The 121,896-nt window shown below is 37.9% G+C and overlaps 6 protein-coding genes across 8 annotated transcripts; all 6 read left to right on the forward strand.

Annotated features, from left to right (window-relative positions):
* Nucleotides 1–48,626: 48,626 nt before the first annotated feature.
* LOC106918289 (uncharacterized) lies at nt 48,627–51,015 on the forward strand. Its single transcript, XM_014987910.2, has 3 exons — nt 48,627–48,763; nt 48,861–48,919; nt 50,024–51,015. The coding sequence occupies exons 1-3, from the start codon at nt 48,711–48,713 to the stop codon at nt 50,737–50,739; spliced, it is 828 nt and encodes a 275-aa protein (XP_014843396.2). The 5' UTR covers nt 48,627–48,710; the 3' UTR covers nt 50,740–51,015.
* A 7,918-nt stretch (nt 51,016–58,933) lies between these two features.
* On the forward strand, nt 58,934–74,310 carry csf3r (colony stimulating factor 3 receptor). 2 transcript variants are annotated; one of them, XM_088014295.1, is made up of 17 exons: nt 58,934–59,358; nt 62,921–63,013; nt 64,346–64,420; nt 64,616–64,909; nt 67,431–67,563; nt 67,724–67,890; nt 68,369–68,538; nt 68,674–68,830; nt 69,128–69,210; nt 69,305–69,512; nt 69,999–70,187; nt 70,381–70,482; nt 70,723–70,869; nt 70,940–71,080; nt 71,181–71,277; nt 72,311–72,389; nt 72,730–74,310. In XM_088014295.1, exons 3-17 carry the CDS (start codon nt 64,354–64,356, stop codon nt 73,207–73,209), a joined length of 2,514 nt encoding a protein of 837 aa, XP_087870421.1. In that variant the 5' UTR covers nt 58,934–59,358; nt 62,921–63,013; nt 64,346–64,353; the 3' UTR covers nt 73,210–74,310. The 2 variants fall into 2 exon arrangements, with proteins under 2 accessions (XP_087870421.1, XP_087870420.1); XM_088014294.1 differs by lacking the exon at nt 58,934–59,358 and having other exon boundaries at nt 62,230–63,013.
* A 2,861-nt stretch (nt 74,311–77,171) lies between these two features.
* mrps15 (mitochondrial ribosomal protein S15) lies at nt 77,172–83,013 on the forward strand. Its single transcript, XM_014996288.2, has 8 exons — nt 77,172–77,439; nt 79,626–79,688; nt 79,765–79,840; nt 80,843–80,891; nt 81,713–81,797; nt 81,910–81,968; nt 82,382–82,573; nt 82,752–83,013. The coding sequence occupies exons 1-8, from the start codon at nt 77,295–77,297 to the stop codon at nt 82,854–82,856; spliced, it is 774 nt and encodes a 257-aa protein (XP_014851774.2). The 5' UTR covers nt 77,172–77,294; the 3' UTR covers nt 82,857–83,013.
* A 2,209-nt stretch (nt 83,014–85,222) lies between these two features.
* On the forward strand, nt 85,223–87,153 carry ponzr11 (plac8 onzin related protein 11). The gene is made up of 4 exons (XM_014996290.2): nt 85,223–85,518; nt 86,243–86,387; nt 86,490–86,626; nt 86,816–87,153. The coding sequence occupies exons 2-4, from the start codon at nt 86,276–86,278 to the stop codon at nt 86,918–86,920; spliced, it is 354 nt and encodes a 117-aa protein (XP_014851776.1). The 5' UTR covers nt 85,223–85,518; nt 86,243–86,275; the 3' UTR covers nt 86,921–87,153.
* A 139-nt stretch (nt 87,154–87,292) lies between these two features.
* oscp1b (organic solute carrier partner 1b) lies at nt 87,293–100,167 on the forward strand. Of its 2 annotated transcripts, XM_088014297.1 has the most exons (11): nt 87,293–89,521; nt 89,919–89,960; nt 92,088–92,242; nt 93,792–93,959; nt 95,073–95,153; nt 95,252–95,355; nt 95,672–95,800; nt 96,221–96,290; nt 96,460–96,599; nt 96,717–96,780; nt 97,998–100,167. In XM_088014297.1, the coding sequence occupies exons 1-11, from the start codon at nt 89,410–89,412 to the stop codon at nt 98,115–98,117; spliced, it is 1,185 nt and encodes a 394-aa protein (XP_087870423.1). In that variant the 5' UTR covers nt 87,293–89,409; the 3' UTR covers nt 98,118–100,167. The 2 variants fall into 2 exon arrangements, with proteins under 2 accessions (XP_087870423.1, XP_087870422.1); XM_088014296.1 differs by lacking the exon at nt 89,919–89,960.
* Nucleotides 100,168–103,071: 2,904 nt separating this feature from the next.
* stk40 (serine/threonine kinase 40) lies at nt 103,072–121,693 on the forward strand. Its single transcript, XM_014996285.2, has 11 exons — nt 103,072–103,306; nt 106,983–107,109; nt 107,571–107,656; nt 107,991–108,134; nt 109,461–109,685; nt 109,924–109,976; nt 114,484–114,599; nt 116,004–116,148; nt 116,443–116,562; nt 116,717–116,801; nt 117,190–121,693. The coding sequence occupies exons 2-11, from the start codon at nt 106,992–106,994 to the stop codon at nt 117,406–117,408; spliced, it is 1,311 nt and encodes a 436-aa protein (XP_014851771.1). The 5' UTR covers nt 103,072–103,306; nt 106,983–106,991; the 3' UTR covers nt 117,409–121,693.
* Nucleotides 121,694–121,896: the final 203 nt, after the last annotated feature.

Here is a 121,896-nt window from a genome sequence, read left to right on the forward strand (position 1 = left end):
TGCCCCTGGTGTCCTGTACTATGCCAACTTCATCAAAGACACCTGGATAGTAGGAGCTGCCTGCCGGACATTCAGCCTCTGAGAAACGACCCCATGTGGGCTTCACACTGAAACTACTCCTGAGATCACCTCTAGAGAAACCACTCTGAGGCAAGCTAAAAAACTCCCACAATATACTCACCTGGATTACTCACCCGTCTCTCCTGCAGCTCCTCTGACCAGGTCAGCTTCACACCTCCTGCCTGTCTGCCCTCCAATGCTCTGCTCCAAAACGGCCTGTATCTCACCTTGCCACAACAATGCCCACTTTTGTAGAAAATCAAACCTAATGGTGCCTTACTCTGAAACTAAGCTAACCTGCAAACTAGTAATGTTATTTTCTGATTATAATTTATACTCGTATCAGTCTACATCCCAGTCCATATTCAAACCAGCTTCAAACTAGCTGTGAGGTAATGGTGCTAATCATTCTTTCCCTGTACAGCATGTCAAGTATAAGACAAGATGAAATGTTTCCTTACTGTTAAGTAATTCCACAGTATTACAACTCAGCTTCTTTCTTCACTATGAAAAAAGGTGAACATTTTGTCATGAACAGGAAAACAAGCACGTCTAGTTAATTAGCTATATTCAATCAAGAGATATTTGTAGACCAACCCACACAGAAACCATATGTCCTGCAAGTCACCGAAACATAAACAGTAATCTTTGAGGCTCATAATTATAATGAAATGCCTGATTTTACTTTTTACAGCCATTTCAAGAATAAGTGTGCCGTACACTGATGTGCTTGTTCTATCTTGGGTTAGACAATCACACATATGAGTGTAATTCATGACATAAAATGAATTACTCTTATACTTTTATTATACTTTTATGTTCCATGATCTCCAGTTAAACAGCTCAAACCATATTTGTGTATGTGCAACTCACTCGCTGTTAACCTCCTCATTGTATTACCCAAGTGAAAAATGTTAATTCGTGAGAGTTGTTTGATTAGACATGATTTATTATATATTTTATTTCTAATATAAAAAATTAAAAAAGGAATTACCCGAGAGAAAAAATAGCAACGGTGAGATGTTTTGCCCCCTATAAGGTAATTACGAGGTACAAGTCGGAATCCACAGCGACTCAGAATGATAACCTGTTTGCTACATTCAGTGCCGTATCTCTTCAGCTGTCCAGTCTGTGAGAATTTGTGCTGATTGACAGGTTATGTTTGTGCACAATTCTATAACTTCCTATGCTGCAGTCTCTGGGCTACTACAGGAAGGCAGCTGTAGACGAGGAGCTAAGACGGCTTCAAGGGCACCTTGGCGTGGTGCAGCTCTTCCTAACTTGTAGCAAATCTTGACGTCTGTATACAAAAACGGTTGCAGCTGGAGGCAACACACATATTTAAGTAGAGAAAATCTGCTTTTTTTTTTTTTACCCAAGGAAAAATGGAGAATACAGATCTGTCATATAATATCTTTTCAACTGCGGTACTTTTTTTTTTTACTATAAATACAACATATAAAGCAAACACCTTGCATTATTTACTGCAAAAGGAAAGTTTACTCTGTTCCTCTAAAAAGTATGGATGTAAAATGTAAGAAGTATACATTTTAACATCAATCCACTTACACTCTATTGAGAGAAACACAGCTTTTTCCAAAGTCAGTCAATTGTTACTTCCTAGGTTTATCCAAAGCTAGGCAGTATAGGATTTGGTTCAGTTGTGAATATCTCAAGTCCAGCAGACAGAATTCCCTTAGATACAAATCATGTGTTCCCATGATTGCTTTCGACAGCCTCGATTTCCAAATTATGTTTTTCCCTGTAATTGTATTTCACAGTGTAACATATGACTACTAAATACTGTGCATTTAGTATGACAGCATTAGTCCCACACCCCACACAAGAGCAGACAATACCTGCCTTCATTTCACCAGAAGATCCTCTAATGTAGGTTCTGGTGCAGAAGACAATGAGTAACTCCAGGATACTAGAGCCTAAGAAAAGATAAAACTGCAGAGGCCTCTTACTTCACATCAATGGAGAAAATCCTATTTCATATAGAAAGCGTGTGTTTTTTTTTTTCCTTTTGCAAAGGTGCCATATTGAAATCCTTCCTGTTTTACATGCAAATCTGACAGGCGGATCTCACTGGAAGTTAGAAAAATAATTATGGAATTGACATCCGGTCCTGAATGACAAAGAGATGGATTAGAACAAATGAAGGCTCCCTGTCGATAATCCCCTGAGAAAATGGGAGTCACTGGACCGTGAACAGGTTTCCAAATCAAATGTAATGGAACAAGTGGCATGGGTTCAGCAGGGAGGCGACAAAGGCTTCAGCGAGATGGGATTTTCTCCTCATCCTGCATCACATATCAAAGACGGTGAGGTCAAGACCCTAATTAGATGTAACACAAGACTATACAATGTTTAGAGCTCAGTGTCTTAGAGCTTTATCAACATGGATTTTACCAAGAATGTAGTGACATGGAGAAATGACACAGTCTGGATTTCTTTGAAGTGATTTTATTCATCTTCAGGCATTAGAAGAATACCATTACCTATTTCTTAACATCTAGTTTTCAACACAAGTCCGCCTGCATTTAAGGTGCACTTGCACCTTAGAAGTGGATGTTTCTAGATTTACATCTTGAGGAAGTGGATCTAGAAACATTTTTGTGTACTTAAATTGATTGACCTCACTTTGGCATTAAATGGAGCATCAAATTAATAAACACAGCGAAGTGACTTAGATGCCATTGAACAAAGAAAGGCTTTTGATTAGCTGTGAACTTCAGTGACCGCGTTATATTATAAGATGAAATAAGCTTCACATTTTTGATATTAACCACCAGAAATGTTTAAACTGACTTATAATTTGCAATTGATAAGGCTTTGTGTTTCTTTTGATGACCTCTATTGCTTTGATCTCATTAGAGCCGGTGTAATTGACTACTTGCTTTAAACAATGACCCTGACCTCTCATTCTGTCTCCAGTCTCACAAATTAGCCTAAATTAACTGCATTTCCAGGCACAGAAATCAGACCTTTAATGAGACAGACTGAGATAATCAACTAGAGGATAAAACCCCCCCGAATAATCACCACTTTTACATGGGTAACGGTAAGTGAGAAATTGACCATTCATAGGGGGGAAACATTGCGTGAGATTGGATGTCAATGAATATCTCGGATGCCACCAGAAAGCACATGAGCCACATGAAATATTCACCAGCATACAGCTGGCTGGTAAAATAAAACCATCATGTCTTTCCCCATCTGTGGAAGACCAAATTTCTTTGCTTTTAGCCTCAAGGCACAGGAAAAAGAAAATGTACTCGGGAACATTAAACTCAAATGTGCAAATTCCCTCAACATCAGGCTTCTATACAAACTTTCATTCCTTTTTCTACAAGTCAACCTTTTATTTTAGTTAGGAAAATAAGTTCTCAGAGTGACAGTGGTGTTCAGTGCTTCCGCACATAGCAATAATCTTATCAAGAATTCACTTACAGGGCTGAATAAAGAGTCCTAAAAAGTGCTGCTCTGATGAGGGTGGGAGCATAAAATTTGTCTCCGCAACAATTTTACATCATTTGACATTTCATATCATTTGGTTTGATATTAAGAAGCCTGTGGCATTATCCTCAGTTCAATGCCTTTTCCAATTTAAGACCCACTGCCTTCTTGATTTTACCCTCATTTGTAAATGTCACTTAAGTGGAAGTGATGGAAATAATATGCAAATGGTGTAAAAAAAAAAAAAAAAGATCAAAAAAATACAGCATGGTTAGAAGAGATAGAGTGACAAAAAATGTCAGGTAAAATTATTATTTAGAGTTCTTACAAATTATAGCTGCATTTGTTTGAAAAACAATATTTAATGAGAATGACAAATTGTTTTTGTTTGCTTTATATGGAAAATCCCTAGTCACATATTTGAGGATTATATGTTATTAACTTTTTCTTTGATGCAGATCTCTTCTAAGAGATCAGTCGTATCAGCGCCCCACTTTAAGTAACTGGAATCAGTAGCAGCACTGCCCAGTAATTCCCGGCGCGTCTCTTCATGAACAGAAACTTCTCAGTGACAAGTCGCCTCTGCTTGGTGATGTCAGACCAAGGCATGACCTTCCATTATTAGGCTATTGTTGCCAGGTTTTTCAGTCAGTGTGTCATGCGTATTCTCCTTCCCAATTCTCCACAGTCACAGTATGTCCCACAGGGTTTCGGTTTGCCCTTCGCGTCTTAAACAGGGTTGGGGTTAGAACTGGCTATTATGCGGCACATAATTGTACTTCGTCATGGTGCAGATTGTCCCAGTGGGGAGAGCCGCAGCGAGGGACATTTTTATTTGAAGGGGATATACTAACAGAATAGTGCCTAGTCATAGCAAATCCATCTTGCTGTCCCCAGAGCAATGTCTTGCATTCAAGCAGGAATGTTCTCTGCAGATATTTATTGTGTGAGCATAGTAGCAGATGCAAATAAGAGGATTGGGAGTCTCCACGGGTTCATAATTGGTTGGAGAGCTCATTAGGCTGCACATCAGAATGCCTGAAGGTGATCATGGAGGTATGTTTCACTCCAGGTAAAATGAAGTGATGAAGAGATGTGACCTCACTCTATAACCAGGAGGGACCTCTCGGCAGCAAATGTAGTTCACAGCAGCTGCCAGGCTTCACAGATAATAGAAGGTTTCTGACAGTCTGGGAGTGGTGACTCCTAATACAATTAATTTTACTTATGTTCAATGACTTTAATAATAGACTACAGATATAGCAGAATATTTTATCATGCACATTGTTCAGCCATATGCATGAACATCAGTCACAGAATGAAAATACATTGCAAGTACGATAGTAAATTGAAAAATATTTGTATCCATCCATATTTCGGTTAACTATTTAGGTTAGCAATTAATAAACAATTGGTATTTGCATACTTCAAGAATAGTACATAACATTAAATACGTGAAAATTGTTACATTAATAAATCTCGACAAACCTTCCTTCTCATTAAAACTGCAGTATGTAGCTTTTATTAAAAAAAACAAAACAGTTTTTACATATTTGTTGAAACTGTCACCATGTCATCACAGTATAGAAAATCTGGGAAACATTGAGCTCCTCAGAGCCAGGGGGAGGGTTTTAGAGCTCTCAATCATCCTCATGAATGCCTCGCTCATCTCCTGCTCCTCTTTTTTTTTTAAAGCTACATATTGCAGCTTTGAAGGGAATGAAAAAACTAAAGAAGCAAACATTGGTTAACAGCTTTAGCCCAAAAAAAATATAAAATTTTATTAATATCCTCCTAAATGTACACAGTTAGTGCATCTTTACTTTGTGGACCCCGGGTATTTGCAGGGGCTAGGGGGCACCACGGCTTAAAACTACCTATTTTAACAAATCACACACCAAAAATATACATTAATATGCATGAAAGTGTATAGTGAAGCAGTTTACTGGTTTCCTGACATTTTGCACCCATTAATGGTAAAAGTTAAATTAGTGATAAAGTTAGTAACCCGAGACATTCAGCAGTTAAAATCTTTAACCGATCATTTTTAATGTTGAAGTCAAATTTTTGTCTCTGCTTTGAGTATCCTGACTCACCAGTTGCAGGGCAAATGCCCAGCTTGGGTTCACACCCAATAGCCAACACTTTTTTTTTTTGTTGATGCCCATCCTTTTTGGCAGAGCATGATCAGAGTTAACTACAAGACAGAGCACTGACTGATGGATTGCTAATTGTCTCCTTGGTAAGCAGCAGATGCTCCGTCACAGATGCTATAAACAAATTAGATTTGCACATCAAGGAGAAGAACAATTTGTGACCTTTTTACTTTACAAACTGTGTGCAATATTATGCAGTTTGTATCAGTAGACAATGTAATTGCAAGAGCAAATTATAACCTTGACTCAGAAACCAAATATTACTTCTTCATATTTGTATGCAACACAAATCAAGCACAATGTAGTTTATATGTTTTCATACAAACCACATCTGGGCTAATTTTAAAGTCATTCATATGAAATATATGTGATGTCATTGTTATCATTCAATCCATTTTTACTTCAGCTTTGTATACCAGTGAATTATTAATGCACTAGAAAAAAAAAGAAAGTGATAATTTTTCCATCCACTCACTCTTATATCCACTCCAGCCTGGACAGCATACTGGCATGTCCAGACCTGTTTGAGCTTTGTTCAGGCATAAGAACAACACAAGACAGGTTGCACGTCTATTGTAGAGCTAATACAAACAGACATATAACCGCGTACATTTAGCTTCTGTCCTCATGTTTGTTTTTGTAAGTAGTAACTGTATATTTTCAGAAGAAAAAAGAAAAGATGTTTGCATTTTGCATTCTACTTGCACATATGTCAGCTCATTTTGTACTAAAGTAGTTAATTTTATCAATTCATGATATGTACAAGAAAAGAGTGATCTGAAGACCTATTGGTTGCAAAGCATGCTGAATTTGGACATGATTACAGAAGTATTTCTAAATGTCTGAATGTTTTTGTGAGCACAATTAGGGTAGTAATTCAAAAGTGAAAAGAATCTATCAGCCGCCAACCATACGTTAATGTTTTTGAAAAATCTGAACTAAATGGTGACGAGGGTGGTAATTACTTGACTTTTACTTGCTATATAAACACATCTTAACTGTAAACATAGCCAGGATTATCCCAGTAGTTGCAGAATTGAAAATCCTCCAACTTCATTTAATGCTATGACAAGTCACAAATAATTACAATACTAATATGAAAACTACTGCAGACCTGTGGCATGTCAGTCACAGGATTTAATCCTCTGTCTCCCCCACTCCCACCCAGTGACATAGATGAACACGTTTTGCATGAAAATGATATACAAATGTCCTTTTCTCCTCTTACTATCAAAATCTTGAAATTGTGTCTTATTGTAAGAAAGAAAGAGCAGGAAATGAGATGCAGTGAATGCATGCAATCAGTTTCCACCACTGCTGCCAGTTCTTAAAATGGCTCGGTGCGAGCTTTTATCACAGGCCATTCAGCTGTTGCCTTTATTCTGATGAAATGTGCTGATTTCCTCTGTACTGTGTTGGGCATTTGTGTCCTCGGCCTTTGGCTGATCTGAACTTCCCGGCAGCTGGAGTAGTCTGCAGCTGCTCAGCCCTTTGCCCTCAGACATCCTGAAAACTAAAGTCAAGTCACTCATGTCTTCTTCCCTCCATGACTTAAATGCATCTTGTGCTAAGACTAATGTCATATAACAGCCTCTTTACCATGAACAGGAGGGAACTGAGTCATGCAGGCCATTCTTGTGCTATTCTACTGAAAAAGATCCAGAACTTGCACAAGAGAAGGAGCTGCACAGGGTACATACCTTGCTTAATCGATGTGTAAATATTGTGTAATATCTAAATTGTCCACAATTCTATAACTGAGTTCCTAGTATGCAATGCTCTGGAGGGAAAGACGGGAATGCTTTTGTCTGAAGCAAGTGGCATTCAGTGCAAAGAAAAAATAGCCATTTTCATAACTGGTATTAACATGCATCATAACTGATCCAATTTTAGGTGGACCAGCTTTTAAATGATTATTACATTCATTAAATTTCTCCCTGAATGATTGGATCTGTTATCTGCTCTCAGTGCAAATAAACAAAAAGCCACATCAAAGGGGGGATTTTCAGCTGAGCTGATTTTTCTGCAACTTTGTAAATGCTTTAAGCACATTAATATTCAGACAAATGGCTAAGACGACCCTGATGCATATTTTTGAGGAATAATGTCAGCCACAGACTGTTTCTAAGCTCACCTGGGTAGCTTAACAGATCTAATATGTAATGATGTAATATTGCTTTTAATTATTTTCCTGAGAGCATTCCCTGTGACTTGCTGCTTGGGTGGTTCTTCAACGTGTCCGAGGAAGGACTATATTCACACTGGCAAACAAATGCAGGTCTGCATCTTGAATGCATTCAGGGCTGTATTTAGCTTTGGCGCCTAATGCTAGATCTTGTGTTGTCCTTGTGAGCTCAAAACCCTAAGGAGATTTTAATTAATCAGCACATTTAAGGTAAGGTCACATTGTGAATGAAGTCTGCACTAACCTGTTGTGGAAAATGGACGAAACGTTAATTACAAGTAAATTACAGGATGCAAACTTCGATCTCCTACATGGCATCCCAAAATACTCTATCGCTTTAAACTTCACTCCAGATTATCTTTGTAAGTTAAAACCAGCAAAAATGTTTACAAACAATGTTTTGGATTCTACTTTTAGCAGGGACGTATTTTCATAGTTTACTTGTTTGATTTACTCTGTAGATTGAGAACTACTCCAACTCCTGGACGTGTACACCACAATTGTTTCATTAATTAAATATCAAGTGTCCCATAAGGTTAAATAATAACAGGGAAAACTCAAGTTTCACCTTTTTGTGGGACAGCCAGTGAAAGAGTTCATACAACATACAGAGCAGGTAATGCAAACTTATTCAGTTTGCAGTCTACAATCCATTGATGTAATTTTGTGCTTGCATCCTTGGGCGACCAGTTTCTCCAAAATCTCTCAGTGTATTTGTTGTTGCGGGTTGATTCATCCATTTTTCACTGCATGTGCTCTTCGTCCACAAAGAACACATTCTCTTTGTGGCTCTTTTTGTATTATAGTTGATTTTGTTTTATTTACTAAAATGCATAAACCACATTCAGCTATTTTCAAACAGCTGAATGTGCGAGAGAGAGAAAGAGAGAGAGGTGGGGAATAATGTGCATGTGTTGCTTTGGCTTTTTCAATATACAGAATAACTGAAACTCTTCAAAGTACATAAAGCCAGCTTTTGGTTTTGGGCTCATGTTTTGCATTTTTCTAAAAAGAAAAAAAAAAAAGGCAGCATACCTTGAACGTTAATGGTGGGACATTTTAATTAACAATATCACAATGTCAGCTGGTGGGTTTAAACAGAGTTTAAAAGCATGAAACTGTGAACACAGTAAAGCTACAGGGATCCAAGGACATTCTGCCCAGGCGGACATTTTTTTAACCATGCTCTAAAGTCGTGACCTATAATGAGTCTTGATAGCATTAATATAGCAAACAGATTTTTACCCATGTTTGTTCTTTTATACTCAGGCTTTTCTCCTGTGAGGCAGTGCTGTATTTTCATATAATAATTATGTACCATTCTTGAAACCATTTGCATTATTCCCTGAAATGCATTATCAATGTTGTGAAAGTTAAATTATGCTTTCAAAAGCATGGAGAGTTAAAAAAAAAACACATTCTGCTTATAAACGACGTATTTCAAATGTACTTCTTGCTCTTCGTATCCTTATTCTGTTCAGCTCTGCCGTTTGAGAGACTAAAATGGTGCTCAGGTTTTCAATCTCATTTGTATTAGCTATCTGTTCTGATTAAGCCTAGCAGTACATGCATAGAAGCATGTGACCATTAGACCTTGTAGATTCTTCTTTTTTTTTATTCATCTGAGAGATTTCACCTCACTGCCTTTATTAGGTTTTCTAGTCATCCCTAAGCATTTGCTCTTTGAACCCAAAGTCCAAACAGATCTTACTCCCAAAGGAATAAAGATAGACTCCAGAGAAGCTGGAGGGCAAGCCACAAAAATCAAAAGCACTTTTAAATTCAGAACCTGAAAATAAGGCCTTAAAGGTCATTCTTTTAGACTTTGAGGAGGATGTGATGAATAGGATGCTCTGTAACACTATTAATAGGACTGCATATGACTCTGGAAAGCACAGACAAATGCAGGAGCCACTGAAGAGAAAAAAAATTGTGTTGAAAAGGGTTTTTTTTTTTTTTTTTTGGCTTTTGAATGTGCAGTGTCAGCTCAGTTCCCGTGTTTTTTTGCTTACAGAGCCAGAAAGACTCGGTCAACCTGGTGGGTCACAGCAAGGCATAGATTCCCTCGGTTGCATAGCGACCGCCCACCATGTCATTGTGATGCTTCTGTAAACCACCGCTTGAGTGTTTGGATGTCTGTAAACAAGACTCTCCAGTGATGACCTGGGGGATGCAAAAGTAAATCACTTCTAAATCCCAACAATTTCCAAGCCACAGCTCACGCCAGCTAAGCACAGTACCATGCAAAAGTGTTCAGACCTTTTAAACTGTTCACATGTTTCCGCTGCAAACTTCAATGTATTTTATGAAGATACACATTTTTGGTCATACTGCTAAAGATTGCTATATGCTACATTTATAGTCATTCACAGGATATAATAATGCATTTTGAAGCATGTATATCATTATCAGATCATTTGTAAAACAAGGTTTTGTTTTGAAATTTAAAATTTACTGCATACACGAATTGGGTAAAATATAAACTTGTCAGCACTGTTATTTATACACTCTGCAGCCATAAACTGATGGCTTTAAAAACATTAAAAAGGACTAATGCAACAACCAGACAAAGAAGTAAAATAGTTTTTAAGAGGACTGACTCTTATAAGCAGGATTGTTCAAATGACTTATTTGTGGATGCTCACCCACAGGCCAGCCTTTATAATTGAAACATTACCATCAAATCTCTTTGTTTTGGCCCGATACTCTTAACACTTGGCTTATACTGGCAGGTTTTGAGGAGGATGCTCTTCCACCAAGACATCTTCATTAAGTGATGGTTCTCTTGATGTAACTGGTACATTTAATCACCAGAAGCGAAGCCAACACTTTGTAAGTCACACAGACAAGAATGTATGGAGATGAATGGTGGCAGTGCCACCAATGATTGTTCTTTGTTTTGTAAATTATCTAATTTATTTCATGATTTATTTGTCACTGTTTCTCTGCTTCATAGCATCACTCAGCTGTCGTCGTGCACCATAAATTCTTAAGCTTATCACCTTTGCTTTGTGGCACGTGTAAGATTCATCTTCACAGCCTGCTCGGACGGAATAACAGCATTCACGGCTGACGTTAAGATGGACAATCGGTTAGAGTGTTTTTTGCCCCTGAGTTTTAACCTGCCAGACTGAATACGTCGAGACACTGTTTTGATTTCAACTTGAACCCCGCTACCTGCACAGGGCTGTCCATGAAAGGGAAAGAAAACTACTAAACCCTGCCCTGCAATCTTCACTGGGCTGAAGTAAATTGCTTTCTTTTTGACCAGGTCTCCTTTGTTATAATGTGACAAGGCTACTGATTAGACAAGAGGGAGATCAATAAACTGTCAAGCTTCTGGCTCAAAAGCAGTACAGAGAAATCCAGAGAGACTTTCTCCTCCCCAACATTGAGTGAAGTTTACATTGAGCCTCCAGTCTTCTGGGTTAACACCCTAATTTTATTTTACACGTAAAAGCGTAGACTGGCAGAGATTCAGACAGACCCTTCAGTTGTACAGAATGATTTTGCTACACTGTCTTCGAAATTGTGGTGTTTGATCATCATGAGTTCCTTGCATGTATGTTTGAATCACAGTTTGTAACATCGGTGGGCAGATGCTGTGCAAACTCAGCTGTGTGGACCAATCTGCTGGGAGTTTGCTCTCCGCATTCCTGTGTGGATTTTCTCTGACTGTTTCAACTTCAGGGCAAAAACACACCCTCTAGGTTACTTGGTGATTCAGAATCCACTCTCTCTGTTCTGTTTCTGAGAAGGCCCTGTGATAGACTGATTGCTTCCAGACTGTTCCTGTCGGTTTCTATAGTTCCCTGAGTCCCACATCTTCTTGACCTTTTTGTTGTTGGGTCAGTGAAGTCTGGCACTGGAAGTGGTTAAGGAAGGAACAACATCCACACAGGATGGAAAGGTGGCAACCCACATTTCTTGTTGTTCACTACTTTCCCATCACATGGAATTATTCCCAAATTTACACATGCTTTTATAGTGACCCCTGATTGGTTGTGTCAGATAAGAATTACAAGAAATTAAATCAAGGCGTGATACAAAATTTTCAGATGTACTACTGAATTACCAGAAATTGCTTCCGCTGTAACAATCGTCCCACACTGCAAAGAGAGAAGTGCAAAGTTGAACGAAATGGCTTTTCATGGTATTCGATATTTGGAAGCATGGCCAACATGGACTGAAGAGCTTGGTTCACTTCCTGTACTGCCACTGCCAATATGCAACCCTCTATACAAAGGTTGTACAGAAGCCTTTTCTTTGTCCATCATTAGACAGACATGGTCAAAAAAATCCCAACATAATCTATTTTTACTTTCATAAAATGATAATTGCATATTCAGTCGACTTTATTTTCATTTCTTTTAGTCAGTGTTCAACAAGCTGAACAGAGAATCGACACCGTGCCGTCTCACGTCAAACAGTGTACAAGCAGCTTTTTCCTTCACAATGACAAAACCCATTGACTGTGGCTCCCAGTAACTACATAAAAACAACAACATCAAATGATCACACTTGAATTATGAATATGGATGTAAACAGCACACCAGCCAGTCCGTAACCAAATTTCTCAGGGTTCTGATGTGGATCAGAGTTCTGCAATCCAAAGTTTTGAAATCTGTGAACTTTTCTCGAATTGAAGCAGTCAGCAAGATTTTCTGAACAAGTAGCAGCAGGAGGAAATCCCACAGAATGTGCTCCTTTCGCACCAGACGTGCTCCAAATCATGCACATCTCTTTGACATGCTGTCAGCAAGATATATTTAATTCAGGGTCCAGGACTGAGATGGCATGATGGGAATTTTTTAGTATTGATTTTGTTACCTCCGTGATGTGAAGAATGTTTTCGTTTTCGTACATGTCTTGTGAACTGCAATTTTTTTTATTTTCAGTAATAAGGTGAAGTAAGCATGTGGACAATATAGCTCATTAACTATTTTTTTTAACCTTAATTTTAAATTAAACTTATGCATTTAAATGACTAATTAACTAATGCGTTTTGCTGAAAAAAAAGTTGATTCTTTTAACGCATCACAAAAGTATTATCCACTTGTTTTCTAGTAATTATTTTCTACAAATCAACTGGAACAGAATGTGGCTACTCCCGTTGAATTGTACAGTGTGTAGAATGTTTAAATAGCTTTGACAAAGTCCATCCTTAGTCCAAAATTGGAGATCATTTATATATAAAATTGAGAATGTATCTTTACTCTTTAAGAGATGCAAGCTGAATGTGTTTTTCTCCAGTAATTTTGGATGGCATTTTGGCTGAGAAAAGGAGCTGCGACAAGTCAACTACCTGACATTTACTCTTATCACTAAAACGGCAGGAAATTATTCAGATACCCGTTATCTTCTGTTTTATGGCAAATCTTAAAATTTTAAATCTATTTTTTTTTGTTATGTCTGGTTATTACTTTTTACAGGTTTCAGAGGCAAATTGTTTATTTCAACCTACACACGTGATCTTGATATCATTTAAAAGTTTTCATTGCTCTTTTAGATGCTGTAGTTTGTTTTGGCATCCAAGCTTTGACATTTTAAAAATATACCTAGTAAAACTGTGGTTTAACACGTATTGTAATGAATAGTCATTGATTCCTCATGAATGGTGACATTATTCTGTGTGTGTACTTGGGAAACTGAGAGAAGTAATACTTAGCACATCAATAAAATGGGCTTTTCGTAATAAATCAGGGATATGTTTAAACTCAATTTAACTAGCAATTAGCACCGTTAGTACAGTTGTTATTGCTAAGTCTTTCTCTGTGTTTTGGAAATTGTGTGTATTCCTACTTTGTGTCGAAGTCTTTCAACAGACTGTGAGCTTTTGCACATTGATTCAGCTCTATGGCAGACAGAGGTTAAAAATCCATTAAATTAAAATAAGGACTCAAGGAATCAGATGTGTATAATCTAAGTAAATGTTTAATTGTACATTTAAACGTACAGACCAGCATTTGTAAAAATACGACTTCCATCAACACAGGACCACAGCTTTCTCAAGTGCTGGACCTCCGGCCTCAGTTTCAAATTATTAGGTCAGTAGTGGGTGTGTGGTGTGGGAACAAGCTAATCTGTACTTAATTGTAAACTGTAACCACAAAAGACTTGGCAGCTGCGGGATGTTTCTGTTTTGACTGTCACAGGTAGCATTTTCCGCTTTTTATTCTTTTATGTTTTCTGTTAACACAATTAAAATAATAGTAGTTCAACACTGCAAACCAGATGGATGTATTAGTTGTATTTGTACTGGTAGGTACAAATACAACCTACCAGGTTGTATTTGTTACAAGTAACAAATACGTGTAACGTAGGCGTTACGTGTAAAGTGTATACTTATGCATGTATGTGATAACTGGAAACATTCATGGTAAGAAACTGCAAATGACTTTTCCTTTTGCTTAGACTTTGTCATGCTCAGTTGTTCTATTAGTCAGTCATCCTTGAAACAAGTTGTGGGTTACCTCAAGCCACTTATGATGCAATAGAAAATGTTTTTTTTTTTCTATTTTTGTCTTTTTTTCTCTTGCTCTTCGGGCTGATTTTCATTGACAGTGACGCTGATGGGACGGGGCAGGTGTCCTTTTGATGTCCTCAGCACAGTTATTAACAAGTCATATTGTATGTGAAAACCAATCATAAAGGATAACAAGCAGTAATAGCTGTTGTCCCAGAATAATTGTTTAGAACACAGAGAGCGAGGAGTGGTGAATGACATGCATGGTAAAGACACATTTGTGCTTACTTTCTGTGTTTTTTTTTTCTTCTTTTCTTTTTTTAGAGACTGTCCTCTGTGAGAGGAGAAGGCGCAGCAGGTAGTTATTTGCCATCCAATTAAAATTACTTACAGAGTTCAACAAGCAGACACCTGAAAACCATTTTTCCTCCCATTTCCAGTTGCTTTCTTTAATGATAAAGATAGAGGGGCGGGGGTGCTAATGAATGCCGCAGTCTTAGACACATCCCTCCAGGAAGGAACAACCAATCACATTTCTGATCTGCTTATCAAATAATGACTAAATGAGAGTCTCAGCAGTGCCTGCAGTGTAAGCTGTATGTTTTTAAGTGATTTTCTCTAATCATCCTCTGTAGTTCATTAAGCCCGAAGCATCTTGATGCCCTTTCACGCAGTTTCTAAAACAGTGTAGTTAAATGTGCAACAGCTGTGGGATTCTAACTTTTGCTGTTTTTACTGCAAGACACCGGATAGGGTTGTAAATGAACACGAATCCTAGAAACCACATGTAGCGCTGCGTATGCTGTGAAAACACAACATAAGCCATGTTTACCTCCAGTGTCGATGCAGAGGGGAAATAATGGAAGCACTTCACGTCAGTACACCTGGTGATAAAATGGCTGCTCCCCCTGTGGCTACCTGCTGTTGTAGCTGAAGTACTCTGCTATATGGAGATCTTTGATTATGAGATTTGCATGTGGCTCCTTAGAGATCTTCAGGGAAAATTAGACAATTCACTGTGGAGCAAAATACAGAGCATTGAAACGAAAGACCAACGGAAATGGGCTTTAATTGCCACATTTGTTCACAAGGAATTTCCCTTCCTTTCCACTTTGCTGTCAATATACATACATTTCTAAGTATAAATATTTTAAAAATGCTTGGAGATATAAAGACTTTTTGGAAAATATCTGTATGCATAAAAATGTTTTTAAAAAAGAAGACAAGGTTGAATTAGTGGGAATGCAGTTATTGATCTGGTGAAGACACTTTTTCTGATTTTTTTTATTTGTTTTTCTAAATATTGCTCTGTAGAATCAATCTGAACAAACCAAACCAGGTTTGTCCAGGATGTCAAGAAAGAACCAGAAGTAGTATGGTGATATTGTATTGGATGTTCACGGTTATCTCCACAGTCTTAAATTGGTTAAGCCTAATTTTGACCGAACCAGTAGACAAAACAAAACTGTGCTGGTTGAACAACGATGAGGAAACTTGAGTCCTTTTTTCTCCACATTTGTTATAAGGTCAGAAAGCAGTTTTTCAGCTAAACATGAGCCTAAAACAATGGGGAAAACTCTCAGTGAATGGACAAATTTTCAGTTTATAGAAAAAGGATTCCAGGTAAGGGCTGGATAACTTCTGTGGCTCTGTGAGATCAGTCCACCAACATTCCTTTAAATAAAGCCAGATTCCTTCTTCTCTTCTTTTGCCCGAGAGTTCTGCACTGTTGTCTGGTCAGAGGAGCTGGAAGCTCACCATCTGTAGTGTGCAGCCTGGGGAATTCTCACTAAGTCAAGTTTTGGTAAAACAGAGGGCAGCAGATCTGCAAACGTCTCCGTTTTGTTTTTTGAGTTGAGAAGCAGCAGTTCATCTGTTTTATTAGCCTGGGAGCAGACATTAGTCAAGTGGATTGAGGGCAAGGGTGCACAGAGTCCATGTTGCCAAAGTTTTACAAGCCAGCCTGCCCTTTTACCTTGCCTGCTGATAAATCCAATTGATAGCCATTGCACCACCAACCAAGAACTCAGTGAAGTTGTCTGGGTTGATTTAAATTAGAGAAAACATGTAAACAGAGGGCTGCCTTATGTTTAGGAGATTTTCTCTAGTAAACGTGATTGGAGAATGTAGCAAGGAGCAGAATAAACATACAAAAATATGCAAAGCAGTGGAGAGAAATGCATCAAGACGTCTGTCTGCAGGTACAATATGGACTGAAAGTCCATATTTTCTCCACATGCGCCCTGCATTATATCTATTGCAAAATATTTTGCATTAGATTTTGTTTCCCACTCTGACAACATTTGAAAAATTGATACCCTGGATCCTTTGAACGTTCTTTGGAGACCACGGCTTTTGCTGCTAAAGCAACACCATAAAGGCCTGATTGAACAGCTGGATTTAATTTAGGATTTATTGTAGGCTATTTAAATAAGGACTGGTGTATTTGACTCCTTAACATGAGTTTGGATTTTTTTTTTTTTTGTCTTTTATTTTAGATTTGCATTTTTCCTTTTTTTTTTTTTTTTTTTACAATAATTCAGTAACCTCTAATTCATAGAGGTTACAAGTCATTTTGGAGTGGAAAAAGTCCTGAAATGATTAATCTTTCTCTTATTGTTTTACATTGCAAAACAAGTATTTAAGAGGGGTGTGTAAACTTTTTTGAACCCACTGCACCTTTTGGATGTACCATTTTTGAAACTTGAGGAGCCGTTGACAGAAAGCCTAGAGGGCAAAAAACAGCGGCACATCACTTTGATCTCGACAAAAACATGTAGGTTTCCCCCAAAACATCATCTTTTCCCAGCTTGACCCACTTGTTTGCTCTTATCTTTGGAATATTGAAGAGGAGTAAAAGGATATGTTGTTGCCAGCAGAAACTGATTCTTTTGATTTTTTTCTTTTTCTTACAGCAGAATGTTTAGCAGTGAAACATGATACACATTGTTTCGCATACTGCGTTACCCAAAATGACTTACTGCAAGTGCATGCATGTGTGCAAGCAGCCAAAGTATGAGCTATAATATACCCAATGAGCTATACCCAGTTTTGACAGACGAAGTCATTCACACTGAAGACTGCTAGTAGATAAGACTGTGCCTCCCTTTTTAAAGTGTCATTTTGGAGAGCTGCAGGATGTTCGGTATATGACTACAGGCTCAAGTGCAGCCGGATCAGTGAGCAGGACAAATTCAAGGCTCTAGCAAGGTGACTCTTTATATGTCAACAGCTCATGTCTAACACCCATAAAATCCTGTGTCTGAGATGTTGCATTCAGATCAGATTTTAGACAGAACCCCTTTACGTTTGTTAACAACCAGTAACTTTGTCACTGTCACACTCCCAGCTGTGCTGCTTGGCACTTTTTCTTATCCCAGTGGGGCTTAATGACCCACAGCACCAGCATGCACGATTCAAAAGGGCGCCATTATTAGTCTTCCTTAATAAAGTGAGATTGTTTTGGTGAAATGTTTCTAAATACAGAGTCCATTCTTCTATTTGTCGGCTTGATGCAGATGTTCTTATCATCAGCAGGAGCAGAGAAGCTTGGTTATGATCTCAGATAATTAATTTTGCAATTTAAAAAGACTCGTGGAGGAAAAAGTACAGAGAATTATCTTTAAAAAAAATTAAATGGAAATGAAAAAAACGTTATTACTCATTTTAGCAATTACCACTGTCAGTGTTCTTTTCTTTGGCATTAACGGTACGAACTAGATTCTTAAAAAACGGGAATTACATTAATTAAAGAAGAGAAAAAAACATGTTTTGTTTGGGTTTTTCATATACAGCAAGGGAGATTTCTTAGCGAACAAGGACTGTGCTAGAGAGATAAGGTGTAGAGTCTCTTTTGCTGTCTTATCAGAATCCTCTGCAGTCTTAACATTGCCACAGCTCCTGGGAATTGACAATAACAACCGAAATGTTTTTTTACCCTTGCTTTTCCTGGAAATGGATTTGTGGGATCTTAGCGTCTAAAAGCCGTCACCAAGCCCCAGCATTAAACGCTATCTTACCTTATTTAGTCAGACAGAACTTCAGAAAACTAAATGCATTCACTCAACTTTATGGGTTTTATTGACATGGACAAGCAAGGAGGGTATTTTACATTTGCATAATCCATGGTAATAATTTCTTTATGATTTTCAGCTATTCACATATAGATAAACATAACAAGTGAGAGTAATAAATTGTGTTAAAGTGAGGAGAGTGTGGTGTTTATTTGCATAAACACCACACAATATTACATATGTGATATCTGAGTAGCAGGTAAATGCTGCATCTGAGCACATGTGCTTTAAACATGACAAAATATCCTATGCCATTGCAATGAAAAGCAGATTTGTAAAACAGGTATTATTATAGCCAACATTAAGACACTGTTCCAGATAGGTGTAGCCAATGTTAGATGTGCAACAGTAGATGTTTTCATACCAAAAGATTTTTGTCTTTAGTTTGTCTCACACCAAACAGATGCAGGGTGGTTCTAAACCAGGACATATGCAAATCTCATATGGTCCTAATTAAGTGTGGGGATTAACGACACTGTCACTATGATTAAAATCACCCATTTGGGAGCCATATTGGGTTTTTTTTTTTCTTGTACATGTGTAACATGTGTCATGCAAGAGCCATAAGGGGCTTCATGTGATGTCAACCTGCTTTTTCTGCTATGATGTGACAAAGCAGTATGAATCTAACCTGAACAAACAGTGAACAGTAAACGTGTTCCTTCAGGGCATGCTGTGTTTTTAATTGTGTTTTAATTAGAAAAAAAAAATCTACAAGATTGGGTAAAGTTATTATTGTGTTGAGAATTTAAACAGTTTTTCAGGAAATAAACTTTAAAAAATATTACTAAAATATAATGTTTGGTTATTGCTCAAGCAGGCTGCTGTAAATATAGGGTGTACTGAAGGACATATCATTTTGCAAAGAATTTAAGTCTGATTGAGGCTCAGTAAAATAGAGTCTGAGAGCTGTGCTCAAAACACTAAAAAGGCTGAATAAATATAAAGTTGCATTCTCTCTCGGTTGGTCTTGAAACCCATTAGTAATTCTTATTGGAAGTGAGCTTTAATAACATCATCTGAATTATTTAAAAGATCCTCTCTTTGTTTCTGTTGTTTATGATTTTTTTCCCCCCCTTACAGATAAAAAAAAATGCCAAAGACATTTCTCTCATATGTGCTAAACTCTCAGCAAGTGCCAGAGATGATTAATTTCACTTGCAGAGACAATATGGTGGCTCAGGCTTCCTTCACTTTGCACGTAGTGCTCCTCTGTGTCCTTTGTGTGACATCCACAGCGGGACAAAGGGGCTGCAGAGGGGTGACTAATGTATCCAGGGGGGTCACATCTAGCAGGCTGTATAATAAGTAGAATGGGATCAAATTGTTAAAGTGGAAACAGATCAGGAACCGTATCCTGCTCCCTGTGATACTAAAGTAGTGACCTTGATGAGAGTTGAAGCTCAGCTTTGGGTGTATAGCCAGAGGTTAGATCAAGGTTATTTATCCTAAGCTTTCTCGTGTTCAGCAAATGCTTTTCATGATTAAAAATCAGGACAAATTGAATCCTAATTTTGTGAAATTTTTTGAGAAAGCTCTAAATTTCTACTTATTTGTTAGAGATTTCTTGACCTGCTAGACACTCATTGTCTTAGAGCAAAATTGGAGATGAAAACCAAAACTACAACAAAACATGATGGCTTATCAGGAAAACAATGGTTTCAGATTCCACTCAGTATGGATCCAGCCAGTCAAACCACAGCACAATAAAAGCTGTGCAGCAACTCACAAAAAGCTGCACAGTGCCATCTAGAGGTGCCTCAGGCAACGCATGAAGTGAGGAATTGAAAAAAGTCCTATGCAGGTGTCATCCACATTTCTGCAGGTGTATCAGATGTTGTGAGCTGATATCTGTCTCCAGCACAAGCATGCATGCTTTGAGATGATCTGCAGGTGAAACGAAGCCAACATGTCACCGTGATTGCTGATTCTGTTCTCCCCTCATAACTAATCCCCACTGATCCTATTTGGGAGGGGTGTGGGTGGTGGTGGGGGGAAAGGGGTGCTACTAAAACTGGAGCAAGAATGTCTTTTCCGGGGACATGGCTGGCATGTAAGGAAGCAAAGAAAGCAAAAAGTCAGGAAAATTCAGAGCAGTGTGTTTGGAAGCTGTCGAACAGATGGAATTCGAAAATGGCTGCTTCTGAGGAGGAATCCATTGGCTTTTTCAATTTTAATCACCAGTGCTCAACTGTCCCTAGCAGCAGAGTGGCATCTTTTAACACTGCAGGTATACAACCCACAGATAGATGCAATCATCAATTTTCCTGCCCACTGAGCACACATTGTTTACGTTCGGCAAACCCTTGTCACAAAAGTCAAACCTCATTTTTCTCACATTTGCTGTCGGTTAACATTCAAAACTCGCTTGACCAGACATGCAGCATAAACAGTCTGCAGACAAAAAACAAAAAAAAGAAAACTATAGGAAAGGAGTAAATGTTTTCTAATTGAAAACCAACAGTTGAGGTGCTGGTTATTTTATCCATTTAAGACTAAGCTACTGTAACAAAATCTATAATTTTTTATTTTATTTTAAGGTTTTTCACACATCCTTGCCACATGTACCGGTACTCAGCTTTATTTGACTGGTTTTGAGGCCGGCGGATGAGGTGAGGACTGGGATATTTTAGTGTAAAAATGGGGACAAAAGTCTGGAGTGGGCCCCAGCCTGAATTAATTGCAAACACCTGAAGCAAGTGGCGCTTCGGTTTTGCCACCCGATGATTACAGAGGTCAGTGGAGCACTTGGAGCTCTTGTCCTCATTCTCGGCTAAAAGAAAAAAAAAAAAAAAAACGTGTTCCTTCAGGGCATGCTGTGACTTTAACCAATGTCACAGTTAAAATATTCCAAATTTGGATGCATTAAGGACATTTTCATCTGTTCTGCAATAATTATCTATGCAAGTGAAGATGTTTTGGGGGTAGATCTATTTCTGTCCTTCTTGAACTGTGGAACATTGATATAATTACTTCGTAACCTGAAGTCACAGTCTATCCTGGGTGACAGCAAAATTTAAGTACAAAAACTAAAACAATTTATATTTTTAAGACTTGACACCTGGAAGACAGCGTTGATATTTTTTTGTTACATCGACAGTCATACACAAGCTGGTGTAGCAATAATCACAAGTGATTGACAAAGAAATAAATTAGTCTGGGGTTTCTTACAGATAAAGACATGTGGTGATGGTCAAAAGCAATTACTTGAATAATGTTTTAGAATCTGCAAGATATGTTTCATACTTAGCTAGATTTTATGTGACATATCGGTAGCACTTTATTTGAAAGGGTGTGCATAAGAATGCCATTATTTACCAAATAGTGTAAAGTTGACACTTTTAGTTGACCTTTAATGCAACTTTGCATTAAACGTGTCATTATTTACCAAATGACACTTCATGATAACAGTCATAAACATTTATAAAGGCTTCTTCATATTCATGAGAGGTGTTATATCATATTCATGACAGCCTCATGTCAGTCCTATGAACACCCCTTCAAATAAAGTGTTACCGAAATTTCTTTCCCACTTTGTAACCTGGTGCTAATGAGAAATAAATCTGAATCAGTATTGTTGATATTTTTTTATTTTATTTTTTATTTTTTTGCTGAATGAACATATTTTAACTTCTAAATCTCATTCATGATTTTTAAGCCAGAGATGCACCAGTTTCTATGGTTTCTGTAAAACTTTGACCTGCCACCAACACACCAAGTTTAGCTGATTTGGATTCCTTTTTAAGAACTATAAGATGACAAAATATATGAACAGAATTGGGTGGTGTTTAGCTTACTCACAGAAATTCATCATAAATGTGGACCTGTTATGCAAATTTTTTTTTTGCATGTTTTCGTATTTCATTCAGCACTGCTTCTAGAAAAAGCCTCCAGAAAGTATTTGCCAACAGCCTGTGACTGAAGGAGAGTTCTGTCTCTTTGTTCATTACAAAGCTGCAGATTAAACACGACTTACCTTTCAGAAACTGCTTGCTGCAGAAGACGTGCAAAAGGCTTCACATCTTCTGCTTCTCAGGGTCAAATTTGTGCGGTTTTGCAGTTGCCCATTTCCTCAAAGCTGCTGTTTGGCTCTCGGTCTCCAAGCTGAGCTTCTGCCTCACAGAGCACCAATCACCTCATGCTTTCCCCATTCAGCTCCTCCAGACTAGTGGCAGAAGCAATTAGCAAACACCTGATGGAACTGTGCGTTTATGGCCGTATCATATGAACTACTGTTCTTCTCAGGACGCATTGTTGTGATGACATGCTGAAGGTGGAGTGTGGTAAGAGCTTGTTAAAGAGACAGAGACCAATTTCAAGGCATAAGACTGCAAACTTACATTTATGTTTGATATATTCAGCATTTGTAACAGCTGAAAATACCATAGTTATTTTATTTTATTGTGGTATAAAAAGGCACTGTGTGACTTCCATAAATGTTTCCTTTTTAAGAAAAAGTTAAAGGTTTTGTAATTTTGTCGTCTTCGGTGTCTGTAAACTACTTTAGATTGCCTTATGTATGAAACAAATATCCCCTGTGTTGCCTAAAAATAGTGAGACAGCTCCATTATGTGTTTGACACGGATGGACATTGTTTTAGTCAGGTAAGATGGCTCAACACCTTCGCAAGGCTGGCTGGAGAAATGACCTGGATAATGACATTTATTCTGGCAACATCATCTGTCACAAAGAAAAAAAACAAATCAATTGAGAGGTTTACATAAATCCAAGAAGAGTGGAAGCTTTATAAGGCTGCTAGGTTTTATGTAAAGCACATACAGAAAGCTCAGCTGCTGTGAAAACACAGAAGATGACAGTCAGTCCTTCTCAAGTGCAGACTATGCAAGTCCGTACTTTTGCTGTAATGTTTCTCCTCTGCATGACATGTTTTTATTGAAATGGTGTGTCAGTTTTACTATATGTTGCTATTTCATGGAAGACAGCATTAAAGATCATTTTCAGCATGCTCTAGGGCTGTCCCCTCCGGGAGTTTCCCTGCACTTTGTCTGCCATGTCACTATCTCAGCATGCAGGCGACAAATTGATCCATTCAGCTAATGCTTAACCTCCTCCCTCGAAAGAAAGTGCAAACTCATAGCTGTTCAAAATTTCAGTTATTAAATTTTACAGCAAAATTGTGATGTTGGAAATATTACTGCAGATTTCACGACAAGCACAAAATGTTATTTAGTTGCCTTTTTATTAAACGTCAGTGTATCTTAATGGAAGATATCAGACATGAAACAACTGTACAATCTATTCAGCTGCACGATTACAAGTACTCCCATATTATCCAAAACTATTTAAGCTTAAATAATGAATACAGCCAGTCGATAGCACTCTAAATAATAGAAAGCTAAACTTTCTCTTAATCTGACACCACCTTTGAATTAAAATAAAGCATTTATAATTAATAAAACAGCGATGACCATTCAGTCTTTTTGAATAAGTTGCTGAGTCAACTTGATGTATCTCCTGTCTTGTGAAGCTGATGGCACTGTGGTAGGCGGTGCACCCTGCTGTCTAAAGTCAGGATGAGCATCATTCAGTTTGTCTTCAGAAATGTAATACGGTCAGGAAGGTAAGATAAAGAACAAAACTTGCCATGAAAATTTTTACCTTTGCAATGGATACTAAAATATTGCTTATTATCTGGACAGACAATGTATTAATATCTTCTTCTGTTTTCCAAAGTACAGTGGAGGAAGTTCATTCTAAGTTCATTATGACCACTGTGCAACAGCTATCCTTAAAATGCGCAAGTGATATTTCTAGATGTCCCAAGATGAATCAAATTTGTTTTAGTGATTTCACTAAAATAGTTCTTGGTAAATTGCCGTGGTAATAAGAGAAACTATAATCAGTCACCAGCACTCAGTGTTCCAGGATTTGTTTTGGAAATGTGGAGGAGGGAGACAGGGAGAACTGTCTCCTTGATATGCCAGATGTTTCCTCAGGAGCTCCTCATAAGGCCTCAGGCTAGACAACAAAGAGGCACTGAGAAGAAGTTCATTGAATCAAAACATCTCCTTTCCTTCAACACTCTAACTTTGGATATGATGTTGTTTCTGTTGAACTTACCGTCTCAGCTTACACATGACAACTATTGGATTTGACAAGTGTTAATGTGGAAAACTTTACCAGTTGTTGCATTGCCAACCAGAAACATTTCTTGCATCTATCTGATCACATCTTACATAAACTGTTAAGCTCAAACAACTTAAAAGAGTTGTGTCTATTCCTGTCAGAAGCCCAAATAACTTTGACCTAATTGGGCACGCAAACTACTTTAGTAGTTTTAACCTTTAACCGGATTCTAGGGTTTTCCAAACTACGCTTTTGAAAAAGCCTATTTATTTAGGCCTCTGCATTTTTGTGATTTTCCTTATTTTAATGAGAGGAAGTTATTAGCTAAAGTCTCGCTAACACACCTACACCTTTGTTCCAACTTTAAACAAAACCCTGATAACCACAATTAGTTTAAACATTTTTTTAGGAAACATAATACTATGAAATATAAAGTTTAGAAAAAAATAATATATATTTTTTTCAGTCCAGGTATACCATATGTCTTTAGTTTTGCAATCTGGGATTATTGTGCTCATCTTGGAACAATGCCTTCAGATGCTGTGTGTTTGTAAGGGTAAATTCGCTGAAGGATAACTGTACAGTGTGAGTTTTTCTGGCATAGGGTAAGCACAGTTTCCCAAGAGTAAAAGTTATCGCCACAAACAACAAATTTAGGGATTAACAAGTTGGAACAGCAGCATGTTGCATGCAGTTTTTCCTCATTAGACCTTAAATATTATATAACGCCCATACCGGTACCTCTTTGCACATTAAACATGCAAGGTGAAACATAATGCATGTCAATCTGGATCAAAACAACAGCTCGCATCATCTAACCCGAGTTCTTGTGCGTAGGTGAACTTGTGGGCTGACACAGAGCAGGGAAGAAGACCTGAGGCGCACGCTGTCTTTCACTCGGCAACTACCTACTTATAAATATAGCATCAATACAGAACCAGCCTGTCAGGTGTTTTGGGTGAGGAGAATGAAGCAACTTCACTTGAAGACTCAGTGATCTTAGATGAATGAGGTATCATTCAGGGAATAAGCAGTGCAGGGAGGAGGGATTTGATGCCAAGTGCAGCAGCTGCTGAGGAAGGCCAGCTCTCTCAACCTCAGTCACTCACCAAACCTTGAACTATCTCTGCACTCTATTGCACAGCTCTGTCCTTTTATTAGTGGCTCTGCTGCTACCGAAAACCTTTTAAGTTCTCATTAGACTCAGCCCTCAACAGTTATGAATGGAAACTCAATGTGCATCTAATATGATCAAAATATCATCAAAAAGCTACTTTAATTCAGTCAAATAATGTAAAAAACAATTAAATTCAGCTGTCAGCAGTGTACTCCATAATTTTGTGCCTCATAACATTTCAGTCATAAAAGATTTTGTATTGGTCTTATGTAATACGATGATCATCTAATAAACAGATTTTTCTGTTTGAATTAGTTGTAAATCATTATCAAATAAACAGAAATATATCCAAGTTAAATTTTTGTATCAAATTACTAAATACTTAAATAATATCTCTGATGACTTCTTAACTCTTTGATATATGACTAAACAATGTATTTCATAATTTGTTCAAATATCTTTTGAATAAATTCAAAACTTTTTATCTGAGAATTCCAAATAATTTCTCACAAAGGTAAAAAAAAAAAAAAAAACTAAAGTCTTTATACAAATGTATGTATTTATTTGTTTTTGCAACAGCATCTGACTTCTGACTGTGAGAATTTCAACAGAATCGTTGATGTTACAAGATGTTCCGGTTGAATGGCAACATATGTAGCCACATGCCAGTCTGACAGAAAAATAAGCATGGAAAAAATAAAACACCACCAAGTTTCACAGTGAAGGCTGCTGAAGTCTAACTCCAGTTTTCCTGAGAGAATAGCTTTTGACTGTGCACAGGTGGACCTATCAGTCTGGTGTCTGTTTTCATGGTTACCACCAGATGTTAGCTTGCGTGACCAAAAATAACTTTTTCCTCTGTTTTATTTTGCTCTTCTGTAGAATTCTATGGAAATATCGTTTTTTTCTCTCTTGTTGTCTTGTTTTGAACTATGATATCATCTTATGAAACATTTTTGAGACACTAAACAAGTAACAAATGAGCTAAGAAATGTGATAAAGATTCTACTTCTTTTGATCAATGAACATATTGTGCAATGTAACCAACTTTTTTTTGTCAAAAAAAAGAAAGAAACCTTAACCAAAGACACAGATTAAAATACATGTTGTGGATTTTACATATTCTGCTACTCTGTTCTTGAATAACAAAATAATTTAGGCCAGAGCTTAAAAATGAACTTGTTTTACACATAACTTTTGAGTTAAACTTAAAAAACCCTTGTGCCTATTTTATATACTTTATAGTAACCTGCAGATTAAGTGAGCAGTTATGGAACAAAAAAGCTGCAACTGGACCATTTAAAGGATTTTTCTAAACTTTTGCTTGTATTAAAATTATTGTGGATTTTCACAGTTTATTTGCCTGAAAATTCTTATTTAAAATTTGGGATCCAAACCATCACTTTAGTAGGTCAGAAAATGTGATCTTAGGTTGTTGGATTTGCTGTGCTGCTACTCCAGCAGCTGTTGTTGATTTAAAAGTGTCTTGTGCTCTGTCTGTTAAACCAAATGATAAAAAAAAAAAGAAAAGCTGTCTACACTGTTCTATGTAAAGCTAAGGAGACACGGCTAAGGAGAAAACATCTCAAGTCAGCAGCTGAGGGTACAGCATTTATGGTTTTGTTTGCGTCCTGTCTTCCAGCATCCCATGCTGTGTCCTGTCTGTTGTCCTGAGCAGGACCAAGCTGTGCTTCCACCAGCTGTTTACTTGTCCTCTCCTCTCATATCATGTTACATGTCGTCATGATCTCTACGGCAATAATCTGATCTGATTCTTCACACAGCTGCATCTTCTTTCTTTAGTCAACATGGCTGCTATTAGTTGTGCATTGCATAAAGCTAGTTATCATGGTAAAGTGGCAAGAATAAAACCACTGTCAAAATAAAACCATAAACAAATTGCACCTTTTAGCAAGACATGAAGGAGAGACAGCAAGCATCTCAAAAAGGTGCTCTGGCCAGATTAGACAAAATTGAGCTGATGGTGCTGCAGTATACTGCGTGTCATCCTGAACACATCATCCATACTGTGAAACACGCTGGTGACAGCATAATGCTGTTACGTTTCTTCAGGAGGAAAAGTGAAGCTGGTTGTAAATTGGAAAGCGAATGGTGCTAAATAACGGGCAATCTTGGAAGAAAGTGTTTAAGATCTGTCAACCCATTTTCTAGCACGGATTCTTGAAAATATCCTCTTGTACTTCACTACTTTCCAGTTCTTTCAAGGGTTAAATTTCATTGTTGATCAGTTAAGCGCTTCGTGCCTCTTAAACCACCTAAACATTTAAAACTCATGTATATATTCTGATCATTTTTAATAGTTAGGTCAAACATTAGTCACATTCCTGATAAATATTGTCTAGATCATGTCATGCAACCACGAAGTCCACTCCTGAAAGGAAATAAGTGTGTCTCTAAAAACATGACAAATTAACGTAAAAAGTGCATAGTGGTCTTTTATTTTACAATTATACTTGCAATATTACAATTACAATTACATTTACAATGTTTTTCATATTGTTCTCAATACCCAGTGGAAAAATCCCTGTTGACATTACAGCAATCAAACCCTTGTTATAAATACATCCAGTATTTTGCATTTTTCTACTGGTATTTCAAGGTTTTTCTTCAGCAATGGTAATTTGTAGTTTCCTCAGCATGTTAGCGGTCAAATCCAAATTGGGCCACTCCAAAACCGCTAACAACTAGAAATTTTCTGAAGAAATTTGTTGACTGGCAGCAAGAAAGTCTTGGGTTTGAATCCCAGTATGTGCTCCGTGTGTGTGAGCATGGCGTCCTACCACAGCCTAAAAACACAACTGTTAGGTTAATTGACTGCTCTAGATTGCCGCTGGGCATGAATGTGCGTGTGTGTGTGTGTGTGTGTGTGCGTGTGCGCGTGCATAATTATTTTTTTTTTTTCTGTGCATCTCTGTGTTACCCTGTAATAGACTGGTGATCAAGTCTATCCTGTCTTTTTCCCAATGTCACCAGGAGATAAACAAAAGCCCCTGGTAATCCAGATCAGCTTTGTTGTGTTTTAAGATTCCTGTATAGTTTGTGTTTTTGTTAGACTTAATTATTTTAAAGGTTCCTGAACAAAACTGTCTTAAATCCCGTATAACAATGCTTCAGTGAGACCGTGGTGTGGTGTCGTTTTTATTACTGTTTTAATTTGTGTTTCTCTTAACAACATGCGTTGCTGTGGAATGTTTTTTGAGTTTAACATGTTTTTTTTAATGTTATTATTCATAGTGATGATGTTTATTCATCATTCAGATTACACAGATGCTCCACACACAAAGCATGAAATAAAAATATCCTCATTCCCTTTTTTTTTTTTTTTTTTTGTTTCTGTTGAAGATATTTTTGCATAAGCGGTACCTCTCTGTTCCCACTGGCTGTAATTTAATTACAGTGGACCTTGGCATACCCAGGTAGTGCCCACGCAGAGCAATGCAGAGTGCCAGCCGGGAACATCCTGTCTAAGGCGACAGGAACATCAGATGCGACGGATGGCTCATAAATCATGGAGGTGCGTGAGCAGAGTCAATGGGAGTCCTTCCTCTGGAGAACACACCATGAGCAGGTGGGCAAAGGGAGCAGCAGCTCAGCAGCATGTGCCCTGGATGCATTACCGATGCGACGAGGCTGCCGCTTGTTGTCCCAGAGGCAGAATGAGGAGGGAAAACAGAGAAAATCTGCTTTCATTGTGTCACAGTCTGCTCTTTGTCTCGCTTCCTCTAGGTCGTGGTTTCATTTAGAGTAAAAAATGTGCCGTTAAATGTATCAGAGAAGAGTCATGCACACATTGTACGTAAATGCAAGAAATAAAAGTCTGACTTTCAACATGCACTATATGGCCGAGTTCCTACCAGAAAAAAATGAACCCATCTCTTGTGGATCAAAATGTAAACAAACGTTAAGCCTGAATTTAATTGCCATCCAGTGTTGGTTTATTGTAAATCAAATTATTTTTTGTAGGACAATGATCTTCGCTTGGCAAATTGTTTTATTCAAAAAAAAAAAAAAAATCGGCAGAGGTTCAATGAATTAGTGTTTTGAATCGCATTTGGGTTTCAGTAGCATTTACTTGTTTTCTGAATGACTTTAGGAAAAACCCTGAGCTGTATATGAAGACTGCACAGATTTCTGGATTATTTGGCAACAAATAAATCAGACTCAAATGGCCAGATTGAATTTTAGCACCAACTGTATCCTGTGGAAACAGAATATAGTTGACCACACACCCAAGATGAAACATATTTCACTTTCCTTCTTTAAGAAGAAATGTTTCCACGTTTCTGATTAAATACTGTTTTAACATCAGCTCTCCTCCCACAGAAACAGACCTCAGCACCAGGTCCTCCCCTGCTTTCCTCACTGCAGCTATTCATCCGTCATCTGCGGGAAGTTAATTAAGACAGCATAGCATTAATTGATCCTGATATGCAATTCATTCACAGGAAAAGTAATTTCCTTTTTGATCGCTAACTGCCTTGGCTTCTAATCAGCGCTTTATTTTGCATTTACTCACATGAAAGAGTCGTTTCTCCCGCAAGCGTAAGGAGAGGTGCAGCAGGTGACAATATGCTGCATTAATAAGGAAACAATCCCCTTTTGAAACAGAGCTTGTTTGTTACTCTCAGTCCATTTAAAGGGGATGCTTCACTGAGCGTGAAAACACACTTGAATTCCAACGTATGGTTACACACTTATCCAGTATTACGTATTTTAGTTTAAGAGGTACCTCACTGATGACCAACAATATAAAGTAAAACACAATGTATAAAATACTTCATCTACATTCACAGTGTTTTCAGATCAGGTTTTCCAGGTCATTTCTTTGTTAGAACCAAACTCTGGCATCCCTGAGCAAATTAAAGTATTATGTATTTAATCAGACACAACCAACGAGTAAATGCCAGACATCACCATCTGACAAGGAGCTAGCCCTGCAGTAACAATATGGTCATTTTTTTTACCCTGTTAGACAATATTAGGCCTTAAAGCGACAAAGGCTTTATGAATATGTATGCAGCATGACATGTAAATTATAGACGGGTCAAATAGCGCTTGCATACTATTAGTGTTTTAGAGTTTTGAAATGTCTCCAAGCAGGGCTTTCCTCGATCATAACACTTAACACCCGCTTGTGGGAAATAAGTTGGCAGCAAGTTAAAAATAAATTCTTTTTTGATTTGTTTTTTTAGTGCTTGGGCTAATTCAAGTTACTAATTGCCTTGTTTGTGTGTTGTCATATACAGTGCCTTTCTTTTTATGCTCATATCCATTTTGTCACATTGCGAGCATACACTTCTGTGTATTTCATTGGATGTGAATGGCCAACACAAAGCAGTGCATAATTGTAAAGTGGAACAAAAATGATACAGCTAAAAAATGTGGTATACATTAGTGACATGATATGCTTTCACTGTGAAACTCCCAAAAAATGAATTGTGCAGTCTTCAATACTCACCTAAGGCACCCTGGGTTAATAGTTTGTTGTCTGCAATTATTGCTTCTATTTTGGATGTGTCTCTATGACCTTTGCACAGCGAGAGACTGAAAATTATATAGACTCGGTCAGCTTTGACGGAGCGCATCCATTTTGAATTCTTGCCATAGACTCTCGATTGCATTTAAGTCAGGATTATGACTTGGCAAGGCTAACACATAAATGTGGTTTGATCGAAACCTTCCCATGTGTCAATGTCCTGATAGAAGATGAACCTCTGCCCCAGTTTAAAGTCTTCCAATACATTAAACAGCTTTTATTCAAGGATTTTGTCTTCCCAAGTGTTGACCTTCTTCCACATGGTTGCCAATTTTGTCTGTGGAAAATTGTGAAGATAAAATATCTTGTGGCTACATTTTTCTGCGATCCTTGTCCATCCTGTCAGTTTAGGTGGATTGTTTTGTCTTGGTAGGCTTGTTGTTGTGTCATGCACTTTCACTTTTTAGATAATGGACAACAAAGCTTATTACTCTGATATCCAAAGGTTAGGAAATTGTTTGATAGCCTATTCCCACCTTAAGCCTCTCCGCAACTTTTTTGTTCCTGACCTGCTTTATTCTCTAGCATCTACTATATGAATGAATAAATAAAAATAAAACCATGAAAACACGAGGGAGAGACAGAAGGACCATGAATAATAACTGTCTTTACTGTCTTACTTATTTACATGGTCCAGTAGATGCAGCAGAAACCAAATGTGTGAAAAAGGCACCCGTTTGACATTGCATCATTTTTATTACTTTCTTCAAATTTAGATGCTGACACCCTCATACTTCACAGTTCAATTGTGTTCTCAGGCTCCCGACTTTACCCTCTAACTTTAATGATGGTCATTATAGTCAAACACTTCAAATTTAAATTCAATCAGACCGTAGGACATGTCTCCAAAACTTATGGTCTTTGTCCTTGGATGCATTTGACAACTGTAAGTAATTTTCTTTTTCTATGTTGCTCTTGCAAAAATAGCTTCTTCCTAAATGAGTGGCCTTTTGTTTCATTGTGTATAATGACTCTTACCAGCTTCAATCAGCATATTCAAAAAAACTTAGCTTTTATTGTGGAGCTTATACAAATTTAACACCATTAAATATTTATTTGTGGGACACAGATTGCATCTCTTTCCTAAACACGAGAGCTGACAATTGTACTCAAGTATAAACCAGACTTGTAATAGTCCACGATTCTCCTCTTGATATTGTGGTTGATTCATCTTTGATTTTTAGTGTTGACTGAAAATACAGGTGTACCTCCATTTGTGACTTCACCTAACAGAAGCTTATGAAGCCATACAATCATAATCTGGGGTTTCTCCAAGAGTATAAATGAATATCCATGTATATAAACATCTGAATTCGAAGAAGGGAGTCACCAGAGCAAGTAAAAATCTGTTTCCAACTGTACGTTGAACACTTAAAGCTTTAAACGCATTATTGTCTTGCGTACAATTTCAGTTCTCCATTATAATCACAAGTCAATGCGAGGACGCGGGAGATCTGCAAAGGTTATCACATCCCTGTGTTACACCTGCTGGATCAGCGGGGTCACTAGGCAAGAGCGGCAGAGGCAAATGAAAAATTCAAGATGATTTCAATTAGTGACAGAGAAAAGCCTTTGATACGCGGATATGTGTCTGGATAAACAGAATGACAGATGAACTAATGAATAATAAACTCACAGACTCCATGAGTGAGATTGATTCCTCACTAGATCAATACCTTGCACACTCACCTTGATGTGAAAGTGTAGGTATCCCCATTCTGAATCAGAGCACATCACAGCACACTCTGGGGAACCGAATAGCTCTGCAACGTTAAAAGACCGGCTGAAATATTCAACATTAACTGCACTTGAAGCCAATGTCACAGGTCGTCGTTTTTGCAACTGGCTTTCATACTGATTCCTTCTGGGCTAAAAGCCTTTCCATCACCTTGTTGAGTAAATCTAACATCCAGTTGTTTAAATTGAATCTATTATTCCCTTGTTATGGAAAGCAATTGCATGCATCGTCTTGAAGAGAAGCGTGGCATGCTGTCAAAATCAGTCTGTAACCCAGAAAAGGAACATCAAAACGGCAAAATTCTCCTATGACAGTCAATCACTTTGAAAGACAGATGAGATGAGAATGGAAATTATGCTGTGCAAATAAATGTGTGTGGAAGGCTTTTCAGCAGCAGTATTGAAAGATTATTCACCCAGTTGCTTGTGCATTGGTCTGGCCAACACTTCAGTCCAGACTGATATGTGAGCAACAGCTGCAAGGATTTCCCAGAAATTTTAAGTGAACAGAATCAATCTTTCCTTGCTGTATCACTAAAATATTTACCATGATGCATGATGATCTTACATCAGCTCCCATGTGTAAGAGGTGTGTCGGGTCTAAATGGGTTAAGTTTGGGGCACAGGGAGTTTGTGGAGCTGATTCAGACTTTTTACAAGTCTCCTTTATTGTCTTTGTGCAGTTAGTCCAAAGCCAAACCTTATCAATGTGGGTGGGTGAAGCTCTAATACTGTTAAAAAGTATCTGTCTTTCCTTGCTGTTTTTTTTTTTTCTAACCTACTGCTACATCTATCTAGATCACATGTGTCAAACTGAAGGCCCGCGGGCCACATGTGGCCCGTCATGTCATTTTATGTGGCCCGCCCCAGCATTTTATAGGCTGATGATTGACTTAAACTAGGGTTTGAGCACGAATTGACTACAAACTACATCTCTCATAATGCATTCCGATTGTTACCAGCCAACATTACGGCTTTTCGCCACTAGAGAGCAGCAGAGTCACCTCAAGCTGCTTATTGATTTTCCCAGCGAATAAAACTGAGACATCGACAAGCTAACATCCAAACATCCAAGAAAAGAAAAATCGATTTACAAGTAAGACTGTGAATGAAGATGTGTGTGAGTTGGTATCCTTATCTTGACCAACAACATAAAAAAAAAAATAAAAATAAAAAATCGGTCATGTACTATTTTTATCCGTGAAATTACAATCATATTAACATTGACTATTTAGTCGCATTTTATGCGGTTTAGTTAATATTCACCGTGAATCCAGATCCCATCACAAATTAAGCAGATAAATGTATCTACATTTTCTCGTAGTGACAAAAACCACTGACTGAGGCCCCAATAACTTTTAATAAATTAAATTAAGCGACTTCACTTAAATTAGCATCACTTCACCCGCTGGGGTCTGAACACACTTCCTCCTGGTTCCCATCTGCAGAAAAATCTGCACTAATTCATCAGTCAGTTGGATCTGTCTGATCCAAACAGATCAACTGAACTCTGTGAGTGTTTTACCCTGTGCTGTCCAGTGTGCGCTTTTACCAGGATTTTTATTTTTTTTTTTTTTGCGTGGTTTCGCTTATCCCAAACGGACAGATGTTATGTCTGCAGCTCCTCCAGAGCGCCGCTCTCCTGGGTAACGTGCACCAAAAAGGCTCCATTTGTTAAATCCGCTGGATGAGTTACTTCCAGCAGTTTCTTATTCGTCGCAGCGGCGGAGCCACGTCCGCAGTGGTTGAGCAGCGGATTGCGCATGTTACAGTCTAATTAACTTTTGCATCGTCATTTATTTCCTCAAGATAAACTGCCGGCTCCTCAAATGGATTAACACAGTGTTGCATTCTCTTTAGTTTTCTCTGGTCTGTAATGGAGACTTGAATTTAACACGCCATTTCAACCAAACGTTTGTAATGCGCTTACTAACAATTTTTTATTTGTAAGTATTGATTTTATTTTTTAGCCATTTAGCCAAGACTCTGTAGCACTATTTGTCTCTGCTAATGACATCTTCAATACATTTTTTGATCCCATGCTTAGTTTATGGACTGAACAGACAGAAACAGTTACCATTATACATTTTGAACTGTTATACATTTTTGAACCATTTTTTTAATGGTTCAAAAATACATTTTTTAATTGTAAAGTGTTGATTTTATTTTTGAACCCTTATTTATTTTGAAGTGGTAATTTTATTTTTGAAACCTTTTTAATTTTGAAGTGTTGATTTTATTTTTGAACCCTTATTTATTGTAAAGTGTTGATTTTATTTTTGAAACCTTATTTATTGTAAAGTGTTGATTTTATTTTTGAACCCTTATTCATTTTGAAGTGGTGATTTTATTTTTGAACCCTTATTTATTTTGAAGTGGTGATTTTATTTTTGAAACCTTATTTATTGCAAAGTGTTGATTTTATTTTTGAAACCTTATTTATTGCAAAGTGTTGATTTTATTTTTGAACCCTTATTTATTTTGAAGTGTTGATTGTCTGAAAGACCTTAGACATGAATTGCCCCGTACGGGGTTTGAACCGCTGACCTCAGCATTACCGGCACGGTGCTCTAACCTGCTGAGCTAACTCACCTACCTTACAAACTGTTGAGTTTCCATGGATTTAAGAACTTACATGATCTTACCACAATGAAGATTTGATAAAAGTGCTTATATTCTAATGTTTTCCAAAACAATATACATAATATTTTAGTTTCCAGAGATTTTGTATTTTGAAGTGTTGATTGTATTTTTGAACCGTTTTTAATTTTCAAGTGTTGATTGTATTTCAGAGATATTTTTATTTTATTTTAATGTGTTAATTTTATTTTTGAACCATCTTTTATTTGTAAGAAATGATCTTATTTTATAGCCATTTAGCCAAGTCTCTGTAGAACCATTTGTCTCTGCTAATGACATTTTCAATACAATTTTTTGATCCCAGGCTTAGTTTATGGACTGTCATGTGAAATTGGGCACAATTATAAGTCTGACAGTTTGTTCACCAAGTTACTGTGCTCTCTGAGAGGATCTGTGGAATAAGAATTTGACATTGTTCTATGCCCATTGTTGACATTAGTCTCTAACAAAATGTGGATCATTTACCAGGAACACTGGAAAGTGTATGAGTTTCTGTAGTGTAGTGGTTATCACGTTTGCTTCACACGCAAAGGGTTTCTGGTTTGAAACCAGACAGAAACAGATTTTGCATGTTCTATACATCACAGGTGTTTACTTAAGGTCAACAAGGTTTCTTTGGTGGTGTGTACTCTGAATCCAGGCATCTGAGTGCAAGCCTCAGTTAAAATTTTCATGCGTTGCATCTCACATCATCAACTTTGGAACCTCAAACTGAAACAAAGCAGAGAAGTTCAGTTTCTGTAGTGTAGTGGTTATAACATTTGCTTTACATGCGAAAGGTCTCTGGTTTGAAACCAGACAGAAATGGTTTTTGTAGGTTATGCATCTCTTGGGGTGCAGTGAGACAACAAGAGCCTTCCTCTTTTGTGATGGTTCATTTGCCAATCGACTTCAATGTCGGCTTCTTTGAAATCGAAGCTACTTTACTTCAATTACCAATTGGCAGTTCTATGGCGTAATGCACATGTGTCAAACTCAAGGCCCGCGTGCCACATGTGGCCCCACAGCATTTTATAGGCCAATGATTGACTTAAAATAGGTTTTGAGCACGAAATGACTACAAACTACATTTCAACCAAAGGTTTATAATGCGCTTCCTAACCAGACGCTCCAAAGCGTCCGGTCCATAACTCTTCAACACGCTGTCAGCTCCCGGTCAGAAAGAAGCATTTAGTTCAGAGACCATGAGATGATATTCAGAAAGGATTTTTTTTAATTAATTGATTTCAGTTGCCTCTGAGACTAAATCTTTGCGTAAAGTCTATAATGTCTGCCCATGTGACTTGTTTTTATTATTTGTTTGCTTACCTTTAAACACTGATTTAAATATGGTAATTTTTAAACTGAGCAGTAATTTTACATCCATGGAAACTCAAATGTAATATTTAAAACTGCAATACATAAAATCAGTTATTTAACAATATGAGGTGTTTATTGTATTTTTAACATGGTATTTTCATACATTTATGCTAGGGGTGCCCACGTCTAGTTTTCCAGAGCTCCCATCTGCAACTTTAGATGGATCCTTCTCTAACACACCTGGACCAGTGACTCATTATAAGCCTCTACAGAACTGAAAGAGGGAAGTCGACCTTTTGTCTGGGTGTGTTTTAGCAGGGATGCTCTCCTGATTTGTACCGTCAATGTGGCCCATTGAGGGTAGCCAATATGCTGAAGTGGCCCTCGGGGAAATTGAGTTTGACACCCCTGATCTAGATGAACTGCAACGGTAGGAGTAGCTGGTATCTAAACAGGAACACTAAGTATTGCCTCAGTTTCAGTTGTGATTGTCTTCATGTCTCTCTTCTTCTATTCAACAAACCCTGTTTTCTGCTGCAATCTAACTTATTCCCTTTAAAAGCTAAGAAATCTCTCCTAAGCATCATTCTTCAGAGGCATTTAATAAAATCTGATTCAAGCTCCCTTTAGAATTGAGGTAGATAGAAAGCACTGTCATCAAGTTAAGAGAAAATAACTAAAAGAGGAGAAAGAGAGGTCAATCTGAACATTCAGTAATGTTTCAGAAAAGCAACATTAGAAAGTGGTAAGAAAAACCGAACAAATCCAGCCAGTAAAGGTTTGCATTGCAATGGGGTCTTTGAGTTCAGGGACGAAAAACTTTTCATTTTCAAACCTTTGAAAAAAAAAGCACAATTTTTACTTTGCTGAATAAAGTGCTGCAGTGCTGAATGATGAAAGGCAATTGACATTTCTCTCTCTTTTTTTATTTGGGGGTAACTTGAAATGATTTATCATACAGCAGCTGCCAGAGCAGCAGCTATGATTGGGCTCCACTCTAAGGCATCATGGTGTTCGCTCTGCAATCAAGGTCTGCTCTGCCTTTGTCTGCACTGATTTTTTTTAACTACTTCAGCAAGTCTCTTCTTTGTTTGCTGCTTCACATACAAGCTTCTGGTGAGCAAGCTGCTATTCTGAATTGCTCATTTGAAGTGTTGCTCTCTGTGAGGAATTTTGTATTTCCAAGCACCCTGACAAATAACCTGATTAACAAAGAGTTTTTAGCTTTCTAGATTTTAATGAATGTCATTTATATCCAAGTTTTTGATTGCCAATCTGTGCTCCAATGCTCTGCTGTTCGTCAAAGGTTTGGCTGTGTGTGGGTTTGTCTTATTTCGTATCGCCATTCATTTCCCATGAAAGCTTTCTGATGGTAATTCACTGAATAAAACGAAAGCTTAAAAAAATACAACTTTAGGGTTGTGGTTTAAATTATTTTTTAAATTAAGACCAAATTTAAAGTAGGATGATGAAATGAACAAATTAGAACTGCAACAGTTATTATTGTAATGGATAATTCTGATGATAAATTGATTAAATGGATTTAAAGAAAAATGCGAATACTTTGCAGGTCTTTCATTTGACCAATTAAATTTTTATATGACATAAATAAGTAAAAAAATGCAAATAAACAATTAATTGATGTCCTTTTTAAATAAGAAAATTAACATTATATTCCCTAAAATTCCATAACACTGCACTCCTTCAGTGTATGCTTTACTTTAAATGCAAAATGTGTGTATTTGTTTTTTTTTTTTTTTGTACAGTTTTTGGTTAATTACAGCTCTGACTGTGTCCTTTCTGGAAATTACCTGGTTGAGTCTGTACTTTAGTTTATGATAAGCTAATTACTAAATTTGTTGACAATTATTTCTATTATTGATTCATCACAATTCATCTGATTAATCAACCCTAGCAAAACCAACCCAGAGGAAGCCTAAACAATTTTTTTTTAACCATGTGTGTGACTTTCCCTGATGGATTATTGTCACTGCACACCATTAAAATCTATTCTGACAAGCGCTCAACGATTTGGCATTCGGGTCAAGGAATTATACGTTTCTTTGTTTAGATCCCCTCATAGGCAACTTCCCCAAGCTGGTCATGATTCACACGTTCTGGTTGACCTTGCACTTACTGCCTCACCTGCAGGGAAGCTTCTCATGCCGTCATCCAGCAGATATTGTGCCAAGGCCTGGATAGAACAGAGTTCTGCTCTGCTGAGTGCCAGAGGCGGCAACGAGTCAAATGTATAATTCATCTGTAATGTATAGCCTGTCCAACCCCACAGCGTGCCGCGCTGTTACCGTTGCCTCTTCTGTCTGACCCGTCAATCTGCTCTTGACCGGTTGTTTAGGCACACAGATTTGAGATGCGTTTAAAAAGGTGTATTTTTTTTTATTTATATATTTATTTTTTTGTCGTGTTATTGCTGATTTTCAGAACATCAGTCCGTTTAGTGCAAGTCTCACAGCGGTGCTGACATCTCCTGTCAGCACAGATGAGACGCTGACCCTGTGAAGCTGTGCTCGATTTCCGCTGCACTTGCAGTCCTGTCTCTCTGAACCACAACGATGGCGGCCAATTAAATAACCTAAATCTGTGTTATTCAGCACAATCAAATGAATGTTGACTGCACAACGAAAACACTCAGAGTGGGATGCCGAAACTGCCTGTGAAAAGTCTAAAGGGCTGGCTTCCAGATGGACCACAGATCTGTTTTATTCACCGCTGGGGAGAATATGACAATGCTGCAGTAAAAGTAAAATAACACTCGCAACAATTTCAGGGGTTTACAAATTAAATAGTCAGTAATTCAGTTCTTAAAAGTGTTCAGTAGATTTGCAGCAGAAAAGAGATTTACATACTGGACTCAAAACGCAGTTTCTCCAGGGAAACATTTGTCTTACTTCTAGCAGAGTAAAACTTATTTACATGACATTTAAGCCCAATACCTGAGATTTCTTGTGTTTTTTTTCCTGAAAAAGTTATATTCTCAACCTATTTAGACATTTTTTTTATGTAAAGTTTTGACATCTAACAACAAAGTTAATCCATTTCACTTTGCTATAACTTCTGTGACATTATACTCTTTGACATTTATTCTATGTTTTAAGGTTTGTTTGGGGTAAAAGCAAGCAACACTCAGATCTCAGACTGTACACAATTTTATTCAAGAAATTAATTTCTTTCAAGAGATGTATGCATCCTGTACTTCTGATTACATCCTTCTTTGTTCTGTTTTTTCTCTTAGACATTTCTTTTCTTTAGGATTTTAAGCAGCCTGAGTTTAGTAAAGGTGAAGTCATCAGCCATTGAGAGTAAGCAGCATGTGAGGACAATAAACCTAAAGAAACAGCTTTTGTAATGCTGTCTCTGAAGCTTTGCTGCATCAACCCTTACAGATTTTTTTAAGCCACAAAATGCAACTACATAACATTTACTTTGGTTTAAAACTCCCCATAATGTATTATTTACAGTATCTCTCCATGAACAGGACCCATAAAAGTGTTAAGCCTTCTGCCAGATCTAGAAGCCAAGGGACAGGTGTGCGCAGACAGACAAAGGGGCTGCACAAACACCATGAACAGAGGGAAGAAGCCAAGACCTGCCAAACACACACAGACACCAGCAAACCCCCAAATGACACAACATATGGAGAACTGCGAAAATTCCCCCTTCCCATTTCCATCCGCCATCATCCCATCCTCGCTTCCTGCCACAGCAGCTATGTGAAAAACAGGCACAAAGCTGTGATGGAGAACAGAAAATCTGAATAGCTATTTTTATGGCAATTGCAACCATGTTAGGCGTTCTCAGAAGGCATGCAAAATAATATTCCATTTCATACGGAGAAGCCTTCAGCTGAAAACATCTAATTTCGTATAATAAGTGAATCGGTGAGGCTTGTTAGAAATAACAGTTTGCCTGCAGGATCAAAGATGGCATGGTAATACCTGAATCTTGACTTCTGAATAAGACACAGGGTGTAAAAATATGAGTGCTGTATTTATGATGTAGTATCAGAAACGATACAATCAATGTGCTGCCTTATTATGTGGCTGTATTTTCATTAATGAGGAAGGAAAGACATAGTTTGAATGTCAGGATCAACCATCACAGGATAAAAGTTCCTTTTCTATGTTGTGGTCTATCTGGTTTGTTTTGTTTTTTTGCAGCATCTAAACTTTATACAGGTTTCTACTTAGTTTTTTGTCATTGTATTCTCAGTATTATTATGTATCATATTCTATTTGATTCTAGTAAATAATTTATCTATGTCCTAAGAGCCACTTTGCTGCCTGACTTCTACATTTAAATGTTTCTGATTCTGTTGAATGTCCATTCATTTCACCCATGCTACCCATCTCTTCTCTCTCCGTCGTAGTGTCATGTGGTGATGCTTTAGTATAAAAGTCTTTAGACGTTAATAGTCACCAACTATACCAGCAGAAGGGCTTTGATTGCAGGGCACATCCAGATGTGCAGTGGCTCAGACAGGCATTACCAGGAGGCTTTACTCCCACAGGCCTACGGCCGAATAACAGCCTGTCACAGCCAGCTAATGCTTGCCCCCTGGCTTCCCATTTGGAGGTCTTCCAAGATACTTTTTTCCCTACTGCTCAATTTCATGAGTTCATTGCATTTTTTTTCTGAACCAAACTTCTGATTTAGCCATGAATGTTACCTGTACATAAGCTGAGTTTTAAGGATCAGGGCAGATGGTAAGCTATGTCACCGACTGCTTCCCTTTAGCGCTGGTTTATTCAGTGTTAAAATGTGACACCAGTATGACCAGTTATATTGTTCATCACTGATGTATTCTGTCCAAAAGGAATGGCCGTCACCATCTGCCATCTTTTTCAGGCACTCTAATAAATGTTTTGTCCTGGAGACGAAAAGATGCAGAAACGAGAAAGTATAAAACGCTGGCTAGTCAGACACATTTTTCTTGGAATTCTTACATTAACGAAACAAAGAGGAATTAGTTAAAGTGCTCTTTATCATTAGAAACTTGCTCTTGCTGAATCAGTTGCTCAAAGTGTACTTTTAACTGACTCTGTAATTAGGAAAATTATGTTGGAGGTGATTTTACTCAAAAGCTGTGTTCCCAGTGAAAGCTTTTAAAATGTATTATGCCATACAGAAATACACTTTCGATTCTCATGAAGTGGGCTGATGCCGACTTCCAGCTGGCCATGATCTGCTGTCTGTATTTAAATTCATCCAACTTATTCAGAAAATTGTAGAACCACCTTATGCTACAGTTTCTGCTGCATCTCTTTTGTGTCTCTACCAGCTTTTTACATCTACAGGCTGAAATTCTTGTCTGTTCTCTGTAATTGAGGGCGCTGATGTAGAGTCACTACAGATTGTGATCTGATGGATCACAGTCTGGTGAGATTGGTCACAATCAAACCAGGTCTTCTAATTCAACGGGAATCAAAAGAGCAGAAACCCAGTGAGAACCGTCTCGATGATTCGCTGCTCAGCTCTCACTCTCAGTGCTGCCGCCCTGCTCATTGCAGAGCTTTGTTTCGATTGGTAGCATAGCTGCCTTCTGACCAATCAAATGTGAGAATACATACTAACATGTGCAAACAAAGAGGGGAGAATCTTTCTGCCCCTTCAGTCAGTAGACAGATGTGAGAGAGTGCATCGTAAAAATCCGTAAATATGTCTGGCATCTGCAACTAAAGCAGTTTAAACATATAATGCAATAATAAATTATAAATATATTTTTTGGTATATTGGTTTTGGGTGTTTTAGTTGAATTTGTGTTAAATAATAAGCAAAACTTTAATTAAAATACAACACAAAAGTAAGAATACCTGATTCTTAGAATCCATTCATATTTGACAGTATGAAGATAGAAAATATGAGGCTTCAGATGATAATAAATTAAGCCATTTTGGAGCTGAAAGAGTGAATCTCTGCACCAGCAGTCTCAACTCTGTTGGAACCTATAACAAGTTTTCTTTCAGGATTGCCCTGCATTTAGCTCTGTTCGTCTCACCACAACTCTGACCAGCTTTCAGTGGAAAAGAAAAAAAAGTGCATACCTTAGCATGATGATCCCACCACTGAATTCCATCACCACTCCACCACTGGGATGGTTTTCCACAAAACCTACAGTTGTGTATTTCAGCAGATGTTACCACCTGAGCTGTTTCTATAGACATACATATTTTCGAGGCACATTAAAGTGGACAGAATTAGAGTTTACGGGCTTTTACCGTTCAACAATTTTTGGGAGGTGTGAAATTATTTTATTGCATATATCTTTATTCATATACAAATCTTTCTCCCAGGAAGAGGGTTATGTTTTCAGCACCATTGCATTTATAGACATGTAATTTAAAACATGTCATGCTGCCAGAAAGTACAGTCATCAAAATGCTTGAAGTAGCTTACACTTCTTAGAAATCAGAACCACTTTAAGGAAGACGGCACAATTGATTCATCTTTCTTCTGCTTTAATTTCTCCTTACTAGCTTGCCTGAGTTTCTTAGCATGTGTGATCCAAACATAACTAATTAATCCCTGACACTGAGCCCAGAGTAGGAAGATATTTTGAGATGGCACCACACTTTGTTTTTTTATTTCTGACAACCAACTGCAGACTCAATAAAAGTCCCTTCACGCATGCAGAAACCAACCACAAGGGGCATTTTTTGGGTGATATCACAAACAATACTTGCTGACTATTTTCTTTTTCTAATTGGAATGGAATCTGAAGGAGCAATCTCAGCAGTGTCATTGTTAATTATACTGCTGGGCTTATTTTGTTTTTGCAAAGTTTTCTAATTTTTGAAAAACGGGGGGGGGGGGGGGGGTAAGGAGGTGGAAAGGGACAGATTGCAGGCAGCAGTCTATGTTGTTTAAAAGATGAGAGAGAAATGTTCCAGAAAGGCCTAAATTAATTGTCGTTTCAAATCACAGGCTCAGCAAGCCTGAAGCCTGCAGAAGTCTAAAATGGCTGTAAAATGAGCAGGAGCTGCACTGAAGGGCTGGCCTGTTTGCTAAAAGAAACACACATTTATTCTCTGCCATTTTCGGGTACCTCATCGAGAACATGTTTTAGCTATTTGCTTTAAGAAAAAAAAGTTGATCTCTCTGAGTGTGTTCACATCCTCATTTCCCTTGCTCCCTGTGCTGATTGCTATTCATGTTTGAGAGGCAGCTTGAGCCCTAAAGCTCAAAGAGTTCAGTATGTTCTCTGCTAAGAGAGGGAACGAGTAGGCAGCATTGAAATGGTAGAACTGTGCAGGAAAATTAGTTTGAATTTTAAATACGTTCTCAGCCTACAACATGCAAGCTTATACATCTATGTGTATTATTTACATTATGGCTGTCCTGGTAACAGTTTGACATCAGAAATTAGTTTAAAAATAATCTGATTAATAAAGCGAAGCATTCATTCTACTAAACATGCTGTAAATCTACTACATTAGCTTCTTATGTTTCATTGCAATTTCTAAGAAAAAGTAAACAGTGCAATATAATTAACAGGTAATGCAGTTTTTATCCCATAACTGCAGTTCAAACAAAGCTTTGTTGGTAGCTATTTATTTTCTTGCTAAGGTCTGTAACCATGTTTTTTATTTCTGTAATTTTCTGCTTTGATGACATTGCTAAACATACTAGAGAAAACACTAAAACATCTAAAGGGAAATGTAACTCATGACAAAATGTCACTCAGAGGCAAAAGCAGAAATTGACCTTGTGACCAGAAATTGACCAATTGACCAGAAATATGAACTTGTGTTAGGTAAGTTCCTTAATATTTATTTCAAGAGGCAATGTAGATATTTGTAAAATGCATGTTTTGAATGGATGTAGTCAGAAGATAAAGAAACCTCAAAAAATATTTAAAACTAGAGCTGAACACTATACTAAATCAAAATTAGCATTGCAACATCAGTGTTTGTAATATGATGTAATATGTTTAATATAAGATAAGAAAAGTGTGGGTTGATCACAAGTGACATCTATATAGCAATTAAAATCAGTTATGTCGCAATTATTTTTTTAAGAAAAATTGAGAAGTGTACAATAATAAATTACATTCCTTTACAGGAAAAATGTGTTAGTACTATTGCTTCAAAAATAATAGTGAATATTAATCCATATATAAGACCGAGTTATTCTGTCCACAACTACACTTAGCTGTTCCTAAATTAAACATGCTTTTTTTCACGGCATTCTGGTTTTTTTCTGCTTTTGTATTTGTTGTAAAGTTATTAGGAACCTGAAAAGCTGCTTTGCTGTTAGGTAGTGGTGTCTAAGCCTGCAGGAGACCACTCATCTCATAAATAATTCACATCTCCAAGCCACAACTTTTGTTTTGTTTTTGTTTTTGGTTTACAAACTAAAATGTGCTCTCTTTTGGTCATCGTGGAAAGCCGTGCCGATGATTCGCATGAAAACTTCACAAGAACATTGGATTTGCCAAACAGGTCAAAGAAATGAGGAATGGCTCAGTGCTGCAGGGTGCACCACTCAGTAGACTGCTATAATCAGAGAACTAACCTAAGAAATTATATACAATTTTACTGCCTTTAAAACTGTCATCATACCTGGATTCAAAAGGTGAGTATTAGAAAATAAACAAACCTTAAATTTTGTGCATATGTTTTTGTCTGTTTTCTTTCAACACATTTTCAAAGTCAAAAATAATAAACTCTGTTTCTGTGTGGCAGTTTCAGTGGTGGCTTCTTTAATGTATACTAACGTGGAAAATAAATGCACAAAGCCATGTGGAAGATTACATGGCTGCATATGTTGTCCCTGTTCTCTCTGTCCCGGCTCTACATGCAAACCTCTCTCTCACACACACACGCGCGCCTACACACAACCACTGGTAAAGACACTCTGGCAAACACTGTTTACAGATATGCGGATTGGGTTTAAGAGCGGAACGCTGAGCATTTCAATCTAAACAGTAAACACTCCTAATTGGATTGTGTGCTTTGATGTGAATCCTCTGAGGACTGTATATTAATAGGCCTAATTGATTCTGATACATATTTGCACAAGTTTAGGAAATTAACCCAAAAACAAATGTGAGTCGTTTTTTTATTTTTTTTTCATGGATCTCATTGCAAAGCATTAAATTGCACCTTTTAGTTGAAAGACGCCGGAACGGAAACGCTGTGGTGTCAGAGTTCACTTGGCAGTCCGGTGAGCGGACTCTGTTGGTGTCAGCCTCTGGTGGAGATAATCCATGGGTCTCCTGATCATCACAAATGAGGCCCAGAGGTGATGATGGGAGGCAGCTGACGGGACTGGGGTCAAGAGGTGGAGCACTGGCAGTTTGTTGCTGACCCTGTTTACCATCACCAGCCTCCAGAGGCAATGTGTCAAGCAATTCAACCTCATCCACATGAGGTAAATGTCTGTTTTAGTGTTCCTGGAACAAACACAAAGCCGATGCAGTCCCCTCGCTGATGGACGTGTCGGCACCACTACTGTGGGTGCTGTACTGTCTGGATGAGTGGATGTGTTTTACTCAATCCTGGGAACTCCACTGAGACCGACAAGTCAAACTGCAAAGTTCAAGAGAAGTCTAGTGTGCTCTTAACAACAGGCAGACGGTCTTCTAGGCGAAAGGAAAGGTTACATCTGATGGCTGGTTGAAGGATTCTTACTGTTTTTGTCATTGTGCTCCTTCAGCTTCAGCAAATATCAAATCCAACGACATTGGTGTTCACAAATCAAGTCAAATTTGTCTCTTGACATCAATACATTTTATGTGAAATATAAACAACTTTATTTTAGTTATGTACAGTTTTACAGCTTATCGTGAGCTGAAAGGGGAAGATTAAAATGAGGGATGAAAATTTAAGGTTTCTGTGTTACAAACCTCAGGAGTATCTGCAAGCATTTACATCAAAATCCACTCAGGACAAGCATAAAGTGCTCTTTTTAGGTCTGAGACATGCTTTTGTCTTCAGTTCAGGGAACTGGCTGCATCCCCAAAGATGCATGGGTCCCTTATAACTGTCTCTTTGGCTAAGAGACACTTCTGGACAACAAAAGACAGCACTGGACCTGTTGTCCCCCAGAATTCACTTTAGCAGAAGATAGCAGAATTGAAAAGCTGACCTCCTCTTTTTTTTTTTTTTCCTATTTCTGTAGCAATTTATTCTACAACCTTTGTATGTCGGGACTGTATGAGATGCTGGGTTTTCTGTTCAACTTAAAACTGGAGTCCCTTTTTTCTGCCACAAAACAAATATAGAAGAAAATGGACAGATAAAAATAAAGACATATCTCATTCTGTAACCATCTAATGTATATTTCCACTGAGGCTCTTTAAAGTTGCACATATGTGCATTTTTAAATTAACATTTGTTATCACTGTCTCTATTTACACAGGGTGTATTCTTTTAATTTATTGGGATTAAATGCAAAACTTTTGCAAGATAACGCAAAAGAAAAAAAAATCCCAAGTATCCCCTAGAGGGCTCCATACTAATGTATATGGCTTATATAAAAGAAATAGGAGGCAAAGAGAAGGAGAAATATGCATGGCTTCAAATTGCGCCTCTTTGTTGATTTGTTCTGTTGAAATTAATTACTTAAAATGGATGCAATACTGCAACAGACTGGCAACCTGTCCAGGGTGACCCCGCCTCTCGCCCGGAACGTTAGCTGGAGATGGGGACCAGCACCCCTCCCGGCCCCACTAAGGGACAAGGGTGTAAAGAAAATGGATGGATGGATGGATGGATGGATGGATGGATGGATGGATGGATGGATGGATGGATGGATGGATGGATGGATGGATGGATGGATGGATGGATGGATGGATGGATGGATGGATGGATGGATGGATGCAATAATTTAGCAAAATCATAATGTGGCTGTTTCAGATGGATAGAAGAAGAAAAAGTCTTTGGAATTGAAAAGTCAAAATTCGAAGGTTGGTTCAGAGGGACTCTGTGTTAGGAAAATCACAAAAGTTCCTTAGCCGCTCACATCTTTGGATGAACATTGCCACCAATTTGGAATCCATTACATGCTACAGGACCCCTTAAATAAAACCCAGAACTATTAATTACCCAAGTATGGGATCATGCTAAAGGTGAATGTGCAATTATAGAATTGAATCAAGGCCCTGTTGGGCTTGTCATTCCTGACAGAAATAATTTGGCTGAATTATTAAAGGCTTTACAGCCCTCAGCATCTTCATTGTTAGTATAGAGCTGCTGCAGAGATCCAAGCTTTGCTTGTTTATCTCCCAAGTAAGACTGTGAACTGCACTTATTTAAAAGATGTCTTTGAAAAACAAAGTTAAAATAATACTGAAGTATGCCGCGTTGTTCTTTGAACCATGAAATGAAGGAGGTCAAACTTAATGAGATCATTTTACGTTGTTACAGTTATGATAATCATGCAGAAAGTGTCACTTTCATTTTTGGGGGGCTAGAAAGTTTAATAAGCTACCTGCTTTTGCAGTGTAAAGATCTGATGAGATGTTTCACAGTCACAGAATCATATATAAGTTCAACATTAAAGATTTATTTTTCAAACTAAAACATGAAAACTGTTGTTGCACTATGTGGAAAGTTACCAGAATGAACAAATATTAAGGCTTAATGTTTGTTTCCGACCATTTTGCTGACACTTTACTCAAAATGACTAAAATGAAAATATCTTTTTTGTGTTGAATTCTGATTTGTTGTTTGTTTTGAGCTAATTTCCTGTGATGAAGCAGGTTTCCCTTGTCTGACTGGTTGGCTTCAGGCTGCCATGATTAGCAGCTGTCTATAATTACCAAATCAAGCCGTGGTTTGGGTTTTAGTCTTCTGATCGGCTGCAAAAACAACTCAACAGTGAAGAGGGAGTCAGCAGAATTCTGCTGTCATGGAGATTACGATGACAGTCCAGAAATGTGTGCTCCTCCGGTGGCTTCTCTGGTATGATTTGTTTTAATTTGAAACAATCATAGCTTCTCACAGCTGTGCTTTTTACCTTCAACATTTTGTTTTATTTATTTATTTTTGTCATTTCCAGCACTGCTGTACTTCACTCTGTATCAGCTGGAGGGGCATATTGTGCTAAAACAGCGAGAGGTATGTAATTTGCTTTAATTGCTGTCACTGATTACTAATAATTACCAATTAGTGGGTATATTTGACATTTTAAAATGACGCAGCTAACAGAATAAGCATTGTTGCCACATGGTTGCTCAGAATGAGGGAATTCTATAAATTAAATGGCAAAATGCAGTTAGTTACCTTCCTTGGAAAACTTTCTACTAATTAGCATAACATCATCTGACTATATTGTGTACATTAAAATTGGCTGATATTTTTAATTTAAATCACAGCATACACTTCAGTAGATTAGAAAATAATTTAGTTTAGAGTAACTCGACTCAAGTTATTTTATACTAATTATCATTAAACACGGTAATGTATACTTGAATTATTTGTTAATTTTTATTGTCTTGCAGTAAATTGAAACCTAAAATGCACTTCTGAGAATTAATGTTACAGAATATTCTTCAAAAAATCTAATTGATGCAGATATGTTGGCTTGCTGAAACGTGTGCCCGTGTACTGTAAAGTAATGCACTTAATAATTGGTTAGGGCTCCTCTTGAATTAATGACCGCTTCAAAGCAATGTGGCTCAACCTGTTCAACCTCTGTTAAAGTCCAGCTTGCTTTATCGGCAGTCTTCAGCTCAAGACCTCATAGCTTATCTATGCCAACCAGTTAGGCAAGTTGGTAGACGAGTCAAGCATAGTCGTACCCTAATTTACTTTGCTAAGCAAGCTGAAAACCCAGCTTGCTTAGCAAAGACCTTTTGTGTATTGCCCTCGCCGTGCAGAATCAGTGACTGCATGCTTGATAAATGTCAAAGCAACAGTCTGCCCCCATGACTGCAGATGTTATAAAAATTCTGTGTATTTTTTTTAAAATATAATATGAAAGGTTTCTGAAAAACTGAATTTTGGGTTTTCATTAGCTATAAGCCATTATCATACATTATTCTTTGTATGATGAAGCTGAGTTCTGCTTTTTTATTTAAATTACTGTTCCATTTCATTGAGATGCAACTGTATGATGGAGTGAATTAGCTTTGGTTTGACTGTGAACTAAATGGTCTGGTTTGTCTCGTCCTTTACGTCTTTAAGAAGAACTTGGCCTGTATTGACTTTGTGCTCTTCCAGCTCGTGCAGCCGTCTTGGGTTTGGCGTATCCTGGAGCCAATGGAGCCCCTGATCTCTCCTCACCAGCTGTTGGTTTGTGGCATCCTTCAACTTTTAGTTTTGATGACCTGCCTCCAACTGAATCTAACATGAACTCTTATGAAGATGATCATAATGAAGCCCCGTCAGATAAACCTCGGTATATAGGAACTCACACCAGGTTCCCGTTTAGCCATGGCCCATTCCCACAAGCCTCAAGGGGACAGATGGCTGACCAAATACTTGGTGTTCCTCGAGGTCTGTTGGACAGAAGGCCTGAGTCCAGCTTGGAGGAGGTCAACCATGTTGCCCCACCGACACTCGTCAAAGCCCCCAGCCATCCTGACCCGATGAATCTGCACCCTCAAGGTCGCAGAAAGCCGTTTCTGTTCAGTCGCAGCAAAAACAACCCTGCCGGTGACGAGTTTGCCCCAAATAGACGTGGCATGCCTTTGACTGGACATGCCCCGCCACTGACCTTGGGTCATGCCGCTTACCAAAGTGGAATTAACCCTGAAGTCCCCCTTTTGCATTCTGCTCGCTTCTTCCAGAGACGGCATGGCTGGGCTCCGGTGCGCGGCTTTTGGAAAGTGGTCAAGCGCCCTGGCCATCTTGCTAAGAATCCACGCAGGAGACTTGGTGTGAGGCCTCTTATTCAAGGTAGAGCCATCTTACAAGGCTTGAGAAAAACAAAGTAAGGTGCTCTTAAATGAGTGTGAAGGAAAGGGCCTGACATGTAGCACAGCTGTCTTGTCAGATAGTGTCACTGTGACATGAGTTAACAGGCATTTTAAGGGCTGCATGTGTGGGTGGTGGGGTAACATAACTTCTTCTGCAAGTGTTTAGGCACTACTGCAACTTTATGTGCAGCCATATATCTGTACAAGTTCATGTGCTGTTGCTTTCTCATCTGTAACTCCAAAACAAGTCATGTCACACCTTCTCTCGAATATAAAATTGTTCCAAATTGTCAATGCTTTTCTTTTTTTTTTCTTTTTTTTTTTTCCCTCATGAGTCAATGAGGTCTATATGCTACCAGAGTGCCATCTATTGGTTCTAATGGGTACAAATCATTTTGGCTCACAATATTTTAAACAGGTGTTGCTTAACAGAGGGTTGGTCTTTGACAAATCCTGCAGCCTAACAATCTGTGAGTACTAATGGTACATATCCCAATTTCTCTAAATAGTCCAAGTGGCATTTTTCTTTCATCTGGTTTTTATTTAAAGCAAATCAGAAGATAAGAAATGGATCTTTCTACTTTTTTTTTTAGTGCAGACCAATATTGGCTTTAAATATTCCCTACACAGGATTAATAGAAAACAAGTCCACCCATTAGCTTTTGTCTTTAATTGCCTACAGAGTTTGAGCATGTGAGGTGGCAGGTGGGTAAGGTTATCACTGATCGACCCCCATAAATCAATCAATCAGGCGCTAAGGGAGGGAGTCGGGTCTATGAGCAGTCATTTGGAACGGGGAGTGAGGAAATGAGCGGCAGAACAAAGTAAAGCAATCAACTGTGCATGAGCAGCAGGAAGGCAGGCAGGCAGTCGACAAGAGCAGCAATACATCACAAAGGACACTGGGTTGGGCAGGGAGAACGAGAGGACCACTTGGCAGCAGAGGACATAGAGTTTGAAGCAGTGATGTGATGTTGGATTTAATTTAAAGAAGAGAAAAGCTCACATGAAATATTTTGAACAAGGGTTCTAAAAGAATTGGGGAGGGGCAGAACCTCTGTTTGGCGCAGATGTGCTTTGAGATCCGGCGCCACCTTAACCTTGATCAATAATGGTTTGTAATGTGTTCAAAAGGTTTTTGTTTTTTGCTTTTAATGATGGCTGGCACACTAAAATGCTTAAAGAGAGGGTAAAGAAAAGCAAGCTGCAGCAAGGACTATATTTAGTACAGCAACCAGCTCATTTGTTGAAACGTGAAGTGCATGGTAAACTGGATCTGTACCAAAAGCAGTTTCCTGACATGCAGCTCGACTTGTTTTTAGATGTGATTTTTTTACGTACCGGTACAAGTTCTGGAATTTTGGGATCATTTCATCTTTTTTTTTTTTCTTATCTAGTTTAAGCATGTAGTTCATGGCAGGAGATTAAAGGAAACTTACACTCTGAATTATTAGGGAAATGATTCTGTCTCTGGGGTCCAACAGGAGATGATGCATTCTTTTAGACAAAACATTTTACGTGAATTTCACTTCTATATAAAGTCGACTAGAAGACAACATGCACGTCTTTCAGTTTTTGTTCCTCAGAAGTTGGGTGTATTTTTGAAAAACGGGGTTTTCTTCTCTGACAAAACTGAAATGTGGTTAGCATTTTATTCAGAGTCAAAACTTTACAGAGTCTCCTTTTGCAGCATTACAACTTTAAGAATTTTGCATATTCCCACTTGCTCTGTGCAATTATAGGCTGAGGTGTCTGCTAATCCTAAGAAAAAATACTGAAGTTCAGTTGGATTAAATGCAGAAGATCTGAACATCAGCGTTCAAATGCTCTGGCTGTATGTTTAGGGTGGCTGTCCTGGGGGGCATGAATCTCAAACCCAGTGCGCCAGACTTGTAATAAGAATTTCTCTGTGGGGACTAATAAAGTATTTCTAATCTAATTACTGGCTTCTTCAGATTAATGCTGCTCTTGCCCAACCTTCTGGTTTCAGTGGATGGCCATAACTTATTCTGTTGTGAGATGATGGATTGAACAGTTCTCTTCATGATGTTTAAAGCTTAGGATATTGTTTTATAAAGTAATCCAACCATAAAATTCTTCAGGCTTTTGTTCCTTATCAGTTTGCTGTATTTCTTGATCTTGGTGACAATATTTGTTCAGTAATGTTCTGTAACATTGCCTCTTTGGGCTTCAAATAAGTGGCTATATTTATTAGAATACATGCAGGTGGACTTTAGTTCCTAATAAAGTGATCTGAGAAGGTTTGGGTGCACTGGATTTTATTTATGGCCTCTGGTGTGAAGGTGGTTGAATTCAAATTATCACCAAACCTCAACTCTATTCCAGTAGAATCAAAATGCATATGGCATGCCGAGCTTTGTGGAGTTTATGTGAAAAAAAAATGTGAATAAAGTTGAGAAGATATTTATTTTTTCATAACTCACTCCAAGTGTAGCTGCATCTACGCTCTTGCTTATTTTCAGAAAATACTTTAGATTTTCACATTCCCTTTATTATCACCACCTGCAGATAAGCTGTTTCTCCCCTCAAAACACTTCTGTGTTACCTTTTTTTCTCTCTCCAGATTTAAAGTTTTACAGATGCTGTAATTATCTATTTAGAGCCTATTGTACACTGTTCTCTACCAGTTTTTTTTTTTGGTGCTGGAGGATTTGTCTGTAAGCCAGGCTAGCATATAGCTTGGGAAAGGACAGGGCTGTTTATCATGTCTGTTGTATAAAGCAGCGTGTCTGTCTGCAAAGTGTGAATGCACAAGAACTGCATTTCCTCAAACCATCCTAAATAATGGTTGCTATTGTGGTTTTTTGAAAGTAGTAAATGAGATGAATTTCTACATAGTTCTGCACTAAAGCCTTGTTGGCAGCTGCACTTGGCACATTTAGCAATGAGCGGCTGAAAATAATGAATATCGCTGCAGACCACACAAACGCAAGCAGCACCAGCAGTAGCAGCCCCCTGGCTCCTTTTGGTTGTTTAATTTATTATTTGAATGAAGCAATCGTTTCTCGCCTGATGGCAAATTTTGGTAATTCAATGTTGACTCTGTGTTGAAGAGAGGGAATTTTGGTTTAAGCGGAAAAAATAATTGCCGATCAATATTTTTATCTCTGAGTTCAGCATGAATTGTGGGCAATTTTGATTATTAAAATGTCAGCAATAAATCAGCACTAATGTTTTTGTGTGCAACTGCTTCTCCAGCAGTGAACTGAGTGAGGCCATTATATAGGAGGGTATATGTTGTACTTTAAGGATATAATTATGCTCTTAATACTGAAGTCATGGAGTTCTGGTGTGAAATGTTCATAAACTCATAATGGGCATGAATGTAATAGTAAATCTGGGGATTTTAATGTCGTGTTTGAACCTTTTTTTGTTTTTTCAGAGTTAAATGATGTGTGCATCAAAACAACCGAGTGTGAAAGTTTTAATTAACTGTTGACTATTTTTTATCCAAACTATATGTATAAAAAAAAAACCTGTCCCTCAGCATTTTATGTGCAACATGCTGAGGGACATTTATTCAAACATTTGTGGGGGTGTATGCATAACTGCCAATAACAGAACATCCCCACAGGGAGAATAATTGATGCAAACATTACAAAAACAAACAAAAATGACATTTAGTTGAGATAAATGACTTGTCAGTGCAGTGGTGTTTCTAGAACAAATTTACTGGGGGGGCAGTGTGGGGCCAGAGTTTGTTTTTTCTTCCTCATGGGGGCACAGAACAAAAAATAAAACAAATAAAAAAAACCAGTGCTATAGTTCCTCTTTTAATATATTAAGTGAGCCACAGCAGAGACCCATCAGTTAGTAGCTAAAAGCTGCGATCTTATCTCAATATAGCTAAAAGTGCAACCCCATCATTTTTAATTTATTGTTGAAGTGAAACTGCGAATATAATAGTTGAAATCGCTCCGATTAATCAAGTTTGTTTGCATATGTTATGGCCCGTGGCCTCTGAAGGACATGCAGTCTCTTTTTGTTTATGCAGGTTCAGGTGTGGGAGCGCACTCTGCTGATTGATTGCTGGAGCCTGGAGAGTTTTTAGTCTTGATTTAAAGGAACTCAGTGTTGCGGTTTCGGTGCCAACTCGTATCACAATAACAGATTAATTTAGTATTATCTTTTAAGTACGGGGCCTGTAAGAGGGGACAGAAACAGATCTTCAAGGGCGCAGGTTCCTTTTAGCCCCTTTCTAAAACCACCCATGTTACATTTCACACATTATGTATCACATTATGTGCAAAATGTGCTATCATCATATATGCTATTACAACAGGAACACAAAAATGTTGTGCATAATGCAACTTGCCAAACTATCTGCAAAAACTTTTAAATTAAAGAGTTATGTAAAAAAAAAAAAAAAAGGTTTTGTGCTACTTAAAGACTTTTCCCTGCTGGTATTGAAATATTAAACTGCTTTTAAATTAAGGGCCATTAGAAAGGACTGGATAGGATTGTGCTTTAATATGCATCAACTCTGGTAATATAAAGTTTTTTTAGTATTCAGCTTCTGTTAACAAACACAGACAACAATATCTCTAACAGCACAACAGGGGCAGCAATCAAATTAGTGTTATCCACACAGGTGTGCTATTAGATTCGTTTATTAAATTATTTCTGGTTTTTTTGAGAGTGAATCATTTTTTGTTTCTAATTTGTTTTTGTCCTTTTTTTTTAGCTGCAGCTCATCAGCTATATTATTATTCACCCCCCCCCCCCTATTAAGACTCCAAGTTGATGCATCATGGTATTAAAAATACAGATTGCTAACATTGCAAGAGTCGTGTTAGTTAGCAAAACTAAATCAGAGCTCATTTTATGGTGTTTTACTTTAAAGCTTGTTTTTAGTTTGTTGCATTCTGGCAATGTTTTTGTTTGTTTTGTTTTTGTTTTTTGTTTAGTTTTGATCTCAAGTTCATCAATCCACAGCTAATTTCCACCGCTCTTCCAAATGAACTCCAATTTTATCAAGGCTGTACCCAGTCCTGTGTGTGTGCATGTGTAGGTGTGTGTGTATCTGTGTGAGTTTGTGTATTTAATAACACAGAGCTCTTTTAAAGCAATGCTGACTGCTGCCCTTCACACACATTCCATGAATGAGGTGGTTAGCAACAATAAGTACATGTCCTTGTGTGATTTGTCATGTGTGTATTTCCTCCTGCAATATCTGCTGCCCTCCTCTTGTTGTCCCACTCGAGGCCCCGGGCGAGCCAGCTTTGGCCTGCCAGCGCAACTGACCTGTGGTAAGGGGGAAATCAATAGTCAATTCCATTTTGCAGCCAGTCTGACAGGTACTAGATAGGAGTGGATTGGGTGCATGTAGGGAGCAGGATCGTGAGTCTGAGCTTGTTTGACCCTCTCCCACAAGTACACAGTGTCTCATGTGGTCACTGTACAGTGGACACAGCCGTTAAAGCTCAAGAATGTGCTCTACTCCCTGGCAACTTAGGAAACGATGACAAGTGGAGCTCTGTGCTTGCTTTGTGTTACTAAGGGTAAGAAGAAGCAGGAACTAGCACAACTAACGCGTAAGGAGCAGCAGTGTGCAACAATCTGAATTTTGAATATTTACAGCAAAAAACTGTGTACATGTGGTGCTGATATGACAAACGCAGCTTTTTTAAACTATGGATTTCTACCACTTGTCATGGCAATTAAATTAAAGGACAAGAGTGACTAACTTGGTCCTTCACCACCTCTAGGTTTTACAGATGTTAGACATTATTAGGAGTCCAAGCTTACAGAAGCAAAGTTATTTGGCAGAGCACTTTTTTCTTTTTTTTTTGTCTTGTTTGACAAAGCCAAAATAGCAGCTTAAACCGGAGTACAACTGGAGCCTTTCCATTAGACTTAAGCATATGTGTGCACAGTTACTCGCATGCAGTAGTACAACGTGCCTCACCAAGTCATGGACACTAAAGTCGACATGTTTTGGGTTAAAACTGTTATAAATTCTAAATCACAACTTCAAAACCATATATATATATATATATGTGTGTGTGTGTGTGTATTAAATCCATGAATGATTTTGTATCACATGAGGTAGGTCCCGCATATCTCTGCCTTATTGATTGATTTGCCACATTGCAAAAAAAATGCTGAACGATCTTGAAATGTCTAAGGTAGAGTGTGCGCCTGAATGACTGCTACTCAAATTTGACTGGATGATATTGTTCTGGTCTGTCAGTGGTCTTGATTTCAGTTTTACTGAAACCTAAAGAAGAGAAATCCAGTAAAACGCTCATTTTATGTAGAGAAAAACATGTCATTAGTCACAAGTAGTGGGTTTTGAGTGTGTTGCAATTGTTTCGTATCCAAGTTTCCAATGTGGGGATCCATTGCAACACTGCAACTTCCTCCATTTAAGCACCACAAAGAAAAACATGCTGAATATCATAATATTTTTATGCATCATGTGTATCGATAATAAAAACCACATTTTATCATTTAAATAAAAGCTAGTGAATTGGACAAAGTCTCTTTTCAAAGATATATCTCCTTTATAATTACCACAATGAAAGCGGTATTTTATATACCTGGCATAAAGTTAGTTGACAAAATGTTAATCCAATATAAATTTTCTTAAGAACAAATTCTAAATTGGTAAGAACAATCTCCTAATGCTTTAAAAAATTTTGTGCGTGAATTAGTCAGTACTTTTCTCTGTCAATAGTCAGTTTTCTTTTTTGCGTGTGGTTCATATTAAACTGCATCATAATCCCTTTTTTTTAAACTTAACATTAAAAACAGTTTAGTTAAATGACATTTAAACCCAAAAATGACCCTCTGTGACTAGCAGCAGCAATGACAACAGCAGCTGTGATTAAAGTTAACAGGAGTAAGTCTCTGTACAGCATGAAAGGAAAAAGACATAAAATTATGTTTTTAGAAATGACTAATTTTGGGATAGCAACATGTCAAATGTGAGCAAGAATCAAAAGACGAGACAGTATTCTGTTAAGCACAGTACAAGAACTGCAATCAAACCAAGCCGAGCTTCGTCGATTCAGCTTAGCTCCGGGACCCTCTGCTAATTTTACTGCTCACTGAAACGTTGCATGTAATACCCAGTGGATGGAGAACACTTTGTTCATTAGTGCTGATTAGGAAATAAGATCAAGCAAAATATGTCAACTCATGATAACCAGTTAATGTGTTTTTAATTAGGGCCTGCTTTTCTCCTCTCCCAATAATTCCTGCTCCGAAACCCACCGCCGCTTGCATTTATTTCCTCCTCTGGAGGCCTCTTGATTAAGAGTTAGCCCCTATTATGATTTTAAGGGCAGCTTAGTGACGGAGCAGAGATGCAGCTGTTAGATTAAAAGTTTAGTGGTTGAGCTCACTGGCGCGTCTCGCTCACCGTTTGAAATGACTCCTCATCAATGAGATCATTTTAGGACTTAACAAGCTAATAAATGGGATATGGCAACCAGTTTCGAAGCGCCTTTGGGAGGGTTAAGCCACGGCTTACAATCCCATTTAAAAGCTTGTTCTATTACCATGCAGACAAAAGTGTCAACCTGCTGAGAGAGGGAGACGATGGCATTTTGAAGCAGCCTCAGTGATACAGCAGATCTGCAGCTTCAAAGGTCACCCTCAACATTGGGGGTCTTCTTGATGCAGAACGATCTCATCCTTTCAGGAAAAAAACCACTTCCTGGACTCACAAGGTAGAATAATGATTAATATGCTTTTTGTGAAAGGTACTACGCTAAGTACTACCATATTGCCAACACAACATAAGTACACTTTTTGTAACAAGACAATAACAACAAAGAAATCTGATTTATTGTATTTATATGTCATTTTTGAAGCAAAATTGACAAAATACCATGTTGGAAAATGAACAGAAAGGCTCTTTGGAATCAAGAGGTAGAGAGAAAGGTCTCCAGCTTCAATAACAATTTCTTTTGGCAATTTGTGTGTGAATAAATCTTTCAGACACCCAATGTAATGTACCACCTCCATGTCTCTTTAATGTTTAAGACACGTACTTACCAGCATCTTTGTTAGCTCGTCAAGCTAATTGACTTCATACTTAGTTTGCAAATAGTTGAGATATTGTAGTTTCTTATGAGAACTGCTAAAAGTACCACCACTAGCAGCTGCAGAGAATTTCATGCATTTCATATCAGTGTCTTGTTAAAAAAAAAAACTGTAATGATCAATAAAGCACCAAGGAGATTTATTGGACATAAGTTGATGGATAATTTTTAGGTTGTGCTTTTTTTTGGCAATCGCAGTACATGGTGCAAAAATGGAAAATATTCAAAAGCCATCTGCAAAATGTCCTTTCTTCCATATTTGTATTTTTTTTTTTTTTCAGAACCAGCTATCTCCTTTCTTTTGAAACTATGCTGGTAATTTAAACACCCCACTTTTCCTTCCCAGAATAGGGCCCCATCAGTCATTCGTTTCTTCCTGGAAAATAGTGAAGTTTCACAAATCAAATTCAAAACAAGGATGTTAGTGTTGCTGCCTCTGCGGCTTGGCTTACACACACACATACGTCCTCCAATCTGAGCCGCTTTGAGTCACACTATTTCATCTGGTGCTATCAGGGTTGATGAGAGCCTCTTGTCTTTCTCGGTCGGCTGCAGCTGCTGTGTGGTGAGTGGCAAGCCTCTCTGATGGCTCTCCTTTATCTTCGCATCAAGCAATTTGCTGCTCCTTTCATTATGATCCTTGTGCCAGATTGAAAATGAAAACTTCACAAAACTTGTGTTTTAAGTGACTCAAGTACAAGCGGTAACGCTGAGAAGACATTTTTAATTTCATTTTGAGGTTGCTCAAATTTTTGTGTCCAGTCTGGACACAAAAATTGTGTCCAAGTGCTTTTGTGCATTAAAGGTCACAAAAGCACCTTTAATGCTTTTGTGACTGTAAAGCAGGTACAAGAAACATCAAGAAATGTTTTATTTTAACAATTGTTTTTGACAGTTTGGTCAGTTTGTTTATCTTTGTGAAAACCGTAAAATTCTCGATTCAAAGCAATGGGATACGTAGTTGAGTGTTGTGGTATGGAAAGCACATTCTTCTTCTTCTTTCATTAAAAAAAGAGGATGTGAAACTGATTGTTTCTTTTCTAGGAATGTGTGACTTTAGAGAATGCTGATGCAAAATCTTAGATTGAATTTAACTAAACTGTGTTTTAACTCATCATTGTTCGGATATAGAGACAACATTTTAAAAATAAATTCTCTATTCAACAAACAAAACCTGTCGTGAGAAATAAGTCCACAAAAGAGGAACTACTAGAGTGAAGGATATTGCCAAATCCTGTGAGTGGGCGTTGTGTAACTAACCCCTGAAAGCAACAGGAAAGGAAATGTACAGAGACAAGAGGACAACATTTCTTTACACATTGCACCATGTCTCTGTGAAACAAAAGAAAAATGCCAAACGTGTATTTGCATTTTCGAATCAGGAGCAACTCATGTTTGTTTGTTTGACAGAATACACTCAAGGTTTAATACTCTGTCCGTCTCTGACTATTTCTTTTTCTGTCTTTTTCTCGCTTGTCTTTTGTTATAACTCCAGGCAATTATCCATTAGTGGAGAGCAGGAATTTTTAAAAAGGCAAGAAGGGAAAGTGGAGGCCTTTTTGCAAAGAGCTGATAAGAAAAATGGGAGAAATTCCATTTCGCTCTCATTGCAAAACAAACATCAAATATTCAGTTATGGACAAAGAGGAGAAATCTCAGTTTGAATGATAGCTGCAAATGACTTAAATTATGAGTCACATTTCTACAACTTTTACATAAACAAACCATGTTTATGTAAAGTTTTTTTTTGTTGTTTTTTTTTTTTTTTTTAGCCCAAATGCCTTTAAATAAATCAACATCTTTTAGCTCAGCTCATTCCAAGGTATTTCCAGACCAGAAGGGACAAATAGGTACTCCAGCATATTCTGGGTCTGCTCGGGTGTTTCCAAAGGGAAATATCTGGGAGGCATCCCAATCAGATGACTCCTTTTAAATCAGACGACAAGCGGCTCTTCAAGCTCTCACTGGATGATCCTAGTATTCAGGATCTCATTCTGTTGGTCATGATTCATGGTTCAAGACCATAGGTGAAGGGTGAAATATTGACAGATCACTAGATCACTATAGGCTGGAGCAGCGCCCACATTACTGCAGACAATGTCCCTCTTGGTCTGTCCAGCTGCCTCTCCATCCGATCAAACATTTGAACTCCTCTGCTTCAGACCGACCCCCAAGGCTAAGAGGGAGAGATGAACACAGCTCTTCAAAACTACACCATGAACTCCACAAACAGTGTCCTGGTCTGGACAAAAGGCATCCCGATGGAGATCAGCCCCTAGGGAGGAAACGAGCTCAATTCTGTGCCTTTAAAAGCAATTCACTTGCTTTGTATCCCTTCACCTGGAAACAGATGAATTATTTAGAGAATGTCTCTGAGAAAAAGGAGTTCTGGGTTTAACTCTTAGACATGTTTCCCCACAACCCAGTCTCAGCTAATTGGAAGCGGCACACTTAGGAACTTGTTTACTGCTGTGGTCTCACATATTGGTATGGATTTCTCACACAAGTATGTCATAATGTCTGTCTCAAACGTCTGATGGTGAAATCACAAAGAGTCATGAGACACCCCTGACGTGAGAACGTTTGTCTCTGCTATTAGCATTGGATCAATTATTGGTTACTACGTATTATAAAAATATTATCCTAACTTTCTGCCTTGAAAGCATTAAATTGGTCATGCAGATAAATTAAGTCAACACACTCAAGTATTTGGCAGATAACTACGATTATAGCTCTAATTAACAAAATGTCAACTTTTCATCTCACAAGGATCTTGACATTTACTTTTACACACATTACATCAGCCGTGATGGTACCAGTTTCACTTTGCTTTGTTTATGTCTGTTTGCATATTTTTGCTCCAATCCTCAAGGACCAGTGTCCTTCATGTGTTGCACGATTCCCTCATTAAACTCACCTTGAATCAAAAGATGGAGCCTCTGCAGAATTTGATGAGATGACTAGAAGGTAATTTAACCAACGCTAAAAGGTCATTCTAGAACAAATGAATAAAAAACCAGCAGGACAATCTTGAAGACTGGAGTTGAGCACCACTGCTGAAAACAAGCCATTTTGTGCATAATGGACTGTAGTGTCCCAACATACTCATCCATGAAGTTGTACTTTGCATCATGTATGTTTCTTTAAATGTCCCCACAATCAAACTAACCTCAAATTGTTTTATTGTTAACTTCTCTGGAGTTATGCAGCAGTGTGCTCCATAAATCCCCCAGGAAATATATTTGCATGTTTTTCCCTTTTTTGGTTCTCTTTTCGATTGTGGCTTATGCTAAGACACTACATTCTTCTACTTTTTCTCACCAGATAAAAATAAGTGTTCTAGAACACAACAGGACACTGATAGTTATTGCAAATAATTTGTTAATTAATATTGTTAATCATATTCCATATTTTGAGCCATTTGTTTAATTTATCTTTGTGGTAAAGTATTTTCATAACTTGTGGCAAGCATGAAAAGGCTCAAATCTCATGAAAAAAATATTTTTTAAATTATCACTACTTTATGTAGACTTGATATTGCACCTCTAACAAATGGGTTATTTTTGACTAGTTCACTTGAACCTTGGGCAAGCAAAAATAATTTTGCACCAACAGATGGTAGATATTATTTTTTGGAGTCTCATAACATTTTTTTAGAGCAGACTTCAGAAAATGACTTTAGGTCATTGTTTGTCAAGTAGGTACAACATATACCCAAGATGAACATAGGCCCGATGGACCCCAGGATGTCATGAACAAGAATGGAAAAAAACAGAATTGCAAAATATCTAAATGTCAAGCGCCTGTAGATTCTCACTGTTTTTGCTAAGACAGAACATTAGTCACTACCCAGAAACAGATTTGTATCTTTTTCTAGGTAATGACTAAGTAACAAGTGGCAGTTACTAGAAAAACACACGTTATGTTATGACATCATATGTTGATATGCATCTGTATATGTTGAATAATAAAAAGAAATAAAAAAAAAACATTTTACATGCAACATGTACTGCATGTCTTGAATTGATAAACCACAGCTGTGTTAAATATGGAAAAAAAAAATCTCTTCCTTTTTGGGATTATTCTTTTCACACCTTTAAATTTTTTGTTTCTGTTTTCACACACAGAAACACAACAATGCTGTAAAGGCAGGATTTTTCTGTTGGTGCTTTGTGAGTTGGTAATCAGATTTTCTTCACATCTGAACATCTTGTGTAATGGTGAGTATTTCGAGATCAATGTTCTCCCTCACCTATGTTGTAACAGATTTAGTTTGTTGATCCACTGTTAAGTTTTTATTAAGATAGATTTTTTATAAAAATAACAATGAACTCAGGTCCACACTTATCATTTTTATGTAAAAAAAAAAAAACACCAAACAAGGATAGCTGCCTGTAACAAGTGGCAGTTACTAGAAGAACACACGTTATGTTATATCATTTTATTCACAATGATGTAAATGTTAAATTTTCTGCATTATTGATGTTTCAAGCATTTTAATCTAAGACGGCATGATTGCAGATAAGCTCAAACTGTATGATTTGTTGCTGCAGCAATATCCTCTCAAAAAGATACTGGTTTAATGATGATGGGGCACCAACTATGGGGTGTTTACGCTCTTATTACGAACTAAATCTGTCAGGCTTTAAAATGAGGTAGAGAAAATAAAGACTGGCAGACAGCTGTGGAAGCACTTATGGCTGGGCAAAGGAGGGCAATAATTATCAGTCACTGGTAGAAGCAGCCAGACTGCAGGATTTTCTCACAAAACCTTGATCACTGCTATAAATTTGTCCTTGTCACATTCAGCTTTGAGTGTTTTAAACCAGCTTGAAGTGAACACATCTCACTAAAAAACATCAGACCTTAGACTTTTGTTTTACGTGTCACCGTACATGTGGTGCAGAAAATCATTATGGCTCTCCCTGATGTGAAAACCTCAAATAACCTCCAGTTTTAAGTATAACTAAAGCAATAAAGCAGAAATGCACAAGGTTTTCACACACCCTAAACTATACTTTCAGGTAATGTGTAGAACTGTGGGGCTGTTTGTCTCACAAGGCCATTGAACCCCTTTTAGAGTAAATTATATTATGAACTCTGAAATACCAGAAGGATCTAAATCGAGTGGATATCACTGATAAATAGAAAATGGGCCAATTTGGTGTCTATAGTTCAACAGACCTTCTTCCATTGCCATTTTAGACCCCAAACTGAAATCCTATGGAAAACCTACAGTGTGAGCTGATGGTTGGATTACTCCTAAAAAATTCTGAGCTATTATTATTCTGCTGCTTCTTGCAGAAAAAAAGCTTTTGATTTTCTAGATTTCAAAGGCAATGAATGCAAGCTGTTTACACAAAAACACTGGGCATACTGCGAAACCCAGTGAAACATACAAAACACCATGCCTGCGATTCATTTTTAACCAAAACATGTCATCGCCGTAATTCTTCTTTTACTGCATCACTTGGAAAGAAATGGCATGTTGCGATATGGCATGCAAAGCTTGCAATTTTTAGTTGATGCCTTTCAACGTGTCTGCTCGACAGGTTATGTCATGATGACATACACATGGATGTTGGTGATTGCCGTGCTGGTAGACTCTGCAAACGGAGCAGGAAGTCGTGAGTGTTGTTTTTGAAAATCAGAAATTGAAATGTAAACACCTAACCACCAGTTAGAAAGACAATTTCAAACATCTTATTTTTGAGGCACTTTCCCATAAAATGCAATGTTTGATATTAGAGAGACGATGAAAAAAAAAAAGTTTTCTGCCTTCTAATCTTCAAACATGTTTTTATTTATTTTGTTTTCTCAAGAGGGTGACATCCAACCATGTGCAAGGATCCACACATCAAGTTCGGTGGTGCCTCTGGGATCACCTGTCACAGCCACCTGTGTCATCAGAGAAGACTGCCCTCTAGTTATTGGACAAGCTGTTCATATCGAGTGGCGTCTTGGCAGTGAGCTTATTCTCAACAGCCTTGCAGCCAATGAGAGCAACAGGGTTTCCAGGATTGTTGTACCGAGCTTCAATCGCACCGAGGCACTACTTGTCTGCTGCATCCAGAATTGTTCTCAAGTTGTCACCGGAGTCGAGATCCGAGCTGGATGTAAGAAAAATTTTATAGCATGTTCAGAAAGGAACTTCTATAAACAGATTCTGCAAGGAAACTCTGCAGAGTCCTGTTTTACACCTCTTTTATACACTGTAAGTAGGGATGTAAATAAATTTGAGAGAAAGTCTTAAAACTTAATGTTCAGACATTCTCAACCAGTACAACTAAGCTATTTAGAAAGAGAATCGCCAAGCACTTGAGTTTCTTTGCAAAGCTGACAAACTCAACCAAAGACACTTACAGCTGTTTACAGCTGAGTGTCTGCAAAGTATTGACTCTTATGTACACTGTACTGCAAAAAAAACTGAAAACAATTACACATTTCTGTCCACTTCACAGCTTTGTGCTGCTTTATGTTTGTCTTTTACACAAAATCAATATAAAATACATTGAAGTTTGTGGTTTCCATGTCACATCTGAAGCATTCAGGTGTCTGAAAACATTTGGAAGGCACCAGAAGTAATGTACTACACATAAAACAATGTTGAATTTAAGTTTACACAAATTTAAATTCATGCCTGAAATACAAACATTCAGAGGGCATACTTTCATTTTCTGTATCATTTGAAGTAGGATAGACAAGAACAAGAATGGGATAGACTGCCAGGGTCTGTGTTTTTCTGTTTTTAGTCTTTTTTTGTTTTTTGGTTTGATTTAAATTTTTTCCTGGAGCACTTGCCATTTCCCATGGCATCCATCAGATGCCGCCAGTTTTTCTGAGCCCCTGGGAAGCTGCGAGGGCGTACGCACACCTGCAGCTCATTTGGAGGGCGTGGGCTGAGGATATAAGCAGCGGCTGAACGACTTCTCATCGCCTGAGTGTTTGCTTACCTTGGTGATCCTGTTGCCTCTTCGTGTTCCCGTGTGTGCCGTCTGCCCCGGATTCAGTTTTAGTGCCGCAAGAGGGAGAGATGCCTCTACGGGGTGTTTATCCTTCTGGTGGCCTTTGCTATGCACGGCAATCTCAGCAGACAAAAGGCTGACAGAATTATCAATGAGCTGAGGCCATTGATGCCGGTCGTGACACAGATGTTTAGGTACGAAGACATAGCGCTCACGTACCAAAAGTTCGGGCGTTATATCAACGACACAAATGCCCATGTGGTGCTAGCACGATGGCTGAGGCAAGTCCCTCAGGCTGCAATCCGCCTGAGAATTCTGTTAGCGCAGGCGGCTGGATCCGGAGTGACATCTCTGGACTTGGTGGCTCGGGCAATCCATGCCCACCCCAAGTTCCCATGGCCAGTGGTGGCATGTCTATACCCCGTAGAATGGAAAATCGTCCTCCGTGCACTCAGGGCAATAGATGGGCGCATATACTACGGGTTCCGAAACGACCTGGGTGCTGTGCGTTCGACGTTGTTCCGTTCCATTACCTGGATTGTGCACTCACTCCTTCTGGCGCTGGGAGACAAACCTCTCACAAACTACCGCGGGATTGTCCCAGACCAGAGGAATCGGGAGTTTGTGGATCGAATCATCTCGGAGTATATAAAATCTCTGAGCGAGTACAACGAACATTTATTTGATGAGTTCACCGAGGAAGAACTCTTGGTTTATGCCAGTATACAAGCTGCGATGGCACAACATCCCAGCGTGGCAACAGCACTCGCCCGTATGGATGGACACCGCCGAGCGAGGGTGAGACTTGGGGACAGATACGATGAAGACGGGGATGATCGAAGTGATTACAGTGAATTCGGTGAAGAGGACACACAAGAGGAAGGTGGCTCGGTGGATGATGAGGCTGCAGCCTCATCATCCACCGATGATGGAGCCGGTCCAGAGGACATGTAAGGCGACTGTAGGTATTGTGGTGTTGTAAATGGTGCAGTTAATCGAAGTTGTGTGATACTATGCGTGTGCAGTGTGTTATTTAAATACATATACATAGTGTAAATGTTGCAATATGACCACCATGTGGGAGTGGTCTTTCCTTTCAGTAATGGCGCAGAGCGCTGATGTTTGAAGTTAGACTGGTTGGTAGTCATGTGGACAGTCCATTGAGCTCGGCTCTGGATGTCACTTTTGAGTTTTATATTGAAGCAAGGCCAATGTTTGAGATGTTCGTATTGTGTTAAAAAAAAAAACTGAACCCGGGCCAGACGGCACACACGGGAACACGAAGAGGCAACAGGATCACCAAGGTAAGCAAACACTCAGGCGATGAGAAGTCGTTCAGCTGCTGCTCCAAATGAGCTGCAGGTGTGCGTACGGGGTCGCCCTCGCAGCTTCCCAGGGGCTCAGAAAAACTGGCGGCATCTGGTGGATGCCATGGGAAATGGCAAGTGCTCCAGGAAAAAAATGAAAATCAAACCAAAAAACAAAAAAGACTAAAAACAGAAAAACACAGACCCTGACATAGACAGTGAAATTGATCATCCTTTAAATATAAAACATAACTTGATAAACTCACCATCAATAACCAAACTGTAACATTGATTTCAAAACAGGAGTAGTCAACTGATTGTCATAACCCTGGAATTAATACTTTTTTTTTTTTTTGTATAATTAGACCCACCAGAAGAGCCACGAAACCTGACCTGTCAGACAAAGTTCAGCTCCCCTAGTTCCTTGAACTGTGAATGGGAGCCTGGGCAGCGGGACACCCACCTCCCTACAAAGTACTCCCTGCACACTGAAATAAGGTACATTTCTGCCTGAAACTATAAATATGTTGAATTATTTTCAATGGAGGAATAAAGTTCAAGGAGTCAAGTTTGATGTCAAGGATCTTTGATTCATCGAATTCTGTAAGTACTTCTGGTTGAACCAACATTTATTTTCTCACTTTGTATTTTATTTCAGAGACATAAATGAGAACTATACGTACAAATTGCCACCAGACGTCCATCACTATTCGATTCCTCGTAATGAATTTGTTCTGTTCAATGACATCAAGATCTACGTAAAGGCAGAGAATGACCTTGGAGTGGCAACTTCAGCACCCCTAGTTTTTGATCCTGTACAGGCAGGTAAATATCAACTGAGAATAATAAAATGAAAATAAAAACCCCTGGTAAACGGTGATTAGGATAAGCACAAATCTAAATGGGAAAAATAAAAACGTAACAGAACTAGCTCACATATCAACATATAAAACAAATGTTGTTCATGTCATTTAAATAAAATGTACTGAATGTTTTAAAGTTTCCAGCAGCAGTATTATTTCTCATATTCTTGTAACATTGTCTTTGTTTTGTACCAAACAAGATCATTTCTGTCATCCAGATGGCTTGGGAATTCAGTGAGGATTAAAGAAATAAATTTAGCAGTAGTGTTGCTCTGGGTTGTTTTTAAAGGTCAGCTTCTATTTTTATACAAGCTAAATTCTTATCACAGCATTAATCATAATGATGCACAAACTCTTGGTTTTTCATTTAAACCGTGCTTCATGTAGAAAAAAACAACAAAAAACCCCCACTAAAAATCTAATCTTTGTTTTTCTGTCAGCTAAGTTTGACCAACCCAGTATTGAAACGCTTGGTGTGGAGCCTAAAAGGTTAGGTTGCCTCAAGCTGAAGTGGAGAATGTCCCAGCAGCAGAGTTGGTTTTCTCACAACCAACTAAGCCTCGAAGTCCGACTTTGGACTGCTGACAGCGACCAAATGAGTGGCCCACCAGTGAGTTCAGTTAAAACTGTTGAAATAAAAGCACCACCATGAATTTGTGTTGCGTCAGACTTGATCTTGTTGCTGGAAGCCCACCTAAAATTTACAGTGTATTTGATGTCATGCCCATATGATCTTTTGTCTCAGATTCTTGTAAGCCAAGTGAGGCCATCCAAAGCGGTCACGGAATGCTGTCGTCTCCTTCATGGAACTCGATATTTGGCTCAAATTAGAGTCAGATACTACATGCAGGGCCCCTGGAGCGAGTGGAGCAGCAGCAAATCCGGAGTCACCTTGGAGACCGGTAGGGCTCGGATCAATTCAGAATGACACAACCAGCCACTCTTAACATTTTCCAATCTGATGCCTTTTCTCTCCATTTTTTCCTCATCTGTTCGGTGTATGCAAATGTCATGTTGTGCATCTCTCACTGCTTCGCTCTGCGGCACAGGCTGAATTGAAGTATTGAGTTTTGTCGCATATGCAGACAGTGAATCCATAGACCTGTCTTGTAGGGAGAAGTTTTATTTTCTACAGAGTTAGAGTGGAAGTTCAGAGTTTTGACAAGTTGCCACACTGACAGCTGTCTCTTCCTTTTCAGCTCCAACTGGACGTTTAGACTCGTGGATGAAGGTATCAAAGAATCACACAAGCAAAAACCTAGACATACAGTTGTTCTGGAAGGTACCTATATGATTTCTTGATGCCTGTCAAAAATAAGTATTTTCTTCAAAACCTCTACAGGGTTGTATAAAGTCTCCCCTTTTTATTGTTTCAGCCATCAAAACAGTTCCGTGCAAATGGCCAAAATTTGACATACGTTGTCTTAAAACCAAATCGTCGTGACAAGAGAGAAAGAATGTGCTCTACAAATGAGAAATGGTGCACTTTTCAAGTTTCTAGGAGAGTAAGGAAAGTGTATCTGAGCGCTGTGAATAGTGTGGGGGAATCTCCCCTCACTGAAATCAGGATTTACCAGCCTAAAGGTAACTCATATCATTTAAATAAAATATACTGGATGCTGCAAGAGTCATATTCCTCAAGCTTTTCCACATTTTGTCGCATTACAACCACAAACTAGAATGTATTTTTGGAGGATATCTGAATCCCCATTATGAAACATAAGGGTGGCAACGTAATGCTGCAAGAATGCCTTTCTTCAGCAAGGACAAGGAAGCTGGTCTCTGTTAAATAACAGTACTAAAGGGGAACTGAGGGCTAAAGAAAATACTGAAATTCCCACCAGGTTAATAACTCCATGTATCAGAGTGTAATCACATCCTCAATAACTTTAAATGATTCTGCAGACTGGGCTGCAACTGAGACTCTTGCTGTGTCCCATTAAAACATATGCACTCCTTTCTCGTTTGCGGTTACAATGTGACAAAATGAATAATTTTGCAAGACAATGTATATAGAGTGTCATGGTACATCATTTTTTTTGTAAACCTGAGATGTTTTCATGTCTTCAGCTCACACGGCAATCATGGATGTCACAGCTGTTCCTCATGATGACAGATCGTTTCTGGTCCAGTGGAGAGCTGAGGTGACTTTAGGTCTCACTGATTACGTGGTGGAATGGAAACCTTTACTAAATCTAGACCTCAGCCACATTCGTTTTGAGATTGTGAATAAAAACCAGTCTAGTCTCATCATAAACGGTATGTCAATAAGAATTTGCTGTACATCTTTCCATAAGCCATGTTGCAATTGCACTTAAATCTCTCACTACATGAACTCAAATAGTCACTTTTGAGCAAGAGTCTTATTTTCTCCTTTCCTGAACCTACCTGTAAACACTGTAATTAGCTTGTGACCACTGATCCACTCTGCCCTCTACACTCTCATCCATAGGCAGCTTTGAGCCTTACAAGCCCTATGGAATCTCTGTATATCCCCGGTTTAAGGATGGGATGGGGCCTCCTCAGACTGTTAATGCCTACTTTAGACAAAAGGGTAAGTCACCAAAGACAAACGGGGATCACACAAAGAGCATGCAGAGGTGTAAGAGTCAAGTTGCCTCAACTTTAAACAAGTAGAAAGCCCTTCACATTATTCAGATTACAGTGACGGTGTGAGCTCTCAGGGAACAGATCATTTCTTATGGAACGTTGCCCTCTTGTGGAAAGACAATGATCAATTTCCTCATTCAAATCCAGATGCACTCTAATGTAAACTGCATCTTTCTTTTTGAAGCTCCATCAGTGGTTCCTAAAATTCAAATTAAAAAGACCTGGTGGTCAGATATAGAGGTTTCATGGGATGAAATCCCCTTGCAGCAAAGGAATGGATTTATTAAGAGCTACCAAGTCTTCTACTGGGAAGAGAACGGATCTGTTCAAGGTAGGTTAAAAGGTTTGAATTGTTCTGAATGTAAAATGATTAAGTTTTTTAACCTTGGGCATTTTTCCAGTTGAGAGAGCCAATGCAGAAGACAGAAAAGTGATCCTGAAGCACCTCAACACTCCATCTACATATGAAGCTTTCATGATGGTTAGCACATTTGGTGGGAGCCTGAACGGATCAACAATTTATGTTAAAATGAACTCCTTTGGTTGGTACCATATTCTAATTTACCATTTAGAGAGTCAATGAGCAGAATATGGATTTATCTATTAGATTTCATATTGCAACATATGATTTCCTTTTCCAAGATGCTTTGACTGTTGTGATCACTGTAACTGCACTTGGAGTTGGACTGGCATTGCTGATCATTTCCACCATCTGGACCTGCTTCTCCAAACAGAAAAAGTAAGCCCACCAAAAAACATATACTCTAGAGATCTATGATGCAGTGCTGTGAATAGATTTTTACTTACTTACAGATTGTTTCCATTTTTCCCACGTGCATATGTTTTCGTTCACAGCACAAGTTTAAATATGTTAATATCATTTATTTACTGGGTTATAATGAAATTCAATTGAATTCAGTTTATTTCTATAGGATGAATTCAAAATATGTCGTCTCAAGGCACTTTACAAAAAAAGTAAATTCAATCAAATCCTACAGACAGATTCATAGACGATCCTAGTGATCAAAGACCCAGCAGGTTACATCAGGCTACTGGCCTGCAGTATTCAGCTTTGTGGATGAGTATTTAGGAGCAATGGACTGTCGCTTGCATTCTGTAATTGACTTTGGAGAAATCTCTCACACTGAGCATGCAAGTAGAGACAGTGGAAAGGAAAATTCCCCTTTAACAGGAAGAAACCTCCAGCAGATTCTGACCTCCATGTCTTACAATGGGTTTGAGAAGACTATACCTAATAAGTGATTGGTTATTTTTGGTCAGCTGTGGTTTTCACCTTACATGCTTTGTTTGCCGATTCTTATGTGCCATTGTTGAATCGTGAATCCTGACCTTACTTTAAGCAAAAGAGGCCTGCAGTGGTTTTGACCTTTTTCTGGGTTCTTTTGTGAAATCCTGGACAATTCTTTGATTGTGTGCAATTGGAAGGGTTTGGTAGGTCAACCTCTCCTGGAATATCTTTTCAGTCTACAGGTATGACAGTGACTGATCAGTTAAATCATGATTCATGAAAGGAGGACAGTACTTTTTCAAAATAGGATTATGTTGATTTAGGTATCTTTTTTTCCCCTTTAATTAGTGAAAATATTTCGTTTTCCACAGGTAATCTGTATTATATTGAAACTTGTTTAATGATTTGAAACAATTAACTATAGTGAAAAAGACAAGCAAAAGAATTGCATAAAGAGGAAAACACTTTTTCACTTCACTGTATGTTATATTTTTTACATGCTTTATGTTTGTTTGACCTTAAGGCTGAATGGTTACATGTGGCCAGTAGTTCCAGATCCGGCTAACAGCAGCATTAAAAAATGGTCATCAGAATCAACACAGGTAATGAACATTAGCAGCTGTCACAGATGTTAACTTAATGTGATAACAATGAATACATACGTGTGACATGAACTACCACAATTCTAAAGTGTTATAGGATTACAAGCATTTTGGACTTATATTCGTTTTTCCTACAAATTAAATCTATTTGTTAATTAAATCTTTATTTGGAATATATGGACATCAAAGGATCCATGCAAGTCTAACTGTAAGATTAGATTATGTAGCAAAAAAACAGTAGTGATAAAAACATAAATCGATAAATAATCCAGTGTATATTTCCAGTTTTAGCTGTCAGTGTTGTCCTTTTCTCATATACATTCATTGTTTGCCTCTGCAGTTCACCCATCCATCCTGGGACAACGAGGAGCCAAATCCAATATGCTTGTCCCATCTCAGCTTCCTGGACCTTCCAACCAAACTTAGCAAAGAAGAGGATGATATCTGGTTGAACAGCTCAGAAGACACCAGCGATCTTGGCGAGTCGATTTGTGGCTCACCGTTTATTCCTACATACTCTGGCTCAAACAGCGAGTCTGTTCCTTATGCGACTGTACTGTTGTCCTCTTGCAACGACCCAGTGCCTGATGAGCCTCATGTCTACCTGCGCTCTGAATCTACACAACCCCTCTTGGAAACTGAGGAGTCTTTCACTCCAAAATGCTACCAGAATGTTGCAAATGATAGGATGTCGAAAGAGCAGTGTTTCTTTGGGCCCTGTGACGATGATATCCCCGAAGGAGAGGAAGGCCCAGCTATTGTTTGGGATGACTTTCCCTTTCTGCGTGCCTTGGCCATGAATGAGAGTGAAAATGACTAAATTTAATTTGCTGGTCATTAGCGTATGCTTGCTTTGAATGTGTTTTTTGTTTGTTTCTTTGTTTTTGTTTTTTTGTAAATGAACCTACCCAGCGTTACACCTCATCATGATTATTTTGTTTCTGTGCTGCTTTTTACATTTATAGAAATACACTTTTTTAAATATATGTTTTACTTTTCATGAGGTGGCTAAAGGTTAAATGAACAGATTTAAGTCGTAATTCTGTTACATTTCACAAAAGTTAAAACAGATACTACCGTCAAAAGCTGTAATGTTTGAGGCTTTGTGTACAGGTGAAGGTAAATACAGAATTCTTTAATTATATTATTGCTTTAGACCAGTTAATGCCAGGATACCCGGCTTAGTTGCAGTTCTGTAATACAATTGAGATTTATTTTTACCGCCTGAATTGTCTTCTCGTTGTGTAGGTAGCCTTTGTTTATTTGTAGCTGTTTACTTTGATCTAAATTTTACCACGAATATGACCAAGTTTAGGCAAGTAATTGTGTACTTGTTGCTATTTTTGTCACCAAATGTTTGACCATCAGCTGTCAATTTTATGGAATGTTCTCTTACCATTTTGAACAGAAGCTAATAGAAATAAACCTTTTTGTTATGTCATATATTAACCACAGGGAAATAAAAAATAATAATAATTAGGAATTGCTAATTAACATTCCTATGCAAAGTTAAGAAAATATTTTTAGAAAATCTTAGTTCTGTATATATATGTGTATGTATATATATATATATATATATATATATATATATATATATATATATATATTAGCTTCTGTTCTTTTAGGGAGTTGTTTCAACAATAGCTGATTTGGCAATAGGTTAAAATGTCTAACAATCTTTTCTAAAACTATACTGTTGACCTCAAGATTCAATACATATTGCATATTGTGAAAAAACATGAATACCTCATTCACTGACTGCTTAAACTCAGCTGTAATCCAAAGAAAGTAGCTTCACGAATGTATATATGATGTGCCTATATTGTGATGGCCCAATGTGAGAGGCAGATTCTTAAATTCTTTAGCTGGATGATCACGGTGCTGCACTCTGATAAATATGTAAATAAAAAATTATTTGTGATTTCCATAGCCTCTTTCACCTGTGCAAGTGAAAATTGTAGAACAACCATCCAAAATAGATCTGCGGCAAGTTGTCCTTTCTAATTCTTTTAATCATAAACAGTTTTACTCATCCATCCAACCTTGCAGAGGAAGGGCAACAGGGGATCCGGTGCCCACCTCCAGTGGTCATTAGGCGTGGACTAATGCATAATAGATGTTGTTATGCATACATGGTCCAAACAAAAGTAAACAATTAGAGCAGAGTAGCACTTACAGATGACTGTAAATTAATTATTTCACTTATTTCTTAGTAAATTGTTAAAGGTACTAAACCTAAGCAATACCTTGCTAAAGTATACACAACTTTTGCATTTCTTGTGCTAAAAACTAAAGAGCAATGCATTTTAATAGAATTTTCTGTGGCAGTGCCTCATTGCACAGAAGAAAAATGGTACATGTAATTTAACAAATTAGAAGCCTAAATTTTAAGTGTGTACTTGGTAAAATCACCTTATGGTCTTTACTTTTACCATGTTTACGTTGGACAAAAAATGAAGAACATAAGGAAGGAAAGATACAAGAAAGTCACAAGGAAGAGAGTAAGAACTAGGGCTGTTGTAAACGAATATTTTAGTAATCGAGTAATCTATCGATTATTCTTACGATTAATCGAGTAATCGGATAAAAAAAAATTCTAAAATGAAATATTGGTAAATCTGGCATAATACCGGTGTTACTATGAGATATCAATATCAGTCCAATTTTTCATATTTGAGCATCCCTAACAGTTGCTTTTTTGTAGTTTAGAAAACTAACCTGTAACAATAATAGCTCACTTTCTAAGTTAACCAGAAGAAAAGTTATAGAAAAATCTGAAATTATATTGAATTTAATAACAAAGAGGCAGGCTCACAAATATGCTTATAAAAAATGTCTACAATCCAGCTTTTAGTTCATGTATTCATCTTCAGTGAGTTTAATAGATTAATTAAACTCACCTTGCCACCTAACCTGTCACGCTTTGGGTTTGAAAATACGGGAAATGCCGCCTGGAGTGGGAGGAGAGGGCGAATGAACGAACATGGGGTGGAGGGGAGGAAATAGACCAGCGGACTGACGAACCGTTAGACCGGGGGACGAACACGGGGGAAGCAATACGGGATATTTACGACACCTTCACTGGTCACACTCAGAAACTCATCTACCAGCCATGTACGATGCGCTCCGCCACCCGTTTCTTCTGACCGGGATATGAAATTTATTGTGCGGTTCGTCGGTAAAGCTACATTTACACGGTAAGCATCAGCTACTCAGCCGCCCGCCCTGTTCAGGCTATCCGCTCACCTCAGCGCTCTTCCCGCCGTTCGCTTTCAACCAGCAGCCCCGGAGGAGAAATGCTGCCGTACTCCAGGCATTCCCCCAGTCATTTTAAGGATGCTTATTGGTTCCCCAAAAAACGATAAAAAGTCGGGCATTATCATCAATCAATAAAATCCCCACGGGCCAATCTTGAAGATTGGACTTTATGCCGCTGAGACTTAGCTTTTGTCAACAACTCAGAGGCGGAAGTAAGAGCTCCGCGCAACGTAAATGAAGTCCCGGCCGGAACACGGTGCGCTAACTAATAAAACATAAATTAACGAAGCTTCGAGGCAGGTAAATTTTCCTCGAGGAATTTTAGTAATCGAGGTACTCGAATCATTCGAGGAATCGTTTCAGCCCTAGTAAGAACACAAAAAATATAGGGCAGTGATTCTTGAGAATAGGGATAAAACAGGTTCTATGCATAAAGCACAAAATTTGAATAAAATATACACAAAATATATATATTTTTTTCAAATATCTGACTAAACTAACCTGGGTCATGTGAGCACAACAATGTATATTTTCCTGGTGTTTGCTGAATATTTTTTTATTTTAAACATTGTAGTCGGTGGATGATGCCTGTAAAATTCCTTGTCCCTGAGCAGAACTCAGTACATTATAATAGTTTAAAACAATTAAAGAAATACTAAAATTATATATTATGACAATTAAGTATAAGTAGTCATATAAATAATTATAAAAGTATCAATAAATTGAAATTTGTCCCTAATTTTTGTCAACACTGTCAGACATAAAAAGTGTAAAAAAAAATCAGGCATTATTGGGGGGCACCAGAACTTCTGAGGACCCCATGACCACTTCCTTTACCTTCCTTTGCTAAGAGGGCTAGTTAGCTCTGGTTAGCTTATGTCTTTAGTTTTTTTCTTCTGTTTTATTCCTAAGTTGTTCGTCACAACCATGATGTGTCAACACCATAACTGACAATTTACAAAACTTTGATGAAATTTTGTGAAATAAAAACTTAATTTTGGTAAACTGTAAAGATTTCATGGACCTGATGAGCTACAATGTGGCCTCCTTCAGAATAACATCATTGAGGTAGTTTGGTATTTTGTCTACTCCAGATGTCAGATGTCAACTCCATCAGAGTTTTTGTGACTCTTTCAGTGAAATTATTGACAAAACTCACTTAAATGTGCAATTAATTCATTTTAATGTATTTTACATAAATTGCATTACTTCACATGTATCAAGTATTTCTTTTTACTCAGTTCGTCACCACCTTCAGTTCTGCGTCAACTCCGTCATGCTCTGTCAACTCCATCAGATGGAGATTTTGTTGTTTTTTGTTTTAAATATTTTTTTTGTTGTTGTTTCTTGAGAAACATTTACGGAAGCACATTGATAGCATTGCGCTTCCGTAATAAATTAACATTGTTAATAAAACAAAAACAATATTTTAACCTTTTTTCCCCATGTATTTTAAAGTGAAGGTAATTCTATCGATGTTATCTGGGATTGTTAGTTCAGCCTACTTGTCCAATCCTTTTCTCACACTCCGCTAGTAGAGTCTATCTAAAATGGCGGACCTCTTGTAGCGGTCGAGTGTGATTACATGTCACACTTCAAACATTTTCAGCGGAGTTATTTTATGTGTATTTATCTATAATCTAAATCATGTTTTCCAGTTTTGGCCTGCGGACCATTCTGAAGTCCTCTGTGGGTGTTTTGTGTGAAAGTTCCGCTCTGTTCCCCACGGTGTCGGTCAGACCTTGGAGCTGCTGCGCTTCGGCTCTATTATCAGGACCTGAAGTTAGCAAAGGTGGGTAAAATAAATTAAAACCCAGAGGAAGTAAACACTCCTTCAATATCCACCATAAATGTTAGAAAACTGCGGGTAGAGCCTTGCTGCCATTTGTACCGTCACCAGCAGTCGGCGCTGTTGACGAATTGAAGTATGTCACCTTTTTAGATTTTGAGATATTTGTTTACAGAATATATTGCTTTAATTATGTTTGTTTGCCCAGGAATGCTTGGTACTTGTTCTTCTTATTCAGACCGAACAATATAATTATTTTACGAAATGTTTACATATTATAAAAAAGAATGTGCACCCCCTTTCAAGCTCTTGATATTTAATCTAACCATCTCAAAGTCAAATAATCTGATCTTTGCAGGTTCTAATATCACTTGAACCTGACCTCAAGTGTACACAAGCACAGCTGAAGTAGAATAGAAAACGTTCTGTATGTGGAAAAGTAAGTACACCCCACCTACCTCTGTAGGATTTAGAAGGGAAAGTTGCAGCAAGGTGCCACTTATCATGCACTGGTAAAGAGAAAATTTGGTCACCTTTATTAAAAACAGAGTTTTGGAAGTTTGCTCGTGTGCTAACACAATGCCAGGGTGGAAAGACACCAGCAGCTGTCTGGGAAGGTTTCATAAATTACTTTCAAACTATTAACAATCTATATTGACATTTACAGCTAAGAAGGGCTCAGTTACTGGTACCAAACAAGGTTTTAACAAGTTCTTGTTTCAAATTTAAATGAGTAAATTTGCAAAAAAATACCGAACAATGTAAAGTTCTTTAAATTACAGACCAAAGAAAGTGTTCCAATTACTATTGTGGTAATTAATGGAACGGCACCTTTTATAACCCTGAATTAAGGGTTGTTATCTGAGCATGTAGCCTGACTACTTTACCAGCTGTTCTAACAACAAAACAACAACTTGGGTCACAATTTAAAATGATTTTATTTTAGACATAACTACAGTCATAAATAAAGCTGGATATCAAGTCTAAAAACAAATGCCCAAGTTAAAAAAAAAAAAAAAAAACTAAACATAGTTTGTTTTATGTTGTTTATCTGTCCAGTTCACAGCCATTGATAGAAGCAAAACTTTTACCATCATAAAACCTTAATAATCTCCATCCAGCAGACTTCTTTTCAAGCACTTAGTGTCTCCACACAATAAGAAAAGACACATATGTTAATAATAATGTTATGAATATATTTTCCGTAATATCCTAAGGATAGATTATTGAGGAAAAACGTGATCATGGAGACAAAGATGCTATGTGGACAGGCCATTTTTTGAAAAGTTTTCATAAGGCCTGACTAACAACGTAAGCCATCTCCACTGCAATTCTTTATCCAACTTCTCACTGCGACGTCTTTCATCATTATCATATCTGTACCATCTAGAGAAGCTTTGCCTTCATTTCCCCCTTTTAATCTGCCTTTTCATCATCATATGCAATCTGACAAAAGTACTATGTGGACTTTTTCACTTTTGTGCATGTTACAGCTGCAAAATTTAATGAGTGTTAGGATTTTGTGTTATGGACCACAGGCAAAATGATAAATTGTTTTCCTCCCTTAAGTAGAAATTCAATAATTGTATGCATTTTTATACACTTTTATATGCATTTTAAAAGTGTATGCATTTTAAAATGCATACACTTTTGCATTGTAAAGCTAGGTCTTTTTCTGCATGACATAGAAACGGAACCTGAGAATCAATTGCACATGTGGTTGCATTTCTAATGAGAACTAATCAGAATTTCAGGAAGCCACTTCATTGATGGTTGTGGTGATATAGAAAACCACGATCTCATCACTATCAGTTGTATGCGTAGTTGTGCTATCTGACATGCAGGATAGACGTGTTATGTTGCTTATCTTGGTTATATTTTAAAAAAAATCATCAGGCAGTTGCGCAATTTTTTTCATGTTGACCAGTTTCTTCATCATCATCCTTTATTATACAAAAAAAGGAATCTTGTTCTTAATGCTTCAACAAGAAAATGCTTAAGGTTTTTTGTTTTGTCAAAGTGCAACAGTTTGAAACTGCGAGGTCACACAACGGCTGTTTTGTTCGTAGACATATGCTTCTTCCTGCATGAGAATTTTGCATTTCTTGTGTTCACAATAAAAATCTAAAATCTTCCAGTCCTCACAATTTTAGATTCCTTGAGCTTTTTTCTTTGTCTTTTGGTTTCAGGAGTCTTTGCAGTCCCACCACCTGTGAGACATTATGCCCGGGTTGCAAAGCGAAAGACGACAGGTGTGCATTAAGAACCAAATGTGCATATTTTGGGATCACAGAAAGTCTTCTCATGTGAGCAATTGGTTTCTTCCAGGCCCAGAAAGCCAACTCAGTGATCTTGCTCCAACAATGCTGAAGATGGAGTACGCACCTGTCCCACTTGCTCAGACGTAAGACAAAACATTTCGGTCGACCCTGCGAGCAATTAAAGATGGAAAAAAAAAAAAATCTTGCAAAAGTATTCACATATCTGAACACATTGTATCACTATAAATAAAAGAGGCAGAAAGTGTATTTATATACTGTCACATTTTATTGAGCCTCTGCTACTTTGATACCCCTTAGTAAAATTCATTGCAACAAATTACCTTAAAAAAACACGTTATTGGTGATTAGATTCCACCTGTTTTGAATGTTGATTCCAGCTGCAGTTGCAATGAACCTTTCAATCTCGTTCAGCTTTTTATAGTAGCTCAAGGTCAGGCAGATTGGGCAGCAGTATACACAACTAATAGTTTTTCCACTGATTGATTCTCCCACCTGAGCTCTTGATCTCTACAGCTCCTCTAAAGTTACGAGAGAGAGACCCCTTTGCTACTCTTTTGATTGAAGCTCTTTTTACCTGGTCTGTTAGTGTAGGAGGACAGCTATGACTTACTAGGTTTTCTTCTGTTTCATCTTCACATAAGGGACTGAACAGTTCTCTTTAAGGTGGGATATTGTTTTATAGCCTGACCGTGATTTTAGTGTTCTCTGATAAATTTATTAATATTTATAGTGAGTTTGCATTGTACTGAGGTTAACTTCTGAGGTCACAATTTGGTTTAGGGGATTTATAGGCTTGCTTTAAACCTTTACTGTCAAGTAATTACGTTTTAAATGCAGATGCATGCAACACTTTTCAGATAGAACATTAAAATCATTGTCATTTAGCTGTTATGCTCAGTTACACGGTTATTCTGTACTTTGTGCTGGTCCGTTGGATAATGTCTCAGTAAAATACATTGCACACTTTAGTTGCAGACCTTTTATTCACACAATTTGAAAAGGTTCAACGGATGGCGATACTTTTGCAATATTTCTGTTGCAACACGTTTGCAACAGAAATATTGCATACTTCTGTTTCAGAATGAATTTATGTTAATTAAACATGGCTCTATTTGTGTTTACAGGACAGACGATCTCGTCAAACGTCTTCTTTCACTGGAACTGGCAAGTCATGTAAGAACTCATGGTTTAAAATAACAGTATGGTTTCACTGTGTGTTTTGTTTTTAAAACTTGGACTGATGGAAGCTTATATTTTATTTACATGCAGTAGAAGTTAACAATACCTGATGCTACACAGAAAACAAATGACATAAATAGCAACTTTTCAGTTCATTTTATTTCAAAATTGAAGTCAATTTCCGTCAAATTGTTGTCATTTTTTCACATGCACTGCAGCACTGAGATGCTTTAATGTCTGACGTCTAGGAACAAAACATAGCATTTGGTCAGAATTACATTTTCCACAATAATTAGCAGGTATTGTACAGATAAGACGTAATTCAGTGAAGTGTAACAGGGGCTTTCTCATTCATTTCACAACTGAATATATCCAAATAGATGTTGTAATTGGGGTGCTGTGGTGGAGCAGGAGTAAAGCACAACCCACATATGGAGGCCATAGTCCTCATTGCGGCCGTCACAGGTTTGAGTCCTACCCTTGCCACATGTCTTCCACCTCTCATTACTCACTTTCCTGTCGACTCACTATCAAATGAAGGCCACTAGAGCAAATAAAACCTTAAAAAGATGTTGTAATGAGCAGAAAACCAAAAGTTATGATCAAAGCACCAAACTAAAGTTTGATTTTTTTGCTTGACTTGGAACTGAATTCTTTATGATCTGAAATACTCTCTGGAGTAGACCCGTATTAAGCTTTACTCATCTCACCAGCTTCCCTGTCCCCGCTGGAGAAAAGCACGTTTTCCCCCTTAAGGGGATAGCCACCTATTTTAAATTCAGTAACGATTGTAGCTGTGTTATCTATGTCCTCAGAAGGAAAAGCTCCAGTTGAAAAAGGAACAACTGATTGCAAAAGTTCAAAGAGATGAGAACGATCGCAATTCAGTCGAAGTACAGGGTGAGAAGCCATTAATGTTGCATGTGATGTCTCTACTGAAATTTAAAGATGAGTACAACCTTATCTTAATCAAATCAGGTTTGAATTCCCCTTCTGATGTTTCTCATCGCAGTGGCTGTTTTGACCGCAAGAATTCGAAACTATCAGGAGCATTTGCAAAAACACCACAAGGTGAGTGAAATGAAGTCGTCACACCTTGTTTGCTAAACTGTTTTTTGTGCATTCTTTATGAAAATAAAATGGCATGATTCAGAGTCTTGTCTTGGCAACTTTCATGTGTCAGCTTCACCTCATTTTAGCTTCCTTTGGTGTGAAGTGTATATGTGCTACAGGATTTCCTGTGTACTAAGCCCACATAAAATAAAATGTGTACAAGCACAGCCGCGGTCGGAAGTTTCCATCTTACGTCACACTTAGAACATTTTAATCATTAAAACTGAGGACAGAGGTTGCAAATTTAAATACCATCTCTGTGACATCAACGAGTTGCATTTGTTTTCATGAGCAAAACAAGCAGGTGGTGTCTCATTTTGAGTTTTTTAGATGGTACTTATGGTTTGTTTTAATATGTTGTTTCATGCTAGGACAAAGCTAACAAGAGGCGCATGCTAATGGCCATAGATCGCAGGAAAAAGCTTCTAAAAAACCTCAGGTTGGTTCGTTTTGACACCTTTGAGAGAGTGTGTGAGCAGCTCGGCATTGTCTACACCTTCCCTCCAGAATACTACAGACGGGCAACTCGCCGCTGGCTGGCCAAGAAAGAGTTTTGTATTAAGGTAATAATCAAATAAACCCAATTTTTTGAGGACATTGAGATTTTTTTTTTATGTATTCCACTGTTCTTTGTTTTTGTAATAATTTATTAATGATTGCGTTGCTTCACTGCACCGCATCAATGTTTTTTTCACACCCAAAGCAACGCTTGTCCTGTGTTTTTTGTTTTTTTTTTCTCAGGTTTTCAAGGCGGTGCAGAAGCAAAAAGCAGAGCAGAAGATGAAGCAGCAAATATCCACCACAGAGACAAAGGAAGCCAAGGCAGCAGAAGCCCAAACATATTGAAACAAACTAATCTGTACAGCTGGCTGCTCTCAATACTTGGGGCTTATGTTTGATTGTTTCATCTCAGACTTTCACGTTCCATCTTCTGTGTTTCCAACCTAATGTTCTTTTATTTGTCTTGCATTGTCAGCTTTTTGGAAATAAAATTTCAAAGAAGTCTTTGTTTTGGCATGTGCAACTCATAACACCAGAGGGTGATTTTGGTTTAGAAAAAAGACAGAGAATCTAGATTACTAAAAAAAATTGAAATTCTGAGAAAACAAAGTGGGGTTCAATTTAACAAGAAAATCCCCGCCTGCAGATTATGCCTTCTATCTAAGCTTTCAATCATGCAGTTTTAGCTCAGTCAACAATATTTTACTCTGTCATTCTATATCAACCGATTTCCCAGTATAAAGTCTGTTTTATGCAATGTTTTAAATCCAAATAACTTTGACACTTCCTTGTGCAGAAGATATAGCTTTTCATTATGTGTTTCCCTCCATTTTAAAGTCTAGTGATTTCTAATAAAACATTATCTTTCGCACGTATCCACATTACTAATAAAGCTAATGACTAAGCACTCACACTCACCAGCTGTTTTTCGGTTAGGCAAATAAAGCACATGTAATTTGTGAAAAACACAAGAAGCTTTCTATAAAGGCAGTCTGCAACATTCCCAACAAAAACTAGAAGAGTTACGTTTACTGTGTGAAGCTTGTCGAATGAATAGGAGAGCTAAACTGCTGGAAAAGCTGTTGAAGTATATAAATTAGCCAAGATTTTAGAAGAGACATGTTGAGTGATAAATATAACAAAACAAACATGGGGTGTCAGTGAGTTTGGCACTGTGACTTCTCAGTTTGGTCAGAACTATGTTGGGGCAGTCGGGAAGGGAATGTTGCCAGGGATACAGACGTGCAGGCATCATGAGAGTCATTGCTGTCTAAAGCGCATGTGGGCTTTCCACACGGCTGGACAGAGGGATAGGACTGAGTAGGGCTCCCTAAATCCAAGTAACTTCATCCTAGCAACAGAAATGACTTATAGGTTTTTCCATCAATCTTTTTTCTGCAAAAAAATGTAAAAACACGAAAAGCTGCAGTAAATGTGCTTTGAATTATAAAAAGGTGTTAATTGACAAGAATGGAGAATTAACCTTTGTAACAAAAAAGTAAATAAAATAAAAAATCCAGTTACATTCAGATATGACGTTACAATTTTTGCCCACATGCATCAGCCTTCAGTTTCCTCCAATGAATACCTTCAGACTACGTCATATTAGAGCCATGCAGTGTAAGGTCTCATGTTTCTGCTAATAATCAGTTGGTAATTCTGAGGGTGTAACTTCACTACAGTTGTGTCAAACATTATGTGAAGACAATATTTGTCACACCAGTCAAACTCAAAAAGTCTAACATGGTTTTTATAAGAGACTGTTTTTGGTGGGTCAGGGGAAATCCTTTCTTCCTATTTTCACAGAGCATAAATAACTTTTTTGGCACAAGTAGTCTATCTCAGTCTTTTTTTTTTCTTCTCCCAGTCAGCAAAAATAAATTCATTCTAATTCATAATCTGTCTACAGTCATAGAAGAATTTAAATACTGTATTTAGACCTTGAACAACAGCTGAGTTCTCTTGAATAAAACTCGCCATTTGAATTGGAGTCAATACAATTTACAGGGTATTTCATGCATTGAAAGCCTAAAATAAGCCAAAAAAAGTGTTTTAAAATCATTTTATGTGCCTGAATCTCATGACATCCAGATAACTGTACAGTAATATCACAGTGATTCTGTCTGCTGGCTTTCAACAGTGTAATAAAAAAGATTTATGTAATATAAGACCAAAAGCTTGTAACCTCCGCTGTCCCCTTGTAAATCCTACATCCTTAAGTAATGGGCAACTGTGCTACTTTTCTTATTTCTTAAAGACGTTTCAACTCTTATCCAAAAGGCTTCTTCAGTTCTGAACATTGTTGAAAGTAACAGGCATAATTTGAAGTTGGAACAGGGCTAATTAGGAAACTAATGGGGGAAATAAGACATGTGAGTTATTAGTCCTACCCTCATTTGACAGAATCCTTACAAATGAGGCCATTTGAACACCTTATGTGTGATAAACAGTGTTTGGTTCCTCTATTAAAAAAAAGGAATTAAAAACCGAAATGCAACTCCTCCCTCCTGCACCCCTGCAGGTAAGTGCATGTCGCCGATTGTATTGCGTTCCTCATCAAACACCGACTGAAACCAAAACAAATACTTGCCTCAGCTGTCCTCAGGTATATTAAAGCAGGAAGACAGGCCTACTCAAAGTCACCGCCCCAGTTATAGGCTCTCCCCCCCACTGAAAAAGATCTGTATGTCTCACTAACGTCTCTGTATCTAAACTGTGTTCTCTCGACAGTTCTCACAAGTGCATTAATTTACTGAATGGTGCTTTTATGGGGGAAAAAAGCTTTTAAAATGATTGTCTTAACTGAGCTCATCTTCTAGTGAGCCGCAAAAGCCTTAGAAAAGCATCAGTTGAAGTTAACTGTCCTAGTTTGCATTCCCCGCAGATCTTTGTCATCCTCAGAAAACAGCAGCTTGTTGGCAAACCAGCGTTTCACAGCCCATGATCGTCACAGTTTCCTGTGTGGTGTGAAGCTTGTCAGTTTGATCAAACGGAGTTCAGACTTCTGGTAAGTGACATGTTTGCTCTCCCTGTCAGCAAATTAACTTAACCATTCTCTAGTGATTTGATGAAACTATTTATTCTGGGACTTGCAAATCAATTTGGGACATTTTTGTTTGCAGACTAAAACTTTCATATTTAATTTAATGTAACTTTATACTTTTTTTTCTCTCACTTCCTCGTGGTTGTACATCCTAATTATGGTCACATTTACGTGTCTGGTTACAAAAGCATAGCTACGTAAACCAGGGTTAAGGTTATGCGTTCTTCTGGAACTACTGAACATAAAATATACAACAACGTAAATTTTAAGGGCATATCTGTCATAAGAAAAAGAACAACTCTGGTGTTTCTAGAAGGATTGCCTGAAACTACGGTAAGCCTATGTCAACATAAGAAAAATTAGCTTAACTGTATAATTGTGGAAAAAGCAAATTATTTCTTTGCTCAAAAAGTCAGAGCTACTCCACTGCACAGATTAGTTTCTTTGGCATTTAGAAAATATGTGAAAACTTTGTTGAACAACTCTAATTTGCTGAAAGATTAATAAATTCTGATTCCTTAAACACACGGCCTATAACTAACATTTGCTGTATTTTATTGAATAGTAAAATGCTTAACTGGAACAGTTTTCTACAAATAGCCCAACTCTGATGATATTTAAATGTTTCATAAGGATGTTGTGTCTTGTGATGCATGGTCACCTCTTATTTCACCCTTCATGTTTACAGGGTGAAATAAAACATTCCTCTCCAGCAGCTCAAATGTCAAACCCAGTGGTCACCAACCAACCTGGTGCAGGAGGCTATGGGACGAATGTCCAGACTGGCGAGTGGAGCACTGGCTTGTGTTCCTGCTTCAGTGACTGCTTAATCTGTGAGTGCAATCGGGTCATTTATTTATGTCCTATGCAAATGGTTTTAAAGAGTGAGAAAGATATAGTTCTGTCGGTCAAACTGTCTCAATATATGTTTTCAGGTGTTTTTGGTTGCTTCTGTCCAATCGGTCTGAGTTGCTACACTGCAAATAAGTATGGTGAAAACTGCTGCCTGGGTTGTGTGCCAGGAGGCATGACTGCCATGAGGACTCATATGAGACTGACGTATGGCATCCAGGTACAAAATCGATCAATTCCTGTCTCATGTGAAGTTAGGGAGATTTGTTGCAAAACTTTAGATCTTATGAAAGGCAGAGATTTCACAAACAAACGAAATACTGTGCTTTCCCTATGAGAACTTAGCTTGCATGCATTTCTTCATTCAAGTTCCCTATTGTGAATTTTACTTGTCTTTATTTAACCACAGGGGACGGTATGCAATGACGCCCTCATGACTTTTTTCTGCGGACTTTGTGAACTGTGCAGGATGGCCCGAGAAATTCGCATCAGGAATGGAGACGTTACAAATTAACATGATGATTTCATAAGCCCTGCACTTATTGTTCAGTATAATAAGTGTAATTCTGCTCACATTAAAAACATTTTTTTATATATAACATGCTTTTACTAAAAACATGTTATGGGCATATGTTAATCTCTAAAATGATTTAAACATTTCACATCCTTGTCATGTTTGTGTAAAATTAGAGAAAGAGTCAAAATGTACAATGTATATGAATATTTTATTAAAAATCAAACTGCTTATGTGGAGTTCTATTTCTGATTTGCTTCCAAAATGTCAAATGAAGCTACTTAATCCCTTAATATACAACCACAAGGAAGAAGGCTTAATGAGCTGGACAATGATATTGTTTCTCCTTTAGTAATTCTATATCAGGAATTTCCATACCCAGTTCTGAAATATATAGGGGCAGCTTAATTTGACTTGATAACAACACTGAATACAATAATCAATTCTGCGTTTTAATGTTTTACATTTTTAAAGGCAACATGAACTTGTTTGTATTCACTTTTAATTCCTTGTAAACCTTTCTGTTGTTCTCTTGCAGAGTGTTGATAAAGATAAAGTTTGTCTCTGTTTGTTACTGTGTGGACCACAGATCTGAAATCATGATTAGGATGCAGCACACTGTCACCTAAATCATCTGCAGCCTGTCAATAGGCTTGGGTTCAGCTAGGGTGATTTGTTGATGTCTGACGATGAAATTGCTTGTTTAAAGAAGGTTTTAGATCATTCTTTTTATGGTGTTTTACAACCATAAGATGAAACATAGACCATGGAAATTGACAAGGTAAGTATCTGTATAGATCTATCTCTTGCTTTGGTCATTTTATTGTATTCTCTATTCACACACATGATTATTTTAATCACGTTTTGTGATCTCCAAGCTATAGTTGCACAACAATTCAATTAATATTTAATTATATACAGAATTGGATAAAAATGTATTTCTCCCTTACAGATGTCCTTCTTTTTTTGCTTTTTAGTCTCAGAATCATAGAGCTCATTTAAATATGTCAAAATAACCAGATAAAATTTGAAAAGCATTGTTGAAATGATGAGTCCATAAATACCCTACTCAGACTGTGTTTTGTTGAATCAGTGCATAATTACACATTACAGCTAATGTCGGCTATTTTAGGATCTAAGAAAAAGGAACACTTATAGTTTGACACGTACCCCCTTTGGTTTGTTCAGTTTAACAAAGTAAGAAAATAACTTAATTACTATCAAAGGACAATTACATTTTTGGAGTACTTCAAACTATCCAAGTTTGAAATACTTTACACATTTTTAAGTGGGGGTTCAGCTTTACACATATAGGGACTGGTCCCTTATTTTAATTTCTGAAAGGAGGCAATCCTACTCCAAATGGTACAAGTTTAGCAGATGAACTGAAGTAAAAGTAAAAAGTCTGCTCCAATACAATTATTCCTAGAAGATTTTTTTTTGTTTCTAAAAGCTACTCAAACGTAACTAGCACTGACCTCTGCACACGAATGTGCTTTGATGCAGACAATACTTTAGTTCTGGCTTTATTGGGTTTTCATATGCCATATCCTCATGGTGTAATTTCTTTGTGTTAACAACGGCTTTTATTTTTACCAGGTTTGAATGCCTGGCAAAGTTTAGTCATGTCTACAGATTTTCCCATCTGAGCTGAAGGTCATTGCAGGAATTTAGGAGTTACCAGTAGAAATGCACTGTGAGGCATTCAAAGCTTGAGACATTGTTTAAAACCCAGCCCTGATGTAAACTCCTTTACAAGCCTATCATTGAAATATCTGGTGCAGTTTTTGGTCTTTATTGTGCTGTTTGTTCACAGATGTTCTCTCATAAACCTCGAGGCTTTCAGAGAGAAGTTGTATTCATACTGAGATTAAATAGCACACAGATGGGCTCTGTTTAATGATTAGGCGAGACCTGGAAGCAATTGGCTTCACAGGATTTTGTTTAGAAATTTAAGAGTAAAGAGGTCTTTATAGAAACAAATGCCTCACTTTACAGACTTCTATTTGTGACGTTTTCTATGTACGACACAATTATATAATGTTCAGTACTTGGATACTTGGATGATGAGATAAAAATACATCGTATGTAGTTTGTAATGTAACGTGTCTGTATTTAATTTTTGGAAACGCATTCAGTTGAGTTTATTTTATATTTTAGGAAAGCCCCATAAGTAAATTAATTAAATTAATTTACATTATTTCGTAATATCATAATTACTTCTACTATAAACAAAAGGTGTGCTAACTTTTCTTTTCTCATTAAAGTTGCATCAAAAATATATATACCCCCCCTCCTCCCCCGCCTCCTCTTAGTTCAACGAGGGTCTTACGCATACGCGCTTTCGTCACTGCTCTGTGATTGGCTCATTTGTTCGTGGCCTGGCAACCAGAAGCGGCTTTACCAAACACACAGACCCCTTCATAGCAACTAGTTAGAGGTGTCTTGCAATTAGCTTGATAGGAAGATTCAAGTCGTCAAATTCAGACATGTCTACGAGGACTCTCCCGCTGCTCTTTATCAACCTCGGCGGAGAAATGCTGTACATCCTGGACCAGCGGCTTCGAGCTCAGAATATACCCGCTGACAAAGCTAAGAAAGGTAGCGAGCTTAGCAGCTATTCAGCTAACAACACAAATGTCACTGTTCTCCAAAAAAAAAAAAAAAAAACAACACAGATGATGCAGTAAGAGGAGGTCATTTGCCTGTTCATCAAATGGTCAGTGTGCCTTTAAATTGAGGTGATACAAAAAATATATCTATTGATTATCAGACAGTGAGCAGTTAACGTTATAGGATCAAATAGTTGGATTAGTTTGCTCCCCCTTAGAGTAACTTTTAAAAACTGGGGGTTCAGAACAGATTTTACTGTCTTCTGTTGGCTATAACTAAATGTTGTTACATTACGTCAGAAAAATTATACTTCATTAGAGATAAATTAAATTATATTTTTAAAATCATAAAGTTTTTTTAATGCATTTTCTCTTGATTCATAAAGTTTCCACTGTACCTGCCTGGATAGAGGAAGACAGAAAGAGAGGTATTCAGTGTAAACATGCACTTCTGCATTAGATGCTCTGCTCTGCTTTGGCCTAGCTGGAATTTATGCGCTGTTTAAACTACAGGATATGTCAAACAATAAATGTGCATCATGATAAATCAAAATATCATCAACAAATTGATTTATTTCAGTAGTTAGACTCAGAAATGGGAACTTGTTCATTACATAGTGTTGTGTTTAAAATGTTCAGAAAAACAGAATTAAAATCAATAAAAAGAAACACTTGAAACAAATCACACTGTGTGTAAAGAATCCATAGAAGAGCTTCAGTTTTTGAATTAAATTACAGGAATATATTATCGTCTCATTTCAGAAATTCCCAATGATTATTAGTCACATAAGTGGCCGAGTCACTCAAATTGCATACTTGGTACAAACTTAACATTATATGAGCTTGCAATGTGTAGCTAAAATACATGTTTTATCCTATTACTGTAATTTAAAGTGCTTATAAGTTACAAAGTTCCATGTTGACTTTTATATTCCAATTTACTACATATAACAATGTATTTATTTAATCCAAAAACTACTCCTTTTGCTTTCTGCGGATGTCGTGGTGGTTGTGTCTATCTTTGTTTTCAGCAGGACAAGGCGAGGGTTCATATCAGATTCTCATGAAGACCTTGATTAATAATCCCACAGTATCTAAATATTTACACAAAACTAAACTGTTTAATAGAATAGAATTGATCACTGTAGACTTGAACAATGAGATTAAAGTCAGCTCCAACAGTGCAAACAATGTAGGAAATGTGCAGAATACAATATGGTGATATTTACAATTATACATCAGTTATATGTACATACACATATAACCAAAGTATAATTAGTGTATTTTAGCATTCAGAGTGTTAATTGCTTTTGATAAATTCATAAATCGTCTAACATAACAACAGTTATTCCTACTAATGTCAATATAACATCGATACAGTTGTTGAAATCCTATTTCAATCATCATTTCTATTTTTTTTTGCATCCATAACTTTAAGTAAATATATAGATCTAGACATTGACTGAATTTAGTTATCATTAGTGCATACTGCACAGAAAATTCTACCGTTTTTATCTCTTCATGTAGTAACAGAAGTTTGCTTGTTATCTGTTTAACAAGCAGATATATCATCTGCTCAGGCAGGCGGCCTGCTGTCAAGTGCGTAACAGATTGCAACTCACCACCAAATGTTTCAAAACAGCTTTACTGCAATAAGTGTGATGGGGCTGCTGCTTCAGTTTCACCCCATAAATGTCTGCGCTTTTCATGATCAGTCACAATAGCGAGGGAAGACAATTGGATGCTTTTGTTTCCAGCTTACCAGCATAGTGGAGGTTTTTCACTCCTTTACCTCCACGAAGTCAGCGTTTGTTATTCTAGCACCTTCTGTGATATGTCATTAAAAGCACTTCAAGCCACTGCATTATACGATTTGAAAAAAATTAAGCTATTTTGATACTTTAACTTTTTACACTTACCTGGATACCGATTAATGACCTAAACTTGACAAATTTTTAGCAAGTGTTTATGTACATTTAAAAAAATAAAATAAAATTCGATTTGGATCGTTTAGTTCGATTGTGCTGCTGTATGGTTGTTAAATACAGAGCTGTTTGATAAAATTGTTAATGTCACATTAGATTAGTGTTCTTCACTCACTGGTGAAAAGAGGAAGTTATTGGAGAAATTGGGTACACTCTAGCTTTTTTATGTGATCTTGTACAGAAAGCACCAACCCAGTGCTCCTTATTATGCATTTGATTAATTGATCATCATCAGAAAAATGTTGCGTCTTTTACTAACGGAAAATTTTAAGACAGTTTTCCTAATAGTGGACAATCCAGCAGATTAACCTCAACACCAGGCCTTGCAGGGCTCTGAGGGGGAAAACGAGCTAAAATCAAACACAACGTAGCAACATACATATGTGATACCGCCTATCAAACATAATTATACTGCTGCTGCTTTCTTAGGTCCTGCTGGATAAAATCATATTGACCAACCTTTAGCTTAGCGTGCAAAAATGCCTGCTTCTCAGCTTCCACTGTTGAAAGTTCTCTCCAAAATATGTTTATAGTGTTTGAACTTTCTGTTGTATTTCTTTGCTTGATCAGTTATGAATGACATCATCACCACCATGTTCAACAAAAAGTTTCTGGAAGAGCTTTTTAAGCCACAGGAGCTTTATTCCAAGAAGGCTCTACGAACTGTGTTCGACAGGCTGGCCCATGCGTCCATAATGAGACTCAATCAAGCTAGCATGGACAAGGTAATACTTCCCTGTACGGTTATGTTTATTCACGCATGACCTAGCATGGACAAGGTAATACTTCCCTGTACGGTTATGTTTATTCACGCATGACCTAGCATGGACAAGGTAATACTTCCCTGTACGGTTATGTTTATTCACGCATGACCTAGCATGGACAAGGTAATACTTCCCTGTACGGTTATGTTTATTCACGCATGACCTTGAAATTAATCATATTAATCTAATTTACGATGACAACATGTAGTGCCTAATACTAAAGCACCCGGAACCTTTCTGCTTGTTTTTACTTTACATCTACAAACTTCAATACATTTTATTGTGAATTTATATGATAAATCAAATTGAAGTAGATCATGATCTTGATTTGGAAGTAAAATGATTAATGGTTTCCAGGCTTATCAGAGATGTTTTGCAGCTTAAAATCTAAAAGGTCTGGTGTGCATTAATATTCAAACCCCTTTACTCTTAAGTCCTTTAGATTCTCAGGTTACTAACATCTGCATCATAAGTTTGTTAGTGTAAGTTATTCTCCGAATAATTACAGCTGTTGAGGCCTGTAGAGGTTTGTTAGAGAAAATCGGTGAGCAAACAGCATCATAGTGACAAAGGAAAGCATCACACAGGTCAGCAAAAGTTGAGAAGTTTGAGTTGAGGTTAGGTTTCAAAACAATATCCCAATATTTAAGCATTTCACACATAGTGGGTTGTTTAAATTTTGGGATTTTAACGCATCAACTGAAATGGAAAAAGAATGTCATAACTGCAAACCCACCAAGACATAACCGCCCACCTAAACCGAGAAGCCAAATGAGGAATGTGTTAATTAAAGGAGCAGCCAAGAGGCCTTTTGTATCTATGCAGGAGCTGCAGGGAGCCGCTGCTTAAGTGGGAGAATATGTTGACATTTTCCACTATGACTGCTTGTCTCCCACTCTATGAATCTGGCCTTGATGAAAGAGTGGGAGGAAGAGAGCAAAAAGAACCCAGAAGCTTCTTAGGAACGCATAAAACATATTGAAGCATTCGCTCTGGTCACATGATGCCAAAGCTAAATGTTTTGGTCCTAATAAAAATGCTATGTGTTCTGGGAACCAAAAACTGCACTACAAAGCATCTTCATGGATATGAAACATGGTGGTGGCAGCATCATGTGGTGGAATGTTTTGTTTTCCATCAGGGACAGAAAAGCAGGACATGGGGTTTGGGTTACTTTATAGCTGTTTATTTGTAATATATTTTTCAAATTTTATAATTTTCTTCTAAATTCACCTAAAAACCGAGTGAAATTCCATTTAACTTTATGGTTGCAATATGAAAAAGTTCAGGGAGTGTGAATACTTTTCCAAGGCTCTGTATGCATCACATAATCTTCAGATTAAAACTCCAGTCAGACGGTTATGCTAGAGTACTACTGTTGTATTTGCATTTTATTGGCACTAGACTGAATCACACGACTAATTTGTGGCTCCCCCTGCTGTTTATTATGCAACAACAGATTGTGTTTTCAAGGAGACAGTGATGTTGTCCTGTGTGTCCTCCTCCACAGCTCTATGACCTGATGACAATGGCTTTCAAATACCAGGTTCTTCTCTGTCCCCGACCAAAGGACATCCTGCTTGTCTCCTTAAACCACATGGATGCGATCAAAGACTTTGTGAAAGATACTCCTAGCATTTTGAGCCAGGTCGACGAAACTTACCAGCAGCTCATAGAGGTACAGGAGATGAGTGTGCCACAAATGGTGTATTAATTATTATTAATAAAAGGAGATAAAGTACTGGATATGCTCTACTGGCCAGCAGATTTAGCTCTTTAGCATGAACTGAAGTTAATCTCACAGAGCTTGTCATGCATTAAGGTTCACTGCTTCTCCTCATGCAGGATTTTAGAAACTCTGCAATGCAGTTATATGGCTAACACAATGTGGTCCTTCAAGGAATAGAAAGCATAATTTATTAAACAGCTTTATAGTAGAATAGTGGCTATAAGACATAATTAAATGCAAACAAGATACCATACTAACAAAAAGGGATTTCTGTTTTGGCCTTTTAATTTAAAGCACAACAAAGAGATTTTAGCTGTGAACTGGAGATTTATGTGTTGTGCATATGTTTATGTTGTTAAAACAAGCATCTAGATTTTTTTAAATGGAAAAATATATACATACAAATATGTACAGTTAAAAGCAAATGTTTTTGTATGAAAAGATACGTAACTTTCTTGTCACTGTCTTAGCTATTACTCCAAAACCAAAATAAAAAACTGGATTGCAGTTTGCAAGTGAACTTGGGAACAAATACTTAATTAATTAGACACTTCTTCAGATGTCTTTTTAAACTGAAATTTGTCCATAGTAACAACTACACTGCTCAAAAAAATAAAGGGAACACTCAAATAACACATCCTAGATCTGAATGAATGAAATATTCTCATTGAATACTTTGTTCTGTACAAAGTTGAATGTGCTGACAACAAAATCACACAAAAATCATCAATGGAAATCAAATTTATTAACCAATGGAGGCCTGGATTTGGAGCCACACACAAAATTAAAGTGAAATGTTCCCTTTATTTTTTTGAGCAGTATATTACATTTGGTGGAAGTAGAGGAGCTTTAGGGGCTGAGAATGGCAAGCCTGCTTTACAGTAAAGGGAAAGCATCATCCGGTTTTATGGGTTTTTTGCTGCGGATGTTCCAAGCCCAATCTCAGTGTCATTTAAAATTTATCTGAAGAGTTGAAAAACCTCTATGTTTGACAAATATTTGTATTTTGTATATTTTTTAGTTATTCTTCAAAAATGATTGCATGTATTCTTTTCTTTTCAGATGTATACGCCCTTGTCTAATGGTGAATTCCAACTGATGAGACAAACCCTTCTCATTTTCTTCCAAGACATGCATATTAGGGTAATTCTTTGTTCATGTTTCCTAAATCTTAGACACTTCTTCAGTGTGATTTTTGAGTCATTTTTGCCAGCATGTTCTGCTGCTGTGTTTTTTGCCAGGTGTCTATTTTCCTAAAGGACAAAGTGCAGAACTCAAATGGCCGCTTTGTGCTTCCTACTAATGGCCCTGTGCCTCGTGGGACCCAAATTCCTGGAATGATTAGGTGCTTAATTACTTTTGTCTTATCTTTGTGTTCCTTGGGTTGGAATGTGGACTTTATTAACTAAACACTGCTAAACACTGTAATCCACTGGTAATTCTCCATATGCATATCTAGCATTATTGTTTTGGGTCAATTTTCTGAAGGACTGTTATTGTGAGATATTAATGTTAAGTACTCTTATAATTTTGACATGTAAAATCAAAAGCACACACACACACACACACACACACACACACACATATATATATATATATATATATATATAAAACTAAAGGCCTTCTTGCTAATATTGATATGTTTTCTATCTTATTTTCAGGATTTTTAGCTGTTCTGGCGAAGAGTTGACCAGATTACAGTTCAATAACGGAGGGAACTATAGTTCTGCATTACGGGAAGGATCTTTTGAAATGTTTGGCAATAGAGTCACAAAGCTTGGGACAAACATGTAAGATCCCTTATTTTCAAGTTAATGATGGAGAAGAAACATTGAGCAGGTGAAAATAATTACTTAAAATTTAGAGCCTCCTGACTGAAAACTAATTTCCAGTTTTCCTTGAGATTTTCTCTCTGGTTGTTTTGGAAGCAGTTCAAGTATGAACAGTTTTTTTTTTATGATGCTTATTTCCATAGTGTGATTTTACTTGTTTAAACCTTATCTACATTCTGTTGGTACATTTATTTCTAAACCAAGTCTCTTAAAAATGTGATCAATTAAATGTACAAATTTATTTTAAATGAAAGTTTAGTTGGGACATTTTCTGCTTTTGGAAATAAAAAATTTGGGAGTTGTTTTACACTTGCATGCTCTGCTATAAACTAACATGGACTTGTGCGTAAATACTATCATTTTCTTGTTTTTGTTCAGGTACAGTGTAAGTCGCCCTGTTGAAACACACATGTCTGGCACATCTAAAAGTTCTGCTCAGCACACAAAGGTTAAATGTTGATTTTTGTTAACATTGAAATAGTTTAAATAACTTGTGGTAGATGTTGTCTCTATGCAATGTTTAGAGTACATACATCATGTGGTTGAAAGTTTTCATGTGCTGTGCTTACTATCACCAAGAGGCATGCTGAAATGAGAAAACTATTGTGTGTCTACAGGTCAATGCCGCCCCAAACCCTCTGGCCAAAGAGGAACTGAATCTGTTGGCCAGATTAATGGGAGGTCTAGAAGTCCAGAAACCAGGAAGCGCAGACACTGGTTTCCGGGTGAATCTCTTTGCCACGGATGAAGAAGAAGAGTTAGTGTCATTTCACAGAATTAAGTTCAACAGTTTTTTTCTGCCTGAAACAAACAAAAACATAATAATTCAACCCATTAAAAAAAAATCTTTCTCTTTATGTCATCTTTCTGACAGAGAAGCATTAATATCAAGACCCAATGAGCTTTCATATGGAGTCGTAAGCATCCAAGCAACAAAGGTAAACAACTCATCTGTCCGCACTAATTAGTTATGTAGAAAGGGATCTGTCCAGTACTTTAACAATCTATATTCTGCAACACATTTTATGGCAGACAAAGAATACTTTGTCTGAGTGACAACACAGGACAGTTTGTATTTGTCATCAGTAAATGAAGTCAGCATAGAAAGAACATCTTGAAGTACCTTCAGCTGTTGAGTTCATAGTTATCAGTGTGAGCAGAGATTTAAGATCTAAGAAGCCAAATTTAAAAGAACACTTTGCCTGCTGGTCTAAAGCTTAAGTCAGCCTCATACAATATCTTACAGTTGTATTCTTAAACATTTTCACATTTTTGCTACAACTGCAATGTATTATGCATTTTATTTGACTGCATAATAAAATGCCGTCAAATAAGGGCTAATTTTCCTTTCACTTAACTTTAGTGTAAGGGAAATTAGCCAAAGTTTCTATAATGCTTTATAACTTGAAATCTGAAGAGTACTTTCTCCTTAAGCCTGATGTACTTTAATAAAATACAGTTCTGGAGTTAATTTAGCTTACATGCTAAACGCTTATATGTGGCAGAAAACTGACACTGCACATCATTCTGAGAACCCTGTTGTTATGAAGGGACATGAGTAGAGCTAAATATAGGGCAATAGTAGAAGGCTACACAAGACCTTGTGGAGGGGATGAAGTTTACTTTCCGGCTCTCCGTAAAGTGAACCTAAGCATAACCCCCATCTAAGTAGAAAGTCTTAGTCTTAGAAAGTCAACTGTCATTCGTTAGAGTGACTCAGTCAAAATTTAGACCTAAATCCAATTGAGAATATGTCAAAGCACTTTTCAGTGCACTCTGGCTGATCCTGAGCTAAACTGCAAAGAAGAATAAATCTTGATTGTTTTTTGTTTTTTTTTTCATTTTCCTTTTTTTTTCCCTCTTTTTTTTCCACCCAACTTCACTCAAGGAATAAAAGCTACACCCACCTCAACATTTTCAAAGCTCCCAGAACACACAATATGTTAGACACCAAGGTTATATCTGGTTATGGGTATAAATGCTTGAACCAGAAACTTTAAGCCGTCTTTTACCCCTGATAAGCAGACAGAATGATTGGACTAAAGTTAACGATCAGAGACTTGAAGCTTTGCCCGTTTAATAGGATTTACTGCTTTAGGATTCCCTGTGATTAGCACTCCAACATAATGACTACCAGATTACTGTGTCTTTTCAGGATCAACAGGCCAACGCAGAACTAACCAAGATCATGGGAGAGTTCACAGAGTCTGGTGATCCATCTTCAAGTGCCAGCAGCAAAGGAGATGACCTTTTGGCCATGATGGACGGCTTGTGATGTAATCACCTTGACAGAAATCCCCAAAGCAATGAGAAGAGTCCGCACTACTGAAGATCAACCTGCACTGTGGCTATAACATGCAAACATCCAGCAGCCAGCTCACTGTCAGCCAGAAGACGTCGTTCTTGTGGTGGCTTCAAGATGTGCATAGGAGCAAGGACTCCAATTGGTCATCAGCAGATGTTTTTTTTTTTTTTTGCTATTAAAAACAAAGAATGAAAGGAAACCAGCAGTAAAGTCTACTAGTAAGTTTTCTGTAAAAATAGGAGGGTTAAAAATTTTCCCCCTGAAAGTACAGTAGATGTGTAACAATATTTTGAACATGTGCATGTGGTAATAGCATCATTTTTACTATCAGTACACATTCCTTTCATTTCACACAATTTAATTTAATTCTGGATGTCAGCAGCTCGTATAAGTTTATCCCATCAACACTTATCATGGAGCTAATAGCTCATAATTTCTTGATTGTTTTTGTTTTGTTGAAGTTTACATACACAGGTGTTGTAATACTTTTACTCCATTTATGATTTGAGCTGTTCTTTTTTCCAGAGTGGACTGATAATACCACATGCAATTTCAGTGACTCTTAATACGACTACCTGGATAGCAAACAGCATCTCAACCACACACTGCTAAGGAACATTAATTCAAATATTAGTTGGGGGAGGGGGGCTGGTCAATTTTAGCCTATGTGCTTTATTTTGACCCTGTTTGGATTAGAGAAAATCCACGTGCAAAATCGTCTCATTTGTAAAATCATTGAAGTTGTTTGTTGTATAATCACGCCACCCTAAAAAAGGAATAGTTCAAGTCCCATTTGACTTTTACAACTGTAAAATAGATATAGGAGTTAAATATTTAAAAACTTTTCACGCTACACATTGATGTAGATTTATGTGTAGATGCAGCTCAACAATTTGCTTCATGGTGACTATCTTGTTTTAATACAGAGCAATGCAATACAAGAAACAGTCTAAGATGTACATATTTTTATGGAGAACTATTTATTAAATTTAACTTTTCTGTTTATAGAGAGGAATTGCTACATTTCATAAGTTATTAAATGTGCAGTTTATTATTTTAAATACATTGAAAACATCACCAGCATGAAAGTTGACACAACACATAAATACCTGTAATGTAGGTGCATCTTAATAAATTAAAATCTAATTAAAGAGTTAATTTCAGTTTTTTAAGTCATCACCTTCATAATGCAATTTCATTAACACACAGTGACATATCTCAAGGGTTTATTTCTTCAAAGTGAGGATTATGACTTATTGCTAATCAGAACCCAAAATTCAGTTTCACAAAATCAAATCTGGTATATTACAAAGTGCTCATAACCCTTCCCCCCCTCCCCCCTCAAAAAGAAAAAACCAAACAAACTGACTTTTAATTTGAAAATGCTTTTATGCCCATATTATCATTAGGAGGGTGTATATTGTCCAACACAAAGACATGCTTTTACAGTGGAATTACACCTCTGTGTTAGAAACTTTATTCATTAGTGTTATGCTATATTCAGATTTTCTGATAAACTTGTTTGAGGTTTTCAATAATTGTCAGCCATAATGATCAAGATGACCAGAAATAAACTCTCGAAATGTATCACTGTGTCTAATGAGTCTAAAAAACGTTTATTTTTGTGAGCTTTTCTACTGAAATCTATTCACTTTTTGATCATATTATTTATTGAAAGGCATACAAAATTGCCTTTCAATGACTTTGTCATAGTAGCATGTTGAAAATTAAATCTAACACTAGAGGGAGCTGTCGGATTTTTTTAAAGATTAAGCGAGCACATTTTTTCTTCACTGCCTCAGACTTTTACAGTGTACCACTACCAACAATTTTTTGGGTCGAGGTAACACGTTATGACTGATCTTGTTTAGCCCTTCTTTAGATCATCTTTTTACTGGGCTACTCATTATTTTATTTTATTTACTTTATAAATTACTTTTCCTCATTTAGTTGTGAAATAGTAATTTTTCCACACCATGGTGTGACATTCAGTGCAATAAAGAAAACTGATTTATTATTATGTTTCTGCTCACTTCTTTGGTGGTTAATACGTCAAACCAGATCATTAAAGCCAACGTCCCTTACTTTAATCCTCAGTGATGCACTACCTTTAAAGCAAACATTTCCTGAGAATTGCCATAGTAACAGCACTAATTAACAGAGATGATTTTTTTTTATTTGTGTGTGTGTGTGTGTGTGTGTGTGTGTGTGTGTGTGTGTGTGTGTGTGTGTGTGTGTGTGTGTGTGTGTTTGTGTGTGTGCGTGTGTGTGTGTGTGTGTGTGTTTGGTCCGCCTGCAGACGAGTCAAAGTGAGACTGTCTGCACTCCCCCAGTCAGCCACCCTCACACATGAACACAGTGCATTCCAGGGCGGCAAACATGCTGAGACATTTCTCTGAATTGATCCGGGGGGAGGAGGTTTCTGTTGAGGTTTTCCCATTGAGATCCCAACGTAAGAAACAAAAAACCTCAGGACCCTGAGGATATGGCCTACCTACAAAACAAACAGAGACCACAGCTTTCGTAAGTCATTCGGAAAAGCTAAGACAGTTAAACTGCTTCCCATACAATCAAGTATACGTTTTTAATGTATGTGCACTCAGTCATTTTATTTATTTTTTTTAACATGGTAGAGGTTTCTCTCTTAGTCTGTGCATTTTAGTTCTGATTCAGTTTCCTCTTTAAAGGCTGTGGGCAGGACACTGTAAAGCCACAGCCTGACGTGTTTCATGTGGCTGGGGGTAGATCGCTCTGCTGAGTCAAGACAGGAAGACTGGTGCAACTCAAATGTGGCGCTGCCATTTAACTTGCTCTCTCCTTGTCTGTCGCATCTGCCCACTGGTTGGAAACTGCTACCAGTGGGAGGAATATCAGATTAATCAGTAAGTCTAATTTAAGAGGATAGGTGGGCTCTGCAAAATGTCAGCCACTCAAATGGAGGCTTGCAGAGTAAAGGAACTTTGTAGAGCACTCAGTTGTGAATATTGTGTTGAAAGACTGCATTTCGAACACACATGAATAACACTGAGCTGATATTTTCTGTATTGTAAAGATATTTTGTATATATATCCGATAAAGAAGTGACTAAACACAACAGTTTCACTGATTCATATAGTTATCCTACATTAATAATTTTGCTGTTGACACCTCATTAAAATTCAATAATATTCTCAGTATGGTATGTAGTATATGAAATCTAAACTTTAGACATGCATAAATCATGCTTAGACATGCAAAATTTAGATTGTGTTATTCACCTAAATAATAATAATAGCAAAATTATTATGCGTACATACAAAGATCATAGGACAATGCAGCCAATCATTTCACTGAGAATGGAAACAATTTCTTTATGCTATGATGAACATGTGAATACTGACCCCAAAACAAACTCAAAAGACCTCGGAAAGATGTTTGTAAGAGAGGCCATTCAGCAACTTAGAGGCCATTATTCCAAAAGCACACTAGAGAAAATACTTTCTTTTTTGAATATTTGTTCTGGTTTTTGATTAGATTAAAGCAGAAGTGTTTGGCCAACTCACACTCATTACAACAGTAGGCATTTCACATTGTAAACTTAGAGTAAATGATCCAAAGATAATGAAGAATTTTTGTCCAAGTTCCATCAATACCAGAAATCCTGTTATGGTAAATAACCCCCAACTACTTGAAGACTCACCTAACTGGAGACATATGTTCAGAATTAACAAGGTCAAACATTTCTTGCAGTTTATGTGATATCTTCAGGGTTTTACTTTTGTGGAAGAAAGGGGTATAATAATAATAATGATAAGATAACAATCAAAAAGCATGTGCTTTTGAAGCACAGAAAAACGTCCTTCAAATGTTTGTTTATATTGTGAAATGTTTACTCCTTTTGAGTGAGGATTAAGAGAGTGCATTTGTTTTTATTTTATTTCAGTTATCTAATTTGAAAAAAAAAACAATATTTGAGAATACACTCAAATATTTTATCTATAAACATGCTACTGTACTTGTATGTAAAAGATACAAGATAATTGTTGAATTTAATTGTTTGAAATATGCATTTGCAAGCTTAAAAAGACTTAAAGAGTGACTTGAGGTAAAGAAAAATCCCCTGATTCTGGCATTACCAAACATGTTAGAAAGCAAATCCTGACATATTTTCACAAAGTTCTTGCAGCATGAAAGTTGCATTCATATTACAGGAAATTGAACAGTATTTGAGCCAGACTTTGTCTAAGATCCCTACTAGGATGTACCTGTTCATCAGTTTTACAGGAAAACTTGTTGTGAATTAAAAATCATCTTGATCCACCTTTATTTGGATCAGAATGTGTCCAAACAACATATATCTCTGAAAGGCATGTAGACATAAATGTGAACATCAATCTTGAGAACTGTTTTGGATGACATGTGAAATGCCCAAGGCAAGTCATCGTCCACTTAAGAAATCAGTCCTCAAGTATTGAGCAGACAAGATAATTTTCAAAAAAATGTGGCTTAAAAGACCTCTGAAGATTTACATAGTGAAATTTTAGACGCTCTCCTCCCAAACGTGTTTTGCTATTGTTAAATTGTCTAATAGCTAATAGCTCAAACATTTAGTACAGAATGCATGTAAACTTCTTTAAAATAAACATTTGTCTAAAAACGTCAGCAAAAAGCCAAAACAGCAAGAATTCAATTCAAACAATGCAACAAAATATCAAAATTCAAACTGAAAAGTTGACCATGGCGTGTTATAAAAGACAAATGATGTCTGAATTAAAATTTATTAATTTTGGCAAATAGCTCTAATAAGAAGTCCCATGATGTCATGGTTTCATTTAGCAACTTTTTTTTTATTATGTTGAGAATTTCATCATCAGGGCACGGCCATTCACAGAGAAACAACGACTGTCATTGGTTAGACGGAGCTGTCAATCAAACGTTCTTGTGCGTCATTTCCGTTGTCAGGTGGTGCTGTCGCTGTGGAAAGATGCGATCAGCGAGAAGCGGAGGCTTTTCCTTAATTGCTCATTTCAGTAATAGAGGCTAAACAACGCGAAACTTAAACCCCCGAAGCTTCTCCCGGTTGAGAGAGAAGCTCCGTACACCCACCACAGAGTTCGCCTGAGAAATGTTGATATTTTAAGAGGACAACGCAGATCTTAGCCGGCGGTTTTGGCTTTGAGGTAAGCGAGGCTGTGACTCCGTTGCTATCTAGCTTCGTCTCTCACCGTGAGCCAGCTGTAACGTTGAACGTACTTTGTTTAAATGGCCTCCCAGCACCCCGACAGAGTTCAGCTTTGCCCTGGCTGGAACGTAGCTCGCCAACAGCCATATTTAAACCTCCATGGTGCATTTTAGTCAAACGTTCTTATGCTAACAACGGCTGTGTGAGGTTTGCACCCCGCTCCTTGTTGTGTTGTATGTCCCTTTGTGTGGCTCGTGAGTCCCGGGCTGTTGTAACGTATTTGGCCGAGAAACGGAGTTGGCTTCACCTGAGTTCGTTTATGCACTAATTATAGTTTAGCTTATATTTTACAGAAATAAAACACGGCCTGTGTTTATGATATAAACTCTACGTGATATCTGTCGCTGACACTTTGCTGTTCAAGTTGTGAGCTGCTTGTGTCCAACTTGCAAGGCGTAACGTCAGCGCTTTACTCAACGACTCGTTCGGTTTACACAGCACGCTGCCAGAACAGTGTGTCCAGACCTTGTGGACCCAAAATGGCACCAAGCAATGCATGGCAGTCTTTGTGCTGTTGCAATAATTTTGTTAAGTGGTTTTATGGCGTGACCTTTGCGTGGCGGTGTGGTCAAGGGCATTGTTATTGGAATGATGAATGGGGTCTACAGTTGAGGAAAAGTGTGTGAGCTGGCATTCTTTGTGGATCCAAAAGCGGGACATTTTGGGATTTATTGACCTGAAATGTGTTTCTTTCTCATGTGTGCAAGTGAGATATGAATGTGCAGCTTTTTCTTGCAGTGCCCAGACACATGGCATTGAGTCTGAGTAGGTGAGTCGTGAGACACCTACGTGGTTGTTTTGTTCTGATACTATTTAAGGAAGCCCACATTTCTTGTGGGCACTGGCAGCGTGTGTCTCTCCTCTCCTCTTCTCGTGTGATATGATTCAGAGGCTGGATCTGTTCATGTCCTCCCTCTGGTACAGTCACAGCCAGTCCTATTTGCCAGACCACTGGCTGTGTGCAGAGAGTTGCAGCAGTGTTAGAAAAGGATAGCTGCATATGCTGTCATCAAGCTGATGTCATTTAGGTCAGCATGCAGGAGTTGGTTGCATCGACCTTTTGCTTTTTTCATATGTGTCTAGGTTTGGCTTCATAACTCTGCAGCAGGTTCTTTAGCTGGCAGACGATGAGCCTGTCTTATGTGTGTTATGCATTTATGTCATTGAGTTGGTTGTTTTAAATCCAGGATAATGATTGGCATGCATGTACAAGAACTATGACACATCAGAGAAGAAATGTGCAGCTCTGAAGATGATCCCTATTTATGCTTTAAAGCACATTGCTTTAACCTTTACTTTAGTTTTATTAAAGTTAGCAAAAATGTAAAATCCAAGTCCATAATCTGCAGGTCACAGATCAGTTCATCTGGCTGACTCACTGTTGCATCTCTAAATATTATTAATCATGTGGGTAAACTGAAACTGCCCACCTTGCATTTAACATAGGAGCGGGTCTTTTCTGACCAATACAGATTTGTGCTTCCCTTTGATGTCTGACCGAAAGGTTTTAACTCATAAATGACTAAATGTTCTGTGATCAAGGCATTGAATTATTCAAAATGATGCCTTAAAACATTTGTCCCCACCCTTTATTTCTATTGGGCATTAAATAAATTGCACTAAAGTACACAGTCCTGGTCTATGTTTTTCTAGTGTGGGAGTCTTTTTAGTTTGTGTGCATTATGGAGGAGGGGGAAAAAACATTTTTCAGGATTTGGGGGGAAAACCAGCCAGTTTTGATCATTCCCACATTGATTGGGGCATTTTATTTACATGTTTAATTCCTTCTGATTGGTTCCAGTGGTCATTTTTAAGGACTTTAACACAAGTGAAAATATTTGAATTACTGTATTATCCCATTTTATGCATTAAAGCATACACCTCTTTTTATCTGATTTTAATGAGTAAAAATGTTGTTTCAGAGAGAAAGATGTTAATTGCTTATCATGCATTTAATGAACATGGGAAAACATTATTTAAATTGCAGAATTGGGGAAAATGTTCTGATTCCAGTATTCATCTCTGTTTAATTTCAAGTCCACCACGTCTATAGTCACCTGATCATTCGCATCATCTGCTTCATTAAACATTAAAGCAACAGCATGAAGTGTCCTACCTGTTGAACTGCTTCTTTGTGTCCTCTAGAGTAATATGCTATCCCACTATTCCCAGCGTGACTTGGTGTCACTCTGACTTGCGCCATAAACACTGTCAGAAAACCTCAGCTCATCAGACTCCGTGGGTGATGACTAGCAGAAACTGAGACAGATGGGAGAGAGACATGATGATGACACTGTCTGCTGTCTGGGATCACAAAAAGCCTCATGGAAGTGAGAATTTGTACTAGCCCTCACTGAACAGCCAACTGTCCTACCTCCTCCGTGCCCCAGATTCCCAACTAGAAAACGGTGCACAGTTGGTTTTGCAACAGGAAGGTTTCTTAATTTATCAGAAAAGAAACTCTGGGATTGCACAGTTATACAACACAGTTTCAAAATTTTGTGTGACATGTTTTATCTCTCTCACCCTGTTTAATGCATCATTTGTGATGTGTGTTGGTTTGAACAAATATTTTTCCGGTAAGAACTTTCAAATTCTGTTTCCGCACCGTTAAGTCATCTTAGTACGACTATACACGCTACGTTTCCTCTCCTGTAGCTTCCCGTGCCTTCTGGGAATGCACGGGGAAACTGTTTGACATTTTGGGAAGATTATTATCCGAACATTGACACGTTTCTGTTCAATGAAAACTTGGGACGACAGCAGGATGAATCATTCCTCTCGGTTAAGGCTCTACTTCCCCTTTACGGGAAACGGATGGCATTTCATCACATTGGCCCTTGGTATCAGTAAACACAGCATACCTCTCGCTCTCTGATTTCTGGGAGGTGGATGAGAACCGCTGTGCCGGTTAGAGTAGTTTGTATAATGACAATGTGTCACACTGTCGCTGTCTCTGCTGGCATCTAAATCTTGCTTCCTTATTATTGTGCAATGGCTTGGCGTTTTAAATTTTTGGTCATGTTAAAACATGCATTCATGTTTAAAGGACAGATAAGCTCTTTGCACAGATTCTGCAATAAAGCGCGCAGATTAAAAAGCATGGAGATTTTTCTAAACTGCTGCAAGAAAAAAGCTCAGGATTAGAGGGGCAAATGAAAATGTTCCTGTCTTGCTAGAGTCATGCATTTGCATTCAAGGGCCTTCTATTTTAAATTGCAGATTGTGACAAGCACACTGCCTAATGTAGAGATTGGATCTGAGGTGCAGGCCTTCACGCCAGCAGCCATTATTCTAAATGGAGCTGTAATGGCCTCACATTCACACTGAGGTGTGTAAATGTGAGGGGAGGGAGATTTGAAATGGACTGGGTGGAGCTGCCATGAACTTTAGCCCTTTTAACCTCGGTTCACAAACCAGTGTCCTCTCATTTAACTGGTTGCCCTGAAGCTTGAAGTATCCTTATGTTTAGATCTATGAATGCCGTTTATTAAAGCTTATTTGTAATTTTTTTTCTCAGTCATTTTGAGTTTTTGTTGTTCTTGTCACATGTGTACTTTCCCTTTTACTTGGCTATCTTTATCCCATGAACTAATCAGATTTGTTCCCTGCAGAGCTCCAGTATGTCCAAACGGCGCTCGTCAGAGAGGGGGGCTGGAGAGACATCAGGCAGGGCCAGTAAGCTGCAGTGTCCTGGGATATCTGGCAGTAACGCCAAGAGAGCCGGCCCCTTCATCCTCGGTACGGAAGCTACTACTGTTTAAAGGGGAATTGATAAATAAATACAGTGTGTATAGCTACCTTGCATAACCTGCAGATAATTCAGCCAAACCATCTCTGTACATAAGTTGCAGGGTGCCTGTGTGAGTACACTGTGGACTTACACATGCCTGAGACAGGAATTTGAAGAATTTTGCTGATCCTCATGACATCGGCCAGAAAGGCTGAAGTCTATGCTGGGGCATTTTCTTCTTTCTTTCCTCCAGTATCATATATTCCTTTCCTATTCTCTGAAGCGTGTGTGCATTCTGCATTAGAGCTCCTGCATTGTTTACCAGATACTTTGCCAAAGAAAACATTGCACTTGGGGTGTTAATGGATACCTGCACACGCTGCCCTTAATGAGTTTTGGGAAGAGCAAACAGACCAGTGGCGTAGAATGCCTTTTGGTCAAGCAGCTGTTCCTTTTCTCGTCCTTGCAGGACCTCGCCTGGGCAACTCGCCAGTACCAAGTATAGTCCAGTGTTTGGCCAGGAAAGATGGCACAGATGACTTCTATCAGCTCAAAGTAAGTCTGTTATATTCAGGTATTTTCATGTTCTCCTATAATTGCAGTTATTTCAAAACCCTCATTATCATGGCAAATTTTAAGCATCTGAACTTCAGACTTTTTCACAGTGCAGATTTTATTGCCCTTTGTTCAATTTTGGCAAAAACAAGCAAACATGAGCCAGGTTCAGTGTTTACTGGGATTATCCAGCAGGTTTTAAGCAATCACAGGGCTTCTAAAGCAAACATTGCTTCGGAAATGTCAGTGTTTAATCACTACAATCCCCGGACTATGATTTATTGTTTGAATCCATTTAGATTTTCTGGTGTTTAATTTTTGCTCTGTTCTGCAGATCCTGACGCTGGAGGAGCGAGTGGACTCTGCGGGGGAAACCCAGGAGGAGCGGCAGGGGAAGATGCTGCTGCATACAGAATACTCTCTCCTTTCTCTGCTGCACAACCAGGATGGTGTGGTTCATCATCATGGCCTTTTTCAGGTAGACTTTTTCACTTAACCTACATATCGTAGCAGGTTTTAGTTGAATAAACAAAGAGTGTTATTGTTTTCTTTAGAATAATGTGATTAAATACTCTAAATACAGCATTATCTCTCTGCCAAAGCCTCTTTTCAATCATTTTTGTTTATGAATATATTTAACAACACCAGAGCAAGTAACAGTTTGATTTTATTAGTTCAACTTTAGGAGAAACAAGTTTGTCATAGCTCAAGCCAGCTGCCTGTACTTTCCTTATAAAGGTTGTTTCAGTAGAGAAGTAGAAATACAATAAGAGCTATATTTATCGGCTGCTCTCTGTTCACAGCAACCCTTCCCCCTTCCTCACCTGCTGCCCCATCTGCCTTCTCCTTTAACTTTGTTGTTTCGTCAGCTCTGATTCAGTCTTCTCTGTTTGTCTTTCATTCACATTCCGTTTCACTTTCAGTGTCCTTATAATAGCAGCATTAAGGCGTGCACGCTGATTAATTTAGGTCTGCCATATTGATTAGATTATTATAGTTCATCTCTGCTGTCTGTGAACCAGTTCATTGCTCATTCTTCCAGAGATGCTGGCTGCATAAAAAAAAAAAACTGTTAACCTGATACAAAAATCAATGGGAAACAAATGGTGAGTCTACATTAGCTTGAGTTTTAAGAATAGGAATGATCTTTCTCATCTTTTTTTTATATCATATTCTCTCACACTGACTGTGGAGATATCTTATTCTTATCAGATGCTGGACATGCAGATTTTGTGATTCAGATTTTTCTTGAACAATAATAAAATAAGATATATTAGCAGGATTGAAAATGTACTTTTCTAGCCTTCCTGTCCAGGACAATTATTAATGATTTAAATAAGGACCAGAGATGCTGCGTGAGAGAGGAGACCCTGTACAACAAGTTTTACTAGTACTTTAGACAACTGGGGAAAAATAAACATGGAGTTGACCTGTAAACCTCCTGATACAGGAGGTATCTAATGTACTGAGGCTTACATTACTAACACCATTCTCTATGTCTATTTCCTTGAGAATTTAGACTCGTAACTTCCCTTTGACATTTCCTTAATATCCCCTTGACAAACAGGTTGAATGTTTATTAGGAGAAACCAGAACATTTTTTCTGTATTAGCCAAGAATAGTCAGATTCTGGTCACCAGCCAAGATCAAAGACTTTTCTATCTAACTGTAGATACTTGCTTTGAGAAATCTCACTGGTTGCATTGATTGTATTCCACAAATAGATTTCAAATTTTGCTCTGTCAAATTAAATAAAGTGAACACCCTCCCCATGCTAACTTCCTGCACTTGTTTCTGGATTCAGGATCGCGCCTATGAAATAGTAGAGGACATGGAAGCCAACAAAGTTCGTAAGATGAAGAAGCGGATCTGCCTCGTCCTGGACTGCCTCTGCGCTCACGATTTCAGTGACAAGACGGCAGATCTAATAAACCTCCAGCATTATGTCATAAAGGAGAAGAGACTGAGCGAGCGTGAAGCTATTGTCATTTTCTACGATGTTGTGCGTGTGGTGGAGGCCCTCCATAAGGTTGGTCTTACTACACTACTAAAGAGTACATGTGCAACAAAATCAGCTCACTTTCTTCAATTTTTCATCAATGTAGAAAATTTTCATGCTACAGTGTTCTTTGTTGTTGTTTGTTAGATGCACATTTTTTTGATTACTCACTTCCAAGGCTCGTGTGCCACTCCCAGAAACTAATTCTTGTTTTGTCAATGATTCATTCAGCACAATGTGACCATACTTCTTTTTTTTCTGCCTGCAGAAAAACATTGTGCATAGAGACCTCAAGCTGGGAAATATGGTGCTGAACAAACGGTAAGTCGACGCTAGGTCACTCATCCCGCATTGTCGGTCAAGTCATGCTGAATAACGCTGCCTATTGTGCTAGTTTTGCTGTTTTAGCCTGTTAGTCTTGTTCCTGATGGCTGACTGGACCCCAGAATTTGGATCCAGTGTGTGTATTAAGCTTTAAACCCACACAGAGGCCACATTATTTGACTATAAGTGAAATTACACTCAGGAACCTGAAGTCTTGCTTTCTAGTGCTCAAATGTGTCTGGGTGTTGAGTAACGATAGATGATTCATTCCCCATGGTCAGAGTTTTGAAAATGGACTCTGGTGCCAAACAAAACAATGAATATGCCTCTGCTTTGATCTCAGTGGGAAAGTGTTTGGGTCTGGGGGTGTATGAGTAATTTAGTAATGCACAGAAGACCCCGTTGAGTGCACCTCAGGTCAAAGTGCTGCAGCTCAGATTAGACGTGCAGGATGGAAAACTACTCATCTATAAACTCCCTCTCACCAACTCATGCGCAAGGGATATGAAAGGCTTGTATTCAAATGGTGAGAACCACTCTTCCTCACTGTGAGAATGTTTCTAAATTTGGCTGCCATTTACTTAATTAATGCTTAGAAGAGTATTAAAATTAGAATTTGCATTAAATTCTAATGCAAATTAACTTTAAAAACAAGTGGATTATCTTACAGACTTCATTTGAACTGTTGAGGGTGTTGCTTTTGTATGACTGAATGACTAAAGCTGACGCACACTCACTTTGTTCCTACGCTCACTTTAGCTTGATTTATACCTCTTTGTAGAATGTATTTTCAACCTACACAAAAAGCCTATGCCACTGTGAGCAGTTCTGCTGTGTTGGTCTGTCAGTTGCTCTTAGAGAGCTACGACGCAGGTTTGTATTGGGCTTTCCTTACAGCTTTGTTTAGATTCTTCATGCAAAAAAAATAAAGTGATGCAGCAATCAGAATTTTGTAGCCAATTACCAATCTCCAGTTTTCCAAACCTGTGACCTGCCTATGCAGATTTTAGCTGGTTTAATATTTTTTGGAACGATGATATAAAAGATCAGCAAGAGATATTTTTGTAGCCTTACTGCTAACTATTTTATCATCTTGTACATCAGTGTTTAATTTGGCTTGCATTATTAAAAACATCAGTTTTAATATAAATAATCCAAGATTCCAGCATCTTTGCAGTGTTATATTCATCCTTTCTACTGAAATGTTGTTCTCCCTTGCTCTAAGCCAGAATGAAAAATGTTAACTTTTTATTTTTCCTTTTTACATATTGTATGTATTTGAGTGCAAACCGTAACTGAAGTCAAATTCCTTGTTTGCGTGCACATGTGGTGAATTAAGCTGGTTGTTATTGTTAGAGATAAGAATGTCAGTAAGTAGCCTGTGTGCATGCACTATAAAGTCACCTTCTTTTACAAATATTTATTAACCTTACATCTCCAGCAAGAATTGACAATCATGATAATCCAAAAGAAAGTTGTTTTTCTTTCTTTTCTTTTTTTTTTTTCTTTTTTTTTATAAATTCATTAAAGCTTGCTATGTGCATTGGAAAGCAACAAGGTCTTTTTTATCCTCTTTGTCCTGGTTCTTCCTACCTGCAGCGGTAGTAAGAAGTAGCGGCAATAGTGATGAAATAGTGTTTTGGCCAGGAGATGCGGGTGGAGGGGAGCAGAGTAGATGTGTGGAACACTCCGTCCCAGCTGGAGACAAAGGAGAGACATGCCAAAGGCTCAATAGCTCAGAGCTGACTCACTGCAGTGCAAGTCACTCACACACAAACTCACTTACCTACATGTGCACACAAATTGTCATAATTTCTTTCCGCTGTGTTTTGCTTTTTCTTTTTAACACAGCCACCCATTTTCTTGGTCTTCCACTTTTTTTGTTTTTTCTCACCATGTACTGGACTCTCCTGGCTAACGTGTGTGTGTGTGCGTGTGCGTGTGTGTGTGTATGTGAAAAGACAGTGTGTGTGGGAAAACTGACCATTTAGAGGCTTACTCAATCAAACGCCACTCACCTCCCCTGTTTGTCAGAGTTCTGGGAAATGCACCAAAGGCATCAGAAAACATCAGCACTTTGTGCAAGAAATGATGCGACTTCCTCTCCCAGAGCCAGCTGTTGTGAAAGCAGGATGTGATAAATCAATCTGCACAGCCACTGATTGGGTATTTTTAAATTTTAATGACTTCCTATATGTAGAATGTAATTCTTTTGGATATGTTGTATAATATTCTGATACACCCAATTGAATTTCAAGAATGTATGTTTCACAAAGTTGTGCTGATTTTTGACTATGTCTATGATGGCACCTTTTCTTTTGGCTGTTGCTCATCTAAAGCCTGCATGTGATTGAAACCCTTCAAGTGATGGCCAGTTCTGAGAACTGATGCTTGCTGTAGAAGTTGCCCTGTGATTAACCTCGCTTCTCGTCACATGTATTTTTATTACGGGCCGGAAAGGAGAAGTCATCTGGGCTGTTTAGGTCTCTGGTTTCCTGACCGGAGTCATGTGACCAGGAAGCGGAGACGGCGTGGTCTATCCACTGTCCTCAGGGACCCTTGCCTCACAAGGCGAACATGCAATCTCATTTATCCAATCTCCGGTGCAAGAATAGAAGCCTGGGTCGTGATGCTCGCAGACAAAAGCACAATTGAAGAGACTCGTTCATAAAGGAGAGTCCTTGAAGCTTTGCACATTCCTCAGTTAACTCATAAGGCCATCTATGGTTGGAAGCATTTATTGCAAAAATATTCAGAAGGGGTAAATCTCATAAGAAGCTGTATGTCACGTAGTGTCAGTTTTCCACAGTGAGGTTTATGTTGTCAGTCAGTATTCATCGAGATTGGGATTGAGGTGCCTTTACGGGAGCGGCGAATGTGTGCGACGGACCAGGGTGTGAAAGTGAGAGAGAATAGGGGAAGCTGTTGACCTCAGGCTTTTTAGAAAGCGGATGTGGGTGAAAAGCGTGATGTGGAGAATACCCAGGCTGTAGAGGGTGACAGCTCTTCTTTTTTTTTTTTCTTTTTCTTTTTGGTTTGTGTGTCTTTTCAGACCATTTCAGCGTGCTCTACTTCAGCATGGGAGTGATTATGGATGCATATCATGTTGCATGGTTGTGTATACATTTCAAATCTTCTGCAGCTTATATAAAATCAGTTTCCAACACATCACTGTGCAGGCTTAGTCATTGCAGCAATTATCATAAGCCACAGGTTGACTCATATGTTTGTCAAAGTGCAACCTTTTTTCCCTCTACAGAAAAGGCCTCAGTTTCAAGATAGTCAGGTTGCACTCGATCCTGAGCAAAGTAAATTTACTTTGATCCAATTCCTAGTGACACATTTCAGCAGTCACCAAATTATTAAAAGTCTTATCAGTTTTAAGGCACTACATTGCCTTGATCCTTTATGAATTCAACCAGTAATTTGACAAAGCACAATAACAATGCCTTTTATATCAAAATATGAGAAGTTCACATTCTTTGCAAATTTAAAGTTCATTCAAGATGCCTTACTGTGCATTTCTGTAAAACTTTGCATCAAAACAATTGAAATGGGTTAATTACAAGGTTAGAAAGTACTTTGTGTGTGACTAACCCAGTGAGAAACAGACTAAAACTACCCAAAAACATGTCTTTGTCAGAGAGAACTGAAGCTAACTTTAAAAGTCAGCTCAGATAGTTTCGGTTTTTCTTTTAATTTCAACTAGCATGTACGGTGAAACATCACTCACTGGTCACTTTATTAGGTACACATTGCTAGTATTGCCAGAAAGGCAGTTCTGAATTTGCCTTTAGAACTGCAACATCTTCTCTGAATAGATTTTTGTTCATGCTGACATGTTATTGCTCAGTTTCTGCAGATTTGATGGTGATTGTGGAGGTCATTGAAGTTTAATTCTGTTATTCACAAGAAACCAGTTGGATGATTTGATAGCTGTACTGTGGTTATAAAGATGGATTTAGTTGGCATTAATACTCGGGTTGAGCATGGTGTTTAAAAGATTCTTAATTGGTACAAATAGTCCTAAAATGATCCATGCTTTCATCTTCTTTGCACCAAATTCTGATCCCTCCGGCTAAATGCGGCAGCTAAAATGAGACTTATGTGACCAGGCAAAATTTGTCCGGGCTGTTATTGTCCACTTTTGGTGTTTCTCTATGAATTAAATGCTTTTTTTCCCTCCTTCTTCTGATACTCAGTTTAAACTTCACCTAGATGTGTCTTTGCTGTATCTAGATTAGTAAAGTGCAGTAGTTTTTAGATGTGGTCCATGCAGCCAGAGAAACTTCGGTCACTCTGGCACCCCATTAAAAGTATTTTTCCATCGTACGGTTCTTAAAGTTTAGTGTTCTGGCAGTTTTGAAACTACAGCATCATAGATATTTGATGGCTTTTTGTGTACCATGAAAGGCCGTTGTGCTCCCTAATACATTCACCGTCTTATGTTGACTTAGCTATAAATTTAAAAGTGGATATTAAAATTTTTCTTTCTGTTTATCAGGACACACCGCATTACCATCACTAACTTCTGCCTGGGAAAGCATCTGGTGAGTGAGGATGACCTGCTGAAAGACCAGAGAGGCAGCCCAGCCTACATTAGTCCTGATGTATTAAGTGGTAAGTGGAAAATTATGTCCAATGTAAAATCTTGCTTGAAGAAGTTGCTGTTTAGATTTCCAGTAAGGAAATAAATGCTGCCAGTGTACACATTGGGTTTGACATATTCTGATAACCTATGTCTAATACAGTTCAGATTGTTCTCTGTATTCTGCAGTTTTATAGTGGAAAAAATAGTGAAATGCTTTTTGCCACAGTGCTGATTAACAGTTTTATGATTTGTGGAGAGAAAACTGAAAACAAATCTCAACTGGGCAGATGCTTTTTGCTCCATCTGTGAAATCATGAAAACAGAAAGTTGTGTATCAAAGTTTGAAATTGAAAGCATAAAACACCTACATGGTGTACAAATCTGTTACACTGTTGAATCAAACTACAGTGGAATGTGTTTCTTCACTAAAAAAGCCTTTAAAATGTACTGGATCCTTGTCAATCAAATATTGTAGTTAAACTTATTAGATTCCAGAAACAATCCTGGGATTTTTGTTGTAGAATTGCGTAATATTGAAACTCTGCATGATTTTCCGTTTAAGTAGTTTCACGGAAGTTGTGTTGCAATCTGTGAACTGCAGTACCCAGAATTAGTTTTTGTCTTGTTTTTTTGTTTTGGTGTTCATGACGATGTCCCATTTTTCCCACATAAAGCCATCAGCATACATAGAAAAACATGAGGAAAACCTCCTGTACTCCTAATTGGCAACATCAGTGCTCGGCCATGCTCTCCTGTAGAAAGCCATAGTTGCATTCGTTTGAATATTCATTTCCTGATCAACATCCTGGATGTTGTCTTGACTTTAGAATGATATCAATCTTGCAGCCTGTCCAGCAGTTCAAACAGCAGATAAAAGCTCTGCGTACATATCAGCATAACGTGACAGGCACACAATTAAACAGAGCTTCAGTGACTCATCCGCTGATGACTCACCAGAGGGAAACTACTCCCATCGACTCCCATCCCCCGCCTGTGTATGTGTGACACAAGCTTGAATATAATTGCCGACTGCTGTTGCTGCCGCCTCTCTGGCTGGAACAACACCGCCTATGGTAAAGAGCAACCTATGATGCTACAGCCTCATCAGCTCCACATACACAGCTGCTTGATTGCCTCTGTTTGCTTTAACAAGCGGCTCTCCACATTTAAAAAGTTGCGGATTTCAAGGAAGCATCATAAATGCTGAGTCATGCACGTCGTGTTTGCCAGTTTTGTTAATCATTAAAACCCCGTGACTTGACAGGGACTGAACTCGCTGAATGTTTGGTCACGCCTGTGTTAAAACAGGAAGCAATCAGTCATTACAGTAAAATAATGTCGCCCTCTGTGTTGTGTGTGTCTGGATAATTTTATCTGTACGTCTGCGTGCGTTTTGACAAAAACTGAGATGCCCCTCTCCTTTTTGTCCCCAGGTCGCCCATACCGCGGTAAACCCAGCGACATGTGGGCCCTCGGCGTTGTCTTGTTCACCATGCTGTATGGCCAGTTCCCTTTTTATGACAGCATACCTCAAGAACTCTTCCGCAAAATCAAGGCTGCAGAGTACTCTATTCCAGAGTGAGTGTTAATTTGAAACGGAGCTGAGGGAACTCTGCATCCATTCATTCACAACTTTAAGCAAGTCAAGTCAATGACAAATTCAGTTAAACTGATGTCAAAACATCTCCCATTAAGACTTGTTTATTTTTGTGGGCTTCTTTTCCTAAGTTCTTGATTTACTAAAGATTTCTATTTGCATCCTGTGTAGCACTGAAGGATTTTCCAAATGTTTTTGCTAAATCTGTGACAATTTTTTATTTTTTTTTTTTATTGGTTAAAATAACCGCCTTCTACGCTCTCTCCCCACCTCAGAGACGGTCGTGTGTCTGAGAACACGGTGTGCCTCATTCGAAAGCTGCTCGTGCTGGACCCTCAGCAGAGGCTGGCTGCAGGAGAAGTGCTAGAGTCACTCAGTGCCATTATTGCTTCATGGTAACTGCACCACCTGCTGGCTGTCTGAAAAAACTGAACTTACTCAGGATGTGTTGCATATCATGCCCAGTTATCATAGCAGTTCACATACTTCATATTAAACTCTTGTTTCTGTTAATTAGTTAATCATATTGTGGTGTTTTTTCAATCACAGGCAGTCGGTTTCATCGATGAGTGGCCCTCTACAGGTAGTTCCAGATATTGACGATCAGGTCAATAACCAAGAACATTTACAGGAGGTAAGATATTAAAAAAAGAGAACAGGTTTTCTCAACAAAATGTAATCCTTTATTGTGAAGAAGGGAAGCCAAGCATGATTTGCAATTTTTTTTAATGAATGAAACCCTGAAAATGAGACTGAGCTTTTTATTCACACTGCTTTTCTCGTATACACATAAATAAAATCTGTCCAAACAATGTTGGCTTAAGCTGCAAGGTTTTGGTTTTCAAGTGACAAAATGTAAAAACATTGAAGAAAATGTCAGAGTTCTACATCTTGCTCAGTGGGAGCTTTTTTATCTATAACTAAAATGAACAAATGGTACAGTTTTTAGACATATTTTCCATGTGTATTAGTGCAGTAACTGCAGCACATTGAGCGGAATTTGATTTTTTTTTTCAACACAGGCCAAGGCAATCGAAGAGTCTTCGCAGTACGAATTTGAGAACTACATGCGCCAGCAGCTGCTGCTGGCTGAAGAGAAGAACACTATTCATGAAGCCAAGAGCTTTCTCACCAAGCGGCAGTTTGGCAACATCCCACCTGTCAGACGTTTGGGTCACGATGCCCAACCGGTCAGTCCATTCGACGCTACTGCCCTTGCTCAACGATTCCTCCGGAAATAACCCTCGACCAGCCACATCAACCTCTTACGCCTCCCTGGGAACTAAATACACCCATGGAGACCAGAGAGAACTTGGGAGAAAAATTCCCAAAACTGAACTGGCACACAGGAAGATCTTCCTGAGCCGGCAAGCAGACAGATGCATACTGGGATTTTAGTAAGCTAAGTGGAGCAGGCGCATAGTCGGGTACCAGAGCAGATTCACATCTCAGAGCTTCACTTTCCCAATCTGGATCATCTCTGGCCTGGACACGGAACTCCCGACTCAAAGGTTCTTTGCCCACTTGTTAGTCACTGTGCATCAAACTCGTTGGCATGGTGTGTCGCGGTGCTGATGAGGTTCTGCCTGCAGTGTTGAAGAAACTATTAACCCCTGATTCCTCTTCCTTGCACCTCTAAAACTTTCCCATCCATTCTGGCTTCCCTGAGCAATACAGGTCCAGAATCATGTAGCAACCCCCCCTCTTTTCACCATGGTTTGGAATTTCCTCAAGTCCAGTCACTTGATCACAGATGTCATTCATGTATACCTCCATTCCACCTTCCTTTTCTCTCTTTCTCTCCCTCTCTCTGATTTTTTTCCTGCATTGTTCTAACCATAACTCTTCAAATCAATCTACCTCTCCGTCTCTGTCCGTCTGTTTCTAAACCATACTCGCAGTTCTGAGGCAAGGGATTGTAACAACCAAGTCTCAACCCACCAGTGGCATAAAGCATTAATGTTTTCAGTTGGAGTGAAACTGCTTTAAAACCGTTGTAGGCGGTTTCTAAAAAATCTGAATAAGCTTTGTTTTATTTACCTGAATAAGTAGCATTTTATCTCAGTAGTTTCATTGAAGAAAGATTTGTATATCAAAGCTTACGTTGAAATTCACGCTCTGCATCGTCTCCTGCTTCTTTCTCATCCCTGTGGAAATCTTTTTAGCACCTCGGCAGCTATTGTGAGGTACCTGGGAGTCCCAATGCCAAGAACTAAATGAGGCCAAGTTATATTGATGATGGTAACTCTTCCTCAGTGCCGCCACAATGACTATCTGGCACCGTCACGTTTCCGTTGCCAAAAACCCTGTCTTAAATTTTTTTCTTAGCCAAGGAAACTGGTACTTTCAGACTCATTTAGAATTGTTTGACTTCCAGGTAGCTTCCCTATGTCTTCTTATCAAAACCAATCATGGGAAAAGTGTTTGTTTGTTTTTTCTCTGTGTGAATGTGAACAGTCATTTCTTCATTTTGATGAATCTGCAGTATCTGGAAGTGTGCATGCTGTGTGTGTAGGCTGGGGCCAGACAAACAAGGGTGTATGAAGCTGAAACTCTCTGACCCTTTAAGCTATCCTCCACTTATTGTTGTGTCCTGTTATCTGGCCTGCCTCTATGGCAGACACTGTGAAACACAGACCAGGCTCTGCTGAGGTAGGGCTTGACTGGATGTTTTTTTTTTTTTTTTTTTTTTTTTTTTTGTTTGTTGCTTTTTTGTTTGTTTTTTTGGGGGGAGGGGGGAATGACGTGAATGCTTTAAGTTGAAAAAGATCATATACATCTCCTTTCAGACGTATTATTACCCCTTTTTCACACAAAATCTACACACTTTAATATATTTCATTGGTTTTCATATGCTAAGCCAACACAAAGCAGTTCTTTGTTGTGAAGTTAAAGGATACATTTTTTTGGGGGGAAGGTAACACTTTATTTGAAGTGGGGGTGAATAAGACTGTCATGACACAGTCATAAACATGTCATAACACCTGTCATGCACATGATTAAGCCTTCATGAATATTTATGACTGTTATCATAAAGCGTCATTCGGTAAATTATGACACTTTTAATACAAAGTTGACATTATTCAAAATGTCTTTATGACAACTTGACATTAACCAAGAAATCATTACTAATATAAATTTGTTATAAAAGTATTACTGATTGCACTTTAAAAATTAGGTAATTTTATGTTATTAAAGGTAAAGTTTAAACAGCAATGATTTCTTAGTTAATGTCAAGTTGTCATAACAAAGACATTTTGAATAATGTCAACTTTGTAATAAGTGTCATAATTTACCAAATGACGCTTTATGACAACAGTCATAAATATTCATAAAGGCTTATTCATGTTCATGACATGTTATGTCATCTTTATGACGGTGTCATGACAGTCTTATTCACCCCCCTTCAAATGAAGTGTTACCAAAAATAAAATCTTTAGACCTGTGGCATACATTTGGATTCAGCTCCCTGATTTAATATGCAGTAGATCCACATTTTGGTGCTACATGCATCCCAAAAAGCCCAAATTTTAGTCCTCTCCTTTGTTGTGTCACCCTGTCTTTCAACAGTCTTGCCACCCAACCCTTTGTTGTTTGTACTAGACTCTTGGGATATTGTTTAAAGCCATGCTGTGCTTTAAATATCCTTTATTTCTGGCTTGTCTGCTGTTTTCATTGGTCTTCGTGGTGCTATTTGTTCCCCAATGTTCACTAGCAAACTTCTAAAGCCGTCAAAGAATGCAGTACACCCTATTAGTACTGGGATTAAGTTGCACACAGGTTGCTTTTCAAATTAAATGATTTCTAAAGGCAATTGGCTGCATTACATTTTATTTAGTCCCACTAAATAAAATGTGGGACTTAAAATACATGGTGTGATTTTCAAAATCTTTTCCCTTTTTAGTTATGGACTTTGTGTCACAGATCCCAATTGTAACTTCATTAAAATGCCTGTTGAAATGTGAGGACATTCTGGGTTTTAATACGTCTACAAGGCGGTGTAACTCTTCTCTCCCAAACTCACCTTGTACATGCTCTTCTTGTCTCACTATGTGGGCCCCTCTGAGCCCCAGCCAGTGACAGATAAATATTACTGTAATATTCTGTAGTTAAATGAAAATACAAACTCACAGGTTTATAAGTGCAGTTTCTGGGTTCGCTTGATGCATTATTCTGTTTTTTACAGAACTATTTTTGAAACCATGGCAATGCTACTAACCAGTGACTGTTAGGCATCTGTGCATCTTGCCTTTGCATATTGGTACTTGCTTTATTGCTTTCTATGCTTTTTTTTTTCCTATTTATATTCAAATTGCATGAACATAGAGTCTCTTTAAATGTCTTTTACTGCTCTATTTTTCCTTGTAGTTTCATGTTGATTTATTTATTCACTTGTGTAGACCCTCCCTCTCCAAACCACTGGTGCTTGTATCACAGACATTGATTGTAGACAGTCAAGAACTCCTTAAAACAAGGCCCCAAAGCTATTTGCTCGCTCAGCTTTAAACAGTGGTTCCACTTCAGCAATCCAAATCCTTTTCCTTCTCAGACACATTTGTGAAAGAGTAGCATTTCCTTTCCTCTTAGGATTACTCAATTGTTTTCTTGTGGTCACCTTAAGCTACACTAATAAGACTGACTTTTGCATAGTTCTATTTTTTAAAGAAATGATAATAATACATGGATTTTCTCATCTTAATTTACGGGAGGAGTTTTTGTAGTGAAAATCTTTTGTTGCCATTAATCCCTAAACCCCAACCCAAGGCTGCACTCTCTGGTCAGTATGTAAATAATGTACCATGATGACTGTGACGGTCAGACTTTATGTACAAAAGCTCTACCCTGTGACTTACCAGCTCTGTTTCAGCACATGGTGATCAACTCGTTCTTTGGGCCACGTTGGCCGTCTAACATCACATCCAGAGTTTAAAATGAAACTTGGAGAGCCGCTGGCTTTCTCCCATCTCAATGTGAATTCTGTGGGTATTCAGCAGTATTGTAGTAGTCTAGGTTCATCAGAAAACTCCATTGCCACCACTGAATGCTAACATTTCGGGGCTATTCATTGGGAATGTCTGATGCAATCACCATGAGAAATAAATACACCTTAGTAATTGTTCTTTACTCTCCCCAATGATTCTTAGATTGTACGATGCTCAATGTTTAATCTGGAAATACTTTGTACGACGAGGTAAATTAGTAAAACTCAGAATGTGCAAGGCGAGTCCAGAAAACATTTTGTCAGATCATCTTCCCCCAGCGGGGTGAGTAGTGCAGACGTGTTGGTTAAAATTGTCAGTACATATTTGAGATGTTACTGACTGATCCAACTGTAAATTCAATGCAGGGATGTGAAACATGGAGTCACAAAGTGTTGTGAGCTGCTTGGTTGGATATGGGCATCTAAATACGGAAAACTGATTACCTGTACAGATAAACGCATTTGTATAAAAAAAAACATATTTTTCTACTTCATCAGATCTCTACATGCATGTCAGCAATAAACTTTGATATGGAAGCGTTCAACTTTGTCTTGTCCTAACTGAACTTTGATAATTTACCACTAGGTGGTGCAGTATGCTTAAAAACAATTTACTTAAGGTCAAGGTAAAAGCAGTTTACCAGTTTTTTTTTTTCTCTTTTCTATTAACTCCTTAAGGACAATGTTCTTTATGTTTCCTTCTGTAGAGGTAAATAAATGAGATCATTTAGTGAAAACTGTCAGTTGG

The sequence above is a fragment of the Poecilia mexicana genome, unplaced genomic scaffold (assembly GCF_051168715.1).
Source record: "Poecilia mexicana isolate PSO_F unplaced genomic scaffold, ASM5116871v1 scaffold_16, whole genome shotgun sequence".
Lineage (NCBI taxonomy): Eukaryota > Metazoa > Chordata > Actinopteri > Cyprinodontiformes > Poeciliidae > Poecilia > Poecilia mexicana.

What these genes read in the sequence shown, in the direction of transcription:
- LOC106918289 (XM_014987910.2), top strand. Translation starts at nt 48,711, where the DNA reads ATGGAGATTACGATGACAGTCCAGAAATGTGTGCTCCTCCGGTGGCTT. An exon ending in CTCCTCCGGTGGCTTCTCTG is followed by an intron (nt 48,764 to 48,860) that starts GTATGATTTGTT and finishes TGTCATTTCCAG; the next exon opens with CACTGCTGTACTTCACTCTG. An exon ending in TTGTGCTAAAACAGCGAGAG is followed by an intron (nt 48,920 to 50,023) that starts GTATGTAATTTG and finishes GTGCTCTTCCAG; the next exon opens with CTCGTGCAGCCGTCTTGGGT.
- csf3r (XM_088014294.1), top strand. Translation starts at nt 62,842, where the DNA reads ATGGAAAAAAAAAATCTCTTCCTTTTTGGGATTATTCTTTTCACACCT. An exon ending in TCTGAACATCTTGTGTAATG is followed by an intron (nt 63,014 to 64,345) that starts GTGAGTATTTCG and finishes TCTGCTCGACAG; the next exon opens with GTTATGTCATGATGACATAC. An exon ending in TCCCTGCACACTGAAATAAG is followed by an intron (nt 67,564 to 67,723) that starts GTACATTTCTGC and finishes ATTTTATTTCAG; the next exon opens with AGACATAAATGAGAACTATA.
- mrps15 (XM_014996288.2), top strand. Translation starts at nt 77,295, where the DNA reads ATGTTTTCCAGTTTTGGCCTGCGGACCATTCTGAAGTCCTCTGTGGGT. An exon ending in CAATTCAGTCGAAGTACAGG is followed by an intron (nt 81,798 to 81,909) that starts GTGAGAAGCCAT and finishes TTCTCATCGCAG; the next exon opens with TGGCTGTTTTGACCGCAAGA. An exon ending in ATTTGCAAAAACACCACAAG is followed by an intron (nt 81,969 to 82,381) that starts GTGAGTGAAATG and finishes GTTTCATGCTAG; the next exon opens with GACAAAGCTAACAAGAGGCG.
- ponzr11 (XM_014996290.2), top strand. Translation starts at nt 86,276, where the DNA reads ATGTCAAACCCAGTGGTCACCAACCAACCTGGTGCAGGAGGCTATGGG. An exon ending in CTTCAGTGACTGCTTAATCT is followed by an intron (nt 86,388 to 86,489) that starts GTGAGTGCAATC and finishes ATATGTTTTCAG; the next exon opens with GTGTTTTTGGTTGCTTCTGT. An exon ending in GACTGACGTATGGCATCCAG is followed by an intron (nt 86,627 to 86,815) that starts GTACAAAATCGA and finishes ATTTAACCACAG; the next exon opens with GGGACGGTATGCAATGACGC.
- oscp1b (XM_088014297.1), top strand. Translation starts at nt 89,410, where the DNA reads ATGTCTACGAGGACTCTCCCGCTGCTCTTTATCAACCTCGGCGGAGAA. An exon ending in CGCTGACAAAGCTAAGAAAG is followed by an intron (nt 89,522 to 89,918) that starts GTAGCGAGCTTA and finishes TGATTCATAAAG; the next exon opens with TTTCCACTGTACCTGCCTGG. An exon ending in ACAAAGCTTGGGACAAACAT is followed by an intron (nt 95,801 to 96,220) that starts GTAAGATCCCTT and finishes GTTTTTGTTCAG; the next exon opens with GTACAGTGTAAGTCGCCCTG.
- stk40 (XM_014996285.2), top strand. Translation starts at nt 106,992, where the DNA reads ATGTCCAAACGGCGCTCGTCAGAGAGGGGGGCTGGAGAGACATCAGGC. An exon ending in ATCATCATGGCCTTTTTCAG is followed by an intron (nt 108,135 to 109,460) that starts GTAGACTTTTTC and finishes TTCTGGATTCAG; the next exon opens with GATCGCGCCTATGAAATAGT. An exon ending in GCAGAGTACTCTATTCCAGA is followed by an intron (nt 116,149 to 116,442) that starts GTGAGTGTTAAT and finishes TCCCCACCTCAG; the next exon opens with AGACGGTCGTGTGTCTGAGA.